Source organism: Erythrolamprus reginae, chromosome 2 (genome assembly GCF_031021105.1).
Source record: "Erythrolamprus reginae isolate rEryReg1 chromosome 2, rEryReg1.hap1, whole genome shotgun sequence".
NCBI lineage: Eukaryota > Metazoa > Chordata > Lepidosauria > Squamata > Dipsadidae > Erythrolamprus > Erythrolamprus reginae.
This window is the reverse complement of record NC_091951.1, coordinates 256,757,776-256,901,954: the sequence shown is the minus strand read 5'-3', so window position 1 is coordinate 256,901,954 and position 144,179 is coordinate 256,757,776. Positions and strand designations below refer to the sequence as shown.

Here is a 144,179-nt window from a genome sequence, read left to right as displayed (position 1 = left end):
ATATGTGCTCATAAACACACAAGTAGAATATATTTATGACAGATTACTATGTAAATGTTCACAATAAAAACTAACGTTCGTGGACACGAAACCCCTGAGTTCCAATACCAAAATAGAAGAGGATGCCAAGAGACCAGCATAGACCAGCTGATATGTTTTATGACTTTTTATATTTGGAAACTGCACGCCTGAATTGTGGCTTACTTCTGGACACTGCTTATATTCCATATGTGGGTTTGCCAAGCAAATTGGGCTGGATAGTTGAGTTGAGCAAACAGATTGGGCTAGGGAGAATAGGTTTAAGAAGGCATACATTAAAACAGTAGTTTTCAAGTTTTCTAATGCTGCGACCTCTTAACACAGTTCCTCATGTTGTGGTGACCCTCAACCATAAATCTAGTGCCAATTCTCCCAATAGAGCTTTAAGCTGATTGGCAGGAAGGTTAGAGGGACACCCCCATCATAAATGCCTGATTAGTCAGATTGTAAAAATTGTTCCAAGGCTCCAGAATAGAAGCTTTAGTTCCTAACCCCATGGGAAATTTGTCTTTTCCCAGGGTCTTAGGTGACACCGGTGAAATGGTTGTTCGACCCCCAAAGGAATCCCGACCCCCAAATTGAGAACCACTGCATTAAAGGGAAGCTTTTTGCTCCTTTATGTATCCATGTGTGCACATTTATCCCTATCTCCAAAAAAGATGATATTAGCTTCCTCTACTGTTAACAATTTGGAGATGTTAGCAAACAAGTGTTAAAAGAAGAAAAAAATGGGATCTTTATCCCTTGAGGGTTTTATGTGAGCTTATAATGCAGAGTGTTTACATTAACTCCTACCTTTTCATTATCATTTATTATTAAACAGAAATCAACTCAAAAATTTCTGTCCTACGGTACATAAAACTTTAAGCAATTGTTTCCACTAAATCAGACATCAACTGTGTTTCATACCCAGCTGGATACTTCATAGCTTCATTATTTGTAGTAACCCCAAAAACGGAGCAAAAATGGGGAAATAATTTCTGATATCTAAGGTTCAAGTTCAGATCTGCAATTTTGCAGATCTGAACTTGAAAGTTATGTGCCCAGCCTTGCTGATAATATCTCATTTGTCTTGTTTATAAATCTATTGTGATCTAGAAGAATACAAACAAACCCCTCCCTTCAAAAGAAGAAGAAAAAAAGGGTTTTTGGTTTTTTTTAGGTGGAACACCATATTGTGGGATGACCTGCGCAGAACTCTATGAAAAATTGCCCCAAGGGTACAGACTGGAAAAACCACTCAACTGTGATGATGAGGTGTAAGTCTCTTGGTTCTTGCTATACTGAAAATGGTCTTGAATTCTCTATGGGATCAGAGGTGAGATTCAATTCAAATGGCAAAAATGAACTCACAATAGTAAATAAGCTTGCTTCAAGAAAGAAAAGAGGTGACTATTAAAATACAGTGGTACCTCTACTTACGAACTTAATTCGTTCCGTGACCAGGTTCTTAAGAAAAATTTGTAAGAAGAAGCCATTTTTCCCATAGGAATCGATGTAAAAGTGGGTTTTGGGGAAAAGTTTTCCTTTCCCTGATGACCTTTAAAATATTTAGAATATAATTTTTTTAAAAGTGAATTAATTTACAAAAAGGTAGAAAACTGATTTGGATTTGAGAGGAGGAGGTTTTTTTGTTTTATCCATTGGGATCATTAATACTAGAATAGGGCACGAGAATTCCGCTGGCTATGCAGTGCTAATATTAGAGTAGGACACAAAGATACATAACTTGACTCCAGTGGGTATTCAGGGAAGTTTCCTTTTCTTTGATTAAGTTTGTTATATTTCTTTTTTTCCCTCTCGCCTCTCTTTAAGGCATAAGGCAAGATAAAGTTTTATAAATAAAACAATAATGGATGATAGAAATTGGTAATTTTTAAAAAAAGATCAAGATAGAAGATAGGGAAGGCTTTTTTTCCTTTTTCCTTTTAAGATGGAAGCTATATGATATATTATATTGATTATTTAAAACATATAGATTATAGAATATAGATAAATAGATTTAATGGATTAACAGAATACTCAATTATAATTTTTTGAAAAATGCATTAATTTATGAAGGGGTAGAGATTGATTTGGATTTGGGAGGGGGAAGCTTTTTTCTTTATTTATTGGGATCATTATTGTTAGAGTAGGGCATGAGAATCCCGCTGACTACGCAGCACAAATATTAGAGTAGGGCACAAAGATATACAACTTGATTCCAGTGGGTTTTTTGAGAAGCTTCTTTTTCTTTGATCCGGTTAGTTCTATTCTTTTCGTAAAGTATAATGCAAGAGAAATTATTAGAAAAATAACAATTGACTATAGAAATAATTAAAATACAGAAAATATGGATTATAATGATAGAAAGGTTTAATAAGGGTTGAAAGGTTTTTATTTGAAGAAGGTTTAAAGAAATTGATTTTTTTTTCTTTCGGCTATCGGAATCAATAAATTTAGGTTAGGGCACGATGATTCCACTGGGCATGCAGCGATAAGCTTAGATTAGAGCAAGAAGATTAAGCTGGGTATAAAGCTTTTTATTTGTGGGTTGATTCTAATGGGTCAATAGGGGAACTTTCCACTCTTGGTTACTTTCATGGGGTTATTTCCCCATTTTATATTATTTTCTACTTTGGTTTTTTATTGCTTAAAGATATACGATTTAAAGAGGGTTGAAGTTAAATAAGGGTTACGGTTGAATGTTAAGGTGCCATGAAATTCATTGGATTTACAGGAAGATAGGAGGTGAAGTGTAAGAAGAAGAGGAAGTTTCCTTTTTATTTCTTCCTCTTTTTCTTTTCTTTTTTTTCTCTTTGGTCAGTACCTTTATTCTTTCTTTTTCTTTTCCCTGTCTCATATTCTTCTCTTTTTATAAACCCTTAACTCTTACTCCTTTTATCTTTACTTTTAAATTTTGTTTCTTTTTTTGTACCTATTTTTTATTTGTTTATAATTCCTTTAAAAAGGAATTATTGATTAGGTTTTCTTTAATTCTGTAATTTGGCTAATTGGGTGTTACTATGAGATTTTTTTGTTTGATCTTTTTTGGTTTTCCCCCTTTAGTTTGTTATTGGAAGTCTTCTGGTGTTTATTATTGATGTTTCTTATTAATGGGCGATTATCATTTAAAAACATTTTTAAATATACATGAAAATAGACATAGAAGAGATATGGAGAAATTTGAAATTCTATAGCCTAATCATCTTTTAGATTTTGAAAATGTGAACAGCTTAAAGGAGGTTTAGCTAATAGCATTGTTGCATAATGCAAGAAAATAAGCAGCTATTTTTTTATCCAGATGTCAAAAATTAAGGGTTTTTTTTTTTGCATACCAGTTTTTTTTTAATTGAATTAGGATTAAAGAAATGGATTTTTTTCCTATTGGTTATTGGTATTAACAAATTTAGAATAGGGCATGATGATTCTGCTGGACATGCAGCGTTAATGTTAGATTAGGGCATGATGATTTAGCTGGGTATACAGCATGCTTCTCTGGAGTTGATCCCAGTGGGCCAGTGGGGGGATTTTTCTTTTCTTACTCATTCCCTCATTTTATTTTTTATTTTTTTACAATATTTATAGACATATGACTTGGAAAAGGTTGGAGGTAAAAAGGAGTTTAAAGCTAAAAGTTAAGCTTTCATGAATGCATTGGTTCTATATGAAGGTAGGAGATGAAGTATAAGAAGAGGAGGAGGTTATTTTTCCATTTCTTCCTCCCCTTCTTTTCTTTTTTTCTCTCTTTCCTCTTTCTTTTCTTTCTTTTTTCCCCTTGTTTTTCTTCTTCTATTCTTTTTTCTTTTTATGCTTGTTTTCCTTTCTTCTTAAACACTTCTTTCTTTTTACTTTATTTTTCAGCTTTTACTCTTAAATTTTATTTCCTTTTTGTTAGTTAGTTGTTATTTGTTTATAATTTTTTATATAATGGAATTACATATTAAGTTTTGTAATTCTGCAATTCGGCTAATTGGGTGTTTTCAGGAGATGCTATTTGTTGGTTGTTTTTTTGTCAGGTTCTCTCTCCTCGAGTTTGTCACCTGTAAGGTTTTTTTGGTTGATGTTCTTTTTTTCTTTAGAAGTTCCTTATTAATTGTTGTGGTTGGCTCTGGCCCAACTCCTGCCCCAAGGAATGTGGAGGTGGATGCAGGGGAAACATCAACATGTCATAGGCCTGTTTTATTGCCGACAGAGGCAGGTAGTGCAGTTTCCTCGGACGAAGAAGAAGGTGGGGGTGACTTGGAAGAGGGGGGCTTGGCACACAGCCCAGGCACCATTTTTAAAAAAGACACTAAACTATTTGTCTTTAGTTCAAATTGAAACTAATAAGAGCTGTTCTTCTATGCCTTTTCCAGAATTTTCAAGGAAAACACCCAGAAGTGGATGCATATACAATCTACACTTAGCTTAGGGCCATTAAAAATGGGATCACTAATAACAGTAATATGGGAAGGACTGGACAGTCTGTTTTGCCATATGCTATCTCTGTCATTTAAATGTCTTGTTTTTAAGTATCAGATAGTTCTTATGAATACATTAACTAGGCTATTCTGGCTGATATTTCCTTCTGGGTTTCCCCCCCTCAGTTATGATTTAATGAGGCAGTGCTGGAGAGAAAAACCCTATGAAAGGCCATCGTTTGCCCAGATACTCGTTTCCTTGAGCAGGATGTTAGAAGAAAGGAAGGTAAGAATAAACCATGATTTCTTATTTCCAGTCACATTTCCCATTGAAATGATTACCCTGAAACTAACGTCTATGTCACAAGGGCAATAAAACGGAAGTCCTATGTTACAGCATTGGTGGAAATCACATCTCAGTATTGTTGTGAAAATCCCTCATGCATTTATTTTATTTGTTTGTTTGTTTGTTTATCATACAAATATAGTATTTGTATTGTAGTATGTTTAACATAATATAAGTATATGCACTTATTCACGCCCCTTACAGACCTCTTAGAAAAGGGGAGAGGTCTATTGTAGATAATGTAAGGTTGAAGATTTTGGGATGGGGGAAGAAACAACAGAGTCCGGTAGTGAATTCCAGGCATTGACTGACACAAAATATCCAGAGGCAGAATGTCACAAAATTCTAAAGGAAATATCAGATGTCCTGGTCTAATCAGTCCATGTTTAAGTGTTCAGTCATAGCCTGACCTAAGATAAGTATTTTTGGGACAAGTATGGGTTTTTTTCCTAAGAGAAGTAAAATAGCAGAGATTCAGCAACATAGAGGGGATTAACGAAAGAAATCTATGAGAATTTTCATCATCAGTGGGGACTTAGCTGAGAAATTCAAATCTTTTCTAGTGTTAAAATAATTTATTTAATGGTTAATTTCTTGTCAGTAATATACTGACAACTAACTGTACAGACTCAATCCTCTTGCTGATAGTATATTTCTGCATCTTTTTTTTTCTTTTCTCATTTTGCCCATTCCTTCTTCTTTTTCTTCTTCTTTAAAAAATGATTAATAAATAAATTAAAAATAAAAATAATTTGCATCAGCTGGTATGTACAAGTAAAATTGTAAGATTGAGCCGGGGTAGCGCAGCAGGTAGAGTGAGGTACTGCAGGCCACTGAACCTGACTGTAGATCTGTAGGTCAGCAGTTCAAATCTCATCACCGGCTCAAGGTTGACTCAGCCTTCCATCCTTCCGAGGTGGGTAAAATGAGGATTATGGGGGCAATATGCTGGTTCTGTTAAAAAGTGCTATTGCTAACATGTTGTAAGCCGCCCTGAGTCTAAGGAGAAGGGCGGCACAAAAATTGAATAAATGAAATTGAATAAATAAATAAATAAAATATATTAAGCTTACTCTTTTCAATTGTATTTCCAGACTTATGTGAATACCACTTTGTATGAAAAGTTCACCTATGCAGGCATCGATTGTTCCGCTGAAGAGGCTGCTTAAGATGGAAGATTTTAAATTATTTATCAATTCAAACTACTTAAGAGTTTGTTCTCCTGGGGAATGTTTTGTGAAATTAAAAAATAAATGGTGTTAGGGTGTTTTCCATATAATACTTTTTGGCTATACACATGCAGGTAATCTTTGTCTTACGATTACAATTGAGACTGAAATTTCAGTTGTTGTGGTCATAAGTTGTGACATTATGTGACTGGACTCGATTGTTATGATTTTTTTATGACAGTTGTTAAACAAGTCAAAAGTCAATAAATAAATGAATGATGTTGTCATCATTAAATGAACCACGTGACCCTAAATGCAAACCCATTTTATCTGGCAGCAATTTTTGCTGCATTTTGGTGGGAGGGAGGCAAAAAAAATGTTACAAAATGCAATCAGGTGACCGCAGGATGTTGCAATCAGTCATAAATGTGAGCTGTTTTCCAAAGTCCAGACTATAATTGTATGACCATTTGGCTGATGTGCTAGCCATAACCTCAAAGACAGATCACAAATCATGTTTTTCAAATCGGTTGCCACTTCAAACATTTGTTAAGCAACTGATGGTAAATTAAGGACTACTTGTACCTTAAGAGTGTACTTTCAAGTCAATATGCTCTAGGAATATGTGTGTTTTGTATATATGTATATAAATGTCTATGTGTGCCAATACATAATACTTATATCTAAACGTTCAGTTTCTCATTCTCTATGCACTGCATGCACATCAAAGCACTATTCGGATGAGGAAATGGCACAAATAAATATATTTTACAGTTTTTAATCTTTTGCGTTTCTTTTTTTAAAAAGTCAGATTCATATTGGGAAGTCCGGATGGGAACTCTCTAAGGGCCCAACTGAGTAAACCAGATCATCTATTGAGCTCATTTAAGCTCCTCCAGGTTCCAAAAAGGGTGACATTTTTCCTTCCCTTGAAAGTGGCGTAATGTATAAAATTTAAAAATATTCCTTAAGCCAAACGTATAAATTATTGGAAGAGCATTGTAAAACACAAGAGAACAGTGGGGTTAAAAAGGGTTTTGATATCCTTTACAGAAAGAGAGAGTGGGGGGAGGGCAGTGATGGGCTCCTACAGGAACGGTCAGGAACGCAGTTCCGGTAGCAAAATTTGGAGCTCCACCCCAGAGCACCCAATTTGCACTGAAAGATGTTGAAACAAAATGCATAAACCACGTCAACAGTGTGGTAGTTGTTGGCTTGTCTCGGTTAGTCTATGAAACCTTCGACAACACCTAGCAGAGAATTTTAACAGAGCGCGGATGTGTGATAAAGCCAAGACACAGACTTAGTTAAATAAGTATTATTTACATATAAACAAAATATAAGCAATCCAGAATAAGCACGAAGCAAATACAGAATAATAAGCACTGAGCAATTACAAGATAGAAGCACAAAGCAAAATACAATATAGATAATAAGCACAAAGCTTATACAAGAAGATACGCACGAAGCGCAAACACAATTCCCCCATCTCAGGCAAAAGTAAAGGAAGTGACTGAGCAGACTAATGAGCTTTTATAGCTTCAATGAGGAAGTGATGAAACAGCCTTGAATATTAACTCTTCAAGTACAAGTTAACCCTTTAAGTGCACATTAACTCTTTAAGTACAAATTTGGTACAAGTGTACAATATGCAGTTTACAATGGCAATCCCTAACAACCATGTACCCTGTACTAACAGTAGTAAAAAATTTGGTAGCCCATCACTGGGGAGGGGTGGGAAGGAGGGAGTGGGATAGTAATTTTTAATTTGTATATATATTTTCTCAATTATATTCTGTCCCTAACCTAGTCTTTCAGATCGCTCAGCAATGTACCCCCAATGACGTCTTCTCTTTCCTTCCACCTTTCCCGGCATTAGCCTTTTTCTCAGAGGCAAGTCTTTGTATAATTTACCCAAAATAATTTGATCTGAGCCTAGCCATTAGTGCCTTGAGTGAGAACTCTTGATGGCTTTGGTAGATATATAAATAAAATAACTAGTTAGAACCATTCTCCTGGGTTCTTTTGAAATGCATGCTAAGAAACCTGATCTTCTACCAAGTTATTTCGGAGGCGGGACTCAAGTAGCTGAGATGTTCTTTGCTCATTCTGCTGATGTTAAGAAATAGAGGGAAATACTTTAGATTAATGTTAATCTAAAAATATTCCTTGTTTGAGAAACGGGTTAAGAACTTCTTCCTTCCCCGACATAATGAACTACCCACTGCAAAAGTTTAAACCAGAAGACGAGTGTATTTCAGAAAACAAAAGTTACAAAGCATAGTCCTTTTTTAAATTTCTGCTGGCAACGTTCATGGTCAAGAGTCAAGAGATAACAGAGTAGGCTACAGGCCTGGAGCCCAGTCTAATTAGAGCATTCCACAATGATTACACGTGCTGTCAAAAACATACTCCAATAATCTTCTGAGCTTCACAGTCTCTCTGCAATGATCTTAAAGGAAAAGCCACAGTTTGCCAGCAAAGCGTTTCCGGAACTCCGGTTCTAGTAATGCTAGAACCGGACATGCTGTCAGACCACACCTCTATTCTCCCAGAAATCCTCCTTTTATACTGTATGGGTGTGGTCATTGATCCCCAGAGCTAAAAATGACTAGGCTTCTCTCATAAACTTACTATCTGAACTTTTTCCCATAAAGCCTTTCCTGTCTTCTTCTAAACCTTCTGACCCTGGCATCTAGTAGGGGCTCCTGATCCCCCAGGTCCTCATCCTCCTCTGAATCAAGGGAGACCATCATTAGGGTTTCTACAATCTGGAGGTTCCTCAGGTTCCAGCTCTCCCTCACTCTGACTCTCTGATTCAGCTGGCAAGAATGCTGGCCTAGGGTAGCAAGACAGGCCCGGTTCATCCTCAGAATCTGTCACTAACTGACCTTGTCGTGGACCACTCACAACAAAATCGGAATTCAGAGAATAGATAATGAATGAAACATACTGAGTAGGAAGCAGTAGTTGGTTCTTAAACCCTTTACTACTAGTTCATGTGTGTGCTCACGCATGACACTTTTGTGTAGATGCTTGAAAAACACCCCAACAGTGTCTTGATTTCTAAGCTAGTTTCAAACATTGCTTGGATGATTCAAGTGGTAATGCTAATCAAGATCACCTGAATAGGACGACTGAGTCTTTGGACCAGATCTGCATCCCCAACAGTGGCCATAAACTAGATCAGATTCACGGACATGACATAAATGTTCACGTTGAAAGAGAGCCAACTATTCAAAAATCATTTTGTTACTTTCAGACAATTGTAGAAAAAACAAAACAAAATGCGAGAGTTATATTATTCCTTTAAATCTTTGCTCTATATCAGGGGTGTCAAACTCAATTTCATTGAGGGCCACATCAAAGTTGTGTTTGATTTGGAAGACTTAGGTGAGCGTGGCCAGGGTGGGTGTGGCCAGCTCAATGTCACTTCTGTTGGGGGTGCCTGTGGCGGGCTGAGCTCCTCTTTTGCTGACGGAGGTTGTTCCCAGCAATTCCCAGCAAATTATAAATTTAATAAATTAAATTAAGTCCAGCCCGCTGGCCTTGAGTTTGACACCCCTGATTGAGAGTCTTCAATTGAAGGATTCATTCTGTTATTTCAGTGTTAAATAAAATAAATAAACATTTGGGGCTTTTTCAAGAAACATAATTTCCTGAACGAGAGGCCCTTTCTTTTTCTTTGTAATATTGATATGTCACCAATAAGCAACACTGGCTGATTATATACATTTAAACAGAAATAGCAGGCTGACTCTATTGTTGTGTTTTTTGAACTTTGGTTTCCTTCTGACTGCAATGAAAATTTACGGCATTGGACTCTGGAACAGCTTTTATGCACACACTGATCTGCCCAACTTGAATTTTTTTCATTTTTCTCATGGTTCTGGATAATTGATATATGACGGCATAATCCTGATGTCATTTCTAGTAACTGGCAACTAACTTCCAGTAGCTTTCTTTTCTTTTCTCCTTTCTTTAGGACCAATTGGCCTTCTTATCTCCTTGTGTCCCACTTTGTTTGTAGGCGTGCTCTCTTTTCCTTGATTCCATTCCTTTAGACATGACACCTAAGCTCAGCACCAACCTGAAACTTTATTGTCAATGTGAAATTTGCAGATTTTAACAATTAGTGGAGAATTACTACTAAATGACTGGTGTTTTAGATTACCAGATGTGATTTGATGTTATCATAAACTTATATTTGGGTGATTGAGAACATGCTTCATGCTGAAAGATTTCCAATAATAGGAATTTTCTATACACTGATATTTTCCAACAACTGCAAATCCTTACAAAACCTCTCTCGGGAGGGGATAAGAACTGGATGTTCAACATTTTTTTGCCTCTTCTCAGGAACCATTTTCCACTTACAAACCCGAGCCGTCAAAACTGTAACCGTAAAAGGCAGGGAGAAGCCTACATGGGGTCTTTCTAGGAATCTTCTGGGATGAAACATGGCTGGAAAAAGTGAGGAGAAGCCTCCGTGGGGCTTCTCTAGGAATCTCCTGGGAGGAAACAGGGCCTCTAGTCTCCCTGTGGTTCCCCAATCGCACACATTATTTGCTTTTACGTTGATTCCTATGGGAAAAATTGCTCCTTCTTACAAACATTTCTACTTAAGAACCTGGTTACGGAATGAATTAAGTTTGTAAGTAGAGTTACCACTGTATTGTACATTGGTATGAAACATGGACAGTAATCTCATAGTTATTACAAAAGCTGCAAGTGGCAGAAAGAGCTATGGAATGACACATGCCCAGCATTACAAGACAAGTTAGAAAGATTAGAGAACAAACAAAAGTGTAGAATATCATCAAGAGAGTAAAAGGATTGAAATTGAAATGGGCTGGTCATATAGCAAGAAGAACTGAGACCAAGCGAGTCAGGGAATGGATCCCACTTGATAAAGGCCTAAAACAAGATGGATCAACAACATCAGCAAGTATTGCAGGCCCAATTGGCAAAATAAAGCTCAGAACCATAATGATTGGAAACAAGTAGACAAAGCCTTCATCCAGCATTGGACAATGGCTAAAATGACTATATATTTTTGGGTATCAAAAGTTATGAATAGGATATAAGAATCTCAAATTTTATTTCTGTACCGGTCAGATTTTATTTTTTGCACATTGAATCTACACAATTCTCTTAACTCTAAGCACTAATTTTGGGAAACATGTCTATGTGTAACATAGATGATTTTAGCAAATGGAAAATGTTTTGACAGCATTAGGTGTCTTTTCTTATTCAACTGGTTCATTATGAGTCAGGAAGATGTGATGATGTCATAATGAGTAACCACAAAAAATGACAGGAGGGATTCTGGTAAAAAAACCAGACTTGTCCACAACAATTACTAGATTGTGAAAAATATGGATCTATTGCTCTTGATATTTTTGCCTTTCCTTGTCTGTACTGGAGGAAGAAGTAAAGGTATGATATCTTTGAAAACTTCTCTGTTTCCTTTAGGAACACAGATTGCTTTTGTTATATGCATAAGGCACTCTTTTTGTCCCACCCAAAGTGGGTGGAAATGTCTGTGCATCTTATGGAGTGAATATTGCATCACAGAATGGCCCGCAGTGGTGGGAGAAGGGGGTTGGTATGGTGGTGGTGATAGGCAGCAGCAGCAAATGGTCTGTCGTCACCACTGTCTATCGCCACCACTGCCTATCGCCATCACTGCCTATCACCACCACCACCTATCAGCAGTTGGATCAACTTCCCGGAATACTGCAAATCAGCTTTTCCAGATGGCAGGAATCACTACCTATTGCCACTGGCTGTTGCCACTGCCACCATTCGCTGCCACCGCCATTCACACAGCGAACAATAGCAGCAATAGGCAGTGGTGGCAACAGAGGGTGGCGATTGGCAACAGCCATGATAAGTGGTAGTGGCGATAGGCGGCAGCGGCAACAGGCAGTGGTTATAGGCAGCAGCACTCCCTGCCACCTGAAACAGCTGATCAGTGGTATTCTGGGAGTTTGATTCAACTGCCGATAGGCAGAGGCAAGTGGCAGTGATGTGTGGCAAGTGGCAGTGGCGAGTGGCAGTGATAGTCGGGGAATGCTGGCCAAGGCTACAGAGTTCCCTGCAGAGGCAGCAGACAGCATTAGCACCATTTCTGGTCAGCCAGCCCACTTATTGGTGGGACTACAGGAGGCCAGGATCCAGCTGTCGCTCAGCTGACCAATGATGGGCACAATGGAGCAGAATCCTGAGGAGTCATGTACTGGGACGCAGAGGCAGATTTTTTTGTTTTCTTTTCACCCCCCCAAAAAGCTAGGTATGTCTTATGGTCCATAGTGTCTTATGGACCAAAAAATACAGTAATTGTATATTCGGAGAGGGGCGGCATACAAATGGAATAAATTATTATTATTATTATTATTATTATTATTATTATTATTATTATTATTAAATAATTTTGCTCATGATTTAATTGATTAATTAATTAATTAGTATAATTAATTAATTAATTAATTAATTAATGTGTTTGTCTATGGTTCAAATCCCTGCAAACTCCCAAGTTTGTTGACAGAAAAAGGAAGCCGTTTGGATATCAAAAAGCAGGAATTGCTAAGTGTTTGGATTTGGGTTTGGATTCTCAGGTTTATTTGGACCTCTCTTTTTATTGCTACATTGAGCAAGTTTGAGCAAGTATCACTCTAAGTATGGATACTGCCAACCTTTTAATGACAGATCTCAATATTCATATACATGATAACGAGAAAATGTTCTTCCTTTTTTTTTGTTCTGAGTCAATTCATGAATAATAAACTTCTAAGTCTCAGAAATACCTGAAAATACTTCTCTTGCATATCAATTATTTGGTGGTGATGTAAGAATAGACGGGGATTCACTTTTCAACTTATAGCAATTAAAAAAACAACCTATGACCAGTTGGATTGTGGGTTGGGTGGGTTGGGTGGTTGTTCCATTCAACATGGAAAAGCCAGAGGTTAGACAGAGTATGAAGAAAATTATCCTCTCTAGCAGTTGTGCCATTGCCAACCTGGCTATCAAGCTTATCTTCCACAATGATGGAAAATGGCCACTGAAGGAAAACCTAAGAAAAATGTATATTCCACAAATCTAAAGACCTGTTGGTAAGGCTCTCTCTTTCTCTCTTTCCCCACTCTCTGTCTCCATCTCCATCTCTCTATATCACTATTTCTCTATTATCTATCACCTCTCTCTATTTGTCTTACTATTTATCTATCTGTATATCATCTATTATTATATCATCTATCCATCTATCCATCTATCCATCTATCCATCCATCCATCCATCCATCCATCCATCCATCCATCCATCTATCTATCTATCTATCTATCTATCTATCATCTCTATCTCTCTCCTCTCTCTCCCCCCCCCCCCTCTCTCTTTCTCTCTCTCATCTATCTATATCAAAGTAAAAGTGTGGTATTTTTTTAAAATCTCTCTCTGTGTATCTTTGAGTTAGTCATGACTCCAAGCCTTAACCACTACATCAAACTACCTTTTTAATTTACTTTTCATTAAAAAAAAGCATTTGTTTAAAAATGTTCAATTATTTTCAATCCTGTGATCTAAACCAAGGAGAACAAAAAAATATTGTTATTTATTTTTTCTTTTTTAGAGATTCCAAAACAGCATTTGAAAGAAGATGAGAGAATAAACATTAAGCTTCTGGAGAGTTTAAAGACCTTGCAGAAATATTGTAAGCAGCAGATATGCATTGAAACAGTGAAACATTATGTATAAGTTTACATTGTTCTTTTGCCATATTCTTGAATGGTTATTTTCCCAAACAATTTAATGAAGATTATTTTACATTCTCAGAGAATACAGTAATGGAGGAAATATTTTTCCCCGGCATAATATTTATCTTGGTAAAAGTTATCTGAAAATCCAAGAAGGATTTTAAAAAAAACACAAAACAAAATCCAAAAACTTTTTCATGTATTATAATTTGGTCAATCTTTTTTCCCATTTAATCAAACCTTTGTATATTGACTCAGATGGTGAAAAATTCCTGGATATCTGCCAAGTGTGGTTCTGTGCATCATGTAGGGTCTGGGGCAGCTGATTTGGTTATGTGGACCAATTCCCTCAGTGATACAACACATAAATGGAAGAAACATCCCAAATCCCCCTGTAAATTTTTACTATAACTAAATATTTGGTTCTCCTGAACAATGTGTATTCTACAGAAGCTTATATTTGCCATTAATGAGGATCCTTTCAAGGACTCTGATCAGCATCCAAAGATCTCCATAATGAGGTTTGAAATTGATTTCCCTAAATGAAAAGCCATTCACCAGGTTGAATAAAGATGGGCAGTGAAGGGCTACCAAAGTTTTTACTACCACACTGTAGGCGTGGCTTATGCAAGATGCCCTGCATTTTCTTTCAACATCTTTCAGTGCAAATTGTGTGCTCTGGGGTGGAGCTCCATTTTCGATACCCCACTGTGCTTCCCGCCCCCCAGTCCGGAGATCTCTAAATATGATTAGGTGATATAGATTAGATAGATAGATAGATAGATAGATAGATAGATAGATAGATAGATAGATAGATAGATAGATAGATAGGCAGGCAGGCAGGCAGGCAGGCAGGCAGGCAGGCAGGCAGGCAGGCAGGCAGGCAGGCAGGCAGGCAGGCAGGCAGGCAGGCAGGCAGGCAGGCAGGCAGGCAGGCAGGCAGATATAAAAGGATGATAGGTAGGTATGTGAGTAGATATAAAGAGATAATACTGTATAGATAGTTGATAGATATATATGGAGATAGCTATATAGAGATAGGGATAAAGATAGAAATAGAAAGAGATAGAGATAGATGACAGATGATTGATAGATTCATTGAGAAAGAGAGAGACAGGTAAAATGTGTACAGTGATAACATAGGTGGGTTATGTATTACTGTACTTATTGTTTATAGCCAAAAAATATTACTGTATTTTTGGGACTATAAGATGCACCAAGCTTTCAAAAAGGTAAGTAAGTAAGGGGGAAAAAAGTTTTTGTCCTCCTCAGCCCTTAGGAACACTCTGAAGGCCTCCCAAAATCTCTATGCACCCCGTTTTTTTGCAAAAACTGACATGTTTTTCACCCATGTTTGTGTAAGACAGGGCGTGCAGAGGGTTTGGGAAGCCTGTAGAGTCCTCTTGGGAGCTGGGGTAAGGCAAAAAGCCCCCATTTGCAAAAATGGGGGTGTTTTTGCCTTCCCCCAGCCTCCAGAAGCATTCTGCAGGCCATCCAAACCTCTGTGTACCCCATTTTTGCGAAAAACAGATATTTTTTCACAAAAATGGGACTTGGGGTGAAGCTTCAGGAGGCAAAAAATGTTGTGCTTGTTGTATAAGACACACTGACATTTTCACCTTCTTTTAAAGGGGAAAAAGGTGCATCTTATATTCCCTAAAAATACAATATTTGCTTTTTTAGAAGAAAAATGTGTTATTTTGTGAACCCTAACCCTGGCTCTGACCCTAACCCTCAAAGCAGTGAAAAGATTTTTTTTTAATGCTATAAGATTAGGCTGCTCAATTCATATGTCCAACAGATATGTTTAGGTTGTTTTAAATAAAGATTCTGATGCTATCTTGCAGTGAAAGAGCTCAAGACCACAACCAAAGAAGAAACTATATTAGAACCTGAAGATGGTAAGCCCTATGGAGAGAAGTAATTGATATTCTGGTAACACTTTCTGAATTGTATACCTTCTCGTATGCTTTATAGATGTCATAATAAAACTGGGTGCTTCCCATTTCTGTGGTATTTAAAGATATCCACCAAACTTTGCTTTGCAGGGTGAATAAGGGTGGAATTTTTTAACCTCCCTTGGACTATTCCTCTTTAATATCTTACAATATTATGGTAACAGAATGTCTCTGATGCACAAGAGTTTTATCTTATTAAAGAATTAACAAAAGAGGAGGTTACCTTCTCTTTGAGACAGTTATTGTACAATGCTCAAAAAAAATAAAGGGAACACTTAAACAACACAATATAATTCCAAATAAATCAAATTTCTTTGAAATCAAACTGTCCACTTAGGAAGCAACACTGATTGACAATCTATTTCAGATGCTGTTGTGCACATCCAACTTTGTACGGAACAAAGTATTCGATGAGAATATTTCATTCAATCAGATCTACAATGTGTTATTTGAGTGTTCCTTTTATTTTTTTGAGCAGTATATTTTAATTGTTATAGTGTAGTACATCTTAAGCGTTTGCAAAATGTAATTGTAGCTTGTCACAATTGACAGGTCCTCAGTGCTTTCTGAGCTTGGTTGTTTTCTTGCAGATGTGTTGTTCCCCAAGACAGATTATATCAGATTACCTTTGAAAAGTGTTCGGAAACTTCAGATCGTGCAGAATGCAGCTGCGAGAGCTATCATGGGCTTCCCTAAATATGCCCATGTCACACCAACACTCCGCAGTCTGCATTGGTTGCCGATCAGTTTCCGGTCACAATTCAAAGTGTTGGTTATGACCTATAAAGCCCTTCATGGCACTGGACCAGAATATCTCCGGGACCGCCTTCTGCTGCACGAATCCCAGCGACCAGTTAGGTCCCACAGAGTTGGCCTTCTCCGGGTCCTGTCAACTAAACAATGTCGTTTGGCGGGACCCAGGGGAAGAGCCTTCTCTGTGGCAGCCCCGACCCTTTGGAACCAACTCCCCCCAGATATCAGAGTTGCCCCCACCCTCCTAGCCTTTCGTAAGCTCCTTAAAACCCACCTCTGTCATCAGGCATGGGGGAATTGACATGTTCCCTCCCCCTAGGCTTATAAAATTTATGCATGGTACGCTAGTGTGTATGATTCGTTTTAATTTGTGGTGTTTTTTAAATTAACTTAAATATTAGATTTGTTTTACATTGTATTGTTATTGCTGTGAGCCGCCCCGAGTCTGCGGAGAGGGGCGGCATACAAATCTGATTAAACTTAAACTAAACTTAAACTTAATCATCAGAGCACTGATAATGTTACTTAGTTTGGGTAATGAAAAGTCTACAAGAAAATGACCAAATTCAGAGAATCCCAAGGACCGCTCATTTCAACCCCAATTTATAAATATTTTCCTTTATTGCTTGTTATAATTGCTATGAAGCCATGTGCCACCCTTCCTTTAGAAGCAGCAATTGGAAAAAAGTATATGTGTGATTCTCATTTAGAAGACTATTCTGACTGTCTATTTGTGTTTCAATTTTTAGAACCGATGTTTGGCCCTCACTATCCCAGCATAAATGTACAAGAGACTCCCATGGATATCCCTGTGGAAGGTATTGCCTAGCTCAAAAGATGTTATTAATATGAGGCTAAGTATCACACACATTTTTCCACTTCCACCAGATGCACAATACTACTTCCACAATACCCAACTATATTATAACCTAAATATAGCACCAATCAGACGAACTGTGCATTTCAGTGTAGAACAAGGTACATTCTCCATTCAATATACATGAAATACCTAGGAATGCCTTATAGAAGCTTACATACGGTGTAATCCAGATATATTTGATATTTTCGGTCAGCTACCAAAGGACTCTAATGTCCAGAACTCTAGGGAAAAAAATATTGCATTGTGTATGAAATGTAAGAAAAAAGTGGCTTATGTAGTGTCATATATAAACAACAACGTAATTGGTGGTTCCATTAGGGAAAGGGGGAAACTGATTCCAAATTAGACCATTGAGTATAATGTATGCAATTTAGCAATATCCACACTAGCCTTCTGAAGTAGTGATGACACTAATAGAGGTGGCTGTCAGACATATCCCAATGTGATTCCTTAGGATATTCCTTAGCATATTGCCCCCAACAATCTGGGTCCTCATTTTACTGACGTTGGAAGGATGGAAGGCTGAGTCAACCTTGAGCCTACTAAGATTCGATCTGCCAAACTGCTGGCAGCCGGTGATCAGCGGAAGTGGCTTGCAGTACTGCACTCTGACCACTGCACCTCTGAGGCTCTTGCATCTACCTACTACGTACATCTGTCTCCAGTTCAAATTCTATATCAGTCTAGCCATTCCAGACATCTGATGAAGTCAGCTACCATTTACAAAAGCTTATTTTTATTTTTAAAAATAATAGATAGAAAAGGTGCTACCAGATCAGTGGTGGGTTGCTATCAGTTTGATCCAGTATGGCAAACCTGTAGTGATGGCAGTGAGGGGCTCTGCTCACCCACCTGGACACCATTAAAAAAATGCTCTGCGCATATATAGAAGTGTTGCGCATGCACTCGTGTTCCCAAACTGGGAGCAAAGGTATGTGGAACCCACTACTGTACCAAATACTCCTGGCAACATGTTAATTTTTTGCCAACATTCCCTTAAGTACATCCTTTGGTTTACATTCCAGAGTTTTTGATTAATGTCTTGTGGAATCTTAATAGCACTGGACCAGTAATTATGTACAGAAGAATTAGTAAAATTCTAAAGGATGTAAACTAGATATCTTCTTTCTACACATAACGAAATAATTTAAAAGTTTCACACACTTATCTCATGGAGAATGATTCTTAAGTAATACTACCTCTAATGTCAGAGGGACATCACTTTTGATTTCCTGCTAAATTATTTAAAAGATGAATTAAAGATTAAAACTGCCAGCAAAAAATTGTTTATTTTTTATTATTAAATTTCCTTCTTCTAAAATTCATTGCAGGATTACATGATGATCAGATGGATATTCCTCACAATATGTTTTTCCAGCCTGTGCCAAGTAAGGAAACAGTTTAGTGGTGTTGAAACTTTAAATGTTTATTATATCAGCTAAATAGTTTCTAATGCTCATCTATTGTAAAGGAAGTGAAATGTTTCAGCTTTAAAAGAACTTGAGCTGAATTGTTCCAAATAATTCCCAATTCTTGCAGCAAATAGTTAGGGAAGCTAGAAAATGAATACAGGTAAATCTTGAGTTAGGATTGCAATGGAGCCTGCCCATTAGGATTGAAAGTCAGTACAACATTAAATGAACTGCCTCAAGTAACGACCAGTCACCCGTTCTCCCAAGTGCATTTATTAAATGAATTGCATGGGTCATTAAATGGAGTTCAGGGCAAAACTATAAATTAACTATAGCCTCATCATATAAAGAAAATACAGTGTTCCCTCGATTTTCGCGGGGTCAAACTTCGCGAATAGCCTATACCACGTTTTTTCAAAAAATATTAATTAAAAAAATACTTCGCGTTTTTTTTCCTATACCAGTTTTTCTCATCCGATGACGTCATACGTCATCGCCAAACTAATAATTTTTGCAAATAAATAACCAAAAAAAATTATTATTGTTAATAAATAATTATGTTTATAAATATCAGGATCACTAAGTGCCTTATTCAATGGTGAGTACCAGTAATAATGGTGAGTAAATGGTTGTTAAAGGAATGGGAAATGGTAACTTAGGGGTTTAAAGGGTTAAGGGAAGGCTTGTGATACTGTCCATAGCCAAAAATGGTGTACAGTGATCCCCCGCTCGTTGCGAGGGTTCCGTTCCAGGAGCCCCCGCAACGAGCGGGTTTTCGCGAAGTAGCGATGCGGAAGTAAAAACACCTTCTGCGCATGTGCAGATGGTGTTTTTATTCCCACAGCGCTAGCGAGGAGCCGAAGATTGGGGGCAGCGCGGCTGTTTGCCGCCGGCATGGAGGGCTTCCTAGCAGCCCCCCAAACCCGGGTTGGGGGTCCGGGGGGCGCTGGCTCTCGCCGCTTTCGAGCTGAATCCGGGAGCGAATTCGCTCCTGGATCCAGCTCGAAAGCGGCGAGAACGAACGGCAAGGAACGCCTTTTCCACGCTGTTCATTCTCACCGATTTCGAGCTGAATCCGGGAGCGAATTCGCTCCTGGATTCAGCTCGAAAGCGGCGAGAATGAACGGCGTGGAAAAGGCGTTCCTTGCCGTTCGTTCTCGCCGCTTTCGAGCTGAATCCGGGAGCGAATTCGCTCCTGGATTCAGCTCGAAAGCGGCGAGAACGAACGGCAAGGAACGCCTTTTCCACGCCGTTCATTCTCGCCGATTTCGAGCTGAATCCAGGAGCGAATTCGCTCCCGGATTCAGCTCGAAAGTGGCGAGAACGAACGGCAAGGAACGCCTTTTCCACGCCGTTCATTCTCGCCGATTTCGAGCTGAATCCGGGAGCGAATTCGCTCCCGGATTCAGCTCGAAAGCGGCGAGAACGAACGGCAAGGAACGCCTTTTCCACGCCGTTCATTCTCGCCGCTTTCGAGCTGAATCCAGGAGTGAATTTGCTCCCAGATTCAGCTCGAAAGCGGCGAGAATGAACGGCGTGGGTGGGCGAAGGGCGGGCGGCAGCGAGGAGTTTGCGTGGGCGGTGGGGAAACTCCTCGCTGACGCCAGCAAGAGGGGGAAGACTCAGGGAAGCCGCCCAGCAGCTGATCTCCCGGTTGCCATCTACGCATGCGTGCCCACGGGCACGCATGCGTAGATGGTATTTTGACTTCCGGGTTGAAAAATAGCGAAGTACCCTGTTCGCAATGGTTGGGGACGCAATAAACGGGGGATCACTGTATTTACTTCTGCATCTCTACTTAGCAGAAATTCGACTTTCGCGGGCAGTCTTGGAACACATCCCCGCGGAAATCGAGGGAACACTGTATTTATAAAATGTTTTATAGATGGCACTTACCTCTGACAAGATTGGCAAAAATGTCTCTGAAGTTATCAGCGAAGCACTGGAAATGTAAACAGGATCTGGGAACGTACTACCATATGTGATCGATGTGCCCAAAAGTTAAAAAATATTGGAAAAAGATCCAGAGAGAGATTGAAGAACTCATAAAACAAAAAATAGACTTAAAACTGGAAATGTTCCTACTAAGAATTATAAAGAAGAAAATAAATAGCAATAATTGTTATCTTATACTACATATAATAACAGCAGCCAGAATCATATACGCTTAATATCGGAAAGCAACAGCTGTTCCTTCGAGCAACTAAAATATTAGAATGTGCGGAAATGTATAAATGAACCATAGACATCCATGATAAAGAGGAAACAGAATTTTATAAAATGTGAAATAACTGGTATGATTAGTTGGAACATAGGTGCAAAGTTAAATAGTTAGTTAGTTAGTTAGTTAGTTAGTTAGTTAGTTAGTTAGTTAGTAATATAGGACATAAGGTGAAAGGTGGATAGATTTAGATGATAGAGAAAATTGTAACAGGTTGGCGTTTAAGGAACTATGTGAATATAGATAAGTTAATGAATAAGTGCTATAGGTATATAGAAGATACACAATGCTGCTAAATAAATATTAATTTTTACTGTTTTGCTTTTGTTATGTAACATTATGTCATGTGGTGTCTTTTGAATGTTGGTTTTGTATATATGTATATTTGTATTTATATATTTTTAAAACTGTTTACGGGAGACCGATTAGGATATGTCCCACATGTGACATCGAACATACAGAGCTTACTACATCAATCACAGTGAATCAGCAGAAAGGACAGAGAGAGCAGAGCAGAGAGAATCATTCTTTCTGGCTCCCTCTTATGGAAATTTGCAGCATTACCTCGTAAAGCTATAAATATACATACAAGCATCCATTGTTGGCTTGGTTATATATTGCAAACCCAACTGTTTTGTACATAATACTAACAGTGACCTCATGACTAAGGAATACTGCCAATGGTCTTAAATGCAAGCATTCACTGTAAAGTATTTTTTGTTGTTGTTGTAACTTTTAACAAGGCAGTTAGTAAGCCTTGTCTACTTGTAATCGAAACAGAAGACAGTGTTAAAAATATCCCTTTTCTTTGCTGTACTGAAATATGTCCCAAATACTCCAGTTGGCTGCACTTAACTTTGATTTAAAAACATTTTCTCTCCTCTCTCCTCCACACTTTAGTTTCAGATAGGGCACAAAACACTAGAAAACATTTTGAAGTCAAAGAATCCCAATCCAAAAGAGAGCGGGAAAAAGTTCTGTTGATAATATCGACTGTGAATCTTCTGCTTTTACTCATGCTAACGGTGTGCTGCATGGTAACTGTATGGCTGTATTTCAGGAAAGGCAGGTGAGTCACTCATCAAAATACCGATTGAAAATACTCATAGCAAACCATTGCAAGAAATGTGAGCATTCTTGCATGATCAAATTTATTTAGATATACCCTGATTTGGTTACAAATTATTACATATGTTAATACAATTTTTAGGATAATTATTGTAGTTAAGGATTTTAATGTGATGCTAAACTATGCATTCCTAAAACACCCAATTCAGGGGAAAGAATTATTTTTCATAATATGAAACTCTCTTGAGTTTAAGGAATGGATCCAACATGAATTTGGTACCTATTTTTGAAAGATCTCTTTGCTTTAAATACGGGAAGATGAAGTAATTTGGGTCTATATAATTAGATTTATTTTATATGCTTAGATTTAACCCAAACTACGACCATAAACATAAGGATTGAATTAAGTTATTACAGTTATTATAAATATTTTCCCCATTTAATAATTTTTTGTTAATTGGTCTCCTAGTTTTCTTTTTGTATCTCAGAGATCACAGCATATTTATTTTTCTTTTGTAGTTCTTTTTTTCAGTTTGTGCTGTACATTTTTTTTTGTATTTCACTATGAAATAAAATAATAAATGCAAGAAAACATCAAGCTATCAGTCCTTGAAGGGCAAATGGATAAATCAGTGACTTCAAACAGCCTTGACTGAATGGATGCAGAATAGCAAATTCAGACTTTTCTAAAAACCTCCAAGACAAAGGTTCTAGTCCACTAAAACATTGCAGCAGCACCTGAAACAAATAATTCATACTAGAAATCTTATGTTACTGAATACAAGCAGATCAAATGGGATCGGATTGCCTATGAAGAAATGTTATGTTTAGTTGTACTTATTGCTGCTAAAAGTGCTACGACCACTTATGGAATCTGAGATTAAGATTAAAGTTCTTATGGTGAGCACATTGGCTGTTGGGTGCCAAGCAAGTCTGAAGGCAAAAAGCGGAATGAATGAAATAAAAAACAGATCAATGCGTAAGTGCAAATTCCTTCTGCATCCTACACTACTGCAAGTCTATAGGAAAGATTTTAAATCTATACATTGTACTAAACGTCAATTTTATGACCCTCTCCGTCCTTAGAATCAAGTTTTTCTGCCGAAAGAAAATGGCTTCTGCACTACCTTCCAGAAATTTCCAGACAGAAGATATAAATCCAGTTTCCTTTTCATCTATGATGAAGATTGTGGATGAGGCATCATCATATTCAGATGAGTCAGAGCGGGTGTTGGATCCGGCCCCTAATTTAACACCAAACATGCCTCATCCAACTATCCAACCACCCAGAAGCAGGCCAGAGCAAGCAGCATAAATTCTGTTACATTTTTTTCTTCCTTTATAAATTATATATTGTATGAACTGGAGGGAGCTCTCTTTAAATTGATTTCTATTATTCTCCAACTCAGCAAATGACTCTTATTCCCTTGTGTAAATTTATTTGTACTCCTATCATATTTGTTTCGATATTGAAACCTGTGAAGTTCTTTTTTCTGGCTTAGGATTAAGTGTCACAGTTGGCTGCAGTTGGGTGTTTTATTTATTTATTTGAGTTGAAAGGGACCTTGTAGGTCATCTAGTCCAACCCCCTGCTCGAGCAGAAATCCTACACCACCCCAGTCAGATGGCAGTCCAATACAGCACAAATGTGCCAAAAAAACCCTGAAAGACTTCCAAAAATCCCAAAGCTTAGAAGTTTTAGATTTGACCTGTAGCACCCTCAGGTGGTGTGAGCAAGCAATTTCATCATCATCTGCTTAGGAAATACACACAATCCCTAAGGTTTTTGTTTTGTTTGTACATTTAAAGAGTTTCAATGTTGATTCAACTATTCCCTAACGCTATTTTACAGCACAAAAACCCTACGGTGATCAGCTTTCAACAGGGACTTCTGGTCAAATCTCAAACACTGAAATAACTTTACAAGACCAGGAGGGTTTGGGATGTGAGGACTTTTACAAAACTTTTGATGGTGATGGTGTCTAAATTTGTCTAGGCTATGGAGATATTTTAAAAGTAGCCTGGCTTGTGTCCAAACACTTTGCTTCATTTTTAACTATATTTTGTAATGGTGGAGAACACTACATAATGTCCCTGAAACAAAGTTAGTGGGGGGAAAAATCTGTTTATTTTTCAAACTCCCTGGAGCAAGGGGCAAGTTCCATTAAAAATATTCCAACTCAGATGATTATTGCATTGTCTCCTTCTCTTGTTCAGTGTACATCCACTGAGAAAATACCTCCCCAGATTTAGGAGTTTAGTGTTGCATAGTGAAAACAACATGCTTGGGTTTAGACATCTTAAAAAAAACAACACCAACCAACCCCCAAACACTCTAGTAATTTAGAAGTAACCCCCATAGCATTTCATCCCAAGGTTTGGACTTCCACAAAGCTTCCACTTACAAAAAGATGACAAATGATCCTTTGTGGGTCTAGTAAGTTCATCTACCATGCTTTTGTGTTACAAAAAAACCCCACTATGTGGTTTGTGTTACAAACAAACCACTTTTGTGTTACAAACAAACCACTATGTGAAACAAACCACCAGTTACATCAAGGGTCCCCAAGCCCCAGCCCGCCACAGTTCACAACCAGGCTGTGGAAGCTGGTCAGCTCACATGCGGTTTGACTTGTGTTGTGGCAGGCTGGCGCGCACACACAGCTCAACTTGCACGAGTGGCATGACCATTCCCCTCTCATGACCACTGACTTACACAATATAACAGCACTTAAGAGACCTTGGCTCAGCATGATGTTCCAATCCAGCCAGTGATTACACAAAACCTTGAATCTGAAAAGCTAATTTGTAAGCAAAATGCTGGATTCATTAGCTTTAATCAGGCTGATATTTCTAGGTTCTACTGAAACTCAGGGCCAATGGTTGGAAATGTGTTGGCTGAATCCCAATGCATGTCAGTCTGACAGCATGAGCACTGAGTAGTTTACATGTCTCTTTGTAAACTTAACCACTGTTAATTTTAAACCACGGTTTATGGCCCCAGCTTGATTTTTGGTAATGACGAGTTGAGAACATTTCAAACCAGTCTTCGTTCCAAAGCTTGTAACCAAATAGTCCCCAGCCACCAAATTAGCAATGACTCTGAGTGTGTGCAACCTGTGAAGTCATCGTGATTTATTAACAAGTCTTGCAAGTCTAGACAATGGTAGGTTCATTAATAATCCATAATTAAAATCATGGTTCTATAGGGTGAGCAAAGCTAGATGCAGTGATGAGATTGAAAGGTATCAAATTGGAATGTATTGCACAAATTCACCCAAACTGACATGGATTGGAGAACATGCAAAAAATGAAATAAAACCCCGCACCTGTTTCATACAATACTTCCAAAATGGTCTAGACCAGGGGTAGGCAAGGTTGGCTCTTCTATGACATGTGGACTTCAACTCCCAGAATTCCTGAGCCAATAATGCTAGCTCAGGTATTCTGGGAGTTGAAGTCCACATGTCATAGAAGAGCCGACTTTGCCTACCCCTGGTCTAGACTGAAATCGAGGAACTCAAGGACTGTAACTTAATATACATTTTCTGCACATGGGAACTCTTTCCCCAGGTTTGAACCTACAGATTCAGTTCCACATGGTACAACTGACAAAAGAACTTCAGTTTTAATAAGGTTCCTAGAAATACACCAGATATGAAGAATGTAAATAAGATGTTGGCTAGATTTACTTCCTCCAGAGGGAGTAGGAAGAATTACACTTGCCAAGTTCCATCACAAAAATATTTAGACCAGACTTGTCCAACTGGTGGACCATAGGCCCTAGGCAGCTAGTAATGTGGCCCCACAATATTGTAAACTTAATTATATTATGTATTTTGCATGCAGCCCAAGACAATTCTTCATAAAATGTGGCCCAGGCTAGCCAAAATTTTGGACACCAATAAATGCAATCTCTGCTCTCTTTAAACAAGGAGGGACTAATAAAGATTTCATACTCATGTACAATAAATTATTCTAGGCTTGGAAGTTTCACCATCCTAAGCACACACCCATCCCGTCCCCACAGTATTAATTTTTTACAATGTTTTTTTTTGGGGGGGGGCTTTGCAGAATTCTACATCCATGTAAATATGAACAAAACCTTCCAACAGAGATTATTCATAGAACAAAGCATTCCAAGTGTGCAAATCTTGGCATTACACATAGAAGTTGAATACGGGTGCATATTCAATGTAAGGCTATATAAAAGGCATCTTTATCACGAAAACAAATGCCACAATCAACCAAGACTGCTTCTCTTGCAAAAATACTGTGGTGAAGGACGCATTCTTGTGGATAGTGCCTGATTTAATAAAGCAATGGTGCTGGACTTTTGACCACAATAAGGAATCTAATCATTTGTAAGGCAGAGTAACATTTGCATCGATCCTAATTTAAATGTGATATTTTAACAGCTTTTAAAAAGTACTACTAACAGGTATGAGTAAATGTGAACATTTCTGCATGTTGTCAGCCACCTCACTGTAGTATTGTTCAGCAGCTGAACAGGACCTCAGTGGTTTTTCAGAAGACAGCTGGGCACTGGCCAATGTCTTTTAAAACTAATATTTAAAACAAGGGGAGATTGTAATGGGTATTCCTTAAGTTCAAATGCCAATACCTTTGGTACATCAACTCTTCTAAAAAGAAACAGATACCACAAAATGTAAACATCCACATATGGATAGTAATTCATCTTAGTCCTTGCCACTGATATTTTGTTTGCTATATAAGATTAGAAGACAAAAATATTTCTAATGATGTTTGTATCATGCTGTTTTTAAGGACTAAGTAGTGGCCTTATAGCCTAATATATTGATTAGTTCTGTACCAAAAAAAACCCCACACAATATTTGCACAGGAATGCAGCAAAAGGCATTTATAGTCCAAGTATTATGCCACTTTAGACTTTTGAAGAAACAAGGCCTCCTTTGTACATTCCTGCCCACACCGTTCCTAACGAAGTATTTCGAAAATGTCTTTATCAGCTGGATGATAAAATAATTCTTTAGTGCAAAAAGCAGCTGGAAAAAAGTCCCTCTTTCAGAATAAAGTGCACACTTTACTAAAAAGAAAAAAACAGTCCAATTCAAAGTCCAGAATGATGGATCTTCAGCCAATTTCAATTTCATCCTTGAAAATGTATAAATAGCAACTTTTTCAGAACTTTGGGGTATTTTTACATAGGCAATGGTTACATTTAAATCAGACTATCCATAATTTTGCAGACATTTCTTTAAACATGGTTTGTTATCAGTCAAGAACTCTGGATTCTGGCTTGTTAGCATGTTAATTTTGGCAGTAGAAAGTATGAATGCAAATCCAAATATCCTTCTTGTTCTGTTGGAATGTTTTCAATTCTTCAGGTGTTCCACACAAGGCAAGTAGGGAACTTGATTAAAAGAGAATTGCACAGACTTTCCCTATCAAAATTCTTTTTAAAACACTAGGTGGTTGTGCATACATACATTAGTCCCATGATCAGAATGACACACATAACCCCAATAAGCTTGTGGAAAAGATTTTAGAAATAGGACTCTTGAAATATTCAAGAATTGTTCAGGAATTAGGTCCCCTTGGCTTGAAAGAAGAATATGGTTCTCTGGAATCCTAACCCCACTAATGTATTTCATTGCATTGCCATTTAAAATGGATATGCACAGCAACCTATTGAGGAAAAAGAGCTAATCTTAGCTTTGCAGTAGAGTGTTCCCTCTTATCTTATAAGCACACACTTTTGCACATAAGCCACTTTATTAGTTGTATGCAGAGCCTCAAGAGTGGTAAATCTTTAAAGGGCCCTAAATGTTCTGCTACTCTTACTTCAAGATAGCAGGACAACTGCAAACACTACCACACAACTACGTTTTATGATTAATAGGTCCTGCTGGTTGCACTTCCAGATTCTGAAGTTTTGGTAGCTGGAAATACTTACATAGCTTTTTTAAAGCACTGACGCGACTGTAAATATATTTTAGACTGCAATTCAATATTCTATAGGAAAAACTACATCCCTCATTTCAGAAGGTATATTAGAAAACATGATCTTTATTTATTCATTCTTTCGTGAGATAGAAACCTAGTGTTTGGCTTTTGAGACTCTAAAATGTGAATAACAATTCTTTATTAAATCCTGTAACAGCACCTAAAAAAAGGCATATTAGCCTATTCTTATACACCTGGATACAGGTGGCAATATAGAGATAATATAGAGATAATTATAAAACAGCTATAGCCAACTATCAACAACCTTATCTTGAGGGCATTTTGCATTGCCTCAAGGCTAGCTGAAAATGCTGTAGCATCCACGCCAGCATTCCTCACGTTGGACCACCTGTTTGGTATATTTGACTGGACTCCCATCTCCCAAACCAGCATATCATTGCTCCCAAGAGAATGGGGATAGCCGGACCAAGTACAAATTATAATTCATTAAGATTTCCACTTCTTCTTCTTTAAAACTTTCAGCTTGCCTCACCTGTATAATGTGTTTCTGGTGGGCTCAGAAATGCTTTAGAAAATGTTAAGGGGAAAAACTGCCTCCCACCCCTTATGCATGGTAGGAATGAATGCAATACATCAGGATTTTTCAAACTGGCAGCCCGTGGACTGGATGTATCACCCCCAGGCTACGCTCATTCCAGTTCCACAAAGGGGAAAAAAACCATAGCAAAATGTCACATGATGGTAACATGACACTGCAAGTTTGACACCACTGCAATGCATAGTAAAAGCTGAAAAATCTTGCATCCGCAGGCATTCAAAGTTCAAATTCAACCCTATCAATAATGTGCTGGTATTAACACAGAAGTGATAGCAAAATGGATTCCTGAAGTTTATATTGAATCAATTTGGTGGCCCATGAGCCAGTTTGGCTCTCTAATGCCATACTAGTACTCAGCTTCTGAAAAATGTTCAAAATAACAAGAGAGGAAGATTCAATAATCACTGCCATTTCCAAACTCTGCTTTTTTATATTTACTATTACATGACAGAGATATGATAGCTCATATAGCTATCAACCACCGAGATATCTGACAATGCTTGGATATTTTATACTGGAAAGTATTTCTGTATATTCAAAGTTACTGGGTAAAGATATGAGGTCAAAGTAAATGAGAGAAACCAGACAGATGCTGGTTACTGAAAAGCCACACTAGATATTCACCCAATGTAGCAGCCAAGCAGGATTTCAGATCTGAAGACTGAAATTCCTTGCAAATCAACATCTCCCATAACACAAAGTGCATTTCATCATCAACCCTTAATTCCAGTTCTAATAGTTGTTGCTTCTGGTGATGCTAGGGCTCTGACAGTCAAAAATGTGCAGAGTGTATAAAGTGTTCTCCACCTGTTTGGTTCACTAATGAAGCCATGAGCTCTCTCTAAGCAACCAGTTATTATAGTACTATTGAAGGGACTAAAGACCTTCTCCAGATCTTTCTCTAGTAAACCAAGTGATTCCTTGCATGAGATGACTCTTCTTGTTACTTTGATCCAATGTGGTAAGACTTTTTCACCAATATCAGGCATTGGGATTGCTTGAAACAGAGGGCAGCACCAGATTTTGAGAGAGAGAGATTCCTTTTGCAAGTGACGATAATCCATATGAGAGCTCTTCACTAAGGAACAGACCCTTAGAAAGTGAAGGATCTCCTTATGGCGATTTAGGTTAGTTCTTCCCTGCAGGTGATTGTATCTCAAATCTTCTTCTGGGGCCATACAGATAAAAGAGAAAGGCATCATTTCCCTGTCCTCAAAGCTCTGCATTGTAGTAATCCAAAGTAAATGGTGGAATGTTTTCTGGTTGCAACGTAAGACATGATTTAATGAATCTCAATATGAACCTGAAAGGAAGTAAAAACACAGTACGTAAATGTTTGTTATCATTAAAATCATAAATCAATTCTGATACCTTTATCTGTAACTAAATTGACCAGCTAAGCATTTTAAGGGACTGTTTAGATTATAGAAATTTTGGTGTATAATTTACAATCATGAAAATAAGCAGGAATCGCCCCTGGGATCTCCTGTTGCCTATCTGAGGAATCAAATAGGCTTGTTATTACTGTGGATAGATTAAACTAACATTTGATGAAAGAATCCAAGGCCATAAAGTATTATTTAATCTGCATTTGATTCAACAAATCAAGTCATGATTTTTATAATTCTATCTGGTTTCAGCACAGTTTAATTATTTTTAATTGATTTTGGCTTGTTTGTTAATGTTTTCCTACCTGTATATTATTTTGATATTATTGGAGGAAAAAGCAAAATATACACTGCTCAAAAAAATAAAGGGAACACTTAAAAAACAGATTATAACTTCAAGTAAATCAAACTTCTGTGAAATCAAACTGTCCACTTAGGAAGCAACACTGATTGACAATGAATTTCACATGCTGTTATGCAAATGGAATAGTTGTGCAAATGAAATATTCAATGAGAATATTTCATTCATTGAGATCTAGGATGTGTTATTTGAGTGTTCACTTTATTTTTTGAGCAGTATATATTTTGGTTATAATCAATTTGCTAATGCATAGATAATAGAGTATGTAGATTTAAATTAAATCCAAATCTTCAGAGAGGGGTGGCATACAAATCTAATAAATAAATAAATAATCTCATAGAATTTCTTTAAGCAAATAAAAACCTAAAAAAATAAAAACCAACTACAAGATAACATCACCATAGCCCCCTTTTAAATTTTACAGCTCAATAAAACAAGACACTTCAATTGATCTAACCTATTCTGAAATCTGATTTTAGCTTACTCTGGTATGTAAACCAAGCTACTTATTCAATATGATTAAAACAAATCAGAATCTAAAGAAATAGAGTAACACATAGAAATAGACCTCACTTCACTGGGTAACTCCATTGCTAAGCAATATTGTTGCGAGGCACAACATCACATGATTGTGCCAATTTACAACAATTCCAACAGTTCCAGCTGTTGCTGGATTGTGCTATATGAACAAAAGAGAAATCAATGTTAAGAAACTGAGTTCCATCTGCAGAGTATTACAAGTTTCATATCCCAAAATAAAATACTGTATATGTTGCTTTCAATTGTTAACATACAGAAAATAGTAGTGCAGCAACATTGGGAAGATCAGTAAGATATACAGAATTGCCTTTTTTACCAGCTGACAATATTTGACCACCTACTGTAGGGTGATCTATAGGAATCCAGATGTTTATGAATTACAACTCTGAGTATGTATAGCCTGATGGCCAAAACGTGTTTAATTATATAATATCTGAAGGCCACAGATTGCCTATTAAGCTGATGTAACATTGTCTGCTGATTTGCTGGTTAATCAATCCTTTCAAAGGATTACATCTGAGATATTTAGTATACACAGCATTTAAATCCTGTTCTAAGAGATCATCCAAGGATCACCTAACTGGGACAAAGTGCAACCTGGAAAGTTCATCCAAAATATGTTTTGCACAAATGATAATTAAGTTCAGAAAAAAATATATTTCTTGGGAAGAAGAGGGGAGAGTTCACTATTAACTCATCCATGTTATTAAGTTCATCCAAAATATGTTTTGCACAAATGATAATTAAGTTCAGAAAAAAAAAATTCTTAGGAAGAAGAGGGGAGAGTTCACTATTAACTCATCCATGTTATTAAGTTTGGGTAATGCACAGCTCAAATCCAAGAAAAGAGACAAGTGGCATTTGCTTTTCTTACTTTAAAATTGGCAATAGTAAACAAAACTGCATTATTCGTATCAATTTCCTCAATCCAATTTTCCAGAAGTACACAACACAATTACTCATAAAACTAATTGTCCAGCCAAGGGATGCCTGTTTTGTGGCTTAGCGCAGTGATTTTCAACCTTTTTTGAGCCGCGGCACATTTTTTACATTTACGAAACCCTGGGGCACATTGAGCAGGGGGGGGGGGCGCTAAAAAAGTTTGGACAAACAAATTCTCTCTCTCTCTTCCTCCCCTTTGCTCTATTTCTTTCTCCCTCCCTCTTTCTCTCCTTTCCTTCCTCTTTCTTCCTCTCTCTCTCCATCCCTCTTTCTTTCTCTTCCTTCCTTCCTCTCTTTTTTGCTCTTTCTCTCTCCCTCCCTACCTCCCTCTATGTCTTTCTCTCTCTCCTTCCCTCCCTCTCTCTCTCTCTCTCTTGCTTTCTTTCTCTTTCTCTCTTTCTCTCTCTCTTTCTCTTGCTTGCTTTCTTTCTCTCTCTCTCTTTCTTTCTCTCTAAGCTTCGCGGCACACCTGACCATGTCTCGCGGCACACTAGTGTGCCGCGGCACACTGGTTGAAAAACACTGGCTTAGCGTACTGGTAAACACAATTCCAAAGGCCACACAGAGAAAGGGGTTATCATTTTCTTAAAAAAAAAAATCTGAACCCCAATTTTGTCTGAGATCTGCTCTCAAATTGCTCAAAATTAGGTTTATAATTTTCTTGGTATAGTCCAAAGAAATTTATAAACCTAATTTTGAGCAATTAAATGAGTGTGTAAATGAGTGCGCACATCTTTATATTTAATATCTAAGAAGGGTATTTAAAAAAAAATCAAAATCCATGTTTCTTCTGCCCTCAGTATAACTCAGTGATTCTCAACCTGGGAGTCAGGACCCCTTTTGGGAGTCGAATGACCGTTTCGCAGGGGTCGCCTAAGACCCTGGGAAAAGATAAATTTCCCATGGTGCTAGGAACTAAAGCTTCTATTCTGGCACCTTGGAACATATTTTTACAATCTGACCAATCAGGGGTTTATAGTGGGGGTGTCCCTCTGACCTTCCTGCCAATCAGCTTAAAGCTCTGTTGGGAGAATTGGCACTAGACCTATGGTTGGGGGTCACCACAACATGAGGAACTGTATTAAGGGGTGCGGCATTAGAATGGTTGAGAACCACTGGTGCAACCAATACAATACTTCCCCATTTAGTTGTTTTCCCCTTACCACAACCACCTTATGAGATAGGCTGGATGGAGAGAGAATACCTGGCTCACAGCTGTCCAAAGAGTATTTGTGGCTGAGAATAGATTTAAATCCCAGTTCTCCCTATTTGGAAATTAAGAGAGGGATGTAGTATATCCCTTTGTTGCGTCTTGCTTTTATATTATTACTGTTATTTCTCTGTTTGATAATTATAGAAAGAATACAACTTCTGGATTAATTCCACTGATTGTTGCCAGGAAATTTCTTAGCTCTAGATTGCTTCTGTCCTTGATTACTGTCCATTGCTTCCTGTTCTATCCTTGTGAGTGGTCCACGATGGGATCAGTTAGTCACAGATTCTGAGGAGGATGAACTGGGGCTGTCTTGGTATCCTAGGCCAGTGTTCTTGATAACTGAGTCAGAGAGTGAGAGAGAGTTGGAACCTGGGAAACCTCCAGAGACTGTAGAAATCCCAATAATGTCTGAGTCAGAGGAGGAGGGGGACATGGGAGACCAGGAGCCCCTATTAGATGCCTGGTTCAGAAGGTCAAGAAGCAAACAGCAATATCTTTATGGGTAAAAGTTCAGAAAGTGAATCTATGAAAGTCTAGATAGATATATCTCTAGGAAACAACTGACCACACCCAGACAGAATATAAAGAAGGATTTCTGGGTAACGGGGCATGGTGTTACAATGTACACAATGGTGGCAATCCTAGGTTTGGGGTTCCAGAAATGCCACGCTGCCAATCTGCTATTATGCTTCTAAATTCATTGGGCAGAGATGCAGTTGTGTGAGCAAAACCTGGAGAATCGTAAGTGTGTCTATGTGTAACCGAAGAACCCTTACCTTACTGAGGAATGATAATTAACTTTGACTCTGGGCAGCTGCCCGGAAGTTTATCTTTGATCCAATTTAACATGGAAAGCTGCCAAGATGGACTGAAATGCATGAGTTTGCTTGTATAAATCCTGCTTGTTATATAAAAGTGTTATTTGAAATCTCAGCGCCTGGATCCTCCCTTTGTTCTGATCCCAAAAGGCCAGAGCAGAACAACCCTCAGGTGCTTTGAAGAGTAATTTGACTCCCTTTTCTTTGTGGTAACCCCTGAGATGTTGGAACACTGCTATAATGTCTCCCCTAGTCCTTCTTTTCATTAAACTAGACATACCCAATTATAGCAACTGTTCTTTATGTTTTCGCCTCCAGTCTTCTAATCATCTTTGTTGTTCTTCTCTACACCCTTTTTCAGAGTCTCAACATTATTTTTTACATGGTGGCAACCAAAACTGGACGCAGTATTTCAAGTGTGGCCTTGTCAAGGCATTATAAAGTGATATTAATATTTCACATGATCTTGATTCCATCCCTCTGTTTATGCACCCTAGCATTATGGTCTTAATTGCTTTTATTTGGCTGTTAGTCACTGAATCTCTAGGGTTGGGCAGAATACACATGTTAATAATAGCAGCAACAACAACCTAATTCTACTTCTGGATGTTGCAGGAAATTCTCCTGTTGGTTTGGTACATCACAAAAATCCACAATAATTCAGAAAACTTTTGAGGAAGATACAGGTAAGCATTACAATAAACATGATTTGCCACATTCTAATTTTGGCCAGACCATTTTTAATCTTCAGCAGCTACCCATTCACATCACATCTGTCTTCGATGAGATTTAACCTTCTTTGTTTTCTGGTAGATTCACATTTGTTTGTTTGTTTATTTATTTATTTATCTATTTATTGGACTGATGGATTGATTGATTGGACTTGTATGCCGCCCTTCTCCGAGGACTCAGGGTGGCTCACAACATATCAGAATACAAAAACCAGTTCAGAAGTCCAATATTTAAAGCAATCTAAAGTAACTGAATTTAAACATGCCTGGGATAAATATATATCCATCCTAAAATAAAATACAGGAAATAGTATAAGGGCAGACTAGATGGACCATGAGGTCTTTTTCTGCCATCAATCTTCTATGTTTCTAAAAATTGAAAGTCATAAGACCCTACTTACTCACACCAGTCATACTAAATGGTATGTAAACTCCTTCCTATTTGTTAGGTCCAAATCAATGAATGAATGAATGAATGAATGAATCAATCAATCAATAATAATAATAAAAAAATGATCAGTCAGTACACTGGATGAGCCTACCAAGTAGGATCACTCAGTAAACCTAGTTAATTAGGCAGCACAAACCCAGGAAGCAGGGTTATTTCAGTTAAAAAGAAATTATTTCATATCTCTATGGTTATCTTTGCTTGGGATAAGAGTCCAGGAATATCAGCTTGCTGTTAGGATAGGCTTCCCCGTTTGTGGAGGGAATAAATTATAAAATTAAAGAAGCGAAGCTGGCAGAGGCTGAACCTACGTGGGGAGCCCTTCTTTATTCCGGTGATGGTTTCTGTGTCCCAGCCAAGAAAAACACCCACCTGTAACCTGACGTTGAACATCATCGAAGCCACAAAGTACAGGTAAGGGAAATTGATGCGGAGCTTCCAAGCCAAGTCGAAGAAGATGAGCAGGGTCCGCGTCAGCCCTTTACAAAAGATCCCGTAGGTGCGGGCGGTGGCCGACTGGGAAAGCCGAGTAGCCAAGGCGGACAGGAGCACCGACGTCGTCGCCGACGCCGCCATCGACGCCCCCCCCCCCCTCCACACACAGACAGATACACACACACCTGCCGAGCCAGGCCTCGCAGGCTCCGCCTCCTCCGCACACACTCTCCCAAAGACCCGGATGTCCATGGAAGGAAGCCGCGCGGCCGGATGGCTAATCAAGTCACTTAGCACCGTCGCTGAGCGTGACGTCAACACGCAGAGCGTCACCTCGTCCAATCCAAGGCTTTCTATAAGGATATCCTCTTCTTCTTCTACCCCTCTCCGCCCCCGCGGCTTTTCCACTGTTTCTTTAATAAGGAACTTTTCCGCTTGGCTGGGATTGGGTGTTTTGTCTTTCAATCTTAGGGCGGGCTTAAAACAAAAACCTTGTTTGGATGTGTTGTTTTATATTCCATCTGTTTCTTTGCTCACCCAAATAGCATTTAGACTTGTATACCGCTTCATGGTGCTTTTACAGCCCTCTCTAAGCGGTTTGCAGAATCAGCCTTTCTCAATCTTAGTAATTAGAATTTAACATATTCAATAAACGTCACATGTAGATTTTCATGCCCAAATATATACAGGAATATGTATTCCCCCCCCCCAATAATAGGAGTTCACATTTTTCATCATACTCTTCATTGGGCATATCAAGCTTAGAGAAGGGCAAAATTCTCCACCCAATTCTAGACAATGGCTTCAGAATCCAAGCTATCTAATACAAAGAAGAATTGTTTTGCAGAAGATGGTCCTTCCTGAGGTTTTTATTTATTTTATTTTATTTCATCATTAGATAACAGATATAAGTATAAACATGATTATGAATACATGAAATCGATACGAATAAAAGGAAATATTACGACAGGGACAGTAGGTATGCTGGTGCACTTATGCACATCCCTTAAAGATCTCTTAGGAAGTGGGTGAGGTTGACAGTAGAATTTAAAGTTAAAATTTTTGGGGTTTGGGGAAGAAACCACAGAGCCAGGCAGTGCATTCCAGGCATTGATCACTGTTGCTGAAGTCGTATTTTCTGCAATTGAGTTTGGAGCGGTTTACATTAAGTTTGTATCTATTGTGTGTTCATGTATTGTTCCGGTTGAAGCTGAAGTAGTCATTGACAGGTACGACATTGTAACATGATTTTATGAACTACATTTAGATCAGTTTCTAAGCTGTCGAAGCCCAAAATTTCAAGTCTGATGGAATTAATGTATTCTGTTGTGAGTGGAAGGACTTTTCTCATGAAATATTTCTGGATTCTCAATTGTATTAATATTTGATATGTAGTGCAGGTTCCAGACCAAGAAACTCTATTCGAGGGGAAACTGTCATTTATAAAAGGCAAACTGTTGTAATCACATTTCATTTGTTTATGGGATTTTTTAATAAACCACATGCAGGGACTATTCATTTTCTTTAAATAATCTTTGGTGCATAGATTAAAATAATTGGGATCAACACAGTATTACCAACATTGTTATTAACCGATTTGAAAATTCATTTTATTTCACTGACACCACAAATCTCATCAAACAGTGGGTTTTAAAATTTAAATAACATACACATAACTTGTTCTATAAATATATTGGCTTTGACATTTCTAAGGCCTGTATTTTTAAATTCAATGTATGTGGCCAAAGTATAAAGTTTAATTATGCAATACTGAAAACAAAAATTTACATTAAACACTTGGAAATAAATTCACATGTTTTCTCCAAACTAGCTGGGAAATCTTCCTCCCAGGCCCATTCCCTCCCCTATCCCAGATTAGACAAAAAGCATAACCGCGTTTTAAAAAAAAACCTCTTGCAGTATAAAATTGAGTTTCTTTCAAAAAAAGGAATACTGTATTTGAACTGCAAAAAACCTTGTATTTTTGGTTTTGTTGAGTTAAGCCTACACACACTACATTTTAGTCTGTGTTTGCTATTTCAAAATAGCTTCATGATTTATTTGTCATCAGCTAATTTTGATGAAACACTTTCCTCTTTAATATTATATATGGAAAATATAACTTTTGCTGGAATGTTAAGCTGTTCCCTATTTGTAGTGATTCACTACAAATTCCTATATAAATAATAACTCCAGCCGGTTGCCTATGTTTGTACCTTTCATTGACTATGACTGTTAGCTCTTAACTAGTTTTAATCTAATTTTTTCAGCTGGATTGTTTTCTTCCATACTAAATGTGTCCATCTCTGGTACTCTCAAGTGTTTGGATTGCAACTACCAATGAGTTGCAATATTTTGACAGCTGCAATGAGTGACAGTGTAGGATGACAGAGAACTTAAATTTAGCTTAGTTTAGATCTCTCAGATGAGATTCATCAGTTTTATCTCATTCTATGGAAGATAAGCAAAGCTCTGAACTATTGGGGCGAATGGCTTGAACTCTGATTTTTGTTTTATTTGAAAATGTATTTCCAATTTCAAACATATGTATTCTCTGTCTCTTCAAATTACAGAAGTCAAACTATGATCTTTGCTTTTTCTGAGTAACGATTTAGAGTTTGGTCACTGTGTGCAATATAGATTAACACATATCTGCTGGTTATTGCTTCATTTAACTGTAATCACTCCATTCCTCCATCAAACAGAATGCAGTTATGATCTATATATTAGCTCCTCTTGTTTAATTTCTTCAAAATAATCTACTGAAACTATTATTAAGTTACTGTTAAGTCCCAGATAAGGAGGAGCAATCCCTAAGATATCCAACTTAAAAGTTCTTGATATAGCAAAAAACAAAACAAAACCAAGCATTAGAAAGATTGGATACACTGGTCTTTATGTTTTATAATACAGTGGTACCTCTACTTAAGAATGCCTCTACTTAAGGACCATTTTCTACTTAAGAACCATAGCCTGGAAAAATTTCCCAGGAAATTTGAGAGTGGCCCAAAAGCCCAGCCAGTTTCCTGCCATTCCCCCTTTAATTCCGGCCATCTGGGCTGCCAGAGGAGCCTTTTGGTGGCTCTTAAGAAGGATTTGGCACTCCAGAGCGAACGAAGCATTTTCGTTTCTCTAGGCGCTTGGACTGGGAATAAACCTCTGCCAGTGCCCAGAGAAAAGAAATGCTCCCTTCGCTCTGGGCAGCCGAGGAGTCACCACAGTGAAGGAAAGGCGCCAGCTACAAAGCGAGCGAGTGAGAGGAGAGGGAAACCCTTCAGCATGGGAAGGAAGAGGCAGCAGGTAGCAGCAGCAGCCAGTGTATGGGAGGCAGTGTATGGGAGGCAGCTTTGCGCCGGGTGTATGGAAGGCACGTGCTCCTCCCTGCCACCTCAGAGTCCCTCTTTTTTTTTAAGCCTTTAAGTTTTGGATTTTTTTTATTCACCTCACCTCACCTTCTTCCTTTGGCAGCGACACTCCTCCTCCTCCTCTTCCTCCTCCTCCTCCCACCCAAATTCCAAGCTTTTATTTCTTTCCTAATGGGTTTGCACGCATTATTTGCTTTTACATTGATTCCTATAGGAAAAAGTGCTTCTACTTAAGAACATTTCTACTTAAGAACCTGGTCACGGAACAAATTAAGTTCTTAAGTAGAGGTACCACTGTACTTACATATAGAATAATAGTGGAAGCACCCTTGCTATAAATTTCTCTTTTGAACCCATCCCAAGGAAACCGATTCTGTGATATTATAGCAAAGAGCTAGAAGGACCATTTAACTTGAGAATTTGAAACCAAAAAATGGACAGACATAAAGGAAGAAACTAAAACATAACAAGTGGGCCAAAAAGAACCAATATAGACTACTATCTAGTTCAGAAGCCAGTTCATTTATTCTTTGCTGCTGAGCATATGTGTGGCACTCAAGAAAAAAATTCCCTGACTTTTAAGTAGCTTATTTTGTATCTCAATTTAGGACACATCACTAAAACAAACCAATCCTGGTTGCTAAAATTTGTAATTCGATATAAATTACTTTGAAATCCTGGTTCAGATTTATGTTAAAGTTGGTATTAAATTCTTGTAAGAACATATCAATATAAAAAAATAAATTCTTACAAATCGATTACCAGCATCATTCCGTTATATTATTATTCATGGCTAATACAAATGTACCTACATTTATAAATCTTATTTATATTATGTTCTAATATTGATTTTGGAGCAGCTCAAGAAGAACATTGCATAGAGTCAGCAAAAAATCTCACGGCCTAAAAGAAGACATATAAACTCTAAATTCTAGAACCAATTCTAAAATTGTATGGTATCATTAAATTTGAAGAAATGTACCACACAATTACACTATTGTTCCCTTTGTATTCTTATCTTCTTAATTAAAGATAAAACTTCATCAGTAAAAGCCCATTAATGATTTAGTTATGGATATTCTTTGGCAGTTCACTGAAATCACCATTAATTTTGGAGTATCCTATTGGACAATTAGTTATTTATTGAGTTGTGGAAGAATTTTTATCACATATTGAAAAAAATAAAACTAGAATTTCTAATTCTACCTTCATCCTAATAATCAATTTTGCTTAACAATGTTTTTCAAATTAAAACAAAAAATGACTAGGAAGCAATGAGAAGCATTTTACTGTGTTTGCATGTGTTGTGTTAGAATTATCTGTATGTATAATTCATAGACTACAAATCTCTTACACATATAAGTGCATTGATTATGAATACTCTCCAAGAAGGTATTCTACAGTTCCAATGTTTTAAAAACAATCTTAATTATACATGTTCTTCATACCAGCTCTGGATTTACACCATTTATAATCACACAAGTTCATCTATTTCTGGATAGTTACAATAATTGTCAAAAAGAAAAGCAATTGAGTAAAAGACATATTAAATGAGGCACAGTGGTAGTTCAGTATATTTTCCAGGAAATGTGGAAAAACATAAAAAGACAGTCTAGAAAGCAGTATAGATATGATCAGAACATGAAATACAATATCAGCAAAGTCTAGTGGTTTTAACTTTAATTTATACTCGCTTTGTGTATTTGCACGTTGAATTTAGCAATCTGAAGAGTCCTGCAGTCACTCTAGTTTCAATAAGTCTAGGAAATAAATCTAAGTAGATGTTTTTGGGGTCAACAGATGGGACTTATTTCTTCTACTACTTGGCCTTTTTCCATCACATGGAGGTTTTTCTCTTCTGGATTCTCCCTGAGCAGTCTTCCCCTTCTTCACAAATATATTTGAGCAGAGAAGCAAACTCACTTCTTTTCCCAAATAAGGATACAAGTTGTTTGGCCTGCACATCAATGGATTTTTGTCTCGGTCATCATTCATGCAAATGCAAAGATGGAACATGACTTTTTATATTGCATATGCCTGAAAAACAGATGTGTCCTTTGCATGAGCAGCCAGTTAGGATAGAACTCACTGTCAAGGGGATGGTTTTTATTAGTCATCCCAAGGATTTGGGCATTGTGGTTCTTGCTGCTAAGATGCAAACTGATAACCTCATACAGCAGTCCGTGAAGACAGCTGTAAAGAAAACCGATGAGATACATATGGGTAGTTGGAAGTGTTTCAAAAGCCATTATCTGGGTAAGCAGCCATGCCAGTTATAAATGGAAAAAACATTTTGTCCATTCAACTGGGTCATTAACTTCTTCCATGCCTATAATCTAAAATAGATGTTTCAGGACTTGGTCAAATATATATTCAACATTTTAAAGCGCCAAGTGACTTATTTCCTATCTCTATTTGAAGAAATGAAAAGAAACACGCTATCACTAAGGCTTTTCATAGAGGTTGCATGTGCAATAACATCACAGTTTAGTGACTTAAGGTCAGTATCAAAATCAAGGTTAGAAAGCACATCTGTAATAAAGTTGTAAGAACAGAAGTTGGAATTGATTTGGAACTCCTTCTCAATCACTCAGGGTCTATGCAAAAAAACACTTTTTTTCTTTCTTTCTTCCTCTACAAGTTATCCACAATTTTCCAGGGGAGTACTTAGCGTGGTTAATGTACTTATTGGTGCCAAGTGTATGAAAGCAATAATCTTCTGTTTCTAACTTTCCTGCTGTAAGAATAAGAAGGCAAGTCCTGGCCTACACAGGACTGATATATCTTCTAGCTTTTCTTCGGTTAGCAGGATATTGCTTCTTCTTTTCTTTTTCTCTCTCCTCCATAGAACTACTGTTTTTCAATGACACATCCGGGTTGTCATCTCCTTCTGGAAAATAAAGGAAGGTATGTAAGGTCAATAATTAATGTAGTAGACTATAAATCCATACACTCTTCCACTTTTCTCTTTCAAATTCCACTGCAAGCTTGTTTGTGTAAATTTTCACTCCTGTTTATTCTTTCTAATGTTCAAGACCAATGTGCATGGATGGCAATCATTTATTCTGGAAGACACTTTGCCTAAAAAGCTTTGGACGATGCAAAGTCGTCCAAAGCTTTGCGTAGGCTTGCACATGTTTGCAATTCCAAAACCAAAGCAAATTTCACCCCCCCTCCTTTTAAAAACAATTTAGTGCCTATAAAGGCCAAACAACAGATTAATTTATTGGCTATAGACACAAAGCTATTTATTAAGTGTGAAACAAGCCCGCCCACCCTCACATTTCAAGGTCTAGTACTGTACTGCAAAACGTCAACTTAATAGTTAGCCCATTTATTATAAAATCTATACTGCTGGCTTTTTCATAATTGTAAATCTGAGCTTTTAACCATGCAGAGAAATGAACAGATGATTGAGTAAACATTAATGGAGAAAAGCTAAACGTTTCACTTTAGTCAGATACTGCCTGGAAATTGAACTGAAACTTATTTTTAGTTCACGCAATGCTAGAATTGAAGCTTCATGGAGAATTAAGGCAAGTCTCCATACAAACCATAGGACAAGGTAGCTCCAACCTCATATATTCTGTTGAAAAGATGTCAACTTAGAATATATGTAACAGAGTACAGAGTTGCAAATCTTTTTACTATGGTCAAAAACATAAAACAGGAATGGGAAACATTATCTCTCGTGGCCAAAAGAGGAGGAAGTTTGAAATTATAGTTCACAGACCATCTCTTAGTTACAAATCATACAGTAACAAATTCTGTTTCTAGAAGCCTTCTGTTAAAATCTTCAAAGCATTTGGAAGATATATCAACTGAAAGATAAAGAATTTGCTCATATCTATTTCAGAATTACTTTCACAATCATTAAAAGCTCTATCACTTGTGGCGATAAAGTGATTAAACAAAAGAAATTCTCAGGCCCAATTATTACAGACATTATGGCCAAGCTAAAATGTGAATCATTTTATTTAACCAATTATTACAGACATTATGGCCAAGCTAAAATGTGAATCAGGGACTTTCTCCCAATACAACTAATGTTCTTTAATTACGACACTGTAGTTGGAGAAGTGCTTAATGAACCTGAAGATTATGTTTTAAATTTCATACACCATGTCATGGAAAACCTTCTCCGTGCCTTGGTTTTCCCTGTAATCACAAAATATTTCATATCCTTTGTTAGAATTTTCATTTTAATGTAATTATGTAATGGCAACTCTAAGCCAATCAAATGTCACATATTTACAATAAGTTTTGAAATATGGTAATTACCATAAAAAGTACAAAGAACGAAACATACATCTGATCTTTAACATCTTAATTCAATACCCTCTGGCAGATTTTTCTTCCTTTTATTTTTCTTCATAGAAAACTGCCCCTTGAAATGCTAGAAAATATGCCTGCCCATAGTTTCAAAGCCGCTGCATTCCTCGCACAAGGAAGGAAAGATAGAAGAGGAACACCTACCTGTGGGTCCTAAATACCTCCTGCTACTAAACGGTTATATAGGTAGTCCTTGACTTAAAACCAAAATTGAGCCCAAAATTTCAGTTGCTAAGTGACACAGTTGTTAAGTGAATTCAGCTGTGTTTTACAAGCATTCCCCCCCCCCAGGTTAAATTAATCACTAGTTATTAAGTTAGTAACACGATTGTTAAGTGAACCTGGCTTCCCCATTGACTTTTTTTGTCAGGGGGTTGCAAACGGTAGACACATGACCCCGGGACACTGCAACTGTCATAAATACATGCCAGTTGCCAAGTTTTCAAATTTTGATCACATGACCAAGGGGATGCTGCAACAGTAGCAAGCATAAAAGAATGACAATATGTCACATTTTCAAGGCCATTGTAATATTGCTCATTAAACAAATGGTTAAGCCAAGGACCACCTGTATGTGCACATTCTAAACATGATCAGAAATATGGGGTATAATTCTTAAACCATGGAATGTCTATAAGTGAACAGCAGGCTCTCATAAAGATTTATTTTTCTCAAAGAAGCACTACAAGGAGACACTAATGATAGCAGTAGTCCAACAGCTCAGTAGCAAGTGGGAAATAGTATTAGACCAATTCTTGAGGACAGATGGAATGTCCAACTGAATTGCTAAAATGGCAGTTCTATCATTAATTACTTGCCAGACAACAAAAGTAGGCTATAAATAAAATAAACCCTGAAATTCTCAGGCCGAAAGTTTTGTCTGGGTCTGAAAATTTAACTGATTTTGTTCAGGTTGCCTAAACTTTCAGATTCAATTGTAAAGTTTCAAAGTACGGGCTGAGTATACACATTTAGTTTACATTCTCAGGCTCTCTGGAATGATAAAATGTCCACAGACAAGGGGATATTGTTTAAACTTTTTCCTTCATCAAACACGAGGTTAACTGCTCAAATACTTTGGCAACAAAGTAAGAGTCTTCTTTCCAATTACAGTACTCCTTGTTTCACAACTGTTCTGCAAATATGACTTAAATTACTGTAATTACAGATAACCAGGGCAACCTTTAATCTAATACAATCTGCAGAATGCAACATGCAATTTAAACTGATTGAATTGAAAGCTAAAATACTCACATGAGGGTAATTTCTTCTGTTTTTGCCATATTTCAGTTAAGATGATATACAAAATTTATTTTTAGACTGATATATAAGAAATACTGATTCTTCTTGAGTTTGAAAATAAAATAAATTATTTGACTTTAATACAAAGAGTTCAGTTCTGGAATGACTACCTATTCCGCGGCTAATTAAATTTAGTCACAGAGAGGTAAAAAGGACCCCAAAAATATTAACAGAAAGCAGAGGCGGGCTCCTCTTACCTTGATACTGATGCACTGCGTGCCACATTGCCATGTTTTCCCATGTGCACACGCTTACTACATGCGCATATACATGCGTGTCCTCTCGTGTGATTTCGCTTCCTGAGCATGCACAGAAACAAAATATCACAGGAGGATGCTAGCACACGCGAGTTTGCGATTTTTTTGCTTCCTGTACAGGTGTGGAGCCAAAAAAATGCAGAAATCTTGCACACACAAATGTCCCCTCGCCAGATTTTGCTTCCATGCATGTGCAGGAAATCAAGGCAAAAAATTCAGGAAAAAAGATGGTGCGCACAACAGCCCGGCAAAGATGGTACCGGAACTGTCGCGTGCAAATGATGCAATCGGCAGGCTGCTACCGGAAGAGCAGAGAGGACCGTACCAGTAGGAACCCAACACTGACAGTATCCAAAGTTAACAAGGGGAAGTGAAGAGATCACATTAATTTTATCACTTGATGCAAAATGCATGTTTAGGCCCAGTACAGGTAGTCCTGGATTTGCAACAGTTCAGTTAGTCACGGTTCAAAGTTACAACAGCACTGAAAACAGTTGACTTATGACCATTTTTCATATTTATGACTGTTACAGCATCTCCATGGTCATGTGATCAAAATTCAGCTGCTTGGCAACTGACTGCATTGCTCCACGGTCATGTGATCACCTTTTGCGTTCTTCTGACAAGCAAAGTCAATGGAGAGACCAGACTCATTTAACAGCTGTGTTACTAACTTTACATCTGCCGTAATTCACTTCACAACTGTGGCAAGAAAGATCATAAAATGGGACAAAACTCACTTAAATGTCTCACTTAGCAGAAATTTGGACTACATTGTGGCTATAAGTCGAGGACTATCTGTACATTCTGCTAAACAGAAATGAAGCAACAAAACACAACAGCCAAACAAATTACAGAAACTTAAAATACTTTAGTCTGTTAAGTTATGCAAGATAGCGGATTTGTATAAGCTCCATAAGGTATAAAATTACCTTATGCTGTGAAAGACAATTGATCTCTCTAGCCCAGGATCTTGTTCTCATTACAAAGCTCTCTACCAGCTGGAAATCCTATTAGTTTTGCTATTCAGGATCCTTTAAGGATGATAATTTGCTGCATTCTAAATAAATGTCTTAGTTGTGAATTCATAGAAACATAGAAACATAGCATCAGAGACTATCCTTAGCTATAAAGATATATCACAATGTATACTACAGAGATCTGGATGAGTTTGGCAAAACCAAAAGAAAAAAATATCACTAATTATTGCAAAAATTACTTATATATACACAGTAAAAATTACTTATACATACACAGTTTTAAAGGCAGCCAGTAATTAATCTGATTTTCTTCATATTATGAAAATTTGCAAGAGTTTAAAAATCTTTCCAAAATATGTTATTTTATTTCTTAGGAGATAGTACATGAACACAGATACACAATTCGAATCAGATAAATGTAAGTGGGGGGAAAAAATCGGAGGGTTTTTTTTTTTTCCCAAATGCCTAGACAGAAATAAAATACTTACCAAAGGTTCTAGTTCCTTACGGTCTATGAGGTTCAGCTCTGTGACAAAATAATAAAAGTGCTTGTAACAGGTATTGACATGGGCCTCAGCCCCCATGATTATGATGCGGTCAAAGTGATGAATGTAAACGTGTACAAACACCCGAAATAGCCTGCACAGGATCTTTTTGCAGATCTGGAGGAAGTTTTTGGGGAATGGTACACCTGTGAATAGAGATGATTGACATTTTGTTAGATGAAAGTATAATATTTTTCAGGATGTTTCTACTAAATGAACTTGAGCCTATATGTATCCAAGTTTTTCCCAAGTAAATGTACTGGCTCTGATTTTTTTCCATATGAAAGTTGAAAAATATCTACAACATGATATTTTCAATGTTAAGGGAATATTGATTTATTCTCACAGGAATCAATTAATTTCATCTCTTCCTTCTTCTCCCCCCCCCCCTCTCTCTCATACGGCCACCTATCTCATATAATATTGTATACCTTTTAATGCATAAGAATAGTTTTTGCTGGTGGTTGTTGTTTAAAATCAGTCTTCTTCCCAGAATGGTAGTTTTTCTGTTGGCTTTCTGGGTATTGGTTATTTGTCTTTGTGATTTTAATTTCATGATAATAACAACATACACCACAAACAAACACAACAGCTTTGTTCCTAAAGTCTGCAACAATCCAAAAGAGTTTACTGCAACAGTCTAGTGTAAACCTAAAACAGAAATTTTGAAAACCACATATATTTATAGACCACCCCAATTTGACTAACTCTGGGTAGTAAGATGAGAAAATCAACATCTCTATAATTAAATTAATCACCATATTTTCCGTCATACTGCTTGGAAAAAACTGCAGAGGAGCTGGACCTTATTTCCTTTTTCAGCAAATGTTTTGTTTTATTTATTTATTTTATCCCTTCTTTATTATCTATATAAATAATTTAAGGTAGTAATGTTATCCAACACACCTTCCTTCTATTTCCCCCCACATCAACTATGAGGTGGGTTGGGCTGAGAGAATGACTGGCGCAAAGTCACCCGGCTGGCTTTCATGGCTAAGGTGGGACTTGAATTCATGGTCTCCAGCTTTCTAGCCTAATCACTAGATTAAACTCACTCTCATATGCTATAACACTGGATAGAAGCGGTTCATAACTGATCAAACTGACTGAGGCAAAGTGAGTAAGTGCTTTACTTCTGCTAACTAAATCACATTGCTTCTGCAGTGCTAATCTCCACTTCACACAGACTTAATACGAAAGTAGGGGAAAGTGACATGGCCAATGATTTTTTTCTTGTCTCCCTGAAGAACAAATACAATCTGTTTGGCACTGCTTCAATACCTTTGCCTCCAATATAAATAAAGGTAAGATATCGAAACATGCTGAGGTAAATATTAATTTTGAACAATCAACATACAGTGATACCTCATCTTACAAATGCCTTGTGATGCAAACTTTTCGAGATACAAACCCAGGGTTTAAGATTTTTTTGCCTCTTCTTACAAACTATTTTCCACTTACAAACCCACCGCTGCCGCTGGGATGCCCCGCCTCCGGACTTGCCAGCTAAGCACCCGTTTTTGCGCTGCTGGGATTTCCCTGAGGCTCCCCTCCATGGGAAACACCACCTCCGGACTTCTGTGTTTTTGTGATGCTGCAGGGGAATCCCAGCAATGCAAAAACGGGCGCTTCACTGGCAACGGAAGTCCGGAGGTGGGGTTTCCCAGCGAAGGGAGCCTCAGTGAAATTGCAACATCGCAAAAATACAGAGGTCCGGAGGTGGGGTTTTGAGGACTTTGTGTTTTTGCGATGCTGCGATTTCACTGATGCTCCCTTCCCTGGGAAACCCCACCTCCGGACTTCCGTTGTCAGCGAAGTGCTTGTTTTTGTGATTCTGTGATTCCCCTGCTGGGATTCCCCTGCTGGGATTCCCCTGCTGGGATTCCCCTGCAGCATCGCAAAAACACAGAAGTCCGGAGGTGGTGTTTCCCATGGAGGGGAGCCTCAGGGAAATCCCAGCAGCGCAAAAATGAGCGCTTCGGCTGGCAAAAGGGGTGAATTTTGGGCTTGCACGCATTAATCGCTTTTCCGTTGATTCCTATGGGAAACAATGTTTCATCTTACAAACTTTTCACCTTAAGAACCTCGTCCCGGAACCAATTAAGTTTGTAAGATGAGGTATCACTGTATAGGAGCAAGATCTCATCTAGCTCTCTATAGCTGAACCTCCGGTTGGGCCATTTTTCACCATCCCCAAGCTTCAGGGGGTTTTCCTAAAGCCTGGGGAAAGCAAAAATAGATGAAAATAAGGGTGAAAATCAGCTGGCCAATGCTGATATAGGGCAACGCCTCATGTGCCCTCAGATATGACTTTGTGTGCCACCTATGGTACGCATGCCATAGGTTCACCATCACTGGCCTACATACAGGGGTGGGCTACTGCCCAGATTGGGGGGGGGGAATGCAGTGGGGTAGCGAACATGGATCTCCACCCCAGAGCACCCAATTTGCATGAAAGATATTGAAAGAAAATGCAGGGTGTCCTGCATACTACCACAGTGTGGTAGTAAAATCTTTGGTAGCCCTTCACTGCCTACACACAGGCTTTATATTCTACTTTCCCAATACTTTACAGGGGGGGAATGATATTTAAATGATTTGGCTTATGAAGACAGAAACACCTACCATATTGTAAAAGAAGAAATAATTTTACAGGCAGGCACTGGAGAGTAGAGGATGAAAGAATTACATTATTTCACAAAGCAGTAATTATTAAAGAAGAAATAAAAAGGGGATTTTGGGGGGGACTCATGCTAGTAGCTACTTGCTTAAATAGAGCAGAGGAATGTATTACTGGATGAATGATTTGGCTCTGGTTCAAACAGTGTTACCGATTCATCTCCTGAATAAAGGAGTATAATAGTAAACTCTATAAACTGGAGTTTACAGTGTGAGGCTCTAGGTTGGGTTCTTTCAAATTGCCATCTATATTTACAAGTAGCCCACCCATTATATTTACAAGCAGTCCATCTTATGCATTTCAAAGTCTTACAACTTTAGCTTTGCAAAAATAATGGGTGGGCTTGGAAAGATCCTGAAGGTCCTGTTCATCTGAAGAACACAATAATCCCAACAAAACATTTGTATAACTAAGGCAGCTTGTTCCATAAACAGCTTTCTGTTGTGCGGGATTGGACTATAATTCCTGCTATTCTATTCATTACTGTAGCATCTGGGAATCATGGGCACAATTGACTTTTTTCCATGAAGGAAGACTGAACTAAACTATATGACCACTTAATTTCAGTTATCATATGGAATGCTCAAAAATCCAGAAAGAAAGCAGCAAGCAAGTTGTAGTGTATCACAACTGTCTAAAGTTTGAGAGATGCTATACACCATGGAAGATGAATTACCATATATACTCAAGTATAAGTCAAGCTTTTCAGCACCAAAAATGTGCTGAAAAATCTGACCTCGATTTATACTCGAGTCACTGATGGTACTCAGGCACTGTGATGGCCTGAGCGCCGACAGGGACTCCAGTTCAGAGCAGAGGGCACCCGTGGGAGACCCGCAGGCATTGCTGGTTCGGGTGAGCGAGCTGTGCAGGGGCGGGACAGGTGCTGCCTCTCCCCGGTTGAAGCAAGCAATCGTTAAAGAAACTGAATTCATTAAAATAATGCAATGAGAACTAGGATATTTTCTTCAAATTAGTAATGATGGTAACACTTCAGAATACGTAGGACAAAATGAAGGCCTACATAAGGGGAATTTACATAGGATATTTCATTAAGAGGAGAAACCAAAGGAAAGATAGACTGGATAAATTAACAACAAAGTTACAATAAATAGAGAAAACTTTACAAGATAAACCAAACAATTGTAAAGTATTAGGAGACTTGAATATTATTAAGCATGAAATAAATCTAATAACACAAGAAGAAATTTCTTGGAAACTGAGAACTGCCAAACAAAAATACTTTGAATCTGGAAACAAACTGGGGAGATTAGCCTGATGAACAAAAATTAGCCCAACAGAAAGTAGATAAAACAATAGAAGCATTGTATGACTCAACTGGAAATCTGAAAACAACTATTACTGACAAAAAATATATAGCATAAACATTTTATGAGAAATTATGTGAAGAGGGAGAGATGGATAGGGATATGATTATAGAATTTCTAGGGGGAATAGATATGACAATATTAACAGATGAAGATAGAGATACGTTTATAAGTTACCAGTAGCCACTGCATTTTCCACCCTCAACTTATACTGGAGTCAATAAATTTTCCCAGTTTTTGTGGCAAAAGTAGGTGCCTCTGTTTATAATCGGGTTGACTTATACTTAAGTATATATGGTAATCATTTCCATCAAGGAAATACTGAACTACCTCAGGTTCCACATAAAAGCAGCTATCATGGGAAGCACATCACACACCCTGATAGTCGCAATGGCTTCTTTGCGGGGCATATTGTGAGATGCGGTTCTAATATAGCAGAGATTTACAACTGCAGTTGGCTTGGACTTCATTAGGTTTTGAGCTATACTGAATATTGAAGGCTGCTGGGATTTTTAAGGCTTACAGCACAGATTTTAAAGACAAAAATCTGTGCCTTAAGCATTTGCAAGGCTTTAGTCATCCATTTGGCTTCTTAAAACCTCTAAGCACTATAAATCTATCAATGGGCCAAAATGATTGGCTCTTAGGGAGGTGCTGCAGTTCACAAGAGTCTGATGAGCTGCATTTTTGCATTTTTCATTCAGTGATTTTCAAACTGGGCTCTGTGGAACTCCAATAGATAATCTGTCACATAGCCTTCCCAAACTAAGTACGGTACCTCTAATTCACCAGTGGACCCTGTATTTTATGAATGTATATTTAGTGGTCCACAATTGGAAATGTTTGAGAAAACACTCGTCAAGAAGCAATCTGGTTGGAGAGAACTATTTTATACACTAGTTTTACGCACAGAGACATAACGCTCTGTGCTTAACACTCTGTTCAATAATCAACACAGGAGAGCATTTCTACCTCTTTTTCTCTTCAAATTGAGTCAAAGGAGAAATGTAGATAAGAAAAAGGGAAACAGACTCCCCCAATTAGAGATTATACCATTGCAGAAATAGTTTTGAAACAAATTTAAGCTTACATTGCAATATTGAATGTGCAAGCTTGAAGGTAACCGAACACAATTGGTGAATTTCAAGAATGGAAGCTAACACATTCTCTTCCCTTATTCATAAGCCAGAGTTTGAAAAGGACTCTTTATGGCTGCCCCTTTGGAACCTTCTGCCCTGAAAAACAGAGCAAGGTTCCAAACCAGATGTTTCAATTTATCTCAGCATGTTAATAAAGGAAGTATCTGTCCCTGAATGCCAAAACAAACAACTGCAGTGATGCAGTACTCAGTTTCTCCTAAAATAACGTAACAGCTGCAAATGGCTAGGTAAAGTGGACTACCTATTAATTAAATGCAACTTTCCAGATGTTGAAGCTTTTGCAATGGTCCAATTGCAAAAAGAAAGGGAAACAAGCTGGTGGTGTAATATAATCTGCGTACACACACCAATCTGGTGAACATTATTATGACTAGCAGAATTCTGCCTCCTCAATACTGTTCAAATTAATGTAGCTGCTAGCCCATGATTGTTTCATATAGCAACAGCAATAGCACTTAGATTTATATACCACTTTACTGTGCTTTACAGCCCTCTAAGCAATTTGGGTCAGCATCTTGCCTCCAACAATTTGGGTCTTCATTTTATCTGCCTGGGAAGGATGGAAGGTGGAATCAACTTTGAGCCTGGTGAGATTTGAACGGCCAAATTGCAGTCAGCCAGCAATCAGCAGAAGTAGCCCGCAGTACTGCATTCTAAAGGAAAAGGTTTCCCCTATCCAGACATATCTGACTGGATACGGGCAATGATTATACTTTCACAAAATGCAAACTTTGTGTCCCTGATATGCCTGAATAGCTGTAGTTTACCTCGCAGGAACCCATAATTTCACTTTTGCCTATTACATCATGTGATGCAGTTATATTGCCCATTATATAACTTGATCCTACCATTTAAGGTTTTACTAATCCCATCACCTTAAAATGCTAAGCCCTGACAATAAGAAAAATTGAGGGTATTAAGATGGCATAAATGAAAACTTGCTTCTGAAGAAATACTACGGTCTTCTAATTTTCTAGCAAACAATGTTGCACATTTTTCTTAAAAATGTCTTATTTGTTTTGCACATTCATTATCTGTTAACATGTGGACAAATGTTACACAGTCAGTTTTGTGGACAAATGTTACACAGTCAGTTATACAGTGTTCCCTCGATTTTTGTGGGGGATGCGTTCCGAGACCGCCCGCGAAAGTCAAATTTCCGCGAAGTAGAGATGCAGAAGTAAAAACACCATTTTTGGCTATGGACAGTATCACAAGCCATGCCTTAACACTTTAAACCCCTAAATTACCATTTCCCAGTCCCTTAACAACCATTTACTCACCATTATTACTGGTACTCACCATTGAATAAGACACTTAGTGATCCTGATATTTATAAACATAATTATTTATTAACATCATGAAGCCGGCTGCATTTCCACACATGATCAAAGTTACCCAATCTTTCTGGGCCTTAAAACCAGAGGCTTTGGCTTCGTCTTTCATTAAGAAAGTGCGCGATAGTATCCTCTTCCAGAACAGGCCTGTTTCGTCCATGTTGAATGTTCTGGAAGGTAGGCCCCTTCTTCAATTATCTCTTTAAATGTGCCATGGACGTACTCCTCGGCTGCACTTGTATCTGCTGAGGCAGCTTCTCTGTGCAATCCTCAGGCCATAGTACCGTTGAAATTTATCAAACCATCCCTTACTTGCCGTGAATGTGGATGGGGTTGGAGAAGCAGTTGATGTTGATGGCTGGGGGTCTTCTAAGTCATTGGCACCTTCATCAACATCTTCTTCTCCCTCAGCTGCATTGCCTCCTTCTTTGTTCGCCAGACGGGTGTAGAGTTGTCTTTGCTTTGTATTGTATTGGAATCCAATGCAATGCTCTTCTTATGGCAGTCTTGTACCCACACAGACAAAGCAGCTTCCATTTTCATAAGCCGTTTATTTCTAGGCGTCACCATCCTTTTTGCTGCCTTATTGAATGTGATCATAGCTGTCTGTCTTATCTTCTTTTCATCTTTTTGAATGTATCTCACACTCGATTCGTTTATTCCATAATGCCGCCCAACTTTCGCATATGAGCGACTCCCTTTTAGCATATCTAACAGTTCAATCTTCTCTTTAATCATCAGCGTCTTCCTACTCTTTTTACTGTCACTGCCTCCACTCCACGTGGAACGTTTAGGAGGCATCTTGGGTATGTTTTCTAATAAGGTTTAATAGTTGTAAAAGTACTAATGCACGCCGGGATAACACCGCTGATTGGCTGAGATTTTGGGCTATCAGCAATGCTGGGCAAAACTTTTGCAATAACACTGCTGATTGGCCGAGAGTTCGGGCCATCAAAGATGACGGGTTAAATTTTTGCAATAACAACATTGATTGGCCGATATTTCAGCCAATCAGCAATGGCAGACGAAAGTTTGGTGATGACGTATGATGTCATCGAGCAGGAAAAACCGTGGTATAGAAAAAAAAACCGTGGAGTATTTTTTCATTATTATTTTTTTTAAAACCGTGGTATAGGCCATTCGCAAAGTTCGAACCCACAAAAATCGAGGGAACACTGTAATACATACAATCGTTGCAAAGGACAGAATAGGAAACATTAGAACATAACTTTGAAGCAAGGCATCAAAATCTTTCATTTTACTTATTTATTGCTTTAAATCAGATGTTCAGGGGGCATTTTAGTTATAGCCTATATATTAAGCCAGGTGCATGTCAGATTTTGACGCGTAGAATGGAGTTACAGCAGGATAAGTGGCTTGTTTAATTTTTTAGCAGTTGGGTTGATAGAAGAAGGCAGAATGGAATATGTGTGGAGTGTCAAACTCATAGCTTATGGGTGGGATGTGTCATATGCTGGCCCTACCCCCGCCCAGTTTAGTGAAGGGAGGGGAAGTCCCAATACGTCACATGATGCCATGATGAGACAAGTTTGACATCCCTGGAATAAACCACGTCTAGAAAGCTACATTTGATAAGGCAAACTAATAAGCAGCCAAACATGAACAAAACCTCTCAAATTTTACATAAAGAAACCAGACGTCCAGCATAGCCGAAAAATGGGGTGGTGGTGATGGAAATTAAATATTCTGATTATGTAATGTCTTTTTAGATTCAAAAAAGGTATTTCAGAGTACCTGGGAACAACTAACAGTTGCCACTCTGAACCATCTTTTTGAAATTTAATCTGAAGCATTGCACAGACTGATTTAGCATATATTTAGAAACTATTAGCAAAACCAAAGCAGATTGTTCATTTAGCAGGCATTCCAGAGAGAATATGTTCCTCAGTAGCTTACTTGAGGATCTCTTTAAATGAGATTTGTGCGGGCTAGCGAATCAGGTTTCAAATCTGATAGGCGAAATATACGTACTTACTTATAAGATGCTGATCATTTGGATTTTACATCTACTGTATTAGAAAATATTCTCCCACAATACCCATGTATTACAATAACACAATTACCTGTGGAGGCATAATGGGCTCTCAGTACATGATACATTCTTCATGAACAATAGACTGTTGTTGCAAATAATTTCGTAACCAGTTGCTTTGTTTAACACAAAAGGTACAGCATTCTTGCGTAGCACAGCTTGCCAAGAGATGCCAGGTCAAACAAACCTGAAGTGGCACTCTTATAAAGTTTCCATTGTTCAATTACTATAAAATAGGTTTAGCATTACATTCTTAATGTGCACATTCCATCATTGTTCCCAATCACTGAATGAGACGTAAAACAATTATGTTCACATTTATTTTTTCATCTAGTTTCAGATATTCATAGATACTAGGACAGTACTAAAAGCTATAGTAATATTAATCAGACTGGGCAGATGGAAATGAAGAGTTTGAATGAATTCTGGGACGATATTGGAATTCAAAATTGTCCCTCTCCACACTACAGCTGTGTGTGTGTGTGTGTGTATGTACCACCATATACCAAAAGTCAAGCCCCACATACAATTTAAATTACGGTACATTAAATGTTGAAATTGGTTGCCATTTTCTTCCAAACACTTGCTTACTTGTTTGATGATGGTCTTTGAACATTTCTAAGGGCAATAAGGTTTTATCTGAAGCAAATAAATGAATATATAAGATATTGTGGTTGATACACTCTGAATATATAATTTATATGTTCCTGAATTGTTTCAAAATTACAATAGTTCATGCTGACATAGAAAATAAGAAAGTGTTGGTTATGACTTATAAAGTCCTACAGGTCATAGGACCAGATTATCTCTGAGACCGCCTTCTGCCGCACGAATTCCAGGGTGCAGTAAGGTACCACAGAATTGGTCTCCTTAGTGTCCCATCGACGAAACAATGTCAGTTGGCAGGGCCTAGGAGAAGAGCCTTCTCTGTGGGGGCCTCTGCCCTCTGGAATCAACTCCCCCCAGAGATTCGCACTGCCCCCACCCTCCTTGCCTTCCGAAAGAGTTTAAAAACACATTTTTGCCGCCAGGCCTGGGGACATTAGATCTTCCCCCTGACCAACAAATGTCTTTAGTGTGATTTATTGAATGAATGTAAATGAAAGTTTTAAAGTTAGAATTTTAAAGAATCTTCTTAGTATATTAATTGAATAGACTGTATTGTTATGTCTTTTGTATATGCTATGAGTCGCCCCGAGTCCTCAGAGAGGGATGGCATACAAATCCAATCAATAATCAATAAATAAATAAATTATGCTCAAAGTAAGAAATGAAAATTAACCCATCTTCCAACATAATATATAATTATATATAAGAATATATAATAACAATTAACAGATTATAAGCAAAGTTCAAAAATGATAATTACAATATATAATTTTGCTCCAAAATCTCCTGGTAGATAGCTGCATTGACCCCGGACTTAATGAAGCATAGTGGACCACCACCAGCAGATGACATGGCTCCCCAAATCAACACAGACTGTGGAAACTTTACAATGGAGCTCAAGCATCTTGCAGTGTGTGCCTCTCCATTTCTCCTCCATACTCTGTGTCCTTGGTTTCCAAATGAGATTAGGCGTTGATTGCTTACCTGAACGCCTCTTCTCTTATGCTGAGCGGGTACAACAGTCATGTGGGTTGCTCGCTGTCCAATCCACATAGGACCGAGTCTAGTCTTTAAAAAGCTTGCTGGATCCGCCCCTTCCCCAGAATTCATGAATCCCTAGACTTAGGCTCAAGGGTGGTGGCTCAAGTAATGCTCTACTCTCTTGATAGGAAGAAACAGGTTAAAGGATATAACCATGGTTAGAAAGAAAAAGGGAGGGAAGTGACCGCTGTACACACTCAGCGTATGAGAAGAGGCGTTCAGGTAAGCAATCAAGGCCTACGTACTGAAAGAGCGGGTTCAGCAGTCACGTGGGACATACCCAATAGATGAGTCCCTAAGGAGGGATTAGTTCGCTGTCGTGAGAGATAACAGATTGGAGGACTCTTCTGCCCAAGGCAGCATCTGCTGAAGCATAAGAATCAATTTTGTAATGCCTTATGAAAGAGTTTGGAGAGGCCCAAGTGGCTGCTTTGCAGACTTCCTCCAATGGAGCTTGAGTTGCCCATGCGGCAGATGTGACTGCACTTCGTGTGGAATGTGCTGTGATACCTCTTGGTACGCTGAGGGAAGCTGACTCATAAGCCTTTGAGATAGTCTCTCGGATCCAACGTCCTAATACAGTTGAGGATGCCCTGGATCCCAGGGATCTGGGATGGTAGGCTACGAATAAGGCTTCGGACCTCCGAATAGGTCTCATCCATTGGAAATAGATTCATAGAGCTCTGGTGAGATCTAGGGTGTGCCATCTGAGTGCAAGATGAAGGTTCTGATTGGAACAGAATGAAGGCAACACAATGTTTCTACTTAAGAACCTAGTCAAAGAACAAATTAAGTTCTTAAGTAGAGGTACCACTGTATATCTATTTTACTGTCCAGCTTGTTTGCTCAAGATGGCAAAGATGGAAGTATCTCTTCCTGCTGGATTGTTCGTTTATTTTATTTTTTATTTATTTGTTTTGACAAGTACGTATTTGTGGTATACGAAGATATAATAATATTTATATACATGATACTAGTAAAATAGAAACATTAGGACAGGAGACAGAAGGCACTCTGGTGCACTTATGCAGGCCCCTTGTTTGTTTGTTTATTAGATTTATAAGCCGCCCAATTGCTTCAGGACTCCTTCAGGTTTAGCCATTAATTGTTACATAAGCAAATTAGTTAGCTCAGAACAAAAGCAAATCTTCTCCTCCCTAGCCATGCAATTCTCTTTCATTAAACACCAATGCAACCTTTCAGATGTGAAGCAACCCTGGGGGAAGCCTGGTATACTTCAGAGTTGAAAAAGCAAATAACATTTATCATAATGAAAGGTTCTCACGCTCAGAGGCACTCAGCAACAAGATACAGTACTACATTTTTGCATCCGGTTCATCTGTTTCTTACTGCGGGGTATTAAAGTATCAAAGTCTAGATTGCATTTACTTAGATTGGATCTCAAACTCCACACTAGACCCAGGATAATTAGAGGTGGAGAAAAAGACAAAAATAGTTCCAAAAATTCTTTACATGTGGAGGATTTGGTGCCACAACTGTATGGCCACAAGCCTGTTCCACCCTGGACTTCTTTTGCCATTGCTTTGCCAAAACGATCTGATAATCTTGGCAGGTCAAGACTTTGGCCTCAATTTTTCTGTCTAGTCTGGCACTAGGCAGAAAAGCAGTGGTGATCTGTCCTACAGCTGTTCAACACAAAAACTTATCCAACAGGTTTGAAATATAAGCGGAGACCACTCTCGTATTGTATGCTAAAAATGATATTCAAAAGAAAAGGAAATGGTAACACATCCAATTCCTCTCCCTGCAGCATAATAAATTGTCAGTCAAGCAGCTCATCCTCACCCACATCACAGAATAACAAACAATAAAATAAAATGCTCTCAGAGAAAATAATGCCAACTACTTAGAAAATGCCTGTTAATATTTTTGAGTGTGTGAGAAGGTCTTGCCAATAGAGTGGATTATATCCCCTGCTATGTATTTCCCCCTTAATATTCTAGATAATTAAAAAGAATTGTATCTCAGTTTCTTGGCAGATCAATTTACACAATAATTGCAATGACTGTCTCTTGCTGGCTAAAGCACTAGAAGGCAGCAGAATACTATCTTTTATGGAATAGCTGGGCAGAATATTGCCTGTTTTCCCTAATATATTCAAAAACGGCAAATGTTTGTTTTTAAACGGAGTCAAGCATGAAAGCGCTATAAAGACATTAACTGATCCCTCTGCAATCTAGTTAGGAACTGGCTAGAGTGGAAATTCTAGAATTATGGAGTGTTTTCATTGGTGGATTTTGATCGATAGAGAACAAACAAACCAAAAAATCTTGAAAAATTTGAGGGAAAGGGAAAAAAAACCCCAAATGATAACCCCTTTGCTTTTCCTTCTTTTTTAAAAAAAATATGTGACACCATTACACTGAATAGTGACCTGCAAGAAGAATTAAATTTTCATTTGGCACACAAAAATATATGCAAAGAAATTCAGTCATGGACACTGAAATGTACATTTTGTCATCCACTGTTTTTAACGCACATTTATTTTAATGCACATTAATATTTATGAACTTAAGGGGCGTGCATAAGTGCACCAGTGTGCCTTCCGTCCCCTGTCCAATTGTCTCTCCTTATCTCATTTATCTTTTCTTCCTTTCAAATATGTTCACCTATACTTTTATATCTTTTCTTCTATTCTTTTCTTTAGTTATATTACTACATATCTATTCTCTTCAATGTGTATTATGTATTGGACTAAATAAATAAATAAAATAAATTAAAAAAAACTTTTAGCTGCCCAATTCTACACATGAGACACAACAGACTTCCCCAAGTTGGTTCCTAGAAAGTAGAGATACTCCTCAGTTTATGACCACAACTGAGCCCAAAATTTCTGTTGCTAAGTAAGGCAGCTATTAAATGAATTTTTTTCCTCATTTTATGACTTTGAATCTGCCTTCTCTATTGACTTTGCCTATGAAAAGGTTGCAAAAATTCTTCACAGGATTCTGGGCCATTGCAACTGTCATAAATACAGGTCAATTGTCATACATGGGGCTGTTGTAATGATCAGAAGTGTGAAAATCAGTCATGTCACTTTTTTTCAATGCCATTGTAACTTTGAATGGTCACTAAATGAATGGTTTTAAGTCGAGGATTACTTGTATGAGAGATACAATATCCATGCTCCCCAAAAAAGTATGATCATACAGGTAGGAAAAGTTATAAAGAATTAATTATTATTATTATTATTATTATTATTATTATTATTATTATTATTTATTACGATTTGTATGCCGCCCCTCTCCGTAGACTCGGGACGGCTCACAGCAATAATAAAACAATGTACAACAAAATGTATGACCGGTTAGGTCCCACAGAGTCGGCCTTCTTCGGGTCCCGTCGACTAAACAATGTCGTCTGGCGGGACCCAGGGGAGGAGCCTTCTCTGTGGTGGCTCCGACCCTCTGGAAACAGCTCCCCCCTGAGATTAGGATTGCCCCCACCCTCCTTGCCTTTCGTAAACTCCTTAAAACCCACCTCTGCCGTCAGGCATGGGGGAACTAAAACATCTCCCCCTTGCCCATGTTGTTTGATGTCTGATTGATTGTGTGCTTGTTTTTTATATATATTGGGATTTTTTAATGAATTTCTTAACAATTGTAATTGGATTGGTGGGCATTGGATTTGTCACTATGTACTGTTTTTTACTATTGTTGTGAGCCGCCCCGAGTCTGCGGAGAGGGGCGGCATATAAATCTAATAAATCTAATCTAATCTAATCTAATCTACTATGCGGTTTGATGAACAAATAATTGCTTTCTGGGTTTGGGATGCTATTGTAAAAGCAATGCAACCATTCAAGAATTACCGTACTAATGCTAGCCTTTTCTCCTTTGAAAGCTATCTTTTGTCAAACCCAGAGAACACTATATCTGCATGATATGCTATAAATACGGAAGTGTATATTTATTACTGGAGTCTGGAGAACTTTCTGTTCTGCTCTTTGTTTGACAGAGGAGAGATGAATAAAAACTGCTTTTTCATTGGGACTTTATGAGCAAGCAATGAATATTAGACTTTGCCCTTCCGCATCTATCCATCCTGTTACCTTAGACTTGGACTCTTGTCAGAATATAAGTCTCCATTCCCAACACAAACATAAGCTTCTTTCCTCATTGTATTTATCTATTCTCTACATAAATCTAGAATACTTGTGAATGCAGAGGAGATACAAAGAGGCATTTTGTACTTAATTCTGGCATTTGCCACTTAATAGCAGGTGGGTCAAAACAATGCAACTTAAAAACTCTATTGAAATTAACTGTTTCTGCTGCATGTCCACTGCATGCATTTTTAACCTCAGGCAACTGCCAAGCTGTAATATCTTGTTTCTTCTATCATCAAGCAGTCAATTGTCAGCTGAGACAAGTGCCCATTAAATTTACATAGATCCAAGTATGCTAAGGCAAAAAGAAAACAGCACACAAGCTGGTTTGTGGATAATGAACAAGTAATTTGCTTCTCTCCTGACATTATTACTTTTTAGAAGTGTTTTCTTTTTTTATTCCAAATAAATTAAATTTTGCTTCTATAGTTCAACAGATTTTAAAAAATAATTTGGGTATGTGCGTTACCTTCATATTAATCATGTACAGTGATACCTTGTCTTACAAACTTAATTGGTTCCGGGATGAGGTTCTTAAGGTGAAAAGTTTGTAAGACGAAACAATGTTTTCCATAGGAATCAATGGAAAAGTGATTAATGTGTGCAAGCCCCAAATTCACCCCTTTTGCCAGACGAAGCGCCCGTTTTTGCGTTGCTGGAATTCCCCTGAGGCTCCCCTCCATGGGAAACCCCATCTCTGGACTTCCGTTGCCAGCTGAAGTGCCCGTTTTTGCACTGCTGGGATTTTCCTGAGGCTCCCCTCCATGGGAAACCCCATCTCTGGACTTCCGTTGCCAGCCAAGCACCTGTTTTTGCGTTGCTGGGATTCCCCTGCTGGGATTCCCCTGCAGCATCACAAATATATGGAAATCCAGAGGTGGGGTTTCCCATGGAGGGGTGCCTCAGGGGATTCCCAGCAGTGCAAAAACGGGCGCTTCGCTGGCCACGGAAGTCCGGAGGCAGGGCATCCCAGCGGCGGCGGTGGGTTTGTAAGGTGAAAATAGTTTGTAAGAAGAGGCAAAAAAATCTTAAACCCCGGGTTTGTATCTCGAAAAGTTTGTATGACGAGGCGTTTGTAAGACGAGGTATCACTGTATTTAATTTCTGCATCAAATATTTCTAAGCATTCTGGCCTGGTCTTCTCATAATATCATTATGGTGACATTTGCAAAGAACAATAGAAACTCTAATCCTATTGAATGGTTTTGGTAGCTACTAATGGCATAATTTGAAAATCATTTTCCATAACAGGGACAAGCACTACGTTTGTAATCTGTTCTGTAGCTGAACAAAACTTTTGCAAAATCTAAAGGGAAATTTGTGTAAGAAACTTACACAGGTCGTGTTCACATAAGCAGTGCATGTGCACGTTGTGCATGGTGGATGGACGGAACATAGCTTTGAAATACAGGGTGCGTTCCAAAAGTAATGCAATTTTTTTTAAAGTAATTTATTGAACAGATTTGCACAAACACTTAAAATTCTTCAAAGTACTGTCCTTGGGCCTCTACATATTTTTTCCAGTGACTCTGCCATGACCGGGGCGCAAGGTCTTCGTCGCGGCTGATTGGATCTCTTCTATGGACGAAAAACAGGTTCCTTTCAGGGCTGCTTAATCCAAGGAAACAAAAAGAAGTCTGCTGGGGCGACGTCAGAACTACAGGGGTGGTGGGGCAGCGTTGGCAGCTGGTGTTTGGCCAGAAACTCGCGGACTCAAAGCGCATTGTGGCAAGGCGTGTTTTTCGTCCATAGAAGAGATCCAATCAGCCGTGATGAAGACCTTGAGAGAGGTCCCCAAAGACGCCTTCCAGGGCGCATGCCAATCATGGCAGAGTCACTGGAAAAAATGTGTAGAGGTCCAGGGACAGTACTTTGAAGAATTTTAAGTGTTTGTGCAAATCTGTTAAGTAAATTACTTTTTTTAAAAAAATCCATTACTTTTGGAACCCACCCTGTAGTATATAAACTACTGGTAACTCTTTGGAGAAAAGAGCTAATGTATTTTATATCTAAAAATTTCTGTTCAATATCTGTTCAATGCCTTACACATGTCAAGTTACCTAAAATTTAAACACACTAATGTCTTATCCCCAGGACTATGCAAAACAACAAGTCAGTATGAATGAAGCACATCTTTCTGAATCACTAAAATAGCTGTATCTTTTGCAAACACAATGAAAAAAGAATAATCCATGGATCACTCACATTAAGGCAACTGTAAAAATTACATGAACCTTTTGAGCACTGGCTTATCCACAGGTGATGGAGTTTTCACAGCATTTTGGGTAAAAACTTGAGAGTCAGCTTATCTGTGGACAGGCTTTTCAGTCAATATATGCCAGAAATCGTTTGGCGCACATAGAAAAACATCCATTTTGAAATGCTAAAATTAACTGTCAATTAGGAAGGAATAGGAAAGTCCTCACCACTGCAACTGTATAAGCTATACATTCTATTCTGATTTTAATAGTCACATTTCATGTTCCACATTTTGCTTAACTATTGTAGGACACTTTATGTGCTTATATATAAGTATTTATTTATATAAGCAGAACTCTGAGGTAAAGTACCTAGTTAAATAAACAAACAATACTTAGTGGCTAGCTGACTAAGATCAGAAGTGAATCTCTATCTGTATGTATGTCACAGCATTTTAAAGATATGACTGACAGTAAAAACCTAGTAAATGAGCTTGTGTTCCTGAGTAGAAAACTCTGATTCTTAAAATGGGTTGTCTGAGAAATAATTCTTTTTTAGTCAAATATTGAAGTTATTTGCAAAAAATTAATATCACCTCAGTTTTCATTACATTTTGTTTAAAAAAAAAAACACACCAAACAAACAAACCAAACGTCATCCCAATAAATTTTAGAAGTGTGAAGGGGTCCCAAGAGCAAAGCATTTAAGGAATACTACTATAAACAACCATGTTTTGGCATAAGTGTGGATTGCCCCAAGTTTAATCCACATTTATTAACAACACCTTTGGAAAAATGTACATAAATGCAGTGAAAGAGGCTTTCAGATTTTTCTACAGTGTCTCTTGTAATTTTCAATACTTCTTATTCAGAGCCATAAACTGTACTGCGCTATTCACAATTCAGTTCATGCTCTTTGTGGAGAATTACCAGTTATTTTTCTGGCTTATGAATATTATATCCATCTGGGTAGGGGGGAAAGTGGCCAGCAACAAATTAGGTACAATAAAAAACTCTGAAATGCTACATTTGACAATGACTTATATCAGGTTTAACTAACAAAATGACTGTTTAGCGAAACCAACTGAACCTACGTGCAAAGATGGATGACTAGCATTTTCACAATAGTGTCCAGAATAGCAAGGGGCTTTTCCTGTAGCTCGATAAAATGCTCTCTTCCGGTCCTTCAGCTGTCAAAAAAAGCACAGAGATATGGACTTTGCTGTTCTCATGTTCAATACCGGATGTCTCTGCCCCAGCTTACTGTTGATAGGGATCCTCTAATTCCTGTGCACAAGGCACACTAAATAAGATAGTTGGAGAATTCGTCCAACTTTGCTCCCTGCTGTAGGGAAAAGATGCAACAGCTTCAGTGATGGGATGGAGGCCAACACCAAAAAACGTGATGCGATTTTTATGCTCAGGCTTTATCAAATCACATTGAACATGTCCACATTTTTGATGATCCTGGATTGGCTAGGTTGAGAACAAGATTCCTCCCCCACCTTTTGGGGAGCTGTGACCTTAAGCAGAGCTAACTTCAGAACTAGATTTATTTGCTTTTGGGCCCTGATGTAGTTTTTGGCAGCTATTAAAAGACGTTACACAGTGCTTGGTTTTTCAACAGCCCCTTCTCCCTTTTGATGATCTCTTCCCACCCTAGAAGAATTTGGGATGTGATTGGGATTTCACATTGCAAAACAATTTTACAATAACACTCAATGCAAAATTAAAATAAATAAATAAAACGATTCTATCCTTCTCTGCTTCCTCTAACCTAAAAAAACATTTCTTCAGCCACAACAAAACTTATTTAGGCAGGAGGAAAGGCAAGAATTATGCCTGAAAGTGGGGAAGAAGAAAAGAGAATTTCTAACTTTTAAATTAGGTCTCCATTTTTATTTATTTTGCACAGCTCTGATCTAGAGGCACAATAGACAGCAAACCGTTAATGAACCAATGACGAAGGTGAGGGATGCAAGAACAAGGAAAACATTAACAGGAATCTGCCAACATAAAAATATATAGGTGAGTGAGGGCAAATCTTTTTTGGCTCGGACTCCAAAAGGGTTTGACCATACGCAATAGTGCACGCATGCCCTCATCCATAATGCAATGCTTCCCCCCCCCCCCCGCATGTGTTCAACCCCCACAGTGCACCCCCCCGCATATGCTCACAACCCCCCATGCTGCCCCGCCCATGAACACAGGCCTCACTGAAGCCTCCGGACTTCAGATTGGCCCATTAGCCCATTGCAGCACTGCAGGCTATTTCAGCTAACTGCTAGCTGCAATTCAGCAGTTCAAATCTCACCACCGGCTCAAGGTTGATTCAGCCTTCCATCCTCCCAAGGTCAGTAAAATGAGAACCCAGATTGTTGGGGGCAATATGCTGATTCTGTAAACCACTTAGAGGGCTATAAAAGCACTCTGAAGCGGTATATAAATCTAAACGATAAATGCTATTGCTAAGAGGCTTTCCTGAAGCCTGGGAAGAGCAAAAATGGTTGAAAAGACCAAAAATCAGCTGGCCAGTGCACGCATGTGAGCTGGAGCTGACATAGGGCAACGTCTCGTGTGCCCTCAGAAATGGCTCCTTGTGCCACTCCGTGTACCATCACTGATATAGGTAACAGAGACCAACTCTTGCTTTATCTCTTTGTACATGTACCATAAGCCTTTGACCAAAAGGAAAGTTGAAGCTAGTCTCTGAATACCTCTGAACAGGAAATTTGCACAAGAAAGTAAGTGGTGTTCCCGTTGGGCAGAACTGACAGGGGGGAACAAGCTCAGCCCTCCCATTTGAGGAAATAAACAAGAACGCACCAGAGAAGAATACACGGAGACTCAAGTGAGAGTGATACACCTTCAGCAGCTTCCAATAACAGGTAAATGAAGGGCCATTCAAGCCTACTAGGGCCAGCTAACATTACTAGAAACACAATAGTTGTTGAAGTACATTAGATTTTATCCTCAGAAAAGCAGCTGCAGAACAAGCAAGCATATGGGGCTCGGCTTCTCCGTTTGTTCCCACTACAATGTGAACATCTCCTAGTAACCTCTTTGTGGGAGGAGGAGAGGATCCTATCTTCAGAGGCGTCTTTATAAGGTAAGGATAAGATAAAGACAACCTCATGAAGATATGCCCCTCCCCTCCCAAAGAGGTTGCCAAGAGGTGTTTATATTGTAGTTGGAACAAATGGGGAAGCCTCATATGCTCCTATGTGCTGCAGCTGTTTTTCTGTGGATAAAATCTTACTATATGCAGCTCAAAAATTACCCTTCTAGTTCCAGTGTCAAAACTATGTTTTTCCTTTCAGCAAGTAGCAAACCTTTGCAGTGTCCTCTCAGGGGTCCAATGTGACTGCAACATTAACTCCTTCAGGATGGGATTATTTATTTTATTTTATTTATTTATTTTGTCCAATACAAAATGAGGGTTTTAGTGGGTATATGCACATAGGAAAATACACAATGAAGGTTATAGAGGAGAAACTCATAGTAAAATATATCTAAGAAATAATAGAAAAGAAGGTATAGTAATAGAACATATCAATGAAAGAATAGATATAGGAATAGAAGAAAGGTATAGGAGATATAGGAGAGCAATAGGACAGGGGACGGAAGGCACTCTAGTGCACTTGTACTCGCCCCTTATTTATGCCATGGGCAGGTGCAAGAGGGAAAAGCCAATATACAGTACAAGCCAAATAAAATTAATTTCCCGCTCCAAGGTAGATTGCTTGGAAATACAGAACCTGTCTGTATTTGTACCAGTCAGAGGGGGAAACAAGATGCTCTGAGATTCTTGGAAATAGGCCTCTCTCATAGATATAAATAACGGGGACATGAGAATTGCAACCTAGCACTGCTAAAACCTCAAACTACACAAGGGAAACAATGCTGACTAATGACCTAAAAATGACACACAGGAAGAAATTCATTATGATGAAGGTCATTCTGGATGAAAGAAAGAAGAACAGTCAAACAGTAGTGAGGAGGATAGTAGAAAAAACAACAACTGAACTCAACCAATTGAAAGATACAGTTGATTACTGTGGAATTTTTTTCTTTAATTCACTTTTAATTCACTTTTACTTTCTTCTTGCTGTCAAGAGATGTAATGTCCTCTTAAAATTTATTCACATCTTCAGGACTAATGGATTTATATCATCCTGACTTCAGAAAGGATAAGTTAACTTATGGTTTATTATCTCATTACTTAAGTTAACTGGTTTTCAGAGAAGTGTGTGCAACAATGAATAGTGGATTTTTAAAAATACTGATGGGCAATCTTTTTTGCCAGAAGAGCCATAGAATTGGCAGTTTGGATATCAGTAGTCATACACTAAGCTAGTATGTATGCAGACATATAAAATAATAACAACAGAGTTGGAAGGGACTTTGGAGGTCTTCTGGTCCAACCCCGATTAGGCAGGAAACCCTACACTATTTCAGATAAATGGTTATCCACAGGGGTGGGCTCCAGGCATCTCCATCGCCACCCGCCATGCACATGAGATTCAGCTTCTGCGCATGTGCAGAAGCCGAATCTCACTGCCCCAGCCAGCAGCGACAGCACCCACAGCTAGGTGAGGCCAGAGAGTGCAGTGCTCATTCGGCGGGGGTGGGGTGCTTCTGCCGCTGGGCTGACCAGCAGCCATGGGGCTGGGTCCTGCGAGGCACGGCGGCGGTCAGTCCCAACCCGGAGCTGCCAGCCAGCAGGAAGAAATCCTCCAGGGTGGAGCATGTGGGCGGGTGTGGCTGGCAGCGGGCAGCCACATTGGCCACCTCTCTGAGCTGCTCGGCTTGGAGATGCGCTTGCTGCCCTGCCTGCTCTAGGTGCCCTGCCCCCGGAAGCGCCCCAGCCATGGCCCAGGGCACCCGCGGCGGCTGCCCCTCTGCCTTTTATATTAGCATGTGTTATAATTACTCCTTTTCCCTGGAAGGCCATCCCAGTGCCTGACGGCCATGAGGATTCGGTCATCCTCACATCCTGCCGAGTGGAGCCATGGTCTCTGATTGGACCTCCAATATCCAGCGCCTCACAACGCATGTCTTGCCCACCTCTCTCGGGGCAGAACCCTGCTTGAGCCTGCGTCCTTCTCAGCAGCGGCTCAGAAGGAGCTCATTTTTGCTCATTACCGGGAGAGAAGCTTTCCTGAAGCCCTCCTGCTGCTTGTGCCTGGCCAAGGGCGCCCCGGGCTCCAGCAGCGCCTTGCCGGTCTCCTCCCTGGACCCCTGTGGCGAATTGATGGTCTCGAGCCGCCCGGCATGTCTCCTGGCTGAGCAGTTTGGAGAGGAGCCTCCCCCCGACCATTTAAGTAGGACCGCAAATGGCTGCCCTTTACTGGTTATCCAACATTTTAAAAACTGCTAGTGTTAGAGCATTCACAACTTCTGGAGGCAAGCTGTTCCACTGATTAATTGTTCTAACTGTCAGGAAATTTCTCCTTAGTTCTAAGTTACTTCTCTCCTTGTTTAGTTTCCACCAATTGCTTCTTGTTCTACCTTTAGGTGCTTTGGAGAATAGGCCGACTCCCTCTTCTTTGTGGCAACACCTGATGAGATATGAACATCTCTATTTGGGCCTCCCTCCCTCCCTCCCTCAACTGGAAATCATGATCCAGTTTCCACAAGCCAGCTGATCTGTAGGCACCACCAGTATTTTCCACCCTCACTTCTGGCAGTGAGAAATCAGTCATCTGGTTTTTGTCTGCCATTGATCATGCCGATCAGATGGCTGCTAATAATATTGAGACTACTTGGCAATGATGGACATATGTGTGTGACTGTTTATATATATATACAGCAGGGAGTGTCAAACTCAAGAACAGGGACCAGATTCGGCCCGTGGGGAGCTTAGATGTGGTCTGCAGGGCTGCCCTGGAAAAAAGCAAAGGATCAGCCTGTGGGGATTCTGCCAGTGAAAACTGAGCTCGGAATGGCCATATGTGATCCCCCGGGCTCCATTTTTGCTGACAAGTTTCAGGAGGCTGTCACAACCGAAAATGGAGCTCGGAAGCTAGTTTTCACTGGCAGAGTGCTCGGGCCACAACTGGCGCCCCAACACAAGTTATATGGAGCTGGCCACGTCCATCATGGCCATGCCCACCCTGGACCCCCGAGGTCAGAGACAACCCTAATCTGGCCCTCAATGAAATCGAGTTTAACACCCCCGATATACAGCGTATGTATATGTACATGCAAGTGTGTGCATGCTTATATATTTATTTTTCTTTTGAGAGCGACCATCAAAATTTCATTTTTTATTATGTGCCACTGAGTTCACAGAAAAAAGTGACAATAAAGGTTATCTTATTTCAACCCCGAGTTACAAATATTCTCCTTTATGGCTCTATTTAACTCTAATTAAGTTGTAAGACAGAAAAATATCTCAGTGCTTTCTCTAGCTGTTGAATAAGAGCAGGGACTGAGTTTCTTAAAAATATCCCAAATATTTTCAGTTGAGATATAATGCTGCTACGATTCGTTCATTCTCTTCCCCTCCCAGTAAGTATTTATTTTGATGTCTTGAGATTAATTTTTATAGCAAACCTTCCTATAATCCTATCTGTACATATGAATCCAGCTTTGCATTTTCTTCTTCTTAACATGGATCAGATTTACTATTTCCATCTGTAAAATATCACGCACTTCTCTAACATGAAAGGGAAAAAATGCATACATATTAACGTACTGGCAGTGGCAATAATCCTTGCTATAGCACTAATTCTGAAAGGATTTGCAGACTAGCTCTTGGGACACAACATTTTTAGAAATTTAAACTCTCTGGCTGAGATTGCAGAACATTTAAAAATTCAGAATATAAGGAATCAGATCACATATTACTATCATTTGGAGACAATATATATTCATTTAGTTTTTTAATTACATGCGTGAATTCAAGTTGAAAATATTTAGTAGAACACAAAACTGCAAGGCAACGCAATAATAAGTTCAGCTGGGCTGTTCCGTTTACTAGATTGGGGATCCCTGCCACCACAAACACTATTCTGAACTATTGTGTAATTTAATTCACAATTGTGAATTGTGTAATTCTGTCCAAAATTATAGTTTTCACTAGTAGGTATTTCTGTAAAAAGCGTGGCGGGCGGGCAGGGCAAAAAGCATCTGCGGCTGCAGAGAACCACTACTGCGAGAGGCGTGATGGGTGGGTATGGCTGCAGAGAGCTGCTGCTGCGAGAGACATGGCGGGCGGGCAGAGCGAAAAGCGTCTGCAGAGAGCTGCTGCCATGTGAGGCGTGGTGGGTGGGCAGGGCGAAAGGTGGCTGTGGTTGCAGAGAGCCGCTGCTGCAAGAGGCATGGGGGTCGGGGAGGGTGAAAGGTGGTGGTGGCTGCAGAGAGCCGCTACTGCAAGAGGCATGGCGGGCAGGCAGGGCGAAAGGCGGCAGAGAGCTGCCATGCCAGGTATGGGGGGGCGAACAGTGCTGGGCAGCAGTGAGCAGCCACTTACTTCTTTTTAGCCTATTTCCACATGCGCAGAAGCAAAAAAACCAGAAATCTCATCCTCATGCGAGATTCGGCTTCTGCGCATGCACAGAAGCCGAATTCCGTGCAGGGTGTGGGGGCGTGCAGGGGGGGCACGTGCTCCCAGCTCATTCCGGTAGGGCTGGGAATGGTAGCCCGCCCCTGCCTGCAACCATCCTATAACTTTGAAAAGTTCAGCCAAACGTGCCTATATTTGAAAAAATTTCTATAGCAAATTTGAATTCTGAAAATGTTTTGACTGAATAGTGACATTCAAAAGCTTTCTCCAAATATCGAGAAGTGGGCTGAAGATTTAACATCTGCCCCTGCAATTCAGCTACTAATTATCGCATATATTATCATAAATATTTCCCGTATAATCCAAAGAACTCAAAATTCAAATCTAACCTAGCACACATGAAGGTTATTGAGTTTTCTTTTGAAAAAATAACTCCCCCAAAATGTGGTTTTAGTATAAATTATTGGTACAACAGTCATTCCTCTTGTTCCTATTAGTAATGTATTATGATCAATCTCAGTGTTGCTTGAGAGAGCGAAACAAGAGAAAATGTGAAAGGAAATTGCTTATCTCAAAACATGTTCTTCCAGAAATTACTTGCTTCCTTCTTAAGATCTAGCTCTTAAACAAACAGCCTACTTAATTGCATTTCTTGAAATCCTTCTCTAAATACTGTATATGGATGCATATAAAATTAAAGGACGATTTACAAGGATTAACCCAGAAAACATACAAATTCTGCAAATAACCATTAGAAATGCCATTTAAGCAGTATAAAGCAATTTATATAGCAATGTAAACTAAGATCACTTCTAATAATAGAGGCCTAAATCCAGCAATATAAACCATCTGTGAGGTACAGTCTGATAGATAAAGCACGGGCTGTCCAAGGAACTACTCTTTGTCTTCTCAGAAGCAAATGTATTTTTGGAAAACCATCACAACAAAAACAGAAGAAATGATTGACATCGCCATCATGCTTTTTTACCACACGCCTTGAGCTAGTCTTAATCTAATAAAGAGTTTTATTCTGATAAGAGGAGAATATTTGTACCTCAGGGTTGAAATGGTGCTCTCTGAGCTTCACTGTTTTCCTGAAGACATTTCGTTACCCAAATTAGATATCATCATTCATGCTGGTAGGAAAAAAAATGAGAGCAAATCCTACTCAATACTAGTACAGATGATGTTATTTAGTTTGGGTAATGAAATGTCTGAAATAATCAAGTTTAGGAAACAGCAAGAAGTTTTGTCCATATCTCTCCTCTTTCTCTAAACGTGTATAATTTTAGACAGTCCAGATCTTTGGAGGAGCTCTTTTTGAGTTCTCTGAGTAGTTGGGGAGATTGTGCCCAATCCAACACTGGAGGGACATTAAGAATGAGACATCATTGAATTCCAACTACTAATAGGTAGACTATTAGAATATCAGTAGAAAGGTTTTGTCAGGGCCATAAGCTATGTGTGACATCGTATGAGCCATCCTATGCAGTCTGCATTGGTTGCCGATCAATTTCCGGTCACAATTCAAAGTGTTGGTTATGACTTATAAAGCCCTTCATGGCATCGGACCAGAATATCTCCGGGACCGCCTTCGGCCGCACGAATCCCAGCGACCGGTTAGGTCCCACAGAGTTGGCCTTCTCCGTGTCCCGTCGACTAAGCAATGTCGTTTGGTGGGATCCAGGAGAAGAGCTTACTCTGTGGCGGCCCTGACCCTCTGGAACCAGCTCCCCCCAGATATCAGAGTTGCCCCCACCCTCCTTGCCTTTCGCAAGCTCCTCTGTCGTCAGGCATGGGGGAATTGAAATTTCCTTTTCCCCCTAGGCTTATAGAATTTATACATGGTATGTTTGTATGTATGATTGGTTCTTTAAATTGTGGTTTTTTAGATTGTTTTTTTTATATTAGATTTGTTTATATTGTCTTTTTATATTGTTGCTAGCCGCCCCGAGTCTTCGGAGAGGGGCGGCATACAAATCTAATAAATAATAATAATAATAATAATAATAATAATAATAATTACTGGTAATAATTGGATAACTCTTTTAAAAATATAGGATGCTTCTTCACTAAGGCCCTTTTGCACTGTGAATAATAAAAATTAAAATAAACACAAAGTTAGGACAGTTTGGTATGGTGGAAAGCAGGAGATCTAAACCTCCCTTAAGCCCACAACATGGCTGTATGACTTTGGGATAGTCACTCTTTTCCAGTCCAACCCACCACACAGAGTAGTTATTTATGAGGAAAAAAAGAGGCATGAGCATTAGCTATATTGCTTTGAAGTATTCAAAATAAACCTGTGACATATCCTTCCATCCACTCATTCGTATTTCATATTTCTCATTGGATCAATATAGGAATAAAGGAAGTCCACCCACAACTGTTATAGCAACTCAGATAAAAAGTATACATTTCAGGAAGGAGTAACTGGCAGATATACATGCATTGATTTGTTTTTCTTTACTTGATTTCTACTCCCAAACAGAGAGCAAGAAAAGATGCATGCTATAAAATGACAGGTAGTCCTCAACTTATGCCCACAATTGAGTTGAGCTCAGTGATGGGCTGCAGCTGCTGGCGCTCAATGTGCACTCCGCGTGTGTGTACTTCTGGTGTGCGCACTCACACACTCGCATGATATTCGGCTGCTGCACATACGCAACAACTGAAATCTCACTCGAGTGTCTGAGCTTGCGTAAGATTTGGGCAATTTTCGGCTTTTGTTGTTTCTGCCCATGCGCAGAAGCAAAGAAATAAGCAAAAATCACACAAATCTCTGGCGCACAGGCATCCTTGCATGAGATTTGGCAATTTTTGGCGTGGAAGCGAAAAACCCACAAAAATCGCCGATATCTCACCAGTTGCGCACGTGCACGGACGGGGACCTACCGAAACCACGCACCCGGGCGGACTGGTTCCTGCCCACCACTGGATGAGCCCAAAATTTACGTTGCTAAGTGGGACATTTCTTAAAATAAATCCCCCCATTTTATGATCTTTCTTGCTGCAGTTGTTAAGTGAACCATTGCGGTTGATAACTTAGTAACCTGATTGCTAATTAAATCTGGCTTCCCCACTGACTTTGCTTGTCAGAAGGTTGAAAAAGGGGATCACATGAATTTGGGACACAACAGTGGTCATAAATATGAGTCCTCGGAGAGGGGTGGCATATAAATCAAATCAAATCAAATCAAAAAATAAATAAATTTGCCAAGCATCTTAAAACCCACCTCTGTCGTCAGGCATGGGGGAACTGAGATATTCTTTCCCCCTAGGCTTCTACAATTTATGTATGGTATGTTTGTATGTATGATTGGTTTTAAAATAAGGGTTTTTAGCTGCTTTAGTATTGGATTGTCGCATGTTGTTTTTACCACTGTTGTTAGCCGCCCCAGTCTATGGAGAGGGGCGGCATACAAATCCAATAAACAATAATAATAATAATAATAATAATAATAATTATTATTATTATTATTATTATTATTATTATTATTTTGATCACATGGTCATGAGGATGCTGCAAAGGTTGTAACCTTGAGTGGTCACTAAATAAACTATTATAAGTTGAGGTCTCTGGAACAGGAAGCTGACAAACCAACCACCACAATGCTACTGCCAGAACGTAATAACAAAATTACTGGCATCATAGATAATACTATAAATAACATTCTAAAATGTACAGTCCTACCATCTGGATCTTTTTAAAATGGCAGCTGTGCTGCCATTGGACTTGGTCCTAAATAAAATAGCAGAATGTAGAAAAACCATATTGTTCTTAGGTCTCATTATAAATCAACATTATGTTAAATCAACAATACGTTTCTGTCACGGTGCCTGCCTTCTGGAATGAGTTTCAAACAAAATTGCACAGCCCCTCCCAACTTGATAGTACGGAGTAGATTTTAGAGGTGTTTGATTTATATGTTCTATACGTAGTAAAGATGTGCTCTGGATTGCAGTTTTGTTATTTCCCTTATTGTATATTTTATTTACATTATTGTATTTGTATTCTTTTTTTATATTTGAGCTGCCCACAGTTGGTCTGCCACTGAACTGAAGAAATAAAAAAGTCTATATGACAGAAATAAGCTGAAATTCAACTGTATAATACATTCAATACCAATTTTAAACGACGGAATGTAAGGGCCAAGTCCTGATCACAGAACTGGAGACTTAATTACTTCCTTTTTTTTTTTTGCTTCCTCTGCAACAAATACAAACCAATGTCTCTTTGCAATTCATTTGTTCATATATGCTATAAAACGGACAAGAATTGAACCTTTATTAAAAAGTACTGGAATCTCTATTGTTACTATTTCCACTTTTAAATATCATCAGCAGATTCTAAGAAAATACTATTCAAAGAGTACAATTCTAAGACATGGATAAACTTACCTACACTAGTTGGAAATATGTCCTCATTGTTGATCTGCATCTCGATCCAGTCCATCAAAAGATTCATATACTGGGGTGCTGGTAATGCTGTAGGTTTCTTGTACTTTAGATCATCCTGCCACCGATATTCATACTTAGGACCACCTGACATCATAGGGCAGGTTCTTTCTGTGCAAAACTCACAGATAGTTCCATAAATCAGGTTGATCCTATTGAAAAAGTCAACTACGTGAACAGCAACCCAATCGTTTAGATCTTCTCCAGTGGGCAGCTGCACAGCTGCTTTTAGGTCCACTCCAGAATTGAGTGAGGCTTGTGCTCGTTTGTGAAGCTCAAACCTCTGGGTCCCAGGTTCAAATTTCCGTTTGGGACGGAACGTCTTGTCCTTATTAAAAACTTGCTTGAGTGCAATGGACATGTCTTCCAACTGCCAAATTCCAACAACAGCGAGATGCTAGAATAAGGGTATTCTTATATATGTATATATAAGTATCTGTCTTATCAGAGGGGAAAAGAAAGATTTCTCCAACAGAAATCCTTAGTTTGCTAGGTGTCCTGGTTTGGCGTTTTCTTAGATAATGTCATATTCCTAAAAATTCAAAGAGAAAAATATAACAACTAAAGGTCAGTGCTCCTGACAATTCATTAGAATTTGCTTTATTTGAGGGCCAAAGTAGTTAAAGTGCTATTATTAAACTCATGATTGTAAAGTTCTAAACAAGTCATAATTTTATTTATTAATACAATTGCTTTGCATATATCAAAATATACAGTTTTATAGTAATTTATATTGTCAAGTGATAATATCATTTATTGTTCAGTTGGTAAGAAAATTGCTCCTATGGTTAATTTTCCCCATTAGAAACACATTCACAGTGATGCAAATATACGTATTTTGAAAATTTTACAAGAGACACATTATTCCATTTCATCTTTAGTTATCTAATCAAAAGTGTCATCAAAAAAGCAAAACAAAGAATGCTCTTTTTGTGCCAACCCAGAAAGCTCAAACTACCCAAGGAGCTGCTGATACAGTTCTACAGAGGAATTACTGAGTCTGTCATCTGCACCTCTATAACTGTCTGGTTCGGTTCTGCAATCCAAAAAGACAGACACAGATTTCAGAGGATAATCAGAACTGCAGAAAAAACAACCTGCCTTCCACTGAGACCTGTATACTGCACAAGTCAAAAAGAGGGCCGTGAAAATATTTACTGAACCCCTCACATCCTGGACATAAATTGTTTCAACTTCTACCCTCACAACGACGCTATAGAGCAAGGCACACTAAGACAACTAGACAAAGGACAGTTTTTTCCCAAATACCATCACTCTGCTAAACAAATAATTCCCTAACCACTGTCAAACTATTCACTAAGGCTGCCTTACTATTACTATTAGTCTTCTCATCGTTCCTATCACCCATCTCTTCCGACTTATGACTCTATCCTGGGCCTAGAAAGTTTAGAACTAAGACACCTTAAACAAGATCTAAGTATTGCCCACAAGATCATATGCTGCAACGTCCTGCCTGTCGGCGACTACTTCAGCTTCAACCACAACAACACAAGAGCACACAACAGATTTAAACTTAATATTAACCGCTCCAAACTTGACTGTAAAAAATATGACTTCAGTAACCGAGTTGTTGAAGCGTGGAACTCATTACCGGACTCCATAGTGTCATCCCCAAACCCCCAACACTTTACCCTTAGATTATCTACGGTTGACCTATCCAGATTCCTAAGAGGTCAGTAAGGGGCGAGTACAAGCGCACTAGAGTACCTTCCGTCCCCTGTCCTATTGCTCTCCTATATCTCCTATACCTTTCTTCTATTCCTATATTTCTTCTTCTATTCTTTCATTGATATGTTCTATTACTATATCTTCTTTTCTATTATTTCTTAGATATATTTTACTACGAGTATCTCCTCTATAACCTTCATCATGTATTTTACTATGTATATATAGATATATATGTATGCCGCCCCGAGTCTGCGGAGAGGGGCGGCATACAAATCTAAATAATCAATCATAATCATATATACCCACTAAAACCCTCACTGTGTATTGGACAAAATACATAAATAAAATAAAAAATAAAACTTGTTGCTTGTATCCTTACGATTTATATGGAGTGAGTCTGGCTGAAGCCATCTGTTCTGGCATCATAGTTGCCACAAACGTTTGAAGGGGGAAGGGAGGGGGAAATAGACCGTCTATCAGTCAAAACAAAGTTTTCTTGTGGGAACCAAGAACATTCCAACAGATGAAGTGGGAGATGGAGAACAGTGTAAGAAGGAAAAGATACCCAGCAACCTTTGAAATGGAAACACTTCAATCTGAAGATTGAGAAACAAGTGGTAATGCAAGGAAACATTCTGACATCATCACATTCTCGATGGTTCGCTTACTATGGCTTAGTCATTTCATTTGTGGCACTTAATTATTATTTATCAAATTATGCCTGTTCTGTGGTTTGGTTTTAGAAAGGACTCCAAGTTAGTTTTGTGTCTAGCAATTGTTTTATATTGTCATTGTGTATTACTTATATATTTGGTTTATTGAAATATTATGTTAATTGTGGTCTTGAGCGATTGGTTGTTTACTTTGCATGGTATTCCTTATTGTATTCTCTTGGTAAGAGAAGGAAAATCAGAAAGAAAGGACAGTTGAATAATAACAGCAATCACATTTTTAATGTATAATTCTGGAGACATCGTTCTGACATTTTTTGCTGTCCCTTAGGATGTATAATTCAGCTGACTCCATCAAAATGTATGCTTCACCAACCACAAGGAATATAATTGGAGACAGAGTTGTGAAAATGGCAGATGACAATTAATAAATGTGAAGAAGTATGTTTTTCCTCTCCCTTTCCATTTAAGAAAACTGAATGAAAAGTACGCACACACTCACACACACACAAATCATTTGACTTTCATGGGATTCTGAGATCATTCCCTTTCTAATATGATACCATACTGTTTTTCTAAAAAAAGAAAGACAATTCTGTTTGTAAAAGGCACTATTTTTTCTTTCTCTTTTCTCTGTTATAAACTGAGATCCTGCCGTTTTCTATAAATTTGCCCCTTTATAGAATTTAATAGAAAATTGATGCTACTGAAACCCAAATTCTAGATGTCCTCCAATTAACTAGATCTATACACTTTAGCTTACATATACAGACTTCCTCTTAGGCTGGGTTAGTATATAAAGTGCCTTATATACTGTATATTTAGCATTAGAAAAGATATAGTATGTGTTAACACAGCTAAACAGAAAATACATGTACCTGAAGGTCAAGCAGTTGCACCAGCAATTAAGTAATAAGTTTGGTTGATTTTGATTCTCACCTCAAGATGTTGTCATGTTTCTCCCCTCCTATTAATCATAATATCATGATTTAGGTAGGCTAGTCTCCAAGGAAGAGAGCAGCAAAATGATCCTAGCAAAACTGGAGATATTTGTCTTAAGTTCAGGAAAATAAGTTACTTATTAGCTCAAAGGTCCAATGCAATTGAAGCGCACTGGTGTGTTCAGTCTAGTGGAGACCAAAAGGACCTGAATGCAAAATTAATCATTAGATCCCTAACAGAATGTTCCATTCATGTGAAAGATGTTGACGTAAAAAAATAAATCAATTTCTACCACTGTTAGAATACTGGCCATCAAATGTTGATCATCTAGAGTTCCGACACAAAGATTCCTTGATGTTGCTATAGACCAGAGGTGCGAAACAATGACCCCTTTATGAATTGTGGACTTCAACTCCCAGAATTCCTGAGCCAGCCATGCTGGCTCAGTAATATTGGGAGTTGAAATCCAAAAGTCATAAAAAGCTTATCATTTCTCTCTCCCCACTCCTGCCTTAGATAGATCATATGCTGCAACGTCCTACCGGTCAATGACTACTTCAGCTTCAACCGCATCAACATAAGAGCACGCAACAGATTCAAACTTAATACGAAGCGCTCCAAATTTGACTGTAAAAAATATGATTTCAACAATCGAGTTATCGAAGCGTGGAACTCATTACCGGACTCAATTGTGTCAACCCCTAACCCCCAACCTTAGACTCTCCATGCTTGACCTCTCCAGGTTCCTAAGAGGCCAGTAAGGGGCGTACATAAGTGCACTGGTGTGCCTTTCGTCCCCTGTCCAATTGTCTTTACTTTCTCTCACTTATCATATATATTTTCTTTCTTTCTTTCATATATCCTCTCCTCTAAGTTCACTTTTACCCTTATATATATTACTACATGTCTATTTTCTTCCTATGTATTTGTGTATTGGACAAATGAATAAATAAATAAATAAAAATAAATAGATGCTGCAATCCCAAAGCAGAGTAATTGAACACCAAAATTACCTATGATTAAATGGCTTTAAGCTAGTATTTCAGTCTCTTTCAGCCCAATTTACTTCACAAGCTTGTTGTGAGCAGAACTGCCATTGTCTTTACTTCACAGGGTTGTTGTGAGCAGAACTGCCAATGACCCTTTTATGACCTTTGGTCTTCTCTGTGCACTGCGTAGAGAATCCAGGCAATGGGTTAAATCTCAGTCACATGATTGGAATTGAGTAACATACCGGTAATTGAAACACACCCTCTATGTACCGCTGGAGAAGCCTGCCAGTTTCAAAATGAAGAAGATCAAGGAGGATGTGTAAGTAAATTCAATCCAGTCCTGGATCGTAACTGCTCAGACTCTCTCTATGCAGCGCAGAGACCTTTTAGGTAAAACAACAGCAGTTCTCCTATGCGCTGCTGTGAGACTCCAACAATGGATATACCCAAGCCTAAGAGTCAAGGGCGGGAGTAGCTCGGTCCAGGGATGACACCATAGAACAAACCCTCTGGAGTACTCGCCTCCCAAAGACTGCCTCAGCAGGTGCGTAAGAGTCCATTTTCTAGTTCTTGACAAAGGACAATGGAGAGACCAATGTGGCCGCCCTGCAGATGTCCTCAATGGAGGCCGGCATGGCCCAAACCACTGATATGGCCACGCTGCAGGTGGAGTGCACAGTGACTCTGGCCAGAACTGGTCTTGCCTAGGATTCATAAGCTTGAGCAGTCTTGATCCATTGACTGATCGTCTAGGATGACACTTTGTGACCCATGGAAGCAGTTGGAAAGCCAGAAAGAGTGCTTCCAACTTCTGGAAAGAAGACATATGTTTGATGTAGGCCCAGGTACTAAAATGAAAGTGAAACTAAAACTGCAAGGAGGCAAATTGCTGGGAGGGAGAGGCAGATGCAGAATTTTATTTTCCTGTGCTACTCAGTTGCTGAAACTGGATGCAAGGAGGTAAGTCAATAACTATAAATGTTTACAGAATGCTCAAATTGTTAGATTTATTTTTTTAAAAACTGCTTTATTGTTCTAGACAATTTAACAAAATGAAGAAGCTTTTTAAAATAAATGCTTGATCTGAAGAGGCCCAGTACTATTGTATCTTCTTTTAAATAGCAGAGAATAATATATACGTCAAGAGAGCCACATCAATTTTAACAGCATCTATGCAAGTATAATCTGAAATGTAATAGTGTCCTATTTGGTGTTAAGATCCAGTAGGAGTGGCAGTTCTCGTTAGCGCACCAACTAACCAGCACCATTCTTTAGCAATTAGAAAATACAAACCTTAACTTTATTAAAGGAGAGTTTTGAAACTGGCGGGCTTCTCCAGCAGTGCACAGAGGGCATGCTTCAATTATGTTAATCAACTCATTTCCCAATCACCTGATTGAGATTTAACCATTGCTTGGACTCTCGCAGCAGTGTATAGGAGAAAGGAATATTAGGCATGTTTGCCATTTTGAGTTACAAGATAAAAAATGGGATAAAGAGCCGAGGTGACGCAGCAGGTAGAGTGCTGTATTGCAGAGCATTGAAGCTGACTGTAGATCTGTAGGTCAGCAGTTCAAATCTCATCACCGGCTCAAGGTTGACTCAGCCAGCCATCCTTCCAAGGTGGGTAAAATGAGGACCCAGATTATGGGGGCAATATGCTGACTCTGTTAAAAAGTGCTAATGCTAACATGTTGTAAGCCGCCCTGAGTCTAAGGAGAAGGACGGCATAAAAATCTAATAAATAAAAATAAATAAACAGGCTATAAAATGAAAGAATAGGAAATGGAGGAATCCAATTACTTTTGGTACTTTTTCTTCCCTTTCTTTTACCTACGGATTTCCAAAGATAAAAATAATGTGGCTAGAAACCCTGGTAATACCTCATGTATATCTAAAAATAATAAATGAAACCATGTGGTTTTCATTATGACACTGCATGCATCCAGATAGAACTTTTTACACATTTTTCATGCAATCAGATGAACATTAACCAAATAAAAACATCTGTGAGGGAAGGAAAAGACACATATTACCTCATCCTCCCCAAAAATGGGAGGGGAATATACCCATTGTGCATTTCTGACTGTTACAATTATTTGGAATTCTACAAATACTGTTATATTAGCCCTTGACCTTTCTTTCATGCGTATTAACAATTAGACAACCTCTCTTGTGTCTGGACTGAATACTCTAAGGCCACAAGTGTCACAGTTACACAAGGCTATGGGAACTATGAAACAATCTGTGTCATTATTTTAAATAGTGCTTGTACAAGCTGGTACCTCCTTCCACTAACAGGAAAAAAACAATAATTTTGACAGCACATGTTATTTGTGGACTTGTATATGCCAATCTAGATGAAATGCTAATATATATTGCAAGTCCATATATGATATGACATACTCTAAATAAATAAAATAAATAAAATAAATAACACATCTCAACAATAGGAAAAAGGTACTCAGAATATATTAAATGTAATAAAAATACTCATAATAATGTAATGTTTAGGAAAAAGAAGACTTTACGCTCCAAGGAAAAATAATCCAATATTAGCATGCTCACTCATGGCAAATATTCACCATACCTATAATTTTTTTGGCAATACATGATACCTCGTCTTACAAACGCCTCGTCATACAAACTTTTCGAGATACAAACCCGGGGTTTAAGATTTTTTTGCCTCTTCTTACAAACTATTTTCACCTTACAAACCTGCCGCCACCACTGGGATGCCCCGCCTCCGGACTTCCGTTGCCAGCGAAGCACCTGTTTTTGTCTGGAGGTGGGGTTTCCCAGCGAGGGGAGCCTCAGTGAAATCGCAGCATCGCAAAAAACACAGAGGTCTGGAGGTGGGGTTTTGAGGACTTCGGTGTTTTTGCAATGCTGCAATTTCACTAAGGCTCCCTTCGCTGGGAAACCCCACCTCTGGACTTCCGTTGCCAGCGAAGCACTCGTTTTTGCGATGCTGGGATTCCCCTGCAGCATCACAAAAACACAGAAGGCCAGAGGTGGGGTTTCCCATGGAGGGGAGCCTCAGGAGAATCCCAGCAGCGCAAAAACGGGCGCTTCGGCTGGCGAAAGGGGTAAATTTTGGACTTGCATGCATTAATCGTTTTTCCATTGATTCCTATGGGAAACATTGTTTCATCTTACAAACTTTTCACCTTAAGAACCTCGTAAGACGAGGTATCACTGTATTTGTCTTAATTCCTATAAAGGGGTTAACAAATGAGAATTTCAAAACTGATTGGCAGTCCACTTTAAAATCAAATTCAAGAAAAATAATGGGATTCATTAAAAAGTCGTTTCCTGCTTTTTAAAACGTGTAGTCCATGCTCAATAAAATTAAAGTGAAAAATGGGAAACTGGAGTAAATATAATGATTTCCTGTGTATCTGTTTTCACATGATGTAATATGCTCCAATGAATCCTTGATTTTGATGAAAGATTGGGTAATTTTGGATAGAAATGTGAAGAGCAACTTCAGGCATCTAACACATGGAGCCCTTTATCTACACTTTCCAAATAGAAAGCAGCTGCTGCATAAAGAAGAAAATGCAGAGAAATGTTTTAAAAGATTTTTCAAATCAATGTCAACATTAAACACAGTAGCAAAAATGTTTTGACCAAGATGTCAGATAAAACATACTGTTAGACTGTGCTTTATAATATTCCTGTAATATTTGAGATTAACCCCAAAAGGTCTGCAGGTATTTCAGTGGATGTGTATACTGTACCAGTTTCCCTGTTCAATAAGTAATTGTAAATTGTTTATTTTAATGCTTGGGTGTTTTTATTATAAGGAAGCAATTTTCATTTGTTCTTTAAAAGATACGTTCTTGCTTTCAGTTTATTGTTTCTATAGTTACATATTTTTCTTTTTTTAAAATATTGTGACAGAGTTGAGACCTGCAGAGGTATGGTAAGCGAAGTACGGTATGTCAAAAATATACACACATCCCACACATTTAAATTCTAGTCACTGCTAAACCTATACATTCATTTCTGAGGTCCTTTTAGTAACATTGGAGCTAATGGTCTTAAAATTAAGCCTGCCACGAAGACTTTACTTATTAAACTTATATGCTGTTCATCTTCCAAAGATGACTTATAAGTGGCTTACAATCCTTTAATAAAAGTGCCACATAAAACATTAAAACAATAAATAGAAATCTTAATTTAAATCCACTTGTTGCCTTGGACGGGAAATGAACACTCGGACACCAAGCTGGGTAAAATGGGTCACTTTATTAAATATTAACGAAAAGACCTGCAGGGGTCGCTAAAAGGGGGCAGAGTTTCCTGAACGCAAACATGCTTGGGCAACTAAATGGGCGAACTCCATGCCAGGTCAGGGTGAGGCATGCCCCGCCTATACCCAGCCCGAAAGCCACGCCCAGCGTGTGGGAGGGCACCCCCTTCACACCGCTCCATCCATGGAGGAAGCATGAGTTGTGTGACGGGGGTGCCAATCATCTTACAATGCCCAAAGGAGAACACACAGTTGATACTGATACCCTTTCCGCCCCGTTTCTGCCATATAGTGACCAAGTATATATACATCCAATTGTTGAGTCAAAACCTATTTACATACAGATGCACCCCATAACCACAAATCCTTCTCCTCATCCAGGATGGAGTAGGCGAAAAAACAATCCGTAGCAAATGCTATAAGATTGTAAAAAATTCCTACTTGGTCCCAAACCAGGCGACCTATAAAAACACCCTGGATTGAGTGGAGGGTGGGTGGGTGTCCACTCAGTGGTAAGCTCAGGGGGCAAGGGAAGCCAGGGGGTGAGAGCCAGCCCTGATAAAGGGCGCACTCCCCGCCCCCGGCCTCCCAGAATGCCAGAGCGACCACTGGGTAGTCAGGGGTGTTAGTAAATCCAGCTGGATGGGTTTTAGTGCTGGAAATATTATTGTCATCTTATTACATAGAGCTGTTGATACAATCTGGCATGAAAAAAATACTTTAGCTTAGTTAGCCTAATTGAAATTTGTCATGTATGACTTCTATTTTTAAGTCTAAGAACTGTAGAGCAGGACTCTCTAACTTGAGGAAAATCAGTTGGATGAAATTCTCCTGATTATTTTGTATGACCCAAACTTTCCTGGCACATACTGGATAGTGAGAGATGGATGTAAGGCATCATCCTGTTCTCAGTCAGATGCCATAGATCAGTGACAGTGAACCTTTTTTTCCTTGGGTGCCAAAATAGTGTGTGTGCATGCTATTGCATGCTATTGCGAGTGCCCATGCCCATAATTCAATGCCTAAGGAGGGCAAAAACAGCTTCCCCTGCCCTCTGGAGGTTGGAAATGGCCTGTTTCCCAACTTTTGGTGGGCCCAGTAGACTAGTGTTTCACCCTCCCCAGGCTCCAAAGGCTTCCCTGGGGCCGGGGGAGGATAAAAGACAAAGTTAAGGCTTTGACTGATTGGAATATTTTTGAAGATACCTCTGCAGACCTGGATGAACTCACAGATATTTTAACATCATATGTCAGCTTCTGTGAAGACCTATCTGTGCCAACCAAGAACCTGCAAATATACAACAACAACAAACTTTGGTTCACAGCTAAAGTTAAGCAACTACATCGTTGCAAAGAGGAAGCCTATAGAAAAGTTAATTAAATGTTGTACAATCAGGCCAGAAATGTATTAACAAGGGAGATCAGAGTAGCAAAAAGAAGCTACTCTGAAAAGCTAAAGGGCAACATATGAACCAGCAAACATGTGGAGAACTTTTTTCCTCTAGCAAGTTGTTCCACAGCGACTTGGTCATGGTAGTTGTCGTAGACCCACTGCAATGGAAAGGATCAGGAGCTGGAAGAGACAAAACTAAATTCCAGACTAACATGCTGACTCCCTTGAAGGATATCTTAAAATATATTTCTTGCCAGCTTAACTTGGATATTTTGAGAGACTGGGGGTGTCAAAATTGGCATTGTTGGTTAACCTTTTGTGCTAACATGGCAATATTTTAATAATAATTATTATTATTATTTTTTTTTTTTGAAAAATACTTTATTTATTTACAAGGATAGTTAAAAACAGGGAAGGGGATTGGGAGTAGGGGAAACAGAATGAAAAATTGGAGGTAGGATAGGGTGGGGGGGAGAGTTCAAAAACAAAACATATTATCATAGAATTGTAGTACAAGTGAGTTATAGTACACAAGTGTTTTAGAAAAAATGTAATAACTCTTACTTTCTTAATCTTAATATTTACATTTGGAAGTAACTCAAATGTAGTATTTCTTAGTATACATATATTGACATTAAGGTTCTAGTTGTAAAGAGGTGGAGTAAAGAAAAAGGAAAAAAGAAAAAAAGAAAAAAAGGGAGAAGAGAGAAGAAAGAAAAAAAAGAAATAGAAAAGAAAAGAAAAAGAGAGAGAGAGAAGAATCTGCATTTAATGCAGACGTTTTTATGGACGACTTTTGTTTGGTTGTAGAGTAGGGAGTATATAGGTAATATGATGGGTGTGTATAAAGATTAATTATTCTGAAAGTAGTCAATATGTTTGTAATGTGTGTTGAGTTAGTTAGAAAACAGATAAAAAGAGATTTGATATATTTTCTTGTTGCAAATTTAATTAGTTTTTGGTGCTTCTTTTCTAATTTATTTTAATATTTATTTAAGTGTTGAAGGTACTTTTGGGCATGGTAACGTATGAACTTTACAATAAGAATTTTTTGTATTTTTTCTGAGAAACCCATTTATGCCAATTTTCCCATGCTTCGTAATATTCTGAGTCTTTTTTGTTTTGTGCTTCCATTGCTATTTTGGACATTTCAGCACATTCGTTAATTTTCGTAATTATTGTAAAGAAAGAGGGTACTTGATCGGATTTCCAATGAGAGGCATATGATATTCTGGCTGCAGTTATAATTTGTAGTATAAGGTATTTTTGTGTCTTAGTAAGGTTTTGTCTGAATATCCCCAAAAGATATAGCTCAGGTTTGAGTGATAATTTGATTGACATGACTTGGTCGATTAGGGATTGAATTGTTGTCCAGTACTTTTGTGCAATTGGGCATGTCCACCATGTGTGGTAATAAGTTCCAGGTTTGGTCTTGCACTTCCAGCAGGTCGGTGAGAGGTTGGGAAACATTTTGGATAATCTTGCTGGGGGCAGATGCCAACGGTAAAACATTTTAATTTGGTTCTCCTTGTAGGACATTGCCGTTGTCATTTTGTAATTTGATGTCCATGTTTTCTCCCACTCAGTTAGATTGATCGTATATCCAAAATTCTGAGCCCAAGCTATCATACAACATTTCACTTGCTCTTCGGGATTTTCTTGGATTAGTAGGTAGTTGTACAATTTTGAGATCATTTTTGTAGAAGGGCCAAAAAGAATCGTGTCTATTACGTTATTATTTTGAAATCCAAATTGCTTTTTGTGTTGCTCATATTTTAATTTAATTTGTAAATATGTTAACCAGTCTATATTAATTCCTTGGTTGTTCAGTTGTTGTTTGGAGATAAGAGCATCTGATTCATCGAGTAGTTGTTGGTATCTCAGAATTTTAGAGTACGAGAAAAGATTGGGAAAGGTTAGTATTTCATTAGGGGATATCCATTTTGGTATTGAGGTGTAATAGTTTTTTTTAATAGTAAACCATATTGTTATTAGAGTTTTGCGTAAGTAATGATTTTTAAAGTATTTTGGTATTTTGTGGTAATCTGCTGTCAAGAAAGTGTGCCACCCAGCAAGAAGATCAAATCCTTCCAGAGTTAAGAGTCTTGTGTTTTGAAGCGTAATCCAATTTTTAATCATGGTTAAAGTAGTAGCTTGATAATACATATAAAAATCTGGAAGTCCAAGCCCACCCCTGGATCTAAGATCTTGAAGATTTTTCAATTTTATTCTGGCCTTCTTCTTGGTCCAAATAAACTTCTTTACTTGTTTGTGAAGAGTGTTGAAAAAAGTTTTATTCAGATTTATTGGAGCAACTTGAAATAAATAAAGAAACCTTGGAAGAATGTTTGTTTTTATGGCAGCTATTTTCCCCATAATAGATAAGTTTAATTTTGACCATCTGTTAAGATCTTGTTGTATTTCTTTTGTTAATCGTTCGTAGTTGTCTTTTTTGATCGTAGCATAATTTGAAGTCATCCAAATTCCTAAGTATTTAATTTTTTTTGTGGTCTTTATTTTAATTAATTCTTCCAAGGTAAGTATGTCTTTTGGTATCATATTTTTTGTCAAAATTTGAGTTTTATTTTTATTGATTTGGAGGCCAGATATTTCACCAAATTTGTAAATTTCGTCAAGTAAAATGGGTGCTGTTCGAATTGGATCTTGCAGGATGAATACAATGTCATCCGCAAAGGCCTGCAATTTGTAATGTTCTTTTTTAATCATAATGCCGTGAATTAGTGAGTTGTTTCTTATAGTTTTGAGAAAGGTCTCAATGGCCAGGATAAAAATAAGTGGGGACAGAGGGCATCCTTGACGTACACCTTTGGTGATGGTAATTGTATTAGTGATATCATTGTTAAAGAGAATTTTGACCGATTGGGTAGAATAAATAGATTTGATTAGGTTGAAAAATTTGGAGCCGAAATTCATAAATTTGATTTGATTTATAAGATAGTGCCATTGGAGACTGTCAAAAGCTTTTTTGAGATCCATAAATACTAATGCAGCTGATTTGTCATAGTTTTTGTCATAGTACTCCAAGGCATTTAGTATAGTTCTTGTATTTGAGGAAATGTTTCTTCCCGGAAGGAATCCGTTTTGGTCAGGGTGGATAATTTTATTTAATATATTTTTTAGTCTGTCCGCAATTATTGATGCAAATATTTTATAGTCAGTATTAAGTAATGCAATCGGTCTGTAATTCTCCAAATGGTGTCTATTTTCAGTGTCCTTAGGGATAAGGGTTATATAGGATTCAAACCAGGACGTGGGCAATTTTGCATATGAGAGCGCATTGTTATAGATGTCTAAAAGTATGGGTGCCATTATATCAATATGATATTTATAAAATTCAGATGGGATTCCGTCTGGTCCTGGAGTTTTATTGTTTTTTTGTTTGTTTATTGCAGCCTCAATATCCGTAATAGAAATAGGTTTGTTTAGAAGAGTTCTTTGGTCTTCTGTTATCATATTTGTTTGTTCATTTGTTTGTAAATATTTTGATATTAAATCGGCATCCAAATTTGAGACTTGGTAGAGTTGTTGATAGAAATTTTGGATAATTTGTTTTTTATCAGAATTGGTCGTTTTCAGTTGTCCAGAAGGGTCAACTAAAGTATCTATGTTTCTATCGGATTTTTGATGGGCTAGTTTGAGAGAGAGCCAACGTCCTGGTTTATTGGCTGCTTCAAAATATGTTTGTTTCGCATTTTTAACCTTTTGAGCAATGTGTTGTTGTGTTATTAAATTTATTTGATGTTTAATCGTATTTATTTCTAGTAGAATTATGTTATTTTTAGGATCATTGCAAAGTAGCTTTTCTGCATTTTGAAGAGAAATGTTTAATTTTTGAAGTTGCGCATATTTTTCTTTGTTTTTATTTGCTGTATATGATATGTAAATACCCCGTATGTATGCTTTAGTGGCGTCCCACGCTATTTCGTTGGGTATCTCGCCATTGAAGTTAATTTGGATGAAAGGGGGGATATCTTTCTGTATTTTCTGTTGGAATTGTTTTTGGTTTATCACTGTTGAGTACATCGACCATCTATGCGGAATATTGTAAGTATTGTCTCTAATTGTAAGTAGAAGGGGATTGTGATCTGCCCAAGTTGCGTTGAGTATTTGAACATCAATTATTTGATTTATGATTTCTATATTAGACCAAGCCATGTCAATACGTGAGCATGTTCGATGGGGAGGAGAAAAAAAGGTATATTGTGTAGATTTAGGGTGAAAGTATCTCCAAATGTCTTTTAAGGCATATTCATAAATTATTTGTTGAAAGGTAGAGGGAATGATGTTACGAGTACGACACTTGGAGTTACCTTTATAATCCTTGTTTACATCAACTATTGCATTAAAGTCTCCAATTATCACGAAATTGTTAAGATCTAATTCTAATATTTTTTTGTGTAAATTTTTAAAATAGGGAGATTGTCTAACAGATGGTGCATATATTGATATTATATTTATTGTTCTTTTATTTTGTAAGGTTATTTGCACAATTAGTAATTGACCATTTTCATCGTTATATATTAATGTTGGAGAATAAATTTTTTTAACATATAGAACTATACCTCTCTTTTTTTCGGGGGCGGAAGCACAAAAGAATTCAAACTCAGATTTGATTTTAAAGTTGGGGATAACTAAAAGAGTGGTATCTTCTTTTTTAATGTGGGTTTCTTGTAGTGAAATTACATCATAGTTATTTTCAAATAGTTTATGAAATATTTTTTGTCTCTTTTTATATGAGTTCAGACCATTTATATTTGTTGAGAATAGTGTAATTTGGGGTTGTTTATTGTTGTGGTGTTGGTTCTTTAGGTTTCTCCTTTCTTGCCTCAGCTCTTGCCCGGGTAACTGGTCCATGTTTGCTTGACTCGCCATTCTGGATTTGTAATTCCTGGTCATTGTTTGTCTGATTGTCATCAAAGGTAGGTTCTTCATTTCGGGGAGTGTCTCTAGTGTCGAATTCCTTAAGGGCAGATTGATCCATCTTCAGGATGTGGGCGTAGAAGTCTCTTGCATCTTCGGGAGTGGAAATTTTATATTTTTTGTCCAGAAGTGTGACCGTCATTCCCTCTGGTATCATCCACCTAAACTGTATAGATTCTCTATTTAATTTGGTGGCTAGCGTTTGATAGGGTTTGCGTTTCTCCCTTACTCGCTTTGGAATTTGGCGTAGTATTACTATATCTCGACCTTGGTGAGAAGCCGGATTATCCTTGGAGGCATTGTAAATTTCGTCTCTGAATTTTCTTTTGAGGAAACGTACATGGACCTCTCGTGGGAGTCTGTTCCGTCTAGCATATGAAGTTGTAAGCCGGTATACCTCATCCATTTGTGCTAAAATTTCGTCCGTTGATTTATCAATGATTTTAGCTATTATTGTCGCCACCGTGTGAGGAAGGTCTTGTTGATCAGTTTCTGTAATATTTTGAAAACGCAAAAAAAAGGCTGATTTCTCGAGCTCCAGGTTCATAAGGGACTCTTCCAGGGATTTGTTGGTGTATTCTGCCTTCGCTTCTGAAAATTGGAATTTGGTGTCCATCCTGTTGGTTAGTTCTTCAATATTATTTATTTTTTCTGTATTCTTGGTAATTGTTTCACAAACAACATCCATTTGGTCTTCCAATTTGGTCGTTCGCTCCTCAAGATGACCCGCATGTTCTTGAATCTTCTTGATGTCCTGCTTCATTTCTCCCATCGTTCCCTTAATAGACTCAAAATTAATATCTAAAGTGTCTTGCATTTTGTTCATCTTCTCCAGTAAGGCGTTTAGTGATATATTGGAAGTTTCCTGTGTTTGTTGTTGTTGGAGAGATGTTTTGTCTGACAAGTCAGTTGAACGTTGCTGAGTTGGATTTGGTGTTGCAGGCTGGTTGGGGTTTTTCTTCCAAGATTTCATAAGAGTTGATTGGTTTGAGGCAGACATTTTTATATTAAGGAGAGGTCGTTAGAGCAATATATAAATAGTATGTATAATGTAGTAAAAGGATTTATGTAGTGTAAAGAAATGTATGTAATGTATATGTAGTATATATGTAATATGTAATATGTATGTGATGTTGTCAGAAGTAGTAAGGTTAAAGTGATTAAGGTGGTATAGAAAGTTGCAGTTTATGTAGTAAAAGTTTTTTTTTTTTTTTTAAGATACAATTGTTAAGATACAATTAGTAAAGAGTTGTAAAGAGAGTATCAGAATTTGAATTTGAATTTGAATTTGTTTCACTTAGGAAATAACAAGAAAAAGGGTTCAAGTTATCAATAAAATAGCATTTGAATCAATATGTTTCCAGTGATAATATCACAATGTATGGGAAAGAAAAGGAAGGAGAGAAAAAGTGGGGAAAAGTAATAATTCAGTAGTACAATTGTTCAGTATTCAGTATAAGGGGAAAGTCAGTCAATCAATCAGGGGGTTACTCTATTAAGGGTTTAAATCAGTTGAGTCAGTTAAGTTAATTAAATCCAATAAATCTTAAAACATTGAATTACTATAAGTTACTATAAGTTATAAAATCAAAAAGAAATCCAGTTACTATCTGCTATTTAAAGTTAATTAAGGATAAGTAATAATAAAGTCTAAAGTCTGATGTTAATATACAGTAAAACTATCAACTCAAAGTAATCTATCAGTATGTTCTACTTAAATATAATATAATTTAATCTATATAAATAGTTCAATAGCTAGAGTAAATATTACAATATTTTATGAATTACAAAATTGGGTAAGGGTTTTTTGTCAATATATATAGTCCAAAGATATCAGAATAAGATTTAAATAACTTAGAAGAAATTCAATCCCAGTCGATCCAAATCCAAGAGTTCGTAGTTCAGCAATATAGTGTTATTAAATTGATCAAGTTCGGTACAGTTCGGTTCTGTTATCAAAGAGTAAGGTCAATGATTTGTTGAGACTTTGTTTGCAGTTAATGAAATAAATTTTAGTGACGCAGTTCCAGAGGAAAAAAAGGGGAGAGACAGTAGAGAGTTAACAAGTTGTTCAGGGTTCCGGATCAATAAACGTCCAATATTCAAGTGTCCTAGTATCAAAATGTCCAAATTCAATTTCCAAGTATCCAAAAGTATCCAAAAGTAATCCAATATGTGCAAAATTGTCCAAAAGAAAAAGGGTAGTAGTAGTGAAAAATGAAAAAAGGCAAAAATATCTATGTATGAAATTCAAAAGTGAACAAACTTTATTTAGTTATTATTAAACGAGAAAAATAAAAATTAAGGCAAAAAAGGGTATGGAAAGAAAAGGAAGGGTAATTGGTAGGTAGTGAAAAAAAATAGGGTCGGAGTTTTCCGGTTGCTGTTTTAAGTCTTATCTGCTTTATTCTTTTTTTTTTTCCAACTAGTCAAGATGTTATTTCAAAGACAAATAGCAAAAAAGTTATTGCGGGGGGTTTAAACTTTCTCCTACCTTCAAAACACGTTACTTAAACCTTCTCTCCTTGCGAAAATTTCAAGTACAGATGATGGTTCTAAGGCAAGTCAAAATCTCAGATAGTCGAGGCGAAAATTCATTCTAAAAACCTTCAAGTAAAATTCGTCATCGTCGCCATCTTTGCCAGGGGGCTCGTAACACTCACAGATCGAAGTCGCCGCCTCTCACTCTTCAGACTCAGAAAAGGAGTCAGGATGTCCCTTTCGCAAGGAGTAATCCAACACGTATGCCACAAATCCAAAAACCGTCCTCAGTCCTTCTGCAGCAAGCAATAACACCCCCAAAGGTATTTGTCGTTACCGCGGCTTCCAAGATAAAGCAGAGCGCAGCGCTTCCGGATCAGCAAAAAAAGCTGATCTCTTTGGTTGATGATTTGGAGGATCTCCCGTCCCCCGGGGGGGGTCCGCCGAACGCCCCCGGGTGCACGCAAACTTCCCCTCAAAGACCTTGGGCTCTACGGGTCCGCGGTCGCCCGATAGGGCAATCAATCAACACAAAAGGCCAGATGTAACCCGGAGAACCGGGAAACACACAGCGACAGCACCGCACCACAACCGGAAGTCAATAATAATAATTATTATTAATAATTTATTAGATATGTATGCTGCCCCTCTCCAAGAATTTAAAATAAGAATATCTTCTTCAAATGGTCTTGATGGATTCCATAACCTACAATGTCTAATTGTCACAAAGGACAAAAATATAAGAAAACATGTAAAAATACATTCATGTTAAAATCTGAGTTCCATTATAGTTCACTCAACATTCCTTGCTCAATGAAATTCTCCAAATACCACTTCTGTTCCCTACCCTACAATTGAATGATGTAAAGACTTGTCATTTTGTTGAAGTAACCTAGTATTACAAAGAGAGAATAATCTAAATATACTCACTTCCCACAACAAAGTTTTAACAGACGACATCAGATTTGACTGCCACTAACCTGCCTTCAAAATGAACTTTTTATAGAATTTCTTGCAGCATCCGATATTATACAAACCCAGTATTATGCAAATCGGTGTCAAAATTCTGACAATTTCTGCTTCTAAGAAACAAAGCTAAGTAAGGAGCAATTTACAGCAGGTAGTGTGACATTATACTGCTTTGAACCATGCTGCGCAATAAAAATAAGCATCCCTTCTGAAACAGTTTCTCCTCTCTTTTTCTAAAGATGGGGGCTTTGAGGCGGTGCTAGAAATATGTATCGTGCTGCTTGGATATTGCAGCAAAAGCACTTAGACTTAAACACTGCTTCACAGTGCTTTCCAGCCCTTTCTAATTGGTTTACAGAGTCAGCATATTGCCCCCTAAAATTTGGGTTCTAATTTTATAAATCTTGGAAGTCAACTTTGAGCTGGTGAGAACCCAACTGCTGGTAGTCAGTAGAATTAGAGTGCAATATTGCCTTCAACCACTGTGCCACCACAGCTCTCATATAGCTGAAAAGCAAATATTTAATGTTTTCATGAACTCTGCCAAAATGTTCCCTATTCCAAATAACGTAAGAAACAGTGCAAGTAGTCCACAATTTACAACAATTCATTTAGTGACCATTCAAAGGTGCAATGGCACTGAAAATGACATGACCAATTTTAATACTTACCACCATTGCAGCATCCTCCTGGTCATGTGATCAAAAGTCAAATGCTTGGCAACTGACAAAAGAACTGCAGAGTTCCGGGATCATGTGGTCATCTTTTGTGATCTTCTGACAAGCAAAATCAGCGAGGAAGCAGATTCACTTTAACAACTGTGTTACTAACTTAGGTTTAGGTTAGGTTTAGGTTTATTGGATTTATATGCCGCCCCTCTCCGCAAACTCAGGGCGGCTCACAACAATAATAAAAAACAGTACAGTACATAATACCAAATCCAATGCCCACCCATCTAGTTACAATTTAAATTAATAATCTCATAAAAACAGTATATATAAAAAACAGGCACACAGTCAATCAATCAACAAAACAACATGGGCAAGGGGGAGGTGTTTTAGTTCCCCCATGCCTGACGGCAAAGGTGGGTCTTAAGGAGTTTACGAAAGGCAGGGAGGGTGGGGGCAATCCTAATCTCAGGGGGGAGCTGGTTCCAGAGGGTCGGGGCCCCCACAGAGAAGGCTCTTCCCTGCAGTAATTCACTTAATGATGAAGAAAGTCGTAAAATGGAGCAAAATTCATTTAACAATTGTCTCGCTTAGCAACAGAAATTTGGTGCTCAATTGTGGTCATGGGTTGATGGGTCATGGGTTGATGCCCACCTATATTCATAATTATACAGAATATATGAAAATAATCCGATGTATTGTACAGGTACTGTGGACTTTTCCCACCTGTTATTCCTGGTGCTTTGGACTACCATTTCTATGTTGGTAATCCATACTGGCTAGGATTAATGGAATTAATAGTCAAAGCAGTCTGTGGAGACTAGACTTGGAGAAGGCTGCTATAAAAGAATATCGATGAGGCTAATAAATACTGTAGTTAACAGGCTAACATTGAGTTAATGATACCGGACCTAAGGGCACCCAACCAATTAATGGAATTAAGTGAGATTCAAACTTGAGGAACTGTTATGTTACAGGTGATATATTCTCAGCTCTTGGGCCACAAATATACTGTTTCCTGCAAGCAGCCAGTAATTCTTAAATTAGGTCTTGCTGCTTCTCTTTCTATAGACATAACCTTGGGAGAACTACTACTTTCCAGCCATCAACCAGGTGGTCTCTCTAAGGGTAAATCAATAAAATAAATAGGTGATTAAAGGGAAAAGGGAGAAATAAGGTTTCTTCTTTAAACTCTAGGGGCAGATGGGTATTTTCTTCTTACTGTCCATTTAGAACCAGAGTCAACCCTATAAATCAGTTAAAATCTGGCTGTCAATGGTAGTTTATTTTAATGTTTCTCAGAACTATCCATATTCCAGCAAAGCAGCACAGTCACTGTTTCTTTATGAAGGAACTCAGTGTTCCTTTTTTGCAGGAATAAAGTTGTCATCACAAACCCAGTAACTGATATCACCGCTGCCAATGCTACTTATGAGTTCTAACCTTTTGATTATAAATTCCTTACAGAGCAAGGAATTTCACAACACTTTTCTATTTTGTAACACTTTAAGACACAGTCAACATTTTCCAAGACTGGTTAAGTTGGAAGCAATTCTCATAGCATTTGCCTTGTATTTCATCTATGTGGTATGGAGAGAATATACACTCTCTAGGATGCTCTAAAACAGAAGAAGAACAGAATAACAGAGTTGGAACAATCCGACAAAGGAATCTCTTTGTGATCAGCCTCCTCTCAGCATCTTTTAACACTGCTAAAGAGCCTGTTTCTCAGTAGACTTTGAGGCTTTGTCCTTCACAGCCCTATCCCTAGAGGAGGTCTTGAGGAAGTCTGGCTTTTGGCTGTGGCTTTTTTATGGCCAGAAGAAGAGGAGGTCTCCTGACTCTTATCAGATTCTCATACATGGTGAAAGACCAACAAGCCCTGGAACACCCACTTAAGGAGTCACAACACATCCCTAGGGATGAAGGAGTGATATCCATAGGCAGGAACTTCTATACTGTGCCTTAGTGAGATGATCAACTCTATCCCATGAATCCCTGGGAATAGCACTCCTCACCCCAGGCACTAGGAAATATTTTATTTATTTTTTATTTATTTATTAGATTTGTATGCCGCCCCTCTCTGAAGACTCGGGGCGGCTCACAACAGTAATAAAAACAATATAGCAGTGGAACAAATCTAATATTAAAAAACATAAAACCCTATCATTATTTAAAGAACCAAACAGCACATTCATACCAAACATAAAACAAAGTATTAAAAAAAAAGCCTGGGGGAAAGGTGTCTCAACTCCCCCATGCCTGGCGGTATAAGTGAGTCTTGAGTAGTTTACGAAAGACAGGGAGGTGGGGGCAGTTCTAATCTCTGGGGGGAGTTGGTTCCAGAGGGCCGGGGCCGCCACAGAGAAGGCTCTTCCCCTGGGGCCCGCCAAATGACATTGTTTAGTCGACGGGACCCAGAGAAGGCCAACTCTGTGGGACCTTATTGGTTGCTGGGATTCGTGCGGTAGCAGGCAGTTCCGGAGGTACTCTGGTCCAATGCCATGTAGGGCTTTAAAGGTCATGACCAACACTTTGAATTGTAACAGCGGCAAGCAGCAGTAATAAGCAATGAGTTGTGAAATTGCAGCAAGAGATCAGCTTCTATAGAGAGAGCAGTTATGAAAAGACTTCTAAGGTAGAAAAGGGGCAATAAAATGGCGCCCGGCAGCTGCGCAGCTGTAATGGCCTCTCAAAATGGCCACCATCACTCATTGTGCTAGAAAACTACCAGAACGGCCAAATAAAATAGGGAGAGAGAGAGGGAGGGGAGCAATATGAAATATAGAAGGAAAGCAGATGGGAGATAAAAAATATTAAAGGAGCAAACTAAGGATATAAACCAAGGATATATTTTGGATAGAAATGTATAACTATGGATGTTTTGACAATATGGTATATGTATGGATGTTTGTGTAAGTTTGGTGGAAAAAAACAAAAGGCCGCCGTGATGAAATCTGCCTAACAACGGGCAGATCGCAACATGCACAAAACAAAATGATGACTACTGCAACTAAAATGGCCACCGCCAACTGCGGAGGTGAAAAGAAGCCTCCACAGCATTCTTCGCTGCTTACCTGCTCCAGTTGGAGCACAGAGCCTTCAAAACGACCACTCAATTGTCCAGCAAGAAAACGGAGGAAACTTGCCTCTGCCTATGGCTGCTCCCCTTTGAGTATAGCCCCATGAGGCAGGGACTTTGGCTGCATGAGCTGTTTGGGGGTGTGCTTCTCCCCTGTGTACCAGCTAAGCTGCACATTCCGCCTGCGGTGATCTTTTGCATTTAGGAAGAATCCAAGCATGAGAACCTCAGTCACTTTTCTTTATTTGTAAGAATGGTAGCTGAGCTAAAATATTACGTCCCTCTTACACCGATGGAGTTAGAAAAACTGAATCATCACAGCCAGTGGAACAGAGAAAAAGAGGGTGTGTTTAATTCAATCAGCTAACTCAGTCCCTATGACAACCAATGGAGTTAATCCATGCTTGGACTTTCCCTAGCAGCGCACAGAAGAACTATCATATCTCAACACTCACATGATCCAGAGACAGAGTTGACATGATGGGTGCTTGTTCAGCAATTGTCTGCTGTTTCATGAATCCTCCTGGCCTTTAAGAAGAACTAGAAACTGTTAGATATGCTGCCCAGTTACCTACCCAGTTACAGGGTAAAAGTCAAAAGTTCAGACTTGTTTATTGAATGTTAATTGGTTGGGCTCTTTTGGCCTAAAAATGTATCCTTGTAAAAGCTGCCTGTTGCTGGGGCTAGTTAGTATAAATACCCAGAACTGTCATTGTATTTTGCTCTCAATACACAATTGCTACTTGAACTGAATTGAGCTTCCTTGTCCTGTCAGAGCAATAAACCTTGCTATTGATTCAATCGATTTTTGAGAGTTATTACAGAAACATTTTGGAGTTCTTCCTAACCTTTAACACCAAAATTGACTTTTTTTCTTGGTGATAAGGAAAGCAAAAAATAGTAAAGGACAAGACAATTATTTATTTATTTATTTTTATTTTATTTATTCAATTTTTTTTGTGCTGCCCTTCTCCTTAGACTCATGTCTACAACATGTTAGCAATAGCACTTTTTAACAGAGCCAGCATATTGTCCCCACAATCCGGGTCCTCATTTTACCCATCTTGGAAGGATGAGTCAACCTTGAGCTGGTGATGAGATTTGAATCTCTGACCTGCAGATTTAGCAGTCAGCTTTAGTAGCCTGCAGTACTGCACTCTACCCACTGCGCCACCTCGGCTCATATAATTAATAACAGGAAACATTTCAAAGTTCCTTTTAACTACTCAGACACAATTATTTTGTCATATGTCTACCTCATTTATTTACAGAAAGGAATAAATATAACTAAATATGAAAGTGGAAAGAAATTCAGGCAATGTTATGCATGAAGATATGCAGCGTTATATATATATAATCTTAATGCACAGTATAGCTTCAACATATATGTATATGTATGAATTAACAAATTGAATTTGCAACAAAATATGCATCTATGTTTTTCTTGAAGTTTTGATCAGTTAATTATGAAGCTCCTTTCTATAAATGTATCTTCCGGGAAGATACTTATTGTATGATTAAGAAATATTCTTTGATACACAAAGAAATTGTATTGTCTAAATTAAATATTAAGATGTACAATTTTATAGGGGTGAAATCTAGCAGGTTCTGACAGGTTCTGGAGAACTAGTAGCAGAAATTTTGAGTAGTTCGGAGAACCGGTAGGGGAAAATTTGAGTAGTTTGGAGAACCAGCAAATGCTACCTCTGGCTGACCCCAGGAGTGTAGAGGGAATAGAGACTGCAGTATCCTTCCCCTGGAGTGGGGTGCAAATGGAGATTTTGCAGTATCCTTTCCCTGCCATGCCCACCAAGTCACACCCAAGCCACACCATGTCCACCAAGTCACACCCTCAGAACCGGTAGTAAAAAAAAATTTGGATTTCAATGTTAGTAATAACCTACTTGGAGGCAATTTTTTAAATCCATATTGCACCACATATCTCTTCCTCTAAAACTCCATACAGTACTTCATTTTATTTTTAGTACTAGATGAGACTGGCATTATATTGAAAACAATTTGGTTAGTAATCACAAATTAAAATCTATTCTCTAATCATGATTTCACACCATTTTTTATATTAGGTGTATCCAACCTTGGCAACTTTAAGACTTATAAAACTCCTAGAATTCCCCAGCCGGTCATACTTTAAAATTGCAAAGATTGGATAACTCTGTTTTATATTACATTTTAGAAAATAACAACAGCTAGCATTCAGCTAAATAACTGTGATGGATGCATACGTAAGAAATCCTATTCATCGTAGCTGGGCAAACCATACTACCCATTTTAAAAAACTGATTGAAACGAATGAACAATAAGGTTTCAAAAGGTATTAGCCACAAGAACTATATGTTACTTCCAGGATCAGAGCCAGCAAACTAGGGAGTGTAAATAGAAGCCTGGGGTCTTCTTATAGTCATTTAATTAAGAATTAATTAGTCCTTAGGAATAGAATATTGTGCTTCAAAGTCCTTGCAATGATTCAGTATTGCTCTTCATAGATTCCTATGTCACACATTCCTGACTAAAAATTAGGACACGTTCCATCCATGTTTATTTTACAATTATTCCATGGAACATAATCCAAATATAAAAGAGCATGCTTATAATTGATAATTTCCCGGTAACAACTATCCTTGTGGTGTGACCAGAACAATCTAGAACTGAACACACTCAAAACCGTAGAAATGGTGGTAGACTTTAAGAGAAACCCTTCCACCCTTCCACCTCACAATACTAGACAACACAGTATCAACAGTAGAGACCTTCAAATTTCTAGGTTCTATCATATCTCAAGACGTAAAATGGTCACCTAACATCAAAAACATCATCAAAAAAGCACAACAAAGAATGTTCTTTCTGCGCCAGCTCAGGAAGCTCAAACTGTCCAAGGAGCTGCTGATACAGTTCTACAGAGGAATAATTGAGTCTGTCATCTGCACCTCTATAACTGTCTGGTTTGGTTCTGCAACCCAACAGGATCGACACAGACTTCAGAGGATAATCAGAACTGCAGAAAAAACAATTGCTGCCAACCTGCCTTCCATTGAGAACCTGTATACTGCACGAGTCAAAAAGAGGGCGGGGAAAATATTTCCTGACCCCTCACATCCTGGACACAAATTGTTTCAACTCCTACCCTCAAAACGTCGCTACAGAGCACTGCACACCAATACAACTAGTCACAAGAACAGGTTTTTTTCTGAACGCCATCACTTTACTAAACAAATAATTCCCTCAACACTGTCAGACTTTCTACTAAATCTGCACTTCTATTCTACTAGCTTTTCTCATCATTCCTTTCACCCATTTCCTCCCATGTTGACTGTATGACTGTAACTTGTTGCTTATATCCTAAGATTTTTATTAATATTGCTTCTTCATTGCTTATTTGACCCCTATGACAATCATTAAGTGTTGTACCATATGATTCTTGACAAATGTATATTTTATTTTATGTACGCTGAGAGCATATGCACCAAGACAAATTCCTTGTGTGTCCAATCACACTTGGCCAATAAAAATTCTATTCTATTCTAATAGAATTCTATTCTATTCTATTCTAATCTAAAAATGAATCAGAGATAAAAATTTATATGATAAGCTGGTCAGGAAAACCCTTAAAATGCTCATCTATTTGGGGGATTCTTTTTCTTTGTTGACAGGGTATGATTACCCATCACCTTTATTCATTATCTTTTAACACTAAGGAAAATAATCAACCTTCTCCAGCTGGTCCCAGAGTCTTAATTTGTTGGACTTTAACTCAGCAAAGGAAAAACCTTGCTGACTAGACTGCAGGTGCAAGTAATTTCTTTTTCTCTACTAGTTGTCTAGACTAAAAAGTTGGAAAAAAGATTAGGCAAGAAAGGAATGACAGTCCCCTTCCACTGCCAAGGACCATGACGGGATAAAACTAAAGAGACTGAGTAAGCATGACACACTGATATTTTGGACAGTTCATTTATGTATCAGTGTTTGCAAAGCAGCTGAAGAATACGTCATGCATGATATGCATTGTCTTTCCGTGATTCAGTAATACACGCAGATGGAAGAGCACACACCTTGTAGCAACATGTTAGTTATTTGAAATAATGTATTTAACTATGAGTCAAGCATATTCAGGTGGCCAAGTGCACCTGGTTTCATACCGCAGAACTGAAAGATTTGACGGAATAGCTCAAAGCTGAATTGAAACAAAGCATTAAATGCAAAAGAAATATTCTGTCAAGAGGATGGTGGGCCAAATCTACTGACTAGAGAATTTTGAAGTATTCATGGAAAAATAATGAAAGCTTTTTTTTTAATTCTAGAAGCTGATATTCAATTTGTTTATCTATCTATCTATCTATCTATCTATCTATCTATCTATCTATCTATCTATCTATCTATCTATTTTTTGATTTGATTTGATTTGATTTGTATGCCGCCCCTCTCTGTGGACTCGGGGCGGCTAACAGCAGTGATAAAAACAGCATGTAACAATCCAATACTAAAACAACTAAAAAACCCTTATTATAAAACCAAACATACATACAAACATACCATGCATAAATTGTAGAGGCCTAGGGGGAAAGAATATCTCAGTTCCCCCATGCCTGACGGCAGAGGTGGGTTTTAAGGAGCTTACAAAAGGCAAGGAGGGTGGGGGCAATTCTAATCTCTGGGGGCAGTTGGTTCCAGAGGGCCAAGGACACCACAGAGAAGGCTCTTCCCCTGGGTCCCGCCAAACGACATTATTTAGTTGACGGGACTCGAAGAAGGCCCACTCTGTGGGACCTAACTGGTCGCTGGGATTATGCCTGCTTCAACACAACCACTGCATTTCTCTCATTTGATTCAAATGTTAAATCTCTGTAAAAGAAATTGCACGATGAAAGGATTCTACATCAATAGCAGGGGTAGGTTCTAACTTACCTCACTGCCAGTTCGCTTCCTCCCATGCCGTGCAGCTGCGCCTCATGGGCATACACACACTTTGTGTGTGCGTGCATGTACAATGCCAACCCACCCAAAAAAAGCCAAAAACAAGATGGTGACACCTGTGCAGTGCCGGAAACTCAGCTTCTGCACATGTTCATAAGAAAAAAATAGTATAGTAAGGAAGATTACTATTTGATAACACATATATTAACACCAGCAAGGTTGGTGTTTGCACAAACTTGGAAAAAGGAAAATATACCAAATGAAGAAATGGTGATTAGGAAAATGCTAGATTGTGTTAAATTAAGCAAATTAACATACAAATTACAGAATAAACAAAATAAAGACTACTACACAGTTTGGGGGAAATTATATACTGTAGTTGGATAGAAAAGAAAAAAGAATTGAACTAACGTTTAAGAAAAAGAATGAATCAATGGAAAGAGAATTGTAAAGTATTAAGCTATTTCATTTTGTGTTTTTTTATATATCTGAAAGTTTGTATGTTTTATTTTGTTTGTTCATTATTTTAAAAAAAAACCTGGAACCCCTCCCCCCTCCATTTTTTTTAAAAAAAAAACATGGTGTCGGTTATGAAGCGGCTTCTGAAACATCATTGTGACATCACTGGCAGTTTCCTACTGGTTTGGGCAAACCAGTCCGAACCAGGAGGAAATCACCTCTGACCAATAGCCCTCTAACTGAAAATGTACATAATGATAAAGCTAGCAAGGAAGATGCTCCTCCATATTTATTGCCACTCCATCTCAGGTGATGAACGTCAAAGAAGAAAGAGATGGTTATGAATAGAACCAAACAGGAGTCTAGCAGGCTATACCAGTAGATGCAACTGTCCGAATATGGCTATCTACAGTATTATGGGCCCATGTTGAATTGGAAAAATGTAAATATCAGTTATTGAATCAGTGAATCCTTTGACTAAATCTGTGCTGGATTTCACTGAAAACTACTTCTACCTTTATGATATTTTGGTCTTCACATTGTCTTGAATTTTACCCAGATTTAGCCTCCATTCCACTCCTTGCTCTTTACAGCTGGACTACTGCTGTTTGCTCCACCCGGGGCTAGCACTCTCTTTAAATATCATCTGAAAACTTCAGCTGGGGTAGCATGAAGCAATCCAGGTAGTTATGGGCATATCTAGATTTGTCCATAAGATACCAGTGCTATGGAAGTTGCATCTGCTGCCAATTTATTTTGGGGTTCAGATCAAGGTACTAGTTGCCTTTATCAAGTCTTAGGTACTTAGATACAGTGTTTAAATATTTTCAAGTTCATCTCCTATGGTTGGATACAAGTTAAGGCTCCCATCATCAAGAGTACACCATCTAAGGCAGCGTTTCCCAACCGGTGTGCCGCGGCACACTAGTGTGCCGCGAGACATGGCCAGGTGTGCCGCCAAGCTCCGGCTGGGCGGGGTGCTGCCGGTACTTCCGTCCTGGGGCTCCCGCTCGCAGCTGTCCCCCGGCTCCTGCTCGATGCCGCGGTTTTCGGCGCTCTCCTGCTGGGCCCCAAAGAAGGAAGGCGGGAAAAAGGAGCCTTTTCCCCGCCTTCCTTCTTTGGAGCCCAGCAGGAGAGCGCCGAAAACCGCGGCATCGAGCAGGAGCCGGGGGACAGCTGCGAGCGGGAGCCCCAGGACGGAAATACCGGCAGCGCCCCGCCCAGCTGGAGCTTCTCTGGCGTCCACGGCAAGTGTCCTTTGTGGCCCGGCGGGAGGGCACTGGCGTTGGGAGCGGGGGGGGGTCGCAGCGGCCGCAGGCAGTCGCGGGGAGATGTCGGCGGCGAGAGGGAGCGCTCTCTCTCTCTCTCTCAGCTGACTGCAAGCGGGAGCCCTGACGGTGGTGGTTGGACGTGCGGCAAGTGTCCTTTGTGGCCCGGCAGGAGGGCACTGGTGATGGGAGCGGGGGGGGGGGGGGGCCGCAGCGGCCGCAGGCAGTCGCAGGGAGATGGCGGCGGCGAGAGGGAGCTCTCTCTCTCTCTCAGCTGACTGCAAGCGGGAGCCCTGACGGTGGCGGTTGGACGTGCTGCTGGCGCTGCGGGCCTGGCATATACGGTGTCCAGCAGCACGTCCAGCTGCCGCCGTCAGGGCTCCCGCTTGCAGTCAGCTGAGAGAGAGAGAGAAAGAAAGAGAGACATATAAGAGAGGCAGAGAGAGAGAGAAAGAGAGACATAGCAAGAGAGGCAGAGAAAGAGAGACAGAGCAAGAAAGAGAGGCAGAGAAAGAGAAAGAGAGATAGAGAAAGAGAGAGAGAAATAGAGACATAGCAAGAGAGGCAGAGAGAGAAAGAAAGAGAGACATAGCAAGAGAAAAAGAGAGACTTAGCAAGAGAGGCAGAGAGAGAGAGAAAGAGAAAGAAAGAGAGACATAGCAAGAGAGACAGAGAGAGAGAAAGAGAGAGAAAGAAAGAGAGATAGCAAGAGAGGCAAAGAGAAAGAAAGAGACATAGCAAGACAGTGGAAGAGAGAGAGAGAGCAAGAGAGAGAGAAAAGCAAGAAAGAGATAGCAAGAGAGACAGAGAGAGAGAGCAAGGGAGAGAGAAAGACATAGAGGAAGGGAAGGAGGGAGAGAGAAAGAGAGAAAAAAAGAGAGGAAGAAAGAAAGAAAGGGATGGAGAGAGAGAAAGAAGGGAAGGAAGGAAAACAGAGAAAGAGGGAGAAATAGAGCGAAAGGGAGGAAGAGAGAGGGGTTTTTTGTCCAAACTTTTCTTTAGCCCGCCCCCCCGCCCCGCCCCGCCCCCCTTCAGTGTTCCCCAGGATTTTGAAAATATGAATAATGTGCCGCGGCTCAAAAAAGGTTGGGAAACACTGATCTAAGGAATCATATAGATGTATTTTGTCACTGATGGCCCTTTCTGTGGAACAGCTTGCACTTCAGGGTCTGGACCCTGGACCAACCCTACCTTCTTTAGATTCAAAAGAGCCTTAAATCCATGGCTCTTCGGGAAAATGCATAGGGACAATGAGGATTGACCTATCTCCAACAGATGGTGATGTTAATTACTAAGATTACATTTTAATGCTTTTTTGTTGCCTGATGTAAGCTGCTAAGGCTTTTACAACTGAATGGCATACAAATCTTATTAAGTAACTCTTGCTATAATCAACTTCCAGAAATTTTCAATACGGAAAATAAAACTGATACAATAAAACTACTTCAGCATTCTCTAAAATTATAAACCTATGGTTCTATCATAATTCTAATTTCATCTTCAACACCTTTCTGAAAGATGCCAAGATAGATACAACATGAAACACTTAGGAGTCACCACAGAAAAACACTCCCTTTAAACCTTTTTTCCCTTAATCTCAAAAATATAGGGCACCCTAAGCTTCAAATGTCCATGCCAGATGGGTCAATTCTAGCTGGACTTAATAGTCATGGAGTTAGGGTTTCAAAAGTTAAAACCAGCATTTTGAATTGTGCTCAGAAGCTTATAGGAATCCAATGCTGCAATGCAATGCCAGTGTGATGGAGATATACTGTGTTTCCTCCAAAATAAGACCCTGTCTTATATTTTTTTGAACCCTGAAATAAGCACCTGGCCTTATTGCCATGCACTCAAAATCCCGATTGGGGTAATTATCAGGGGGCGTCTTATTTGGGGGAAAACAGGGTAGTAGCTCTCATATGCCAGCTTGCAGCCCTTTGCATTCTGCCCCAAAGTATTCCAAGTACTTTCTAGTGTAAACTGTGTTTTCATCATTTGAGTGCTGAAAATGGTGTCAATCATGATTGGCAAGGGCTCTTACTCCAGATAGAGCTACCATCAATATATCAACTGAGGATTCTCCCCCCCCCCCCAGCATCCAACAGTAACAGTGAATAAATAACTCCCAAACTATGGACCTACCTTTTTAGTAGAAATAAAATCCCATTTTTAAAACATTTAAAATGAAATTGTTTCTAGACAATCAGCAATTCTGTCTTGTTAGGGTTCAATCTCACTATCTTACATCTTGCCGCACAAATCCCAGCAGCAGATTAGGTCGCACAGAGTTGACCTTCTCCGGGTTCCGTCGACTAAACCAGTGTTTCCCAACCGGTGTGCCGCGGCACACTGGTGTGCCGCGAGACATGGTCAGGTGTGCCGCGAGGCGGAGGCCAGCAAAGGTTGTTTTGAAAGTTGGCCCCCTCACGCGCATGGCTTCTCCTCGCTAATAGCGGTGGGCAATAGTCAGGGGAGGGGCGGCTTCTGCAAGTGGGAGCTCCAGGGCTGAGGCTTCCACTTGTGGCTGTCCCCGCCCGATCCGTCCTTCTCTCCGGCTTTCTTGGGGCGCGGCTCCTCCCACAGCTGTGGCTGCAGCGGCGCTGGCGATCCGTCCGCTAGCCGCTCCGAGCGCTGTGGGAACGCCCACCCCTCTCACAGTCCCGCTCGGTCTTCTCGGCCACCTACATGCTGCGGGAAGCCCGGGAAAACCAAGCAGAGCCCCAGGCCAGGCAGAATAATGCCGCTGCCTTGCTATCCCGCTTCTCACTGGCCATGCGGTTGCAGAAGCAAGCTCTCCCCCCTCACACGCACACTTTCGGCTGGGCAGGGGGCGAAGCTGACCCCCTGGCTGCTGGCGAAGGAGGTTCACTCGAGCCTCAGAAAGGAGGTGGATTCAGGCAAAGAGCCTGGCGCAACGGGCGCAGCGTTGGAAAGCGAGCGGGCGGTGGGGGCGCTTCGCTTCTGCCTTCCTGAGGCGCTTTTTTGGGGCTCCGCGTCCAGCGAGTTTCTGCCTTGCCTTGCCTACTTAACGCGGCGGGAGAGATGCTAATTCCCATCCCAAACAGTCCGTCTTTTCCCTCAGGAGTGGGTGGGCGTTTTGTCCCTGGCAGCATCAGGAGGACAACAGATGACTAATCCCGCCAGAGAACAAGAGAGAGAAAGCATGAGAGAGAAAGAAAATAAGAGAGAGAATGAGAGAGAGCAAAAGAGAGAGAGAGAGGTGCTTCTTGAAGCATATGGTAAAAAGCACCCAAATAATAAGAACCCCCCCCCAGCCCACACCTGTTTTTGAAAAAAATAAAAGAGGAAAAAAACCCAGCCCTCAACTGGTTTTGGAAATGGTTCGAGTGTGTATACACACACACACATAAAGAGGGGAGAGAGACAGGGATGGAAAAAGGGGAGAAGTGAGAGGGAGAAGGAATGAGGGAAAAAGGGAGGAAGAGAGAGAAATGAGAAACATGAGAGAGAAAAGGGGTAAAGACAGGAGAAGTACCCAGAAATGAGAGAGCGGTATAAATTTGAGAAGGGATGATTGATGATTGACTGTATTTATAAGAGGATGTTACATGGGATTGTATATATGAGGGGGTTATGTATGTATGTATGTATGTATGTATGTATGTATGTATGTATGTATTTATTTATTTATTTATTTATTTATTAGATTTGTGTCATTTTGGTTGGTGTGCCCCAGGATTTTGTAAATGTAAAAAATGTGCCGCGGCTCAAAAAAGGTTGAAAATCACTGGACTAAACAATGTCGTCTGGTGGGACCCAGGGGAAGAGCCTTCTCTGTGGCGGCCCCGTCCCTCTGGAATCAACTCCCCCTGGAGATTCGAACTGCCCCTACTCTCCTTGCCTTCCGCAAAATGTTGAAGACACATCTCTGCCACCAAGCGTGGGGGGATTAATCCCCCTTTTTTTGTTTGACCTCTGTATCATGATTAGTTGGACTGAATGTGTATGACTGTGTAGTCGATGATTGCTATGACAATGTATCTTTAAATTAGTTTTTAAACTTTTTAATATTGGATTTATATTTGTACTGTATTATTGTTATGTTGTGAGCCGCCCTGAGTCCTTGGAGAGGGGCGGCATACAAATCTATTTATTATTATTATTATTATTATTATCATCATCATCATCATCAATATTATTATTATTATCCTATCCAGGCCCAAACAGCCTCCATACTGGATCAAGACTTCCAAAACATGCCAATTCTGAAATGTTCCACTGCGTATCATCAACATATTGATGATGTTTTACTTTGAGCCCATGGATGAGTTCTGAGAGTGGTTTCAAGTAGATGCTAAGTGGTAAGAGAGAAACCATCCAGCACTGCACAAGAAATGACCCAAGGACACATCCTTTCATCCCCCACCAACTTCAACATTTAAGACTGCAAAACAGTCTCTCTCTTATTCACACTCTTCTCAAATAACCCAGAAAACTCCTCATTTCCAAGTCCTGATGAAGGATGTTGTCAGCCCTTCAAGGCAGAGCAGACTAGGAAACCAAAATCATGAATGCTAATAATACAGAATGAAATGGAACCCAATACAGAATAGAATACTTTATTGGCCAAGAGTGATTGGACACCCAAGTGATTTGTCTCCAGTGAAGAGCCTTGCACTACACATATAAACAACAAAGTAATATAATCATACTATACTAATAGGTGAAAGTAGTAAAAAAGATGAAGAAGAATCATACAGCCATACTATGTGGGTAAATAGCCTTAGATATTAGTACTGTGGTAAGTAGATGTTCAGCAGAGTGATGGCAAGAGGGGAAAAAACTGTCTCTATGTCTAGATCAGTGATTGCGAACCTATGGCACATGTGGCACACCAGCTGTCCTGCCAGCCCAGCTCCATAGAAACATAGAAACATAGAAGATTGACAGCAGAAAAAGACCTCATGGTCCATCTAGTTTGCCCTTATACTATTTCCTGTATTTAATCTTAGGATGGATATATGTTTATCCCAGGCATGTTTAAATTCAGTTACTGTGGATTTACCAACCACGTCACTGTGGATTTACCAACCACGTCTCTACCACGTATACACGCACATCTCCTGCCAGCCAGATAGTCTTCTGGTTTCTGTCGTGCTTGCACGGGAGTGCTCGCATTGTATTTTGGGGGTTCGTGTACGTACACTCCCTGCATTATGTTTTGGGCCTGGTAGTCGTCCTGCACTAACCTGGAAGCCAAAAATGGGCGAGGCAGGAGATGGGATGAATGTGTGGGGGGCACAGCTGATGCATGGGGGGCGCTTGCATTGCATCTTGGGGGTGTGTGCTTGCGCTTTCGGCACTCGGCACAAAAAAGGTTCGCCATCACTGGTCTAGATGTTTTGGCATGCAATGCCCTATAGCAGTGCCTGAGGGGAGCAGTGGAAACAGTTTATGTTCGACATGTCTAGTTATTTTCTCAGTCCCCTTTCCTCACCCATGCAGTATACAGGTTCTCAATGGAAGGCAGGCTGGTTGCAATGGTTTTTTCTGCCGTCCTAATTACTTGTTGAAGTCTGTACCTGTTCTGTTTGGCTGCTGTACCAAACTAGGGAGTTACAGAAGTACAAATGACAAACTCAATTATTCCTCTGTAGAACTGTACAGTTACAGTAACAGAATCTTGCAAGGTTGGATGAACTTCTCCCTTTATCTTCAGGAGAACTAGGTTGGGTCAATCCTGGGCCGCTTTCTCAAATTACATTTCTGTCTCTGACCCAATTTTCTTTTATCTGACTGCTGTCTTGGCTGCAGCTCTTCCTCCTCCTGCTCAAGGTTATTTCTATAGCCTATTCAACTGTGAACCTTGATGGAAACAGTATAGATAACCCCCCTGCTATGTAGCATCTTGTAACTGAAGACAGGCACAGTTTCAACAAGGGGTAGACACAGAAGAACAGTTATATAATATTACTATATCCCAAGAAGGTCTCTTGAGAAATGACTACATCATTACTTCCTTTGAGGCATGTAGTACAATTCCTTCTCCCAATGAGTCATGGATGATATCTTCGCATCTCACTGTTCTAGGAAGGTGCACAACATTCTCAAAGACTCTTCTCATCCTGCTTACAATCCTTTAGAACTGCTGCCATCTGGCAGAAGATACAAAACAATAAAACTTGGACCACACGTTTTCTGATTATTATTATTATTATTATTATTATTATTATTATTATTATTAATACTATTATTAATAATAATTAGATTTGTATGCCGCCCCTCTCCACAGACTCGGGGCGGCTCACAACAACAATAGAACAATATACAACAAATCTAATAATTTTAAAGTCACTAAAAACCCCTTATTAAAAAGCAAAAACATACACACAAACATACCATGTATAAACTGTATGGGCCCAGGGGAGATGTCTCAATTTTCCCATGCCTGACAGCAGAGGTGCGTTTTAAGGAGTTTACGAAAGGCAAGGAGGGTGGGGGCAATTCTAATCTCCGGAGGGAGCGGGTTCCAGAGGGTCAGGGCCGCCACAGAGAAGGTTCTTCCCCTGGGTCCCGCCAAATGACATTGTTTAGTCGACGGGACCCGGAGAGGGCCAACTCTGTGGGACCTAACAGGTCGCTGGGATTCGTGCGGCAGAAGGCGATCCCGGAGATATTCTGATCCGATGCCATGAAGGACTTTATAGGTCATAACCAACACTTTGAATTGTGACCGGAAACTGATCGGCAACCAATGCAGACTGCGGAGTATTGGTGTAACATGGGCATACCTAGGGAAGCCCATGATTGCTCTCGCAGCTGCATTCTGCACGATCTGAAGTTTCCGAACACTCTTCAAAGGTAGCCCCATGTAGAGAGCATTACAGTAGTCAAACCTCGAGGTGATGAGGGCATGAGTGACTGTGAGCAGTGAGTCGCGGTCCAGATAGGGCCGCAACTGGTGCACCAGGCGAATCTGGGCAAACACCCCCCTCGCCATAGCTGAAAGATGGTTCTCTAATGTAAAATGTGGATCGAGGAGGACGCCCAAGTTGTGGACCCTCTCTGAGGGGGTCAATAATCCCCCCCAGGGTTATGGACGGACAGATGGAATTGTCCCTGGGAGGCAAAACCCACAGTCACTTCATCTTATCAGGGTTGAGTTTGAGTCTGTTGACACCCATCCAGACTCTAACAGCCTCCAAGCACTGGCACATCACTTCCACTGCTTCATTCACTGGACATGGGGTGGAGATGTACAGCTGGGTATCATCAGCATACTGATGATACCTCACCCCATGTCCCTGGATGATCTCACCCAACGGTTTCATGTAGATATTAAACAGCAGGGGGGAGAGGACTGACCCCTGAGGCACCTCACAAGGGAGTAACCTAGAAGTCCACCTCTGACCCCCCACTAATACCGACTGCAACCGACCAGAGAGGTAGGAGGAGAACCACTGAAGAACAGTGCCTCCCACTCCCAACCCCTCCAGCTGGTGCAGAAGGATACCATGGTTGATGGTATTGAAAGCCGCTGAGAGGTCAAGAAGTACCAGGACAGAAGATAAACCCCTTTCCCGGGCCCGCCAGAGATCATCCAGCAACACGACCAAAGCAGTTTCCGTGCTGTAACCGGGCCTGAAACCCGACTATTTAGGGCTAAGATAATCGGCTTCTTCCAAGGACCGCTGGAGCTGTAGCGCCGCCACCTTCTCAACAACCTTCCCCATAAAGGGAAAGTTGGAGACTGGACGATAGTTATTAAGTATGGCTCGGTCCAGGGAAGGCTTCTTGAGGAGTGGGCGCACAAGTGCCTCCTTGTATGGAGCCGGAAAGGACCCCCTCCCCAAAGAAGCGTTGACAATCTCCTGGACCCAGCTCCGTGTCACCTCCCTGCTGGCCGAGACCAGCCAGGAGGGACACGGATCCAGTAAGCAGGTGGCGGAACTCACAGCTCCAATGGCCTTGTCCACTTCATCAGGTGTCACCAGATCAAACTCTTCCCAGACAGATGGACAAGTATGGGCCTCAGTCACCTCGACTGACTCATTGTCAGTCGACTCTGCTATCCAATCGGAATTGAGGTCCGCCCGGATCCAAGCGATTTTATCAGCAAAAAATGTGTTAAAGTCCTCGGCACTACTCTGCAAGGGCTCCCCAACACTCCCCTGGTTAAGAAGGGAGCGGGTCACCCTAAACAGAGAAGCCGGGTGAGATTCCGCTGATGCAATCAAGGCGGCATGATACGTGCATCTTGCCCCCTTAAGCACCACTTTGTAAGTCTTAACGTGAGCTCTTACAAGTGTTCGATCGGATTCGGACTTACTCTTCCTCCATCGCTTCTCTAGACGTCTCTTCTGGCGTTTCAACTCCTGGAGCTCCTCGTTGAACCACGGAGCTCTACGGGGTCTAGTGAGTTCTTAGGTAGAGGTACCACTGTACATACAATGAAAATAAAATATTTATTTATTAACTACTCCAATGATCCGACTACTCAGACATCTCATCATTGCATGAATGAGTTAGAATGGCAATGAGTCGCTAACAACTCATTCTAAATAGCACTCTATCATAGTCTATAAGATGAAATGACTCACTAAGAGGATTGCTCCTATTATCACTTCAGAATTAATCCATGCCAAGTCAGGACCCAAGAAAATCTGAACAATTTTATCAGCAAAATGTCTTCATTCCAAAACCAAGATGAAAATCACTATATTGCTGCAGAACAAATTATTTTATAAAAAGAAGGGAAGGGGAATCCACTGTGATAATTAAAAATCCAGAACGAACATATTTAGTCAATTACTTTTATTGAAATATATAAATTAAATGAACTTTAATATCAATAGTGTAATGCTAAAATGCACAGTCAGTTTTAATTTCCTAAGCATTCATGGATCAATTGTAATATTTAATTATTAAATACATGGGGGATAAATATATTACCTTTATTTAATTCATTTCATTTTAATTAAGTTTAAATTTATTTTTTGCCTAGCCTTCCCAAATTCTTCAACCCATTTGTTACTACTTTCTGAGTTCAACTTCAGTATGCTAGTCAGAGGCAAAAAAATAATCACACCCCCTACTTAAAACTATCATTATTTTTCCAAACATCTGGCATCCAAATTAACACAGACTCTGTGAATTCTTATGACAAATGGCCTTTATACACATCAAATCTCCTTAAGATGACTTTTCATTTCAATTTACTCATTTAAAATTATTGCACCCACCAATTGATTCTGAATTTTAGGGCACATGATATATACTTTGGAGTAAAATCTGAGCGCATTACTTTATTTATTTTATTTATTTATTATTTATTTATTAGATTTGTATGCCACCCCTCTCCGAAGACTCCAACTTCAGTAGAGAGCCAGGAAGATTTAAAAAATAATCAAGGGGTTCAAAATGCTAAAACTGTAAAACTAAAAGTTGCATTTCATTATATTCAGACTAGTATAGGACAGAACTGAGTATTAGAGAATACCCTAAAAATTCTAAGAGCAATTGGCAACAAATTTATCATTCCAATTGTGGGAGGATACAGTACATCCCTTTGTTTCGGTTCCAATCCAGGAGAAAAACACTGGCAACAAAATGGAGGCTGGGGGCTGACTTGAAAGAGGGTCCATTTATTAATGAAGCAGAACCACCGAGCACATGGTTCTGGTGCAGCTGACAAAATGGAGTTGAGAGTGAGGGGTTTTTTATACCTTCTTTAAGCTTTGCACTTAAGCTTCCTGTTTCTGTGCAAGAACATGTATTCTATTGGCTGTTGTCAGACTCCCATGGGACCACATAGGGATTACAGCTGGCTCTATAAGAAAAGTACAAATTTTAGGTGTTAATCTGAGCTAAATTTGGTTGAGGTTTCTGAGGGTGGTGCAATGAAGGGACTTGTGTTCTGAAAGGATGTTGGGTAATTCCTATTGTGGCTTAATGGCTTTTGTCCTGTTTTGGCTCTTGTGTCAGGGTATTTGCTTATGAGTAGAGCTATCTGTAGATACTTGTCTTCTTTCAATAAGCTCTTTATCTTTTAAGTGCTGACATCTGCTGTGGGCTATTAAGGAAAGTGTGGGTTGCTTTCTGTCTCTAAAAACATGTTTCTCCATTTCTCCCTTTGAGAAATATTATAATCTGCCTTTTTTTAAAAAAAGAAATCCTCAAAATATTTCATTTTTCTGGGTGGGGGGTGGTGGCTCCCCACACCATTACATTTGTATCTGTTCTTTTCATGCCTGCCTCGGCCAAAAAACCCAAACAAACAGCCAATTACTCAATGGAGAATAAAATGAAAAACTGTCGAAGCAATGAGGGCAAAGACTGCAGATGTCTCCTACTCAAAGCAATAGACATATTGTATTGTTTTTGTGGTCATTGTTACATTTGCATAGCATTTTTCCTCTCAGTGAAATGAAGAATGTGTGCCCACTATGTTTTTTGTATTAATTATGCATATTTGTTTCACCACATGCACAGAATCTGCGCTGTCTTCTTGACAGGTTTCTTGTCATACTGTATCAACAAAAATGAGATGGAGAAGTCCCAATAGATTCACAGAACAAATAGGAGGATTGTGTGTGATTGCAAGTCTTTTAATATTTGTGCTGCACAGAATAAGCTTTATTTTTTCACTATCATACATTTCGGCAGAATGCACTTTCATGCGTTGAAAGAATTCTAACAGAAAAAAATGAATAATAAACATATGAGACACAAGAGCAATTCACTATTGATTACCAGAGCAGTTACAAATAATGCTTTCAGTTCTATAAGGAGTCCTTGTTAGCGATTGACTTAGCAACTGGCTGTATTTATGACACCAATAAGAAAATAACTCTGAGACCAAATCTTTGCATTTATGATCTTTGCTGGTCTGTAATGTAAATTAAAACTGAAGTACAACGGTAGGTACAGCCATGACATCATTTAACAACTGCTTTACCTAATGACTGATATATCAGTCTAAACAGTGATAGCTAAAATTAATTGTTATTTTGAATGTCACTGTTGTGAAAATGTGTTTCTTTTTCTCTATGGGGCTACAAATGATTTATAGCAGTAGCAACAGCATTTAGAAACACAGAAACATAGAAGACTGACGGCAGAAAAAGACTTCATGATCCGTCTAGTCTGCCCTTATAATATTTCCTGTATTTTTATCTTAGGATGGATATATGTTTATCCCAGGCATGTTTAAATTCAGTTACTGTGGATTTACCAACCACGTCTGCTGGAAGTTTGTTCCAAGAATCTACTACTCTTTCAGTAAAATAATATTTTCTCATGTTACTTTTGATCTTTCCCCCAACTAACTTCAGATTGTGTCTCCTTGTTCTTGTGTTCACTTTCCTATTAAAAACACTTCCCTCCTGAAACTTATTTAACACTTTGACATATTTAAATGTTTCGATCATGTCCCCCCTTTTCCTTCTGTCCTCCAGACTATACAGATTGAGTTCATTAAGTCTTTCCTGATATGTTTTATGCTTAAGACCTTCCACCATTCTTGTAGCCCGTCTTTGGACCCGTTCATGCTTTGTAATGCTTTTACAGCCCTCTCTAAGCATCATCTTACAGAATCAGAATATTACCCCCAACAATATGGGTCCTCCTTTTACCCAACTCGGAAGGATGGAAGGCTGAGTCAACCTTGAGCTGGTGGTGAGATTTGAACTGCTGAACTAGAGCTAACAGTTAGCTGAAGTAGCCTGCAGTGCTGCACTCTAACTACTGTGCCCCCCCACTCCTTATCCAACTAGTATGCTTATAAAAGTTTTTATCTTGTGGTGTTCTTAAAATTAATTTAATATTGGATTTGTCTTGTATTGCTGTTGCTGTGAGCCGCCCCGAGTCTGCGGAGAGGGGCGGCATACAAATCTGATTAAACTTAAACTTAAACTTAAACTTAAAAGAAAATGTTTGGAGTGTAGTAGTTTGTAAAACCCAATTAGCAAATTGCAGTTTAGCAACAGCAGTGTCACCTAGACCTATATACTGCTTCACAGTGCTTTACAGCCTTCTCAAAGCAGGTTACAGAGTCAGCATATTGCCCCCAACAATCTGGGTCCTTATTTTACCGACCTTGGAAGGATGGAAGGCTGAGTCAACTTTGAGCCAGTAAGGATTGAACTCCTGGCAGCCAGAAGAAATACCCTGCAGTGCTGCTGCATTGTAACCACTGTGTCTCCACTGGCTCTTTCTTTCTTTCTTTCTTTCTTTCTTTCTTTCTTTCTTTCTTTCTTTCCTTTCCTTTCCTTTTCTTTCCTCCCTCCCTCCCCCCTCTCTCTAATTTATTATAAAATGCTATTAGATTGCTGCTTCCTCCTCTCCTCCCTCCACAAAACAAATCAAAATCAGCCTGTTAGGAGTAATGCAAACAGTGGTATCCTTAGTTGCACCCTGAATTCCACCACACTCTATAGTAAACAAAAATAAGTACCTCACTTTAGAACACATTGTCTGATTCTTATCTCTACTCTCTGTCTTCGCTATCTAATAATGTTTAGTAGTGATATTCATCATCTGGCTCATACAGCTATATAAAATTATTATATAACATGCATGATGCATCCATACTATCCCCACCCTACTGGTCTTCCAGAAAGCTGTTAAGACCTGGCTTTTCCGGCAGGCCTGGGATTAGGAATGAGTGAATGTAATGCAGGGTTTTTAGTGTTTTTAACATTGTTTTTAGCAGTTGTGATTATTGTTAGCCACCCAGAGTCCTGTTGGAGTGGGGTGGCATATAAATATCACAAACAAATAAAGAAACAAACAATCCCACTCAGGGCTAGTCTCCAAAGGATGCACCATAATATGTTGACGCTGAAAACTGCTTAGAGCAGTGATGGCGTTTTTCCCTTGGGTGCTGAAAGCACATGTGCTATCGTGCATGCAAGAGTTCCCACACCCATAATTTATTGTTGGGAACAATGAAAATGGCCTCCCCTGGCCCCTGGAGGCCCTCTGGAGGCCTAAAATAGCCCATTTCCCAACCTCTGGTGGGCCTGGGAGGTCCGTTTTTCTCCCTCCCGAGGCTCCAGAGGCAAAAAGGCCCTCCCCCACCTCCCCTGAGACTCTCTGGAAGCCAAAAATGCCCTCCCAGAGCCTCTGGGTGAGCTGATAACCAGCGGGCTGGCACACACATTGGACCTGAGCTAGGGTAACAGCTAGTGGGCCAGCAGATATGGCTCCATGTGCCATCTGTGGCCTCCATGGTATAGGTTCGCCATCACTGGCTTAAAGAGTCCTGCAAAGCACCATGGAGTTGTATATAAATGCTATTGCTATTTTCTCTTTACCCAAGTACTAGTCACCAGTACGGGCCAGGGGATTGTTCTGATTTTTCTATTGTAAGCCACCCTGAGTCTTCGCAGAGGGGCGGCATATTAGTCCAAATAATAAACAAACAAAGAAATGAAATTGAATCCTGAATGAATCAAGAAAGACAAAAGGAAATACATGTACTTTTTAAAAAAAATTACAAATTGCATAATTAAACTTTAGACTTGAAATGTGGTGCTTTCTATCGCTTGTCTACTACCTTAAAAAAAAAAGGTTGCAGCAATTCATGGAAGTCATGAGCAATAGTGACAATTAACTCTGATGGTAAAGTAACCGCCTCTGAAGGACACTAGTGAGGTTCCTTTGCTTTTGGCTGTCCACTGTGAGAAGAGACTGCTGGACTATATGGGCTAGGGGATTGTTCTGATTCAGCAGGGGATTATTTTTGCCCCTTTAGATGTATTTTTAATACATCCACAAATATCTCTTCTCACTTAATTCACATCATTCATTCATTTGAAGTTACAACAGCACTGAACTAAGGAATGTAGAACCAGTCCTCAAATTTCCAGCAATTGCACTGCTCCTGCGATTACATGAATAAAATTCTGGCAGTTGGCAAACAGTTCATACTTCGAACCGAACCAAGCACCATTTGCAACCTTCCTTGTCAGCTTCCTACACATATAGTCAATGGAGAAGTTGGCAGGGAAAATCACAAATTGATTTTCCCTACCAACTTCTCCATTGACCATGTTGCTTGATAAGTTTCCGCCATCCCCAGCCTTTCTTTGCTCACATGCACTGTGTCCTTCAACCCATCTGCAGCCTGTAACTGGGCTTCCCATGATCTAGCCATCCATCAGTCCTCAACATCAGCCAGCCCTCAACACCAGTCAGCCACCAACATCCCAATCTAGATTTAAAAATCCCCTCTACACACAACAGCCACCATATAAATACTACCATAAACAGAGAACAGCCCAAAGAACACAGAGAGGTTCTCTGAGGATGGGCTCCACCGTGAATCTGAAAGCTCAGAAGACAAAACCTCTGATCCTGGTGACCGACACAAATTGAATCCTTCCCATGATCTATCCCAGACCCCATGGAACCCCCGTACTCTTTGCCTGAACTTTCCACTTAACAATTTACCCATCTCAGATTTATGAACACAACAGGGACTTCTTGGACTGTTACCACTAAGCAATACGTTATGAAGTACAGTGTTCCCTCGATTTTCACAGGTTCAAACTTCGCCAAAAGTCGATACCACGGTTTTTCAAAAATATTAATTAAAAAATACTTTATGGTTTCCCCCCCTATACCACGGTTTTTCCCGTCCAATAACATCATATGTCATCACCAAACTTTCATCCACCTTTAATAAATATTTTTTTAAAATAAACTTTAATAAATAAACATGGTGAGTAATAATATAAATGGTTGCTAAGGAAATTGTAATTTAGGGGTTTAAAGTGTTAAGGGAAGGCTCGTGATACTGTTCATAGCCAAAAATAGTGTATTTACTTCCGCATCTCTACTTCGCAGAAATTCGACTTTCGCGGGCGGTCTTGGAATGCATCCCCCGCTAAAATCGAGGGAACACTGTACTGCATTTTATGACCGCCAACTGCTATCATAACTGTTTGTATATATGGATAATCCTTGCTCACCAAACATTCATTCAGCAACCATTCGAAGTTACAACAGTGTTAAATATTGAGACAACGATTGGTCCTCAAAGTTGCAGTATCCCCAATGTGATCATGATTTGGGCCCTTGGCAACCGGTGCACACTTACAAGGTTTGCAGCATCCCATGATCATGTGATCACCATTTGTAACCTTCGCATCTGTTCTTCTGATAAGCAAAGTCAATGGAGAAATGGCAGGATTTTTGCAAACTATGAACACATGACATTGAATTTAATGACAGTGATTCATTTAATGGCTTTGTCAGCTGTAACTGACAAACTGTGATTGTAAGTTAGTGGTGTCACATGATTTTGCACTTTATGATTCCATGTAGACATAGATATAACTAGACCTAGTACTTGGCGTTAGGGAAGACTCCTGCAAATATCATGGTCAGCAAGAAAACAAATCAAAGAAATCAATTCAAAAGTTCTCACTCCAGGCTCAAATTATCCTACACTTTCTGTGAAGATTCAGGTCTCTCAAAAAAGCTCTTGTGCTGGGAAATAGGGAAGGGAAGAGAAAAAAAGGATGACCAACAGCAAGGTGGATGGTTTGTTAGTGGCAAGGTGTGTGCGGTTGGGAGACTTGAAAGAACAGCATAGGAATACTGTATTTTTCGGAGTGTAAGATGCACCAGAGTATAAGACGCACCTTACTTTTGAAGGAGGAAAAAAAGAGAGGGGGGGGGGGAGAAATCTACCTTAGTCTGTTCAGCTTCAGCATATTATTTTATTCTCTGGTTAGGGCTGAAAAACCTTTTTTCAGAGGGAGTAGGAATGAAAACGAGCCTGCAAAGACTTTGGGTGGAAAAAACCTTCTTCGGAGGGAGTAAGAACCCAAGAAGATTGTTAGCACCTAGTTAGGGCTGAGAAAAAAAGCTTCAAAAAAATCTACATTCAGAGTATAAAACGTATCTAAATTTTCAGCCTCTTTTAGGGAGGAAAATACAGTAGATCATCACGGGGGGGGGGAAATCTATGTGGTTGTTAGGAGTCAAAAATGGCACATAATCAATCGGACTTACTATGTGAAACTTTTTTTCCTTTTTTGCTCTTTTTTCCAATGGGGCTTCTTTTATTTTTTATTTTGTTTCTCAATTAGCTTGATTTTTGTTATTCATCTTTTGTACTTCTGCACTCTATTTTTTTTGTAATCTATAAAATACAATAAAAATGATAGGAGATGGAGCTTAATTCATCAAATGAGCTTTCATTAAATGGATTTAAAAGGAATTTTACAGAATTAAGAGGAAGACTACTCATAGATCAATTCCTTCAAAAATTATTATTCCCTCCACCTCCCTTTATTTATTCTGAATTCTAAGTGGTTTACTAAGTCAGCATGTCATCCCCAACAATCTGGGTCCTCATTTTACTGACCTCGGAAGGATGGAAGGCTGAGTCAACTTTGAGCCAGTCAGGATCGAACTGCTGGCAGTCGGCAGAGTTAGCCTACGATACTGAATTCTGACCACTTCACCACTACTGGCTGTTACACATTCTTATAAACATTCATGTGGACATAGTTAACATTAATATGTCAATTCCTTTTCTCCCACCCACTCCATTCCATTGATCTCCATAGTTTTGCCCTTAAATATAGCTATTATCTCTCTGATTCCCTTATCCCCAGGTCATTCCCATACAGGACCTAATGCTTTCCCAAGTCCTTGATTCTCCTAATGCAGTGTTTCTCAATCTTTTCCCTTCATTCCCAAACATGCTTATTGGAAAGTCTTATTAAACTTTGATGATCGGTAGTAAGTCCTTTCCTTCAACAACACTGTAACTTCAAATGGTAATCATTTGAAGGTTAGCTGTATGATCAAAATGATATAATTGAATGATATTTCATTTCAATGAATTACCATTGATAAGTTCATCAATTTTCAACTTAATAGGAACATTTTGGGATATTTTTAATATATTTTAGTACCCATGGCATTCTTCAACTTAATTTAAATGTCTGCATTGTGATGAGTAATGGATTCTGTGCTGTTACCCAAAGAAAAACCATTTTTATCCAATTTGGAGTAATTTATCCAGATTTGGGGAGTACTGTCCCAATGTATTTTCCAAGGTAAACATTGTGAACCAAATTTGTTTAAGAATGTAGAAGACTGGCAGGGTGGAGACAGAACCACCTCTAATGTCAGCTAGTCCTCAATTTAAGAGGAACACTAAGTAATATGCCCTAAAGGCATTTAAATACAAGAAGAAACTATATTATGATTAATACATTAACGAGGAAGACAGATTTTAAATATACGACTCTATGATATATTTAAGAGACTGCAGGAAACAAACGTCACCGCTATCATGATGATCACTCTCACTCATAACTATATCTTAAAAGTTTGCCTTGCGCTAGTTCTCTTTGCAAAACCCAATCAGTTGTGGGTTTTTAGATGCTCTGTTTTTCATGCTCAGTGGAAGCAACTGATTCAGAATAACCTCCCTCATCTCTGCAGGAGAAATGAAGAAATTCCACTGCAATGCATATATGAACTGACAGATTTCAGATTTCCTCTGGAAGTTCTTGAAGTCAATAACAGAGACAGCACAGTTATAATCTATGAGCTACTCCAACAGATTTCTAGCCTTCTTTCAAATGCCCATTCCTACCATGCTTGGAATTCAACATGTTTTGAAAACCTAAAGAACATCCTTTACCAGGAAATGAAGAATCTAGAAATGTGCTTCAATACAACTGAGATGCACATGGGACCAAGGAATGGGGACAACGTGACATCTTATTTGCTAACTCTAAAAGTGAAAAGATATTTTCAAAGAATGAACATTTTCCTAACTGTGAAGCAATATAATAGTTGTTCCTGGGAAATGATCCATTCAGAAATTAAAGGATGCGTGCTGTTCATAACCCATCTTCTTAGAAGGCTCTAAGGTAACTTTTAAGTGTGCTTTATATAGAAAGTATGTGGGAAGGGAGTATTATTATTAATATTATAAATATTAATTAACATTAAGTAAATATGAAGAATATTAATATTAAATATTTTATAAATATTAAATTAATTTTAAGACTATTCTGTATTTTTATAAGTTATCTTGTAGATTTATAGAAGATAAGACATTCAGAAATTCTTCATCTATAAACCAAATTAAATACATGGCCAAGAAAATAATTGAGATATTCATAGATTATGCCAGTTTAAAATCAAAATACTAGGATGGAAGAATAAACTTTATGGAAATTTATGGAAAAATTATGTCTGAATGTCTGAATTTAAATTATGGGTTACTCAAATTAGCAAATTATCATTAGACAGTTTAAATAGTTTTGCTTTTTCAGAAAGATTTAAATAATTTTTTAAAATTTATTCATTGGTGTGAAGCAAATGCAAACTATGTGTGCAAATATGTTGCTCACACAATTTTTTCACACTGTAATTTTTTACTTAAATGTTGGTGAATGGAAGCAAGGGTGCAAATTGCATATACTTTAGGGAACTTTATAATGTTCATGGTGAACAGAAGTTAGAAAAATATTTTTATAGTAATGAGAATTATGAAATAGATTGCACTTTGAGATTTGCACATCATACCAATTGTAGCATAACAAAAAGACTATCTTTTTAACACTCATGAAGTCATCTGGCATTTTAATTTAGCAATGTAAGGTTAAGATAGTTACTAAGTTACAGAATAATTTCCTCTATATCTTATTTTCATTTTACAACTTAATGTCAATAATATCTGCTTATGTTGGGACAAGTGACCACTGTTCTTGTTCTAATGCAGTAATACATCTTACCCTCTATTTTTTTATTTTACTGAAATTCATGTTAATTCTTTTAATATGTTCAACAATTATCATAGAGAACCTCTACTAGAAACATTTTTAACAGTTAGATACATTCAGTAACAATATTATTCAAGAGGTGAGAAAAGTAGTACTCCACACCCCAAAGAGATTTAGAACTATACTGCTCAAAAAAATAAAGGGAACACTCAAATAACACATCCTAGATTTGAATGAATGAAATATTATCATTGAATACTTTGTTCTGTACAAAGTTGAATTTGCACAACAACATGTGAAATTGATTGTCAATCAGTGTTGCTTAAGTGTTCCCTTTATTTATTTATTTTGAGCAGTGTATAATCTTTCTCAATGTGATATCCTCCAGATGTGTCAATTGAACTATAACATCTTTCTTCTTCAGTCCAAAATAATAATTACCTGTGTTTATTCTTCTAAGAGTTATAGAGGGCATCTAATTAATGAACAAGCCAATTTAATTCTCTATATCTAATTAAAATAATTATTAAATTCAAATAAAATATCTGGCAATATATTGATACATATATATGTGTGTGTGTGGAAGAAGCGTATGCAAAAAGGCAAAGCATCTGCTTTCATATCCTTTTTAAGTACAGATAATCCTCAACTTATAACCACAATTGAGCCCAAAATTTCTGTTGCTAAGTGAGACATTTGATAAGTGAGTTTTGCCCCATTTTATGACTCAGCCTTCCATCCTTCCGAGGTGGGTAAAATGAGGACCCGGATTGTGTGGGCAATATGCTGGCTCTGTTAAAAAGTGCTATTGCTAACATGTTGTAAGCCGCCCTGAGTCTGAGGAGAACGGCAGCATAAAAATCGAATGAATGAGTGAATGAATGAATGAATGAATGAATGAATAAATGAATAAATAAATAAATTTCTTGCCACTATTGTTAAGTGAATCACTGCAGTTGATAAGTCAGTAGCCTGACTGTTAAGTGAATCTGGCTTCTCCCATTGATTTTGCTTCTCAAGTGGTCACAAAAGGTGATCACATGACCTTGGGACAAAACAATGGTCGTAAGTATAAACCAGTTGCCAAGAACCTGAATTTGGATCACATGATCATGGGGAGGCTGGAAAGGTTGTAACTGTGAAAAACGGTAATTAGTCATTTTTTTCAGTGTGGTTGTAACTTTGAACAGTCACTAAACAAACTGTTAGTCATTACCTCAACCGTAGTGGAGGACCACCTGAATAGAAACATTGATACCAAGCTGGCCAATTAATATAGCAGCTAATTAATATACTACAAATATTCCTCAATTCACAACTATTTATTTAGAAACTGTTTAAAGTTGTGACAGCACTAAAAAAAAAGAGAGATTTGTGACTGATTCTCACACTTACAACAATTGCAGCATCCCAACAATCATATGATAAAATTCAAGCACTTGGCAAACCAGCACAAATTGATGACTTTTCCAGCATCCTCCAGGATCGTGTGATCCCCATTTGTGACCTTCCAAGCTGGCTTCCAACAAAGCCTATGAGATAAATTGGATTCACATAATGAACATGTGATTCACATTTATTTATTTATTTTATTTATTTATTGGATTTGTATGCCGCCCCTCTCCGTGGACTCGGGGCGGCTAACAACAGTGACAAAAACAGAATGTAAAAATCCAATACTAAAACAGCTAAAAAACCTTGTTATAAAACCAATCATACATACAAACATACCATGCATAAATTGTAGAAGCCTAGGGGGAAAGATTATCTTAGTTCCCCCATGCCTGACGGCAGAGGTGGGTTTTGAGGAGCTTACGAAAGGCAAGAAGGGTGGGGGCTATTCTAATCTCTAGGGGGAGTTGGTTCCAGAGGGCCCCTGGGCCCCGCCAACCGACCGATAATGAACCAAGGGTCAGGTTCCGGTAAACTGCAGGAAAAATAATACCGAAGAACACAGTCCTGATTTACAATGGCTTTATCTTCCTTGCGGAAGCCTGATTCAACAACTAAAATAAAGTCAGGGCCACCCAGTATTCCCCTCCACTATTTAAGTGCTTTCCTAGCCCTGCCCAGCCCTGTGTGCACCCTACCCCTCACGCGGAGATCATCAAACGGTGAGGCATGTCCAGCTCACAGGTGTCCATCCTGCCTCACAGCTGTTTCGGCCGCTTCACAGCTGATTCGCCCAATCGGCTGGTGACAAGGTGTGGGTTTGTCTTCTCAGCAGTTATGGTGTTCAAAATAGCCACCCAAATCTCTCATTCTCCTGCTAGAATGGCAGCCCCAGGTGGCCAGGCATTGCAGTAATATATATAACCACTATGAGGTAAAAAAAAGTCATAAAATTATATGTCTCACTTAACAGTAGGCTCACAATGAAAATTCCAATCCCACATGAAGTAGTAAGTCAAACGCTACCTATACAACACTTTTCTGACAGTTTTCTCAACCAAGTGCAATAATGGCACTAACTCTTCACCTGTTTTCCAACAGGCGTTATCTTCCATCCCTTCGCTCAGGATATCAATGGACGTAAAAAATCCACCAAGGTTGGAACTGATCTACACCATTCCGAACAGTAGCAGATTCAATTAGCCATGCATTTTGCTGCAGCTTTGTTTTCCAACTTCATGTTTATGAATGAAGAACAATGATTAGTTGGTCTACCGGAAAGGCAATTTAATTTATTATTAATTTTATTTTATCCTTAAACACATATGCTGAACTTTTACATCGAAAGAGCTTTAAAAAGTCTTTAACAAATTTAACCATAAAACAAATATACGCTGGAATTGCACTTTCTTCTTTTTGCACAACTGTCATAGATTTGAAGATGTCTATCCAGGGAATTGTGAAAATGTTTGGTCACATAAGCCAAATCTAAAATTTAAAAGTAGCTTGTTGATGCACTATCATGATGATATCAGTACATAAAAACATGCAATAAAACTTGATTTACAAATCACAATATCCATTTTCGCAAATACACTTTGATAAAACACTTTAAACATTCCCCTGGAATTAATGTTTGCAAAACAATGTACTGAGTTTGAAAGAAACTGGACACACCAGTTAAATGTGCCTAGGGATACAAAATCATGATGAGTGGTGAATGTTACCATGAACACATTAAAAACAAAAATAATTTCCTTTCTGAGTTAATGGTTTTTTTAAAAAACAACATTCATCTTTTGTTATGAAGATTAAGTTTCTGTGACCCAGTGGTGCCTGCAGAGTTCAACATGACCAAGATATTTATTTAATTTATTATCTGACATTTGTGCAACAGGTAGAGGTTTTATAGCTGCATGTGTAGACAAAGGTTGACTGAAAATCAGTATGTAAATAGTCTTAAAAGTTTTTGGGGAATACCAAGGTGAACAACTCACACGTAATAGCAATTTAAAAATAAATTATAGACTTTTTCTAGAACAGTAGTCCTCACTTACCAACTGAAATTGGAACCAGCAACTCTATTGCTAAATAATCCAACTGTAATGTGAAAAAAAAATCACATGGCCATGTCTGATTTATATTAGTTTCTGTTGTTAAGCATGACATCATACAGCTTCAACTTGCAACCTCTTGCCAGTTTTCTCATTGACTTTGCTTCTTGGAACCAGGCTGTGAAAGTCACAAATAACAATCACATGATCACAGGATGCTGTGACCATAATCAATGTGTGTCAGTTGCCAAATAGCCAAATATGGCATGACTGGAGGGACATTACATTGGCTGTAAATTTGAGGACCGGTGACAAGTCTCCTTTTATAATATTACTGTAACTTGGAATGACCACTGAACAAGTGGTTGGTAAACATGGACTACCTGTATTCATTTCTACCATTTCCATGACAAAGGCAAATAAAGCCCTCCAACAAAGAAGCTCTTAGCATTGTATTGATTAAATATACTTGAATAAACATGTTTCTCGTTGTTTTAAAATGTTCTCATTATATTAAATACTCTGTCAATTTATTTTGTGAGATAATCAACATACAGTATAATTAATGGAAGTGTGATTTGACCTTGGATTATAGGTATGTTTGTTTCAGAAATTCACCCCACATTGTTCCTGTCTCCTACTAAATTTGTAATTTAAACTTAATAAAACTGTGTTTACAAGTTGTGATATGCTATTTATTTTAACCATGGTTTGTATGTTCACAAGAGTTAGGTTCACATATTAGTCAGGTTCACATACATTAGTATTTATAAATCACAATAATTAGATTCACGGAGTATATTAAACCAAAACCAATAAACCATTTTGTGGTTTAGTGCAAACTAGGTCAATTTATACTTATAAGAATCCTTCCTAAATCAGGAATACTTAATCAGGAATGCATACTGCAAATATTGCAGTAACAATGGGGGGGAGTGTTGTAGAAAAGAAATATTGAAAAAGAATAAATGCAATTTTTGATAACAGAACGCCCTGATTTATTTAAAGCAACCGGATATAAAACATACAATGTACATACCATAATTGTTTGAAATATTTTTACTTTACAAGTGGACCACGTGGTATGACTCAGAATTTTAATTTAAGGTTAGAGTTTGAATTATTTGGCAGTTCAAAATTTTTGGCAAATCTTGGTTGTAAATGTAGTAGAAATTCTACTATATTTGCAGCTTTGAAACTATTAAAACACATTTGTACAATATATTTACAGTAGCAATCAAAATTGGGACCAACAACTCAACTGTTAAGCAGGACAATAGCTAAGTTAAACATCAGCTGTGCTTACAATCTTACTTCAGCTTTCTTTGCTTTAGAGACCTCCAAAGGTCATAAATGAAGGGATTTATCATAAAGTTATAACCACTGTTATAATTGCGAATAGTCACTAAACAAAGGTTACTATATTCAACAAGAAATTAAAATGTGGTTCTTGGTCTCAGGATTGATTTTTTTAAAAATAATCTCTATATGCAAGAATGACAGGAGAAATATTGCTTTGAAAAAGATGGACCGAAATAGGAGTGTTACTTTTGGTCAAGTAATTGTTAATATTTTAAAAACTCTTGAAAGGTTATAGAAAGAAATTTGACTTGTGAAAAAAAGACAATATATTCTCGTAAAACATTTACTATGCTCTGGGCTTGGACCTGATGGCTACTTCAGAAACCCCTAGGAAAAAAATATCAAGAAGCTAAGCTAGAAATTTATTTTTCCTGACAATTTATAAACTTCCCTAAAATAAATCTGGATGGAACAGAGAATTAGAAGTTTCCTATTTTCCAAAATCAATGGGCTTAAGTTGTTAAAAAAATTAAATGTTTGGTTATTCTTAAAGTGAGATTAATCAAAAATGAATTTTAAAGAAGAAAAAGAGGTTTAAATATTATTAGTTGGTTATCTCATATTTCACTTGCAATGAATTTGAATTTATTTCCATCATTAATTTTGGCTGAATTTGTAATATTACTTATTCTTAGTATATGAACAAGGCACTTGGAAAGGTTATGATTCAAAGATGTTACTGTGGTTTTTAAAAAATGTACCAAAAATAGAATTTATGAAGAATTTTGGCATTCTTATGCAGGGATTGCTACTAAAAAAAACCCATTGCATATCTCTGGAAACTCATGGACACACAAGGAATTTGTTTTGGTGCTTATGCTCTCAGTGTACATAAAAGAAAAAGATACATTTGTCAAGAATCATGTGGTGCAACACTTAACGATTGTCATAGGGGTCAAATAAGCAATGAAGAAACAATATTAATAAAAATCTTAGGATACAAGCAACAAGTTACAGTCATCCAGTTCTAAGTGGGAGGAAATGGGTGATAGGAATGATGAGAAAAAACTAATAAAAATAGAAGTGCAGACTTAGTAAAAAGTTTGACAGTGTTGAGGGAATTATTTGTTTAGTAGAGTGATGGCGTTCAGGGGAAAAAGGTTCTTGTGTCTAGTTGTCTTGGTGTGCAGTGCTCTGTAGCGACGTTTTGAGGGTAGGAGTTGAAATAATTTGTGTCCAGGATGTGAATATTTTCCCCGCCCTCTTTTTGACTCGTGCAGTATATAGGTCCTCAATGGAAGGCAGGTTGGCAGCAATTGTTTTTTCTGCAGTTCTGATTATCCTCTAAAGTCTGTGTCGGTCTTGTTCGGTTGCAGAACCAAACCAGGCAGTTTTTAACCAGACAGTAATTTACCATACAGTAATTTACCCATAAGCAAATTTGAGTATCTGTGGGGTATTTCCTGTATACTGATTTGCCTTGTGTAGGCTTGCAAAATCTGAATATTTTCAAGGTCAATAGGAATCTAGGTGATGTGCAAGGGCATAATAATTTTCACAAAAGGAGAAAGAATAGCCACATGGTGCAATCTTGCTCTTGCTCAGACAACTTCTATTATAAACAGACTTGTATCCATGTTTGTACTCACAATGTTCAATAAATTATTCTATACTATTACATCTTTATTACTGATTATTTGGTATTGAGTTATTGCTTTACTTTAAAAAAACTTAATTACAGGCTATAAAAACATTAGATGGATTTTATTAAAGTTATACTATATTGTGATTTAGTTCCACTAAATTTATTTTTCTTATAACATCCCAAGTTTACTAATTATCTATTATCCCTCTTTGAGGATTTTAAATAAAGGCGCCCTGAGTTTTGCAAGGAATTTTTGTACAGAACTTATTGAAGCACAAGATGACATATGGAAAAGGAAGATTTACTGATTGTCCATCCCATCTGATGACTATCCATAAAGCTGATACCAATTGTTGTAAGTTAGTGAATCCAAGGTAAGAACCCTTGTAATTTCTTTTAATTCTTTGTTGGCAGAATGATTATTTCTTAATCAGAATCTTTACCAGAAGATAATAGGATAAGGAGAAAAAGAATGACTAAATCAACAAAGGCTCTACTAGTATGATTATTATCTCAGATGTTACCATGTTGTTAATCATTGATGATTCAAGAAGGTAAATTTGAGCAGTATTAACTGTATCCAGGTGATAAAAAAGAAAGAGAAAGCAAAAAAGAAAAACCACAGCTATTTTTAGATTTAAAAAAAAATCTCAATAATTAAATATATAGGTTTTAATCTAATTAAATCTATACATTTACAAAACAATTAAGTATCAGTAGCAAAAGATTTTTGATTTCTGAAAATTACTTAAAGGGTTTGGAATCCCCTGAGTATATTTCATCATGCAGTGGAAGAATGATTAAAAAAATGCCCAAACCATTATCAGAAGACATAAGTAATTTAAGATCCACTATGCCAAACACAGTTCATCAAACATGTCTGGTAATATAAGACAGCAAAACAAAGCTAAGTTTGCTACCTAATTGAATGATATGAGATTGGATAGTTAAAAGCTGATCAAAACCAATAACAGAACATTTACTTCAAGGCTGGTTATAGTAGTATAGGTTACAAATGTTATGGGCTTGGCGAAAGTAAAATCCAGTTGGAGCTAAGAGAGATCTGAATTCTCTGCATTTATTTACAATGTTCATCTATGAAAAAGAAGCACATTTACAGTATAATAAAATTCAAAATTTGCAGAGTAGTGCCAATAATCTACACATCATAGCGGCTCCATCTGGATACCTAGAATTTCCTCAATGCATAAGATTTGAGCCTGAAGTCAGAAAGTAAGTAACAGAAGTTAAAAATGAGCACTGAATGAGAAACAAAAGGTGCTGAATATAATTAGCAACCTGGAATCCTGACAATAGGAGTTAAAAGCCCATGAGCCTCTTTTTTCATACCATGAATCAGGTTTTCTTTAATTAAATGTTCTTTATTCAGATAATTATCTTACTTACTTTATTTTGAAAGCAGCTGTTTGAAAACTATACCAAGGGATATTAATAATCTTATCTAAACAATAAGAGGTTAATAAGAGGGATGAAGAGAGATCTTATTAAAAGAAAATGTGTAATAAGCAGATTTTCTCATCTGGAAGATTATGTTTATGTTTACCTGTGCACTTCTACTAGTTCTGTCAAGTAACAACTACAAACTATATGTGTGGCTTCTGCACCCAACCCAGTTTTTAAACACTTTAATTGACAAGATTATATATTCAACACAGGTAGACTTAGTTGTTTTTCCTCCATCTTGATCACTTGAGCAATACTGTCAGATTAGTCCATTTGAATCAAAGACTGGTCTGAATTGCCATTATATACAAAGATTCACTTATGTGTCTTAAAAATCTTACAATAATCCTAATTTGTTTTATGCAATCCTAAAGGACGGAAAGAATTTGAAATAGCGTAGTCTAAACAGCAAAGACTGCTTAGATTTTATAGACAGAAATCCTTACAAACATCCAATCTCAGATTTTCTCAGAATATTGTAACTATAGCAGGGGTATCAAAATCAAGGCAAACCAACCAGATCCAGCCCACAGAATGCTTAAATCTGGCCCACAGGGCCGGTCTGGAAATAGAAAAGGATCGACCCCAGTGCAAATGGGGTGAGGGGCATTTTTGGCCTGGACGACCTCCTGTAGCACTCTGCTGACCAAAAAGAGGTGGGGGCTTGGCCGCCCCTCCCATGCCCCATTTTTGGCCCAGAGAGCCTCCTGCAGCACTTTGCTGGCCAAAATGGGATGCATGGAGGCATGTGTGCCCCTCGCCCCATTTTGGCTGGCAGGATGCTGCAGGAGGCATTTGTTCCATCTCACATACACCCGCAGGCAGCCTGTAGAGAACTACAATGCTGATCCAGCCCTTGAAGAAATCCAGTTTGACATCCCTGCCAAATATTTAAGCAGGGTTCTTGTGACCTGTTTCAGAATTTCACATTTTCATATTTAAGTATTTTAACTGATTGCTGCAAAGTACAGTGATACTTTGTCTTATGAACCCCTTGTCATACGAACTTTTCGAGATATGAACCCGGAGTTTAAAATTTTTTTGCCTCTTCTTCCAAACTATTTGCGATGCTGCAATTTTGCTGAGGCTTCCCTCGCTGGGAAACCCCACTTCCGGACTTCTGTTTTCACGTTGGTGGGATTCCCCTGCTGAGATTCCCCTGCAGCATCGCAAAATCCGGAGGTGGGGTTTCCCATGGAGGGGAGCCTCAGGGAAATCCCAGCAGCGCGAAAACGGGCGCTTCGGCTGGCAAAAGGGGGTGAATTTTGTGCTTGCACGCATTAATCGCTTTTCCATTGATTCCTATGGGAAACATTGTTTCATCTTACAAACCTCTCACTTTACGAACCTTGTCCTGGAACCAATTAAGTTCGTAAAACAAGTTATCACTGTACTTATTATAAAATGGGCCCAATGAGGATTCCAGTCAGTTGACTTGGATCCCTTAGTCAAAGCTGGCAAACAGTTCTGCAAATGCTGGCATTTCTCCAAATTTACTGACTTGCAGGAGGTCAGGCTTTTCATTGATTCAGTCCTTCAGCTTCCATTTATATAATCCTACATCCTTTCCATTTTTAACAAGCCTTGCTTGAAAGGTGAGAAACAGGTCACCAATCCCAAAGCTTTGGCAGTGAGCCTTTTTTCCCTCACTGGCACAATTATAACAGCTAAGAAAGGGGTTCTGATTTGAAATTCTCACCTTTTGTCTAGAAAGAGATGAATTGGGAAAAGGCTGCTAAATAATATTGAGAACAGCCACTGTTTCATCATCATTATTTTGACTAGAATCAGTAATCCTCCATCTTTCACACGCACACACAGTTTTCAGAAAAGGAGGCCTTGTTGACATTTTTTATTTCGGTGTTTCACCTCCTTTCAGAGATACAAATCAAAGGCATTTAAAACAGCAGATCCTGAAGAACCAGTCTGAGATTCCCTAAAGGCAGTAAAATCAAGCTCCCTTAACAGAAGCAAATATACAGAGGCAAATTACAGAACAGAATAGTATAAAATAGAAAGAGAGTTGGTAATAGAATGCAATAACCTAGGATTTTCTTTCCCCCTCCTTTTGTTACCTTCTACTCCTTCTCCCTTAACAAATGTCCTTTTCTTCAAACTGAGTTCTCAAAAGATTTATCAGAACTGTTCCTACTCTGTCCTTTTCAACTCTGGCTATGTGGGGTTTTTTAAACAATAGCTAACTTGCTGTTCTTGTGCCACACAAAATAAATAAATACAAACTTCCATTTTTTTTTCTTGTGAGAAAGTTGGTTCAAAAAAGAAAAAATCCTGTTCATCACAATGAAAGAAAAAGCTTAAAAAGCAAAATCCAAAAGAAAAAGGGAAGCATTGAGATGTTTGACAGAAGATCCAGAAGAAATTATTTCAATCCACTTCTACTTTAAAAATAAATAAATAAATAGGAAAGCCACTGCTGCTGTCCTGGAAATTTACCTGGGATTGAGTTTAGTTCAGCTTTATGTGGTTTATTTTAAGCCTGCTTTTCCCAGAATGGCATGGTTATTTGGGCGAGTACAAGTGCACTAGAGTGCCTTCCGTCCCCTGTCCTATTGCTCTCCTACATCTCGTATACCTTTCTTCTATTCCTATATCTCTTCTTCTATTCTTTCATTGATATGTTCTATTACTGTATCTTCTTTTCTATTATTTCTTAGATATATTTTACTATGAGTATCTCCTCTATAACCTTCATCATGTATTTTACTATGTGTATATAGATATATACCCACTAAAACCCTCATTGTGTATTGGACAAAATAAATAAAAATAAATAAATAAATGAATAAAATGTGTGGAATGTAATTGGGACACTAAACTTAAATGCTGGCTGGAGAATTCTGGGAGTTGAAGTCCACAAGTCTTAAAGTTGCCAGGTGTCAAGACGTCTGCTTTAGAGACAATAGGAGGAGAGAAAAGGAGGAGGAGGAGGAGGAAGAGGAGGAAGAAAGGTATCAGCAGCCCCAGTTGCTAAAAGGCTGGGGGGGAAATGTTACAGGTAGTCCTCAACTTACAACCACAACTGAGGCCAAAACTTCTGTTGCTAAGTGAGACAGTTGTTAAAGTGAGTTTTGCTCCATTTTACAAATCTTCTGGCCAGTTACATGAATCACTGCAGTTGTGAAGTTAATAACACAAGTTACCGGTAAGTAAATCCAGCTTCCCCATAAAAATATACTTGTCAGACTGTGCCAGCAAGCCTGGGGCCGTGATCAATTGACACATCTTTAGATTCGACCACAATAAGACTGTATGATTGTATTACATTGAGTTTTAAATTGTTTTTACTTTTTTTTTTTAATTGTTGAAAGCTGCCCAGAGTCCTTTGGGATGGATGGATGCATGGATGCATGGATGGATGGACAGACAGACAGACAGATTCAATCAATCAATCAATAAATAAATAAATCAATTAATAAAAAACTTGTTGTAAGTCGAGGACTATCTGTAAGAAAGGTTAAGGTATACCACTGAAAAAAACCAGCCACAGCACGATCCTTTCTCAACCCTTTCAGGGTTGATTTCTATTGCCAACTGGGGCCTGATTTCCAAGTTTCAAATATGTGCCACTGTCCTGTTGTCCAAATTTGCCTGTACCTAATTTGTTTTTATGTTCAGACCAAATACCTTCTATCTTGTATATGTTTCGATCAATCAATCAATAATAAAATAAAATGTGCCCGGGATGGAGTGGGCAATCCAAATTCAATCTAATTTTAGATACTTTTACAAGTATCATGTATATAAATATCATAAACTGCTCAAAAAAATAAAGGGGACACTCAAATAACACATCCTAGATCTGAAAGAATGAAATATTCTCATTGAATACTGTATTTCATTTGCACAACTATTCCATTTGCACAACAGCAGGTGAAATTGACTGTCAATCAGTGTTGCTTCCTAAAGGGACAGTCTGATTTCACAGAAGTTTGATTTACTTGAAGTTATATTCTGTTTTTTAAGTGTTCCCTTTATTATTATTTTTGAGCAGTGTATCTTTGTATACCACCAATACGTGCGTGACAAAACAAATAAAATTAAAAAAAAAATTTAGGAGCAAGACGCTCCCGCCGAGCTTCCCAAGAGCCGCCTGAAATTTAGTCTGTGAAGGGACGAGGAAAAGCGGTGGGGCAGCCAAACTTTCGCGGCGCAATATTGCATAATTCAAGATGCGCAGTTTTCCCTCCTTCTCAGGCTTCCTCGGCCAGATCATCACACACGTACGCAAAGACAGACAGACACACACACACACACACACACAAGCACACGCACAAACACATCTCTCTCCCCCCCCCAGAGATCCATTTCCGAGAGGAATCCGAAGCGATCGTAGACAAGGTGAATCAAGCCTTATAAAGCAGACGGCTTTCCTCGGGATATTTACCTTCGCTTTCAACCAGGTAGGATAAGCGGCGACTTCTTTCTTGGTCCTTCCTTCCACGGCGCAAGGAGGTCGGATGGTAGTTTTGCGACCGCAAGTAAATCAACTCCGACGAGGCAATCCCGAGGAGAGAAGGGGAGACTCCCCCCCCCCCCCCAACAACTCCAAACTCCAGTCACACGAAAAACGGGGGAGTTTGTTGCAATGGGTAACTTGGTCTCTGAACACGCGCCGCACAAACGCACCTCGGAGGCCGGGAGGATAGCAACCAAAATAAAAACCCCAGAAGGGAGAGACGGGATACCCGCAGCGAAACGCCGCCGCCGCGACATCAACAAACGCCCTTGCACTCCGGCGGGACTCGCGCGGTTTGAGTACCGTCCTATACCGAAAAAAGGAGTAAGACGAGGTTTCCCCTGGCGGACGCGTCTGGGTACTGCAACTCTTCCCCAAGCCGACCTGAAGGGAGCGTCGCTAAAGTTTTCCTCTTTAATTTCAGCGAAAGGAAAGAGATTATCCCTGAGTCCTTCGGGATTGGGCGGCATAGAAGACAAATTAAATTAAATTGAATTGAATTGAATTGAATTGAATTAAATTAAATTAAATTAAATTAAATTAAATTAAATTATGAACAAATAAACAAACAAACAAACAAACAAACGGTAAGAAAGCGGCACCCATGGAGAACGAGAGCATTTTTTGTAATGATTTGTTATTTTTTTCCAAGGAATGATTTGTATTTTTTTCTACAGGCTCTTAACTGTTTTTATACTGTTTTTAGATGTTATACACTGCTCAGAGCCCAGAAGTTGGTTGGTTGGTTTCTCACTCAAGTATAGGATAGCAGTTTATATAAACATAATATAGAAAGTAATGATAAAAGAAGATAAATAGGATACCAGGACAGGGACAGTAGGCACAATGGTGTGCTTATGCCAGTGATGGCGAACCTTTTTTTCCTCGGGTGCCGAAAGAGCGTGCGTGCGCAATATCGTGCATGCGTGAGTGCCCACACCCATAATTCAATGCCTGGGGAGGGTGAAAACAGCTCCCCCCCCACCGAAGGCCCTCTGGAGACTGGAAGTGACCTGTTTCCCAACTTCTGGTAGGCCCAGTAGGCTCATGTTTAATAGGCTTCCCTGCAGCCGGGGGAAGGTAAAAACGTCCTCCCCCCTCCCCCCCTCCGGGAGGCTCTTTGAAAAATGTCCTCTCAGAGCCTCTATGCTAGCCAAAAATCAGTTGGCCAGCACACATATGCACGTTGGAGCTGAACTAGGACAATGGCTTGCGTTCCAGCAGATATAGCTCGGCGTGCCACTTGTGGCACCTAAGAACATAAGAAGAGCCATGCTGAGTCAGGTCAAAGCCCATCGAGTCCAGCATTCTGTGTCACACAATGGCCCACCAATTGTCCTTGGAGATCTTGAGCAGAAAGAGAAAGCAAGATCCTCCCTTTCCCTTGACCCCCAACAAGTGGACATCCATTTCAGTAACCATCTATATGCTTGGCATCCATGAATCTGTCTAATCCTGCCTTGAAGCTATCAAGGCTGACAGCTGTCACAACCTCTTCTGGAAGTGAATTCCATAAACAAACAACCCTCTGGGTGAAGAAATATTTCCCTTGATTTGTCCTCACTTTTTTTACCAATGAGCTTTAGGGAGTGCCCCCTTGTCCTAGTATTGTGTGATAGAGAAAATAATTTCTCTCTATCCACCTTTTCTATCCCATGCATGATTTTATACACTTCAATCAAGTCACCCCTTAAACACCGTCTTTCAAGGCTGAAGAGACCAAGACGTTGTAACCTGGTATCATAAGGGAGGTGCTCCATTTCCTTTATCATTCTTGTTGCCCTTTTTTGCACCTTTTCCAGTTCCATTACTGTATATCTGTACTATATCTGTACTGCATTGGGCATAACAGTTGGGCAGCCTATTAAATAAATAAATGAATGAATGAATGAACGAACGAATGAATAAATAGAGAGAGAGAGAAAGAAAGAAAGAAAGAAAGAAAGAAAGAAAGAAAGAAAGAAAGAAAGAGAAAGAAAAAGAAAGCAATTTTCTTGGCAATATTTTGGTTTGCTATTCGCTTTTTATAGGGCTGAGAGAGAATAGCCGGCCCAAGGCTGGCTTTCCCTAAGACAAGATTAACTCAAGGTGTCCGGGTTTCTAATCTGATGCATTAACCACGCCACCAAACTAGGCTTACAGTCTCGGAATCTTGAATTCCTTGATTTATGTTCTGAGAAGTCCTCTGTGCTTGGGGATCGTGGAAGTGTGAAGGATATCAGGGGAAACATAAGAATATGAAGAGTGATGTTGAAATCACATGAATTCTGCCTTGGTCTTGTAAATACATGCTATGTGCCCATATTTTGATCATGGAGCCATGGGATGCTGCTGGGATAGTCATAAGCAGGGGTGGGCTGCTAGCCGGAACGCTACATTGGGCTCACCGCCACGGCTCGTCAGTACTACTGGGGCCAGTGCGATTTTGCTTCTGCACCTGTGGAGGTAGAAAATCATGCCAGGTGCACCTGTGTTTTGGCTTGCGCAGAAGCAAAAGAAACTTGCTGAAACACGGGTGCACCGGCAGCTCCGTGTGTGATTTTGCTACCTACATAGGTGCAGAAGCAAAATTGCGCTGGCCCTGTTAGTACTCACAAACTGTGGCGGCGAGCCCAATTTAGCGCTCGGGCTAGCAGCCCACCCCTGGTCATAAGTGTGAGGGCAGGTTGTAAATTACATTATTCAGTGCCATTGTAATTTAGAGCTGTTGCTAAATGAATGGTCGAATATCAAGGACTATCTGTAATTTACATCTTTTATAAACTGCCAAATTGGTAACCAAATGGGAAGGAAATTCCTTCACCTAACCATGTAACTAGAGGAAGTAAATGATTCCTAAGAGATTTGTTATTACCTAGGACTGAAAGTTTCACATCCTATTAAACAGACTTAGCAATGGAGAATGTTGACAAAGGGTAAAATGTTTTAATCTGAGGATTTTTTTTTTTAAGGAAGCCAGATGGTTAAGTGGGAAGAATACCGTGGTTTTTGGAGTATAGTTTTTGGGGAGGAAAATAGGGGGGGAAATCTGCTTACGAGGCATTCATCTGGCTAGAGTCCTTAGTCTGGTCAGTTTCAGGACATTATTTTTATCCATTGGTTAGGGCTGGAAAAAAACTTTCGAAGAGAGTAACAATGAAAAAGCCTGCAAGCCAGGAAGATCATAGAAACATAGAAGACTGACGGCAGAAAAAGACCTCATGGTCCATCTAGTCTGCCCTTATACTATTTCTGTATTTTATCTTACAATGGATATATGTTTATCCCAGGCATGTTTAAATTCAGTTACTGTGGATTTACCAACCACGTCTGCTGAAAGTTTGTTCCAAGGATCTACTACTCTTTCAGTAAAATAATATTTTCTCTTGTTGCCTTTGATCTTTCCCCCAACTAACTTCAGATTGTGTCCCCTTGTTCTTGTGTTCACTTTCCTATTAAAAACACTTCCCTCCTGAACCTTATTTAACCCTTTAACATATTTAAATGTTTCGATCATGTCCCCCCTTTTCCTTCTGTCCTCCAGACTATACAGATTGAGTTCATTAAGTCTTTCCTGATACGTTTTATACTTAAGACCTTCCACCATTCTTGTAGCCTGTCTTTGGACCCGTTCAATTTTGTCAATATCTTTTTGTAGGTGAGGTCTCCAGAACTTAGCACCTTGTTAAGGCTGGGGGGGGGGGGGAAGCTTAGAAAAAGCATACTCTGAAATAGTATGCTTTATACTCTGAAGACTCGCCCAAATTTTCAACTTCTTTTTGGGGTGGTGGTGGAAGGTGCATCTTATATTCTGAAATAAACGGTAGTTTATTCCATTATATAGGGAGGGCTCCTTTAGACTTTTGTCAAGGAATTAAAATTAGTATGTATATTTCCCAAGACTTTTATCATTACAAGATTGGGTTTAGGCACCAGGATAAGACAAAAAGTGATTTGATTTTAAGATAGGAGTTATGTCAATTTAGCAGCTGTAGTTTGTTCAGCAAACCACAGCTAAGGGCAATGTGTGAATCCAGACATGAAAACTGCAAACCTTTCTTCCTTTCTCTTCTTTCGTTTTTGCTTTAACAGGAGTATGGTTATAAATCACAAGACACTGGAGGACATTTCTTGGCTTTGTGTGTATAGTAGTTTTCTTTAGCCTTTCGCTGTAAGAAGATTAATATTTCTTAACATTGTACATTCTTAGTTTGGAACAAGCTCTTCTGCAAATACTGAAATGTTTTGTTAAGAGAACTCACATGATATTTGCTTTCACCACATGTTTTTCTTCCCTGTGGTGGGAAATATATGATTGTGTAAAGGGGCTCCACCAAACTATTAAGGTCACATTTTACAATTACATCACTGTATCATTAGATATACACCCTTGTTCTGGAGATGTACAGAAAAGGGAAAGACAGTTGTTCAGGCATAAGAGAAAAATATTTTTCATATTCTCAGCAATTCCCAGTCAGTCCTTTTTGTTAACCGTTGTGAAATTGTAAAAGGTTTTATTTTAAAATTGTTCATATTCATCTAAACAAGACACAAAAAACTCATGGAGTCTTGCATCTTATGGACATTGGCCTAAATCTGAAATGGACCTAGAACCACCTAACATATGAGACTGGACAAAAAAGTGTGGTATAATACTCAGGATTCAAGAGAGTTAGGTTCAAGTCTGGGTTGATTGTAAGGTTACCTACATTAGAGATTTCTCAACTCTCCAAGAAGTAGAATGTGGTCCAGTTTAAAAATTTGATTCTAATGTCTTGTAACAAATAGTCAGAGAGGAAGTTAAATAAGTAAAGAAATGTCCATAATTTGCTTCCATGCCATAAAAAAACTTTCACTAAAATTTTTCTAAATGTCTACTTGTGATCAAAATGGGTATGGTATTAAAGGAACAGTAGTATTGGCTATAAATAAGAAAAACTGAGTTAGGAAATCTCAAGTACCTGCTCATGCTTAGCTTCTGGATAAAGGCTAAGTGCCTGTGATGGATTTTGGCTTCCATTATCTATACCGTTGGAGGCATCTATGGAGAAGATGTCAAGCATTCAAGTCAGTGACTGAGTCTGTGCAATTGAAATCTTCCCATTTTTTAAAAGTGCAGCCATAAGCCTTTTTAAAAAATCTCTCCTTGAAAACATCCTTATGGGCCCCTTTGTATAGTTAGTTGGACTCCAACATCAATCTGAGAGTTACAAATCTTCCTGAATAAGTTTGACATTTGAAGCATTTTAAAGGAAAAGGTAGAAGAATCTGATACTTATTCCTGTCTAGTTGTTTGTTTCTTCCCTCATTTTAACAGCTGAGATTATCCTAAAATGCAGCCCACACTTTTCAAGATGATTGAAATTATTTATGCCCAAAATGTACTGAAGAAAACTTCAAAGTTGGTTATCTGAATAAAGGGACTTATTGTATCCCAAGTCAAAGAAGGACTGAGCATGTTATCAGAGAAGTGAGCCCAAAATGAATGTAAAAAATGGCTAGGAAAAACATAACTTTTCAAATATGTTTTAATAAGATAACCAAACAAGAAAAATGAATGATAAATCTTCCTTTATTTTAGTTATCAAATATACAAGTAACAGGCAAGGGAAATAAAAGGACTAAACTGAAAAGGTAGTATTTGGCATCTCTAGAACGTATTTGTAAAAGAAAAATGGTTACCTATGAAATTGAAACACGATGGTAAATTTATTGATCTATGTTCTTGCCTTTACCTGTTCTCATTATTCTGCTATCAAAATTCATTTGTTGTTCTTGTTTTGATCATGCGATAGCTCTAAAGCACCGGGACATGTTTTATAAAGGTGAAGTTTTAAAAATAACAATGGTCATTTTTAATGATTTCTTTGTTTAGCATTTCTTTTTATTGTACTTAAGATATTTGACCAAGATTTTATATAATTTTGTGTTGCCTTCCCAGGCCTTCCTGATGGTCAGGTTCATTATAACATGTTTAATTCTATTATGCTATGCTGAAACAAATACTTCACACATGCTTTAATGTGACTCATTCACATTTTTAAGACAATGGTTCAGTTACTGCATCCCATTGGATTATAAACTACTCAATCCATTTCAGTCTATGCTAATTGTGATGGAATCAGTTCCAGTTTATTAAAGTTCAACTTCCATAATCTTTCAATCATTGGCCATGCTGCTTCAAGGAATTATGGGAATTAAAACTCTGAAGAGCACGAGATTGAAAAACAGTGCCTAAATCAACACATGCTTTGTAGATGATCTTAATGTTCTTGAAACAGCTTATTAACTACAATGGAATCTTTAATAGTTTGTATTATAGTTTCCAACATAGAAATAATTTCTAAATCACAGAAAAAAAAGTTCTTCATTCTGACTAAACACCCCCATCCCCCACAAATATTTTAAGTATTCAGAAAAATTAGAATCAATATAAATCTTCGGACCAGAATATTTCCGGGACCGCCTTCTGCCGCACGAATCCCAGCAACCAGTTAGGTCCCACAGAGTTGGCCTTCTCCGGGTCCCGTCGACTAAACAACGTTGTCTGGTGGGACCCAGGGGAAGAGCCTTCTCTGTGGCAGCCCCGACTCTCTGGAACCCCCCGGATATCAGAGTTGTCCCCATCCTCCTTGCCTTTCGCAAGCTCTTTAAAACCCACCTCTGTCGTCAGGCATGGGGGAATTGAAATTTTCCCTTCCCCCCTAGGGTTATAGAATTTATACATGGTATGCTTGTATGTATGATTGGTTCTTTAAATTGGGGTTTTTAAGATTATTTTTAATATTAGATTTGTTTACATTGTCTTTTTTATTGTTGTTAGCCTCCCAGAGTCTTCAGAGGCATACAAATCTAATAAATCAATCAATCAATCAATCAATCAATCAATCTAGGGAACAGAAGCAATTACAAGACTAGAAATCAAGTCCTATAAAGAGAAATGGAAGGTACTACAAATGCTTAGCTTTGAGAAGAGAGGATTTTTGGAGGATATGATAGCATTATTTAAATTTGTTAAAGAATAAGATGTGTTATTCACTGTTCCAGAACACAGAGCACAAAAAATGGATTTTAATTGTAGGAATATAGATTTTCAACCACTATGAGAAAATGATTTCTAATATTAAGAGAATGGAATCAATTATCCTGAGAAGTAGGGAGCTCCATCCTAATGGAAAACAACAACAATGGCTTCAAGCAAAGTCTAGGCAGCCATCTGTCAGTGGCTCATTAATTTGGATGTTTGTGCTGAATAGGGGGTTACGACTACGCTTCTGTGATTCAGTAATCTCCAGTTATTCTGGAGAGATGTTAACCTGCTTGACTCTTAATTCCCTTTTAACTATTCTCCAGGGCTCCAATGCTTTCTTCTGAGAAATGAAAAGAGACAGCTTAATTGTGAACCTTTGTCAGAAGCTGGAAAAATGGCAAGATACACGCTGTGAAACAACCCCCCCCCCCCCAGCAAATTAGGTAAGTCTGGCCCAACAGTTAAAAGCAACTATGTACTCAGTGTTTGGAATAATCATAAAGCATGTGAAATAGTTTCTCCTTACAAAATTAGTGCTAAGCGTCTCTACAAATAATTACAATATTTTTCTAATGAACCCTTCCCACAAAGCTGAGAACAAAACTACATAATAAAGTCTTAATGAAGAAATCCTTTAAAGCTAATCAAGGAGATTGCTAAAGTTGCATAAACATTTAATATGGTTCAAGAGCAGTTCTAAGACAACTGTAGCTAGAACAAAGCTTTTAACATGTAGTAAAGCAGAATAAAAGTTATGTAAGCCATCCTATAGTTAGAATACATTAGTGTATAACTGCACCTTGCCAATCTTGGTTTATCTTAAATATTAAGCAGGGTTAATTTTCTGCTTCATATTTCAAAACAATTTAACCAAATATGGATATTTTGGGAGAGATGATATGTCCTGCACAGAGCAAAATGTCTTGGGGCAACTTCCAGGTTTTCAAACTTATGTTATATTAAACAAAAAAGAAAATTCAAGTTACTATATAGCTTGAGTTAGTATTTGAAGAATTAACCAATAATTCTAGTATGTAAGGAAGATGAGTGGCATAAAAATGTAATAAACACACACATAAACAAATACAGTGATACCTTGTCTTACGAACTTAATTGGTTCCGGGATGAGGTTCGTAAGGTGAAAAGTTCGTAAGACAAAGCAGTGTTTCCCATAGGAATCAATGGGAAAGCGATTAATGCGTGCAAGCCCAAAATTCACCCCTTTTGGCAGCCGAAGCACCTGTTTTTGTGCTGCTGGGATTCTCCTGAGGCTCCCCTCCATGGGAAACCCCACCTCCGGACTTCCGCGTTTTTGTGCTGCTGCGGGGGAATCCCAGCAGGGGAATCCCAGCATCGCAAAAACTGGTGCTTCGCTGTCAACGGAAGTCTGGAGGTGGGGTTTCCCATGGAGGGGAGCCTCAGGGGAATCCCAGCAGCGCAAAAACGGGAGCTTCACTGGCAACGGAAGGTACGGAGGTGGGGTTTCCCAACGAGGGAAGCCTTCACCTGGCAATGGAAGTTCGGAGGCGGGGCATCTCAGCGGCGGCGGCGGGTTCATAAGGTGAAAATAGTTCGGAAGAAGAGGCAAAAAAATCTTAAACCCTGGGTTTGCATATCTCAAAAAGTTCGTATGACGAGGGGTTCGTAAGACGAGGTATCACTGTATTGTAGTGAGAAGCTGAAAAAGCATACTGAAAACGTCTGGAAGAAAACAATGGCAAAAAAACTTTTGTAATACTGCCAAGATTATTGAAATAGTCACTAGGAGTTGAATTCAATGATTACCTTCCATTTCATCTTTCATATTCAAAAGCTGGAGTATTTTTCTTTTGTTTAATATAAATTTGAAAAATTTCATCAACCCCAAGACATTTCGCTCTGTGCAAGATATCTCTCCCCCAAAATTTCATACAGTATTTGGTTAAATCGTTTTCAACGAGGCAAAAAATTTAAATACCAATTTCAGTCCACCAATGGCAGAATTATCGTAAATTACATAGCTAATAATTGCTTTTTGAGATATCTACCATTAGCTACCTCATACTAATTTTCCGAGTTCAGTTTTCCATTGTTCTTCATTTTTATTGAAGGATCTCCTTGAAGTCATCTTAAAATTAAAGGGCAAGAGTATACATTCAGGATGTCTTAATTGGTATGAGAAACACTATGCTGACTAACTGGAGTAGGAATAATACGTATTTAAGAAGAAAATGCTTAACCAGATCAGATCAAAGTATACTTTGTCCAACAAAAATTCCATGAATGTACACTAAAAAGTAATTACATTCTACTTTTTGTAAACATACCTGCTTAATGATTCTTAATCTCCTATTTTTCATCGGTATATTTAGTTCAAGACTACCCATGAAAAGGGGGAACACAAGTGTTCTAGCTATACAGGGAAAAAAATCATTTGCAAAAGTGTATTCCAGTGAATCACATGAAAAATCTGTAGTTTGGGTTTCCATTTAAAACTTAATGCCTGACTGGAGAATTGTTGATGTGATATCCATACCCCTTTTTTCCTCAGAATGACGAGATGAAATCCTGAACCCAGGTAAGACAATTCTTCATTTATGATTGCTATACAGGTAGCCCTCATTGACCGACTACTACTCAGAGACCATTCAACATTACAATAGCACTGAACAAAAGGTCCTCAAATGCAGCTGTTCCAGTGC

The 144,179-nt window shown here is 38.7% G+C and overlaps 3 protein-coding genes across 8 annotated transcripts in view; 1 reads left to right on the top strand and 2 right to left on the bottom strand.

Moving 5' to 3' along the window:
• TEK (TEK receptor tyrosine kinase) overlaps nt 1–6,712 on the top strand; it is a 78,113-nt gene extending 71,401 nt beyond the window's left edge. Inside the window, exons 21-23 of the mRNA XM_070742473.1 lie at nt 1,202–1,298; nt 4,608–4,707; nt 5,862–6,712. Of these exons, the coding sequence (XP_070598574.1) occupies nt 1,202–1,298; nt 4,608–4,707; nt 5,862–5,936 (272 nt within the window). The 3' untranslated portion in view covers nt 5,937–6,712. The remainder of the gene's footprint in view (nt 1–1,201; nt 1,299–4,607; nt 4,708–5,861) is intronic.
• Nucleotides 6,713–26,275: 19,563 nt separating this feature from the next.
• LOC139162287 (small integral membrane protein 10-like protein 3) lies at nt 26,276–35,797 on the bottom strand. Of its 2 annotated transcripts, XM_070742471.1 has the most exons (3): nt 35,346–35,740; nt 30,852–30,957; nt 26,276–29,832 (listed from the first exon to the last, which is right to left on the bottom strand). In XM_070742471.1, the coding sequence occupies exons 1-2, from the start codon at nt 35,658–35,660 to the stop codon at nt 30,853–30,855; spliced, it is 420 nt and encodes a 139-aa protein (XP_070598572.1). In that variant the 5' UTR covers nt 35,661–35,740; the 3' UTR covers nt 26,276–29,832; nt 30,852. The 2 variants fall into 2 exon arrangements, with proteins under 2 accessions (XP_070598572.1, XP_070598573.1); XM_070742472.1 differs by lacking the exon at nt 30,852–30,957 and having other exon boundaries at nt 35,346–35,797.
• Nucleotides 35,798–36,990: 1,193 nt separating this feature from the next.
• Nucleotides 36,991–134,810, bottom strand: MOB3B (MOB kinase activator 3B). Of its 5 annotated transcripts, XM_070742486.1 has the most exons (5): nt 134,418–134,789; nt 93,699–93,803; nt 74,636–75,224; nt 46,133–46,335; nt 36,991–41,663 (listed from the first exon to the last, which is right to left on the bottom strand). In XM_070742486.1, the coding sequence occupies exons 3-5, from the start codon at nt 75,051–75,053 to the stop codon at nt 41,634–41,636; spliced, it is 651 nt and encodes a 216-aa protein (XP_070598587.1). In that variant the 5' UTR covers nt 75,054–75,224; nt 93,699–93,803; nt 134,418–134,789; the 3' UTR covers nt 36,991–41,633. The 5 variants fall into 5 exon arrangements, with proteins under 5 accessions (XP_070598587.1, XP_070598586.1, XP_070598585.1 ...); XM_070742485.1 differs by lacking the exon at nt 93,699–93,803 and having other exon boundaries at nt 134,418–134,810; XM_070742484.1 differs by lacking the exons at nt 93,699–93,803; nt 134,418–134,789 and adding an exon at nt 77,992–78,067.
• Nucleotides 134,811–144,179: the final 9,369 nt, after the last annotated feature.

Excerpts from the sequence above, each read along its gene's own strand:
- LOC139162287 (XM_070742471.1), bottom strand. The coding sequence starts at position 35,660 with ATGGACATCCGGGTCTTTGGGAGAGTGTGTGCGGAGGAGGCGGAGCCT. Across the intron at positions 30,958-35,345 it reads TGTTCAACGTCAGGTTACAG|CACAATCCAGCAACAGCTGG; the intron begins GTGGGTGTTTTT and ends TTGTTCATATAG.
- MOB3B (XM_070742485.1), bottom strand. The coding sequence starts at position 75,053 with ATGTCCATTGCACTCAAGCAAGTTTTTAATAAGGACAAGACGTTCCGT. Across the intron at positions 46,336-74,635 it reads CATATTTCCAACTAGTGTAG|GTGTACCATTCCCCAAAAAC; the intron begins GTAAGTTTATCC and ends CTCTATTCACAG. Across the intron at positions 41,664-46,132 it reads GTAAGGAACTAGAACCTTTG|AAGGAGATGACAACCCGGAT; the intron begins GTAAGTATTTTA and ends TTTATTTTCCAG.